Source organism: Lepidochelys kempii, chromosome 16 (assembly GCF_965140285.1).
Source record: "Lepidochelys kempii isolate rLepKem1 chromosome 16, rLepKem1.hap1, whole genome shotgun sequence".
Classification (NCBI taxonomy): Eukaryota; Metazoa; Chordata; order Testudines; family Cheloniidae; genus Lepidochelys; species Lepidochelys kempii.
In genome coordinates this window covers 2,949,217-3,093,395 of record NC_136395.1, presented here as the reverse complement: position 1 = coordinate 3,093,395, position 144,179 = coordinate 2,949,217, and the positions used below count along the sequence as shown (strand labels likewise).

Sequence of the window (144,179 nt, the reverse complement as noted above, 5' to 3'; positions counted from 1 at the left end):
AGGCTGAGCAAGTGCAGAATGGTGGTAGAATGTGCATTTGGACGTTTAAAGGCGCGCTGGCGCAGTTTACTGACTCGCTTAGACCTCAGCGAAACCAATATTCCCATTGTTATTACTGCTTGCTGTGTGCTTCACAATCTCTGTGAGAGTAAGGGGGAGACATTTATGGCGGGGTGGGAGGTTGAGGCAAATCGCCTGGCTGCTGGTTACGCGCAGCCAGACACCAGGGCGGTTAAAAGGGCACAGGAGGGCGCGGGGTGCATCAGAGAAGCTTTGAAAACCAGTTTCATGACTGGCCAGGCTATGGTGTGAAAGTTCTGTTTGTTTCTCCTTGATGAAACCCCCCGCCCCTTGGTTCACTCTACTTCCCTGTAAGCTAACCACCCGCCCCTCCTCCCTTCAATTACCGCTTGCAGAGGCAATACAGTAATTGTTGCTTCACATTCATGCATTCTTTATTCATTCATCACACAAATAGGGGGATGACTACCAAGGTAGCCCAGGAGGGGTGGTGGAGGAGGGAAGGAAAATGCCACACAGCACTTTAAGCACAGCACTTTAAAAGTTTACAACTTTAAAATTTATTGAATGACAGCCTTCTTTTTTTTGGGCAATCCTCTGTGGTGGAGTGGCTGGTTGGCCGGAGGCCCCCCCACCGCGTTCTTGGGCGTCTGGGTGTGGAGGCTATGGAACTTGGGGAGGAGGGCGGTTGGTTACAGAGGGGCTGCAGTGGCAGTCTGTGCTCCAGCTGCCTTTGCTGCAGCTCAACCATACACTGGAGCATACTGGTTTGGTCCTGCAGCAGCCTCAGCATTGAATCCTGCCTCCTCTCATCACGCTGCCGCCACATTTGAGCTTCAGCCCTGTCTTCAGCCCGCCACTTACTCTCTTCAGCCCGCCACCTCTCCTCCCGGTCATTTTGTGCTTTCCTGCACTCTGACATTATTTGCCTCCACGCATTTGTCTGTGCTCTGTCAGTGTGGGAGGACAGCATGAGCTCGGAGAACATTTCATCGCGAGTGCATTTTTTTTCTTTCTAAGCTTCACTAGCCTCTGGGAAGGAGAAGATCCTGTGGTCATTGAAACACATGCAGCTGGTGGAGAAAAAAAAAGGGACAGCGGTATTTAAAAAGACACATTTTATAAAACAGTGGCTACACTCTTTCAGGGTAAACCTTGCTGTTAACATTACATACATAGCACATGTGCTTTCGTTACAAGGTCGCATTTTGCCTCCTCCCGCCGCGTGACTACCCCCTCAACCTTCCCCCCTCCCTGTGGCTAACAGCGGGGAACATTTCTGTTTAGCCACAGGCAAACAGCCCAGCAGGAATGGGCTCCTCTGAGTGTCCCTTGAAGAAAAGCACTCTATTTCAACCAGGTGACCATGAATTATATCTCACTCTCCTGAGGATAACACAGAGAGATAAAGAATGGATGTTGTTTGAATGCCAGCAAACATACACTGCAATGCTTTGTTCTACAATGATACCCGAGTACGTGTTACTGGCCTGGAGTGGTAAAGTGTCCTACCATGAAGGACGCAATAAGGCTGCCCTCCCCAGAAACCTTTTGCAAAGGCTTTAGGACTACAGACAGCTGCAGCGGCACAGGACCTAGCAAACAGAGCTGTGAACAGGGGAGTTTGAGTGGGAGTTCTGCTGGAGGAGAAGGTGTTTGTGTTTGTTTGGTTTTGTATTGGTAGTATCTGTATGTGTACAGGCTTGGAGGGGCTTTGTGCTGGGAGAGAAGCTGAGCCCTGATTAGGGGGCGGGGCTTCACTGACTAGGGGTCCTATAAAGGTAGCAGCCAGTCAGGCACCGGCACAGGAGCTAGCAAACAGAGCTGTAAACAGGGGAGTTTGAGTGGGAGTTCTGTTGGAGGAGAAGGTATTTGTGTGTGTTGGGTTTTGTATTGTTAGTATCTGTATGTGTAGGGGCTTTGTGCTGGGAGAGAAGCTGAGCCCTTGTTGGGAACACTGGGGCATGGCCACTAGGTAACTCGAGGGGATGGAAAACCACGAGTGTCAATAAAGCCCCCTCGCACTAGGCCCCTGTGTCCCTGCCCCCCCGCCCCCTCCTGCCTGGAGGCACTCGCAGCAGCTCTGCGTGCTAGGCCCAAGTGTCCCTGGCCGCCCCGCCTGGAGGCACACACAGCAGTTATGCTAAAAATCTGCAACAATATGTTGCAAAGTCAGACTGCCTAAAACTAAGCAAGGCCAAACAGGGGAGATATGGAAAAACAATGCTAAATAAAGCAGCTTTATGTATAGTTTAACAAATAATACAGAGAATCAGGGAACTAGCTGGGAACTGGATTGGCTGGCTATATAAATACTTGGGGCAGCTTGCTATTAAATAAATATGCTAAAAAAATATATATATATAAAAGCCTGTATAACTTCCTGCTCTGTTGTGCAGGATTTAAGATTTTATTCTCCCTGTACCTTTTTGCAGCTGCAAATAAACTTTTCTGCTTCTCCACCCCGTTGTAATTATTGGGTGTAGCACACTGGGTAACAAACCACTCAAGCTGTTGTTCAGCCTCTTGGCACTGGGTCCCGGCAACAGCTTTTGGCGTCCCTGGGTGGGCGATGAGGCTGCAATTTAGCCTTGCCCGGACCCCTCCTGGAGGTCGAGGATTGCGGTGAGAACCGACGCCCAGCGCGCACCGGTGAGTTCATCGGGGGCCTCGGAGGAGACGCGATTTGATCGACCCCAGAGGGCACAACGGTGCAACGCACTCATATAGTGGAGAAGCTGTTGTGGACCACGGTGAAGAACCGGTCCCTTAGACGTGGGGGAGGAGCAGCTGCAGGGCCACGGTGAAGAACCGGTCCCTTGAATCAGGTAGGATCCTTTAAAATCCGAATTATATGCTCTGTTGGAACCTGGGGACGCCCAGAGTTACCCTGTAGGTATGGGACAGGGACAGAGCTCAAAGGTTAGGGCATGGTGTACACCCCTAGAGTGCATTCTAGCAAACTGGAAGGTATTTGGTGCGGATCCGATGACTAAGAGCCAATTAAAACTATTCTGTACAGTTGACTGGCCTCAATATCAACTAGAGGACCAGGAGTGGTGGCCACCAGGAGGGTCAATTAATTACAACACGATCCTCCAATTAGTTTTGTTTTGTCAGTGAATGGGTAAATGGAATGAACATATGTATGCGCATTTGTTTCTGACTTTATGTACTCGACCAGATATTTTACAGCGCTGTAATCTGACTCCAACTGGTTTGGTAGCAGCTAATGTTAGTCCCCAGACCCCAACCCCCACTGTAATGGCAGAGCCGGTGTCCCCTTCGGCCCCCACATCCCCACCGTATAAGGGTAGGATGCCTCGGGTTACAGAAATTGCCCCCTCGGTGGGACTCTATCCTTTGCTTACCGAGACAGTTGTGGCTTGCCCAGGGGCAGACGGACGTCAGGCTACCACTATGCAAGTTTACACCCATGTGCCATTCAATCCAATAGACCTAGCAGCTTTTAAAACACAGGCTGGGGAATTCTCAATGAACGCAAGCAGGTTTATTTCAGTCTTTAAGGGGTGCCTCAGTAGTCACAAGCCGATTGAGACGACTGTAATATCCTCCTGAGAACCCTGTGGTCTGAGGTGGAGAGGGATCAGGTTACAGCTAAAGCAAGGGGAGCGTCAGCTTTCAAGCAAAAGAAAGGAAGCTATCTGTCAAGTTCCTACCCCAAGTAACCGTAAGCGGCTCAGGGCATTTCTGGGTATGGCAGGCTTTTGGAGAATATAAATCCCAGAGTTTGGACTGTGGGCTAAACCCCTGTACGACTGTGTAAAAGGAGCAAATCATGACCCCTTCTATTGGACCCCAGAGGCTGACAGGGCATTTAAAATCCTAAAAAAAAAATTAATGAAAGCCCCGGCTCTGGACCTGCCGGATCTCTCTAAGCTGTTTCAGTTGTATGCACATGAACGAAGGGGGGTGGCCCTAGGAGTGCTTACACAGCTGTTAGGAGCATGGAAGCGTCCTGTGGCTTATTTTTCTAAGCAATTGGATCAGGTTGCAAAGGGTTGGCTGGCATGTTTACGGGCGGTCGGAGCTACTGCCCTATTGCTTGAGGAAGCCGAGAAGCTAACATTGGGAGGGGTTATGCAAATCTATACTCCCCATATGGTCCGAGCCTTATTGGATGCAAAGGGAGGGCTTTGGCTCACCCAGGCTCGGATTGCTCGGTACCAGGCTAAGCTGTTAGAGAACTCTGAAGTCACCCTACAGCCTTGCCCCTCCCTTAACCCAGCCACTCTCTTGCCAGAAACAGAGGAACAGAAACATGACTGTTTAGAAATCATAAATGTCCAGTACTCCAGCCGTCCGGATTTAAAGGATGCACCCCTCCCAAATGCAGATTATAAGTGGTACACTAATAATAGCAGTACTGTAATAAATAAGCAAAAAAAGGCGGGTTATGCTGTTGTGACCCTCCATGACACTGTGGAAGCTGAAGGTTTGCCTGCGGGGACCTCTGCCCAGCTTGCCGAACTAATAGCCCTGACCCGTGCACTTGAACTGTCAAAAGGAAAGCGGGTCAACATTTTTACTGATTCAAAGTATGCTTTTGGTGTGCTGCATGCTCATGCTGGCCTATAAAAGCAAAGGGGAATGCTGACAGCCCAAGGCTCCCCAGTCAAGTACGGGCCCCAAATCCTCCGGCTCCTAGAAGCTGTACAACTCCCCTCGGAAGTGGCGGTGGTACACTGTAAAGCCCATCAAAGGGAGGATCAAGATGTGGCCAGAGGTAACGCCCGGGCAGATAGAGAGGCTAAGCATGCTGCCACCCTGCCATCCCCTCAGGCTGAGAACGCCCATATGCATGCCCTTATCCCATCAGTAGGGGAGCTTCCAACCCCTCAGTACTCTGGGGAGAAGAGACAGCTAACTAACAAACTCGGTCTCCGGAAAAAGAAGGAATGGCTCCAATCCCCAGAAGGAAAGGTCCTCGTACCAAAGGGCCTAATCCGGCCAGTGCTGCAGAAACTACATCAAACCACTCATGCTGGCAGAAAAGCACTTATCCAGCTAATGGGAAAATACTTTATCACTTCCGGACTCCGACCCCTGGCTGCCCAGGTACAAGCGGACTGCTTAGTCTGCCAAAAGAATAACCCCCGACCGGGACATCCTGTGCCACCAGCTGCCCTAGAACCCTCTCCGGGCCCCGGACAAGTGTGGCAAATAGACTTTACCGAGTTTCCCCTGACCCAAGGGTTCAAATATCTCCTTGTTATAGTGGATCGGTTCAGCGGATGGCCAGAAGCCTTCCCATGCCGTAACTGCACTGCCAGGACAGTGGCCCTCAAGTTTGTTAAGAAGCTCATTCCTAGTTTTGGACTCCCCCTGTAAATAAAATCTAACAATAGAACACACTTCACGTCAAAAATCATTCAAAGCATCTCACATGCCTTACAGATCCCCTGGAAACTCCATACGCCCTGGAGACCGCAAGCCAGTGGGGTAGTGGAGCGGACCAATCAGACCCTTAAACGGCATCTCTCAAAAGTGTGCCAAGAAGCCTCACTGCGATGGCCTGATGCTTTGCCCCTCGTCCTACTCCGTATCCGCGTTCTCCCAAAGGGTAAATTAGGGCTCAGTCCCTTTAAAATTATGTTTGGAAGGGCATGGCCCATGAATGGCACCCCGGTTCTGTCAGGGGAATAGAAGTTGGGTAATGTTTTTTTGTCACAGTATATGTGTTCCCTGTCTGCTGTTCTCTTGTCTCTTCACAGATATACCAAGGATTCCCAGCCTCTCCCCTTGGACTCTCCCGTTCACTCCTTACAGCCCGGTGACTCTGTGCTTGTTCGCACCTGGAAAAACAAGCCTCTCCAAAAAAAGTGAAAAGAACCCTATACCGTCCTGCTGATCTCCCATACAGCGGCAAAAATCAAGGAACACAAAAACTGAATCCATCACTCTCGTCTGAAGGCAGTACCCGCCCCCTCGTCAGCAGAACAGTGGACCGTCCAACCTGCTGACTCCTCATCTAATAACAATCTCGGGCTAAAGCTACTATGTAAAAAACAAAAATAGCGGGCACCTTAATGCTAAAATGGGCCCACCCAGGTACTGGAGACCCTGGGTTGGAAAGACTCTGGTAATAATTAATTGGGTAACATTGTTATCCTTTGTATTGGTATTTCCAAATTGTGCATATCGAGAGCATAACTCCTTTGTTTTGCTTGCGCACCATGTTGCTACTTTAACAAACCAGACTGATTGCTGGGTGTGTGCTCCAACTCCACTATCCCCAAAACGGAAATGCCCCTTGACATGCTGCCCTTGACCCTAGCAGAATTAGCCACCACCAAAGAGCAGGAAAGAACGGACTCACCATTCTGGAACAAGACCTCTTTACAGCAGGCCACCTATCAGGACCAGGAGTATTCAGTTGCAGTACTCACTAAGGGAGTGTTATGTTTTACCCAAAACCAATCTGCTCACTATGGGCATCCTGTAAAAAAAAGCTCCTGTGTTATTACACAGTGGGCTAATAAATATTAAATAAAAACCAAAAGGCGAGGCCAGCAATATAAATGTAATGGTTCCTCCCCTTTTAAAAAAACACTTACAAATAATCTTACCACAAAAAAGGGGTTTGGAAATGTAACTTGCCGTCCAGTTAATATCTCCAATGTAGCAAGCCCAAGTAAAAAAACTCAGAGCCAAGGCTGTTGAGTGTTCTCAAAGGGGGGAGTTGTTGGAAACACTGGGGCATGGCCACTAGGTAACTCGAGGGGATAAAAAACCACGAGTGTCAATAAAGCCCCCTCCTGCCTGGAGGCACTCGCAGGAGCTCTGCGTGCTAGGCCCAAGTGTCCTTGGCCCCCCCGCCTGGAGGCACACACAGCAGTTATGCTAAAAATCTGCAACAATATGTTGCAAAGTCAAACTGCCTAAAACTAAGCAAGGCCAAACAGGGGAGATATGGAAAAACAATGCTAAATAAAGCAGCTTTATGTATAATTTAACAAATAATACAAAAAATCAGAAAACTAGCTAAAAACTGAATTGGCTGGCTATATAAATACTTAAAGCAGCTTGCTATTAAATAAATATGCTAAAAAAAATATATAAAAGCCTATATAACTTCCTGCTCTGTTGTGCAGGATTTAAAATTTTATTCTCCCTGTACCTTTTTGCAGCTGCAAATAAACTTTTCTGCTTCTCCACCCCGTTGTAATTATTGGGTGTAGCACACCGGGTAACAAACCACTCAAGCTGTTGTTCAGCCTCTCGGCACTGGGTGCCGGCAACACCCTGATTAGGGGGCGGGGCTTCACTGACTAGGGGTCCTATAAAGGTAGCAGCCAGTCAGGCAGCGGCCCAGACAGCTGCAGCAGCACAGGAGCTAGCAAACAGAGCTGTAAACAGGGGAGTTTGAGTGGGAGTTCTGTTGGAGGAGAAGGTATTTGTGTGTGTTTGGATTTGTATTGGTGGTATCTGTATGTGTAGGGGCTTTGTGCTGGGAGAGAAGCTGCGCCCTGCTTAGGGGACGGGGCTTCACTGACTAGGGGTCCTATAAAGGGAACAGCCAGTCAGGCACCGGCACAGACAGCTGCAGCGGCACAGGAGCTAGCAAACAGAGCTGTAAACAGGGGAGTTTGAGTGGGAGTTCTGTTGGAGGAGAAGGTATTTGTGTGTGTGTTTGGTTTTGTATTGGTAGTATCTGTATGTGTAGAGGCTTGGAGGGGCTTTGTGCTGGGAGAGAAGCTGAGCCCTGATTAGGGGGCGGGGCTTCACTGACTAGGGGTCCTATAAAGGTAGCGGCACAGACAGCTGCAGCGGCACAGGAGCTAGCAAACAGAGCTGTAAACAGGGGAGTTTGAGTGGGAGTTTGAAAGGGGAGTTTGTCTTGTGGTGCTTGTGTGGGGTTTGGTTTTGCTGTGGGTGGTGGTGTTTTGGTGTGGTTTGTGTTTCCCAGATTAACAGGATTTAGGTGGGAAGGCTATGACAGATTCAGAGGTGGCAGTGTGAGTGACCCATGTAGCAGATGACGCAATGAAGATGACTGGATGTGGAAGCTGTGGTATGTACATGATCCTGGAGGGGGCACCTGGTAAGAGTTTTGTCTGCATGAAATGCCGTCTGATAGAGCTGATGGAGGAAAAGATCAGAGCTTTGGAGATGCAGGTGGAAAGTCTGGTAGAGTTTAGGAAGGGGTTTGAGCAGATTATGGAGCAAAGACATGAGGTATCTGAAGGGAAAAGCTCAGACTTGCAGATGGAAGCAGGACTAGGGAATTCTGAGGGGAGACTGGGTGAGGAAAGTGGTCAGTGGAAGCATGTGACTAAAAGAACTAGGCAGAGGAAAAGACGGGCTAGTGAAGGAGAACTAGAGCTTCAGAATAGGTTTGCAGAGTTGGAAAATGAAGAAGGGGCTCAGCAGGTAGTCACTGAAGGTGATAGGGCAAGGAAGAAGAGAAGAGCGGTTAGTCCTATAGGAAAAGGGGAAGAGTTAATGGAGATTACACCAAATATGAGCCCCAGGAGGATACAGGATGGGTTAAAAAGGATTACAAGGGAGAATGGGAATGGAAAGAACTTGCAGCCAGAGGGAACAGGGGATAGACTGGAGAATAGCACCGTCACTAGGAAAAGGCAGGTCTATGTGATTGGGGACTCTTTACTGAGAAGAATAGATAGGCCTGTAACCAGAGCTGATCCAGAAAATAGGAGGGTGTGCTGTCTTCCAGGTGCTAAGATACGGGATGTAGACCTGAGGTTGAAAAGGATTCTAAAGGGAGCGGGAAAGAATCCCCTAATTATCCTTCATGTGGGAACAAATGATACGGCTAGATTCTCGTTGGAAAGTATTAAGGGAGACTATGCTAGGCTGGGGAGGACGCTTAAGGAAATTGAGGCTCAGGTGATCTTTAGTGGGATTCTGCCTGTTCCTAGAGAAGGGCAACAAAGGTGTGACAAGATTATGACTATCAATAGATGGCTTAGGCAGTGGTGCTATAAGGAGGGCTTTGGGATGTATGGCCATTGGGAGGCATTCATGGATAGAGGACAGTTCTCTCGGGATGGACTTCATCTGAGTAGGGAAGGAAATAGACTTCTAGGATGGAGGCTGGCACAACTGATTAAGAGAGCTTTAAACTAGGAATTTGGGGGAGATGGTTGGGAGATGTCCAGGTAATCTCCATGCCAGAATTTAGCATAGAGTGGAAAGAAAATGAAGTAAGAGTGGATACAGCTGTAGGTAGGAGGAAGGGCAGTGTAGATACAAGTCTAATAGGTTATACTGGTAGTAAAATAACCGTGCCTAATAGGGTACAGAATGTGAGTGAGGCCAAACAGCAAAAATTAAGATGTTTGTACACTAATGCAAGGAGCCTAGGTAACAAAATGGAGGAACTAGAGTTACTGGTGCAGAAAGTGAAACCGGATATTATAGGTATAACAGAGACCTGGTGGAATAGTCGTCATGACTGGGCTACAGGTATTGAAGGGTATGTGCTGTTTAGGAAAGACCGAAATAAAGGTAAAGGTGGTGGAGTAGCATTGTATATCAATGATGAGATAGAATGTAAAGAAATAAGAAGCGATGAAATGGATATGACTGAGTCTGTCTGGGCAACAATTAAATTGGGGAAGAAAACTATTAGAGCCTCGCCTGGGATAGTGCTTGGGGTGTGCTATAGACCGCCGGGATCTAATTTGGATATGGATAGAGCCCTTTTTAATGTTTTTAATAAAGTAAGTACTAATGGAAACTGTGTGATCATGGGAGACTTTAACTTCCCAGATATAGACTGGAGGACGAGTGCTAGTAATAATAATAGGGCTCAGATTTTCCTAGATGCGATAGCTGATGGATTCCTTCAGCAAGTAGTTGCTGAACCGACTAGAGGGGATGCCATTTTAGATTTGGTCTTGGTGAGTAATGAGGACCTCATAGAGGAAATGGTTGTAGGGGATAATCTTGGCTCAAGTGATCATGAGCTAATTCAGTTCAAACTGAATGGAAGGATTAACCAAAATAAATCTGCAACTAGGGTTTTTGATTTCAAAAGGGCTGACTTTCAAAAATTAAGGAAATTAGTTAGGGAAGTGGATTGGACTGAAGAATTTATGGGTTTAAAGGTAGAGGAGGCCTGGGATTATTTTAAATTAAAGCTGCAGAAGCTATCGGAAGCCTGCATCCCAAGAAAGGGGAAAAAATTCATAGGCAGGAGTTGTAGACCAAGCTGGATGAGCAAGCATCTTAGAGAGGTAATTAAGAAAAAGCAGAAAGCATATAGGGAGTGGAAGAAGGGAGGGATCAGTAAGGAAAGCTACCTTATTGAGGTCAGAATATGTAGGGATAAAGTGAGACAGGCTAAAAGTCAAGTAGAGTTGGACCTTGCAAAGGGAATTAAAACCAATAGTAAAAGGTTCTATAGTCCTATAAATAGGAAGAAAACAAAGAAGAAGTGGGACCGCTAAAAACTGAGGATGGAGTGGAGGTCAAGGATAATCTAGGCATGGCCCAATATCTAAACAAATACTTTGCCTCAGTCTTTAATAAGACTAAAGAGGATCTTAGGGATAATGGTAGCATGATAAATGGGAATGAGGATATGGAGGTAGACATCACCATATCTGAGGTAGAAGCGAAACTCAAACAGCTTAATGGGACTAAATTGGGGGGCCCAGATAATCTTCATCCAAGAATATTAAAAGAATTGGCACAAGAAATTGCAAGCCCATTAGCAAGAATTTTTAATGAATCTGTAAACTCAGGGGTTGTACCGTATGATTGGAGAATTGCTAACATAGTTCCTATTTTTAAGAAAGGGAAAAAGTGATCCAAGTAATTATAGGCCTGTTAGTTTGACATCTGTAGTATGCAAGGTCTTGGAAAAAATTTTGAAGGAGAAGGTAGTTAAGGACATTGAAGTCAATGGTAAATGGGACAAAATACAACATGGTTTTACAAAAGGTAGATCGTGCCAAACCAACCTGATCTCCTTCTTTGAGAGAGTAACAGATTTTTTAGATAAAGGAAACGCAGTGGATCTAATTTACTTAGATTTTAGTAAGGCGTTTGATACTGTGCCACATGGGGAATTATTAGTTAAATTGGATAAGATGGGCATCAATAGGAAAATTGAAAGGTGGATAGGGAATTGGTTAAAGGGGAGACTACAACGGGTCCTACTGAAAGGTGAACTGTCAAGTTGGAGGGAGATTACCAGTGGAGTTCCTCAAGGATCAGTTTTGGGACCAATCTTATTTAATCTTTTTATTACTGACCTGGGCACAAAAAGTGGGAGTGTGCTAATAAAGTTTGCAGATGATACAAAGCTGGGAGGTATTGCTAATTTAGAGAAGGACAGGGATACCCTACAGGAGGATCTGGATGACCTTGTAAACTGGAGTAATAGGAATAGGATGAAATTTAATAGTGAGAAGTGTAAGGTCATGCATTTAGGGATTAATAACAAGAATTTTAGTTATAAGCTAGGGACGCATCAACTAGAAGTAACGGAGGAGGAAAAGGACCTTGGAGTATTGGTTGATCATAGGATGACTATGAGCTGCCAATGTGATATGGCTGTGAAAAAAGCTAATGTCGTCTTGGGATGCATCAGGAGAGGTATTTCCAGTAGGGATAAGGAGGTTTTAGTACCGTTATATAAGGCACTGGTGAGACCTCACCTGGAATACTGTGTGCAGTTCTGGTCTCCCATGTTTAAGAAGGATGAATTCAAACTGGAACAGGTACAGAGAAGGGCTACTAGGATGATCTGAGGAATGGAAAACTTGTCTTATGAAAGGAGACTCAGGGAGCTTGGCTTGTTTAGCCTAACTAAAAGAAGGTTGAGGGGAGATATGATTGCTCTCTATAAATATATCAGAGGGATAAATACCAGAGAGGGAGAGGAATTATTTAAACTCAGTACCAATGTGGACACAAGAACAAATGGATATAAACTGGCCACTAGGAAATTTAGATTAGAAATTAGACGAAGGTTTCTAACCATCAGAGGAGTGAAGTTTTGGAATAGCCTTCCGAGGGAAGTAGAGGGGGCAAAAGATCTGTCTTGCTTTAAGATTAAACTCGATAAGTTTATGGAGGAGATGGTATGATGGGATAACATGGTTTTGGTAATTAAATATTCATGGTAAATAGGCCCAATGGCCTGTGATGGGTTTTTAGATGGGGTAAGATCCAAGTTACCCGGGAAAGAATTTTCTGTAGTATCTGGCTGATGAATCTTGCCCATATGCTCAGGGTTTAGCTGATCGCCATATTTGGGGTCGGGAAGGAATTTTCCTCCAGGGCAGATTGGAAGGCCCTGGAGGTTTTTCGCCTTCCTCTGTAGCATGGGGCACGGGTCACTTGCTGGAGGATTCTCTGCTCCTTGAGGTCTTCAAACTACAATTTGAGGACTTCAATAGCACAGATATAGGTGTGAGGTCTTTTTTAGGAGTGGTGGGTGAAATTCTGTGGCCTGCATTGTGCAGGAGGTCAGACTAGATGATCATAATGGTCCCTTCTGACCTAAATATCTATGAATCTATGAGTTGGTTGAGTTCAGGATCCTGACACAGGGAAGAAAGGTAAGCAGCAGGATACGGACCCTGGACTTCAGGAAAGCAGACTTCGACTCCCTCAGGGAACGGATGGCCAGGATCCCCTGGGGGACTAACTTGAAGGGGAAAGGAGTCCAGGAGAGCTGGCTGTATTTCAAGGAATCCCTGTTGAGGTTACAGGGACAAACCATCCCGATGAGTCAAAAGAATAGTAAATATGGCAGGCGACCAGTTTGGCTTAATGGTGAAATCCTAGCGGATCTTAAACATAAAAAAGAAGCTTACAAGAAGTGGAAGGTTGGACATATGACCAGGGAAGAGTATAAAAATATTGCTCGGGCATGTAGGAATGATATCAGGAGGGCCAAATCTCACCTGGAGCTGCAGCTAGCCAGAGATGTCAAGAGTAACAAGAAGGGTTTCTTCAGGTATGTTGGCAACAAGAAGAAAGCCAAGGAAAGTGTGGGCCCCTTACTGAATGAGGGAGGCAACCTAGTGACAGAGGATGTGGAAAAAGCTAATGTACTCAATGCTTTTTTTGCCTCTGTTTTCACTAACAAGGTCAGCTCCCAGACTGCTGCGCTGGGCATCACCAAATGGGGAAGAGATGGCCAGCCCTCTGTGGAGATAGAGGTGGTTAGGGACTATTTAGAAAAGCTGGACGTGCACAAGTCCATGGGGCCGGACGAGTTGCATCCGAGAGTGCTGAAGGAATTGGCGGCTGTGATTGCAGAGCCATTGGCCATTATCTTTGAAAACTCGTGGCGAACGGGGGAAGTCCCGGATGACTGGAAAAAGGCTAATGTAGTGCCAATCTTTAAAAAAGGGAAGGAGGAGGATCCTGGGAACTACAGGCCAGTCAGCCTCACCTCAGTCCCTGGAAAAATCATGGAGCAGATCCTCAAAGAATCAATCCTGAAGCACTTGCATGAGAGGAAAGTGATCAGGAACAGCCAGCATGGATTCACCAAGGGAAGGTCATGCCTGACTAATCTAATTGCCTTTTATGATGAGATTACTGGTTCTGTGGATGAAGGGAAAGCAGTGGATGTATTATTTCTTGACTTTAGCAAAGCTTTTGACACGGTCTCCCCCAGTATTCTTGTCAGCAAGTTAAGGAAGTATGGGCTGGATGAATGCACTATAAGGTGGGTAGAAAGCTGGCTAGATTGTCGGGCTCAACGGGTAGTGATCAATGGCTCCATGTCTAGTTGGCAGCCGGTATCAAGTGGAGTGCCCCAAGGGTCGGTCCTCGGGCCGGTTTTGTTCAATATCTTCATAAATGATCTGGAGGATGGTGTGGATTGCACTCTCAGCAAATTTGCGGATGATACTAAACTGGGAGGAGTGGTAGATACGCTGGAGGGGAGGGATAGGATACAGAAGGACCTAGACAAATTGGAGGATTGGGCCAAAAGAAATCTGATGAGCTTCAATAAGGATAAGTGCAGGGTCCTGCACTTAGGACGGAAGAACCCAATGCACAGCTACAGACTAGGGACCGAATGGCTAGGCAGCAGTTCTGCAGAAAAGGACCTAGGGGTGACAGTGGACGAGAAACTGGATATGAGTCAGCAGTGTGCCCTTGTTGCCAAGAAGGCCAATGGCATTTTGGGATGTATAAGTAGGGGCATAGCGAGCAGATCGAGGGACGTGATCGTTCCCCTCTATTCGACATTGGTGAGGCCTCATCTGGAGTACTGTCCAGTTTTGGGCCCCACACTACAAGAAGGATGTGGATAAATTGGAGAGAGTCCAGCGAAGGGCAACAAAAATGATTAGGGGTCTGGAACACATGAGTTATGAGGAGAGGCTGAGGGAGCTGGGATTGTTTAGCCTGCAGAAGAGAAGAATGAGGGGGGATTTGATAGCTGCTTTCAACTACCTGAAAGGGGGTTCCAAAGAGGATGGCTCTAGACTGTTCTCAATGGTAGCAGATGACAGAACGAGGAGTAATGGTCTCAAGTTGCAGTGGGGGAGGTTTAGATTGGATATTAGGAAAAACTTTTTCACTAAGAGGGTGGTGAAACACTGGAATGCGTTACCTAGGGAGGTGGTAGAATCTCCTTCCTTAGAGGTTTTTAAGGTCAGGCTTGACAAAGCCCTGGCTGGGATGATTTAACTGGGAATTGGCCCTGCTTCGAGCAGGGGGTTGGACTAGATGACCTTCTGGGGTCCCTTCCAACCCTGATATTCTATGATATGGACAAGTGGTCATAGTGTACTTGGACTTCCAGAAAGCCTTTGACAAGGTTCCTCATCAAAGGCTCTTAACCAAAGTCAGCAGTCAAAGAATAAGAGGGAAGGTCTTTTCATGGATCTGTAATGGGTTAAAAGACAGGAAACAAAGAGAAGGAGTAAATGGACAGTTTTCAGAATGGAGAGAGGTAAATAATGGTGTCCCCCAGTGATCTGTACTTGGACCAGTGCTGTTCAACAGATTAATAAATGATCTGGAAAAAGGGGTAAGCAATGAGGTGGCAAAATTTTCAGATGATACAAAATTACTCAAGATGGTTAAGTCCAAAGCAGACTGTGAAGAGTTGTAGAGGGCTCTCTCAGAACTGGGTGACTGGGCAACAAAATGGCAGATGAAATTCAATCTTGATAAATAATACATATTGGAAAACATAATGCCAACTATGCATACAAGATGTGATATCAATTAGTTATCATTCAAGAAAGAGATCTTGGAGTCATTGTGGATAGTTTTCTGAAACCATCTGTTCCATGTGCAGCAGCAGTCAAAAAAGCAAACAGAACGTTAGGAATCATTAGGAAAGGGATAGAGAATAAGACAGTAAATATCTTAATGCCACTATATTAATCCATAGTAAGGAAGCCCACACCTTGAATACTGCATGCAGTTCTGGTTGCCCAATCTCAAAAAAGATTGTTTAGAAATGGAAAAGGTACAAAGGCGGGGGGGATTAGGACATGGAACAGCTTCTGTATGAGGAGAAAAAAAAGACAGGGACTTTTCAGCTTGGAAAAGAGGTGTTTAAGGGGGATAGGATAAAGGTCTATACAATCGGAAATGGTGCGGAGACAGTGAATAAGGATGTGCATTATGTGAGAATCAGCCAATGAAATTTATAGGCAGCAGGTTTAAAACAAAGAAAAGGAAGTATTTTTTCACACAATGCACAGTGACCTGTGGAACCTTGTTGCCGGGGGATGTTGTGAAGGCCAAAATTATAACTGGATTCAGAAAAGAATTAGATAAGTTCATGGAGGCTAGGCCCATCAATGGCTATTAGCCAGGATGGTCAGGGATGCAACCCCATGCTCTGAGTGTCCCTAGCCTCTGACTGCCAGAAGCTGGGAGTAGGCGACAGGGAATGGATCACTTGGTGATTGCCTGTTCTGTTCATTCCCTCTGAAGCACCTGGCACTGGCCGCTGTTGGAAGACAGGATACTGGGCTAGATGGACCATTGTATCTGACACAGTGTGGCCGTTTTTATGTACTTCTTTACCTTTAAATGACAAGGTTCATTTTCCTTGTCTTCCTCCACAGCTTCTAATGATTGTGTGGGACACTCTCACATGTATTCCTCAAGGGAATATCCTGGTTATGATGAGTCATGCAGGGAATCTAGAGACTCATCTCATGATAGACTCTGGGCCCGGCATGGACCACCAAGTTCTTATCCTAGCATGCATGTATGGTGATACTGGGTTCTTTGTGGTCCATAGAGACAGGAACCTTCTCCTAAAAGATGATATCCTCACAAGAACCATCTTCTACTGTCTCAACCACTCAGGCTGCTCCTGTGCAGCTCCTATACAGCCTTCTCTTCAGCCTGAGGATTCAGGCAAGGACACTTGATCCCACTCTGCAGACTTGTTGGGACATACCATAATTTCATCACCTCTAGATGAGACTGTGTGGTTCCTCCTAGTACACCACAACTACATGATTTGAAAGCATTTCAGGACTTATTAAAATGGTGTCAGACTCTTTACAAATCCCTGTAGAAGAGGTTAAGGAGCCCGCCCAGAGACTTACTGATATTCTCCAATTTTCTGCTTCTGGTAGGTTTGCCCTTCCAATGAATGAGGCTATTATGGATTCTGCAAGAATTTGATGGCAAACTCCTATCACAGCAGTCCCTATGTCCTAGAAAGTGGACAAAAAGTACCATGTCCTTCCAGGGGGGCTGAATTCTGTTATTTCCTCCCCAACCCCACGTGGGATTCCTGTTGGTGAGAGCCACAAAAAAGAAGTCCAAACAACCATTTAAAATCATACCAAAAGAGCATGAACCAAAGCACTTAGATTTATTGGACTGAAAGTCTTATTCTTCTGCTAGTTTTCTGTTTTGAGTAGGAAATTATCAGGCCGTGTTGGCCAGATATGACTTCTTAAGTTACATAAGCTTTTGAAGTTTGTAAATAAACAGCCTCTTGTGACTGTGGGATAGTTCATGGCCAGAACCAATTTACTAGCTTCGCCTGATGCAGGAGATGCTGCTTCAAGTCCCATGGCCATGATGGTGGTTGTGAGGATAGTTCTATGGTTTCAGGGATCTAGCTTCCCACAGGAAGCTCAGTCCAATGTAGAGGACTTGCCTTTTTTATTGCTTATTCATTACTAAAACCGATGAGGCCCGATGTGGCACACCTTGTTCCCTTGCAGGCTTTACAGCAGCCTCTGAAATGAAGTGTGTTATACCACCAGGTTATTCATCACAGAGACCAATACCACCACAACCTTTTCTCCACCAGAGATCCTCTGAACCTCTAAGAAAGAGGCAGCAGTTCCGTAAGAAGAGGCCAGCTGCTCATACATAGCAGCCTGCTCCTGGGTCAGAATACTTTATGGGATAGTCAAGAGAGGTGAACTCATTCCCAGGGGTCTAGAGCCACCATCCCTTTGTTTTGGAAATCGAGTAAGGGACTTCCATCACTTCAGACCAATGGGTACTGGACACGGTTACAATGCAATATTCTGTCTATTTATATACTGGTCTACTCCCAACCCCTTATTCCCCATCCCTCTTCAGAAATCACCTCACAAGGAGCTGTTAAACTAGGCAGTTCTCTCTTGTTTGTCCCTTGGAGCAATAGAAGTTCTTGCTCCATATCAAGGGAAGTGGTTCTGCTTGAAATACTTTTTTATTCCAAAAGAAAGGAAGAGGATGCCCTGCCTTGGACTTAAGAAAATTCAGCACTTACTTTCATTTATTTCTGGTTGGGCTAGAGTGGATCTTGTGGAAAGAGACACCAGACTTAATTCAGAGACTCCAATTGATGGTTAATTACTCTCCTTGTTAAAAAAAAAATCATATTTTCCTACTCTGAATTTGTCTTGCTTCAGCTTCCAGACTTGGCTCACAGGCCCCCTCTGGCCTCAGGATGTACAGTGGTTACTGCTGATGGTGCCACCGTTGGGTCTTCAACTGAGGGCTGAGCAGGCTTAGTTCACAATTTTGCTCTGCCAATGCCTACAGGTCCCTCTATATATGTGCTTCAAAGTAGAGAATGTCTGATCTAAAAACAGCTGTTCCTGTAGATGTATTGGAGCAGACCTGTGAGCTCAGCCAGAGTCTCCACCTCCTCTCCAAGATCTTGCTCTTTGACGAGGGGGAGCGTTGCGGGGTAGGTACACCCTGTCACAGGGTGTCTGGCCACGTGTGTACACAATCAAGGAAAGAGGCTAACTGCTAGAGCCAGTTAGGTCCAGTGCTAATGATCCTTACTACGAAACAGGGTAATACAGCCTAGTGGCCAGAGTCAGTAATGTTGCACTCCCACACAGGGCAACATGGCCTAATGGCTAGAGCCAATAAAGCGGCCCTTCCAGTCAGGGCAGCGTGACCTAATGGCCAAGGTCAGTAAAGCGGCCCTTCCGCTCAGGGCAGCGTGGCCCAATGGCCAGAGTCAGTAGATGGCCCTTTCACTCAGGGCAGTGTGGCCCAACTGCCAGGGTCAGCAAACGGCCCTTTCACTCAGGACAATGTGGCCCAATGGTCCGGGTCAGCAAATGGTCCTTCTGCTCGGGGCAGTGTTGCCTAAGGGCCAGAGTCAGTAAAATAGCCCACCTCTGTGAGAGTGCCTGGCGTGTTGGCCCACTGGGGGAGTGGGACACCACTCAGGGAACAGGGGGTGCCCTGGGTAAGGAGACTCAGGCCCTCGCTGCTCCTCCGAGTCCCAGCCCAGTGCCTTGGTGATGGTAGGGGTGCTCACCAGCAAGTAAGCAGTGATCCTCCCGAAACACAGACTGGTTCCCCAGTTCACTCACCAGCAAAAAGTCCCCTGGGCTGCTTCTTACCCTTTCATAGAATCATAGAAGATTAGGGTTGGAACAGAACTCAGGATGTCATCTAGTCCAACCCCCTGTTCAAAGCAGGACCAACCCCAACTAAATCATCCCAGCCAGGGCTTTGTCAAGCTGGGTCTTAAAAACCTCCAAAATGGAGATTCTACCACCTCCCTAGGTAACCCATTTCAGTGCTTCACCACCCTCCTAGTGAAATAGTTTTTCCTAATATCCAACCTGCACCTCCCGTACTGCAACTTGAGACCATTACTCCTTGTTCTATCATCTGCTACCACCGAACAGCCGAGTTCCATCCTGTTTGGAACCTCCCTTCAGGTAGTAGAAGGCTACTATCAAATCCCCCCTCACTCTTCTCTTCTGCAGACTAAATAACCCAAGTTTCCTCAGCCTCTCCTCATAAATCATGTTCCCCAGCCCCCTAATAATTTTTGTTGCCCTCTGCTGGACTCTCCCCAATTTCTGCACATCCTTTCTGTAATGGGAGACCCAAAACTGGACACAGTGCTCCAGATGTGGCCTCACCAGTGCTGAATAGAGGGGAATAATCACTTCCCTCAGTCTGCTGGCAGTGCTCCTACTAATGCAACCCATATTGCCGTTAGCCTTCTTGGCAACAAGGGCACACTGTTGACTCATATCCAGCTTCTCGTCCACTGTAATCCCCAGGTCCTTTCCTGCAGAACTGCCACTTAGCCAGTCGGTCCCCAGCCTGGAGCAGTGCACGGGATTCTTCCTTCCTAAGTACAGGACTCTGCACTTGTCCTTGTTGAACCTTATTAGATTTCTTTTGGCCCAATCCTCCAATTTGTCTAGGTCACCCTGGACCCTACCCTCCAGTGTATCTACCTCTCCCCCAGCTTAGTGTCATCCACTAACTTGCTTAGGATGCAATCCATCCCATCATCTAGATCATTAATGAAGATGTTGAACACAACCAGCCCCAGGACTGATCCCTGGGGTACTCCGTTTGATACCAGCTGCCAACTAGACATGGAGCCGTTGATCACTACCAGTTGAGCCCGACAATGTAGCCAGCTTTCTATCAGCCTAATAGTCCATTCATCCAATCCATACTTTTTTAACTTGCTGGCAAGAATACTGTGGGAGACTGTATGAAAAGCTTTGCTAAAGTCGTATATCATGTCCACCACTTTCCCTATATCCATAGAGTCAGTTATCTCCTCACAGAAGGCAATCAAGTTGGTCAGGCATGACTTTCCCTTGGTGAATCCATGTTGACTGTTCCTGATCACCTTCCTCTCCTCCAAGTGCTTCAGAATGGATTCCTTGAGTATCTGCTCCAAGATTTTGCCAGGGACTGAAGTGAGGCTGTAGTTCCTCGGGTTCTCTTTCTTCCCTTTTTAAAATATGGGCACTATATTTGCCTTTTTCCAATCATCCAAGACCTCCATGATTGCCACGAGTTTTCAAAGATAACAGCCAATGGCTCTGCAATCACATCAGCCAACTCCCTCAGCACCTTGGGGTGCATTGCATCTGGCCCCATAGACTTATGCATGTCCAGCTTTTCTAAATAGTCCTTAACCTGTTCTTTCACCACTGAGGGCTGCTCACCTCCTCCCCATACTGTATTGCCCAGTGCAGCAGTCTGGGAGCTGACCTTGTCTGTGAAGACCGAGGCAAAAAAAAGCATTGAGTACATTATCTTTTTCCACATCGTCTGTCATTAGGTTGCCTTCCCCATTCAGTAAGGATCGCACACTTTCCCTGGCCACCTTCTTGTTGCTAACATACCTGTAGAAAGAAAAGGAGTACTTGTGGCACCTTAGAGACTAACCAATTTATTTGAGCATAAGCTTTCGTGAGCTACAGCTCACTTCATTGGATGCTTTTATGTAGCTCACGAAAGCTTATGCTCAAATAAATTGATTAGTCTCTAAGGTGCCACAAGTACTCTTTTTCTTTTTGCAAATACAGACTAACACGGCTGCTACTATGATACCTGTAGAAACCATTCTTGTTACCCCTCACATCCCTTGCTAGGTGCAACTCCAATTGTGCTTTGGCCTTCCTGATTGCACCCCTGTAGGTTCGAGCAATATTTTTATACTCCTCCCTAGTCATCTGTCTAAGTTTCCACTTCTTCTAAGATTCCTTTGTGTTTAAGCTCACCAAAGATTTCTCTGTTAACCCAAGCTGGTCACCTGCCATGTTTGCTATTCTTTCTGCACATCAGGATGGTTTGTTTCTGTGCCCTCAATAAGGCTTCTTTAAAATACAGCCAGCTCTCCTGGATTCCTATCCCCTTCATATTAGCATCCCAGGGTATCCTTCCCATCAGTTCCTTGAGGGAGTCAAAGTCTGCTTTTCTGAAGTCCAGGGTCCGTATTCTGCTACTCTCCTTTCTTCCTTTCGTCAGGATCCTGAACTTGACCACCTCATGATCACTGCTGCCCAGGTTGCCATCCACTTCTACTTCCCCTACCAATTCTTCCCTGTTTGTGAGCACCAGGTCAAGAGGAGCATGGCCCCTAGTTGGTTCCTCCAGCACTTGCACCAGGAAGTTTTCCCCCAAGTCTCTCCAAAAACTTCCTGGATTGTCTGTGCACTGCTCCATTGCTCTCCCAGCAGATGTCCAGGTGATTGAAGTCCCCCATGAGAACCAGGACCTGTGATCTGGAAACTTCTGTTAGTTGTTCCAAGAAAGCCTTGTCTACCTCATCCTTCTGGTCTGGTGGTCTAGCACATTCCTACCACATCATCACCCTTTAGAGTAGCAGCCATGTTAGTCTGTATCCACAAAAAGAAAAGGAGTACTTGTGGCACCTTAGAGACTAACAAATTTATTTGAGCATAAGCTTTTGTGAGGTACAGCTCACTTCATCGGATGCATGCAGTGGAAAATACAGTGGAGAGATTTTATGTACACAGAGGATATGAAACAATGGGTGTTACCATATACACTGTAACAAGAGTGATCAGGTAAGGTGAGCTATTACCATCAGGAGACAAAAAAAAACCTTTTGTAGTGATAATCAAGGTGGGCCATTTCCAGCAGTTGACAAGAACGTGTGAGGAACTTTGGGGGGAGGCAAATAAACATGGGGAGATAGTTTTACTTTGTTTAATGACACATCCATTCCCAGTCTTTATTCAAGCCTAAGTTAATTGTATCCAGTTTGCAAATTAATTCCAATTCAGCAGTCTCTCGTTGGAGTCTGTTTTTGAAGGTTTTTTTGTTGAAGTGTTGCCACTTTTAGGTCTGTAATAGAGTGAACAGAGTGATTGAAGTGTTCTCCAACTGGTTTTTGAATGTTATAATTCCTGATGTCTGATTTGTGTCCATTTATTCTTTTACGTAGAGACTGTCCAGTTTGGCCAGTGTACGTGGCAGAGGGTCATTGCTGGCACATGATGGCATATATCACATTGGTAGATGTGCAGGTGAATGAGCCTCTGATAGTGTGGCTGATGTGATTAGGCCCTGTGATGGTGTCCCCTGAATAGATATGTGGACACAGTTGGCAATGGGCTTTGTAGCAAGGATAGGTTTCTGGGCTAGTGTTTTTGTTGTGTGGTGTGTGGTTGCTGGTGAGTATTTGCTTCAGGTTGGGGGGCTGTCTGTAGGCAAGGACTGGCCTGTCTCCCAAGATCTGTGAGAGTGATGGGTCTTCCTTCAGGATAGGTTGTAGATCCTTGATGATGCGTTGGAGAGGATTTAGTTAGGGGCTGAAGGTGATGGCTGGTGGCATTCTGTTATTTTCTTTGTTGGGCCTTTCCTGTAGTAGGTAACTTCTGGGTACTCTTCTGGCTCTGTCAATCTGTTTCTTCACTTCAGCAGGTGGGTACTGTAGTTGTAAAAACACTTGATAGAGATCTTGTAGGTGTTTGTCTCTGTCTGAGGGGTTGGAGCAAATGCGGTTGTATCGTAGAGCTTGGCTGTAGACAATGGATTGTGTGGCGTGGTCTGGATGAAAGCTGGAGGCATGTAGGTAAGTATAGCGCCTCTAAACTTGACCGAAAGACTCTCAACAGGCTTTTCTGCAGTTTCATACTGGAGCTCTGAGCAATCATATACTGTTCTCTTACATACAGTGCAACTCCTCCACCTTTTCTCCCCCATCTGTCCTTCCTGAACAGTTTATACCCATCCATGACAGTGCTCCAGTCATGTGAGTTATCCCATGAAGTCTCTGTAATTCCAATCACATCATAGTTCCTTGACTGTGCCAGGACTTCCAATTCTTCCTGCTTGTTTCCCAGCCTTCTTGCGTTCGGGTACAGGCACCTAAGAAAACTAGGTGATTGCCCTGCTTTCTCAGTATGAATCAGGAGGCTTCCTGTCTTGTACCCTCCTCCTTGTGTTTCCTCTTGGTATCCCACTTACCTCAGAGCTTCGGTCTCCATCTCCCAGCAAACCTAGTTTCCCCCTTGTCGAAGCTCCCCGGTATCTCTGGGTCTCTGCGGTCCTCAAATGGCCGGCTCCCAGTGGTGCGGTCCCTTCTTGGGGCTTGTTGGGCAGCCTGGAGTCTGTCTGGAACTCTGCAAGCTGTGGTCCCGCCACTGGGGCCTGTAGCAACTTCCTGGAGAGAGCTCGCAGCCTGCGTCCTTCCCCTACAGCAGCCTGCCCAGACTGAGCTGGGCTGCTTTCTTTTACATGCTTTAGTTGGGGATTGGTCCTGCTTTGAGCAAGGGGTTGGACTAGTTGACCTCCTGAGATCCCTTCCAACCCTGATATTCTATGATTCTATGCTGCCTCCAGGCTGGGCATGCCCATCAGTGTGGGAGGGACGTTGCTTCCTCAGCCTGCAAAGCAGAGTTAACCCTCTCGGGGCTTGTCAGGGTTCTCCCACACACACTCTGAACTCTGGGGTACAGATATGGGGACCCACATGAGAGACCCCCTAAGTTATATTCTACCAGCTTGGGTTAAAAACTTCCCCAAGGCACAAATTCCTTTCCTTGTCCTTGGACGGTATTGCTGCCACCACCAAGTGATTTACACAAAAATTCAGGGGTCACTTGGAATCCCTATCCCCCCAAGCCCCTTCACCCCCTTTCCTGGGGAGGCTTGAGAATAATATACCAACTAATTACCTTAGCAATGTAAGCACAGACCAGACCCTTTATCTTTAGGACACTAAAATCAATTAGGTTCTTAAAAGAAGAACTTTATAATAAAGAAAGAAGTAAAAGAATCACACCTGCAAAATCAGGATGGAAGGTAACTTTACCGGGTAATAAAAAGGATTTAAAACACAGAGGACTCCCCTCTGGCCTCAGCTTTATAGTTACAAAAACAGGAATAAAACTACCTTTGTAGCATAGGAAAATTCACAAGCCAAAACAAAAGATAACCTAATGCATTTTCTTATCTTACTTACAAATTCTGTAATTTTAGATGGATCATTCCAGGTATGTTTTCAGGAGATGTTGAACCTGCTTGATCTCTCCCTCCATCCAGAGAGGGAACAAACAAAGAGAGCCACAAACAAATTCTCTTCAACCCCCCCCCCCCATTTGAAAGTATCTTCTTTCCTCATTCGTCATTCTGGTCAGGTTCCAACTAGGTGATTTGAGCTACTTAACCCCTTACAGATAAAGCGATTCAGTACAGCTACCAAGGAGGGATCTTATGCTACCCTTTTCTTTATATTTATGACAGGGCTGGTGCAAGGTAGGTATGCCCTGTCACAGGGAGCTTCATAGATCATAAAACAATAGGGTTAGAAAGGAACACAAGGGTCATCTAGGCCAACCCCTTGCCAAGATGCAGGATTTGTTCTGTCTAAACCATCCAAGACAGATGACTATCCAGCGCCCTTTTGGATACCTCCGGTGAAGGAGATTCCAGGAGCTTCAGCCAGGAGCTCACTTCTGGTGTGACCAGTGCTTTTGCAGGGAAGTGAAATGATCAGTCTGAGAATATCTGGATTTGGGGTCCTTTGGGTTCCCAGGTCAGCACCGGGTTGAGAGGGTAGGCTTTGTACCTCTGCTATGCTGAGATTGATAAGGGACAGATCATCCAAGAAAACAGGATAAAGCAATCCCAGGGCTGCACTAACTTGCACCCCTTGCTGCCTTAGCCCTCATGGACATTGTGGTACCTGGGAAGCATCAGGGTGCAGGACTGTCTCAACCAGGCCTTCCCCTGCCTCTGATCTGCCCGAGATGCCTCCTGTGCCAGAGGATCCAAACCTGTGTTGCTGTTGCGGTGTCTGTCATGGGGGCCTGCTGCACCAGAGAAGTTTACTGGGGGCCTTGCAGCCACTTTGCCGAGTGTACATGCAGTTGTGCACAGAGCGCAGAGGAGATTTTCCAGCATCTGATGGACCTCTTCAGGGGGAAGATGGGACACTTCATTACTGAGCTCTGTGGTTGAGGCTCTCTTTATTTTGAAATGCAGGGAAATTCAAAGATAAATGTCACAAAGCCAGTTCAGGGCATGAAGGGACCCAACTCCACAGCACATCGCCAGGAAGTACAGTGCAAAGCCATGTAGCTACATACATCACAGTCTCACAAATGCACACCCACAAACAGTTTGTTCCTGGCAAACCAGCCCTTGGACACACCCAGACCTTTGCTTCTTTGTTTACTGTTTTTCTATCCCATTAGAAATCAAAGCAAGAGATTGAAGAAGAGGGACAAGCACTGTCCCAGAACGAGGGGATTTGTGGCAATGTCAAGCTGTGCTGCCTGCAACCTCTGCTGGAAGTGACAATCCGAGAAGCTGAAGCTCAGCCCTTTGAGGTGCTCATGCAGTTCCTGTACACGGATAAAATAAAATACCCACGCAAAGGTAGGACAGCAGGAGGAGGACTGTGTGCAAGCCAAACCTGGCCCATAGGGTCTTTTAAAAAGAAAATGAAAATTGAATATTAGCAATTTGTGAGCAAATCTTTATACTTATCACTGATGCAACCGCTGCTGGAATTCTGAGTCCAGTTCTGTTGTCCACAGCTCAAGAAGGATGCTCAAAAATCAGAGAGGGTTCAGAGAAGAGCCACAAGAATTATTAAAAGATTTGAAAACATGATTTGTAGTCATAGATTCAAGGAGCTCATTCTGTTTATCTTAACAAAGAGAAGGTTAAGAAGTGCCTTGATTACAGTCTATAAGACTTACATAGGGAAAAAAATATTTAATAATGGGCTCTTCAGTCTACCAGAGAAAGGTATAACACAGTGCAATGGCTGGAAGTTGAAGCTAGACAAATTCAGACAGGAATAAGGCATACATTTTTAACAGTGAGAGTAATTAACCATTAATCACTGACCATTTTAAAGTCAAGATTCGATGTTTTTCTAAAAATCTCCTTTAGGAGCTATTCTGGGGAAGCTCTGTGACCTGTGTTAAACAGGAGATCAGACTAGATGATCATAATGCTAATCTCCCTTGGTTCTGCTATCCGAATTACTCAAGATGGCATCAGAAATTGGGAAAATTTCTGACCCCACTGGACATCTTTGAAGAACCTTATATTAGAAAGCTCTCTAGAGCTGTGGAATGACACTGTTTCCCTTTGTGATGTACAGGTCATGTGCAGGATGTACTACTTATCATGGACGTGTACAAACTAGCCCTGAATTTCAAGCTCTCGCGACTGGAACAGCTCTGCCTCCAGTATATTGAAGCATCTGTAGATCTACAGAATGTGCTCATTGTGTGTGAAAATGCTAACAAGCTTCAACTGGATCAACTAAAGGTAAACACTGAATTTCACTAACAAGGTTACTGATAAAAATTAAAGAATTAAAGCTCAGTATAGTCACTGTAGACATTGACTCATGGACAAAACATATTATTGTTGTTTTGTGGGTTTTAAGGCTTTGACGTTGACTTTGAAATTGGTAGCAACTTAAAATTCCACCTGGGGGTCAGCATCAGCATTAAACTAGACTCCCTTCCTCCCGCTTCCTATGTCTTTAACATTACAGAGTTTGGTTGACCTAGGGCTGCATACGTTGACCTAGCTCTGTAAGTGTCTACACTAAAATGTAGCTCCCACCAATGTAAGTCACCCACTACAGCGACCTAATAACTTCACCTCTGTGAGAGGTGTAGGTTGATGTAGTTAGGGTGATGCAGTGCCGGTGTGGACACTGAGTTACGTACATCGTCTGTTGGCTGTCAGCCCTGGGGTGGGGGATGTGGGGAGCTCCAGGTGTCAGTGCCCTCCAGTGCCCCACACAGTTAAGTCAGTGGAAGCACTCCTGGTGAGAATGCGCTCCGCCGACAGAAGGTGGACATGAACCACCATTTTAATTACTATGGTGGCTATACATCGATTTAATTTTGTAGTGTAGACATGCCCTAATGCAGCAGCTGGAACAGCTACTGCCCTAAAAACATCTCTTTACCTGAAATCCCTTTACAGTTCTTAGGTGGTTGTCATGGATTCCCAGAGTCTGATCTGTGTCTTAGCCTTTAACCAGTCTACTGGGAGTCCCCTTTACTGTGCTGGACCCCTTGGATCCCCAGGGTTTTCCAGGGGCAGGACCATGGTGTCCATGACTCCACCTCTCTTTCCCTGTGGCTCCCTTCAGGGAGTCCAGCTGAGGCAGACTCCTGCAAGAGATTTCCCCTTCCAGAGTGCAGTGCTCTTAAGTAACTGCAGCAACACCAGGCAGCCTTTCTCCAGCAAGGTAACCTTTATTAGTCGCCTGGAGCACAGAAAGTCTTTGGGTTAGTATGAGAGTGACAGACTTATGATAGAGTCCATGTTGGTGGAGCCGGGGCTTCATCCTGCTCTGCTGCCTCTGAGCTCTATCCTACTGTCAAGGATTCATGTTTGGTCATTGAGGTTCCCATTTTTTTTCTGGACCCTTCATTGCTTTATGCTAATTCCAGCCAGCTCTTGATGGCACATTCTTACCACCCCAGACAGCCACATGACCCAAGCCTCTCATGCCTCCTGCTCTGTTCCAGGAGAAGCATGTTAACCCTTCTGCCTCCTGTGCAGTAAGGAGATGCATATAGTTCACAGAAATATTACAGAAAATTCACACATTTGTCACAGGAATTTATCTCTACTAAAGTTTGTCTGGTTTCTTAAGCTCATTTCTTTTTCTCTGTTGTTAGCTCTTCAAGTATGTGTCAGTGTAGTCCCACGGTAGGTGTGCACAAGCCTCATGTGCAGAAGATCAGATATTTTGAATAGCTCCCACACAGTGGTGTAAAGGGCAGAGCAGCCACAACCCCCCTCAGTTCCCCCTACTGCCTTAGGAGTGAAAAGGAATTTGGCAAATCTCTGACCTGCAACTCGCTTCAGACACTTTAAGCCAGATCTTTCAAGATGCTTAGTGAAGAATTCTTACAATCAAATTTGTTCTCTAAAGGATATTGATTGGTGACATCTCCCCACCCCATGTGCAACAGGGTAAAATGCTTCTTGCCAGCTCCCATGTCTTGTGACAGAGTTCAAACCCTGCCCATCCTGCAATGAACAAGGGAATCCTGTCCCTATCATGGACAGACAAGCCAATGCCTCTCTTGCTTAGGAGAGTGTCACATCCTGAATAATTCCTTTGTGTGCAAGAACTTCTCCACCAGGACCTCCAAGTCTAGGAATGCATGGTTCAAGCTACATGTACTTGAGCAGTCCATACAGATCACTTTGGCCCCAGATGTGACGATTATGACCAGAGTGAGGCTGGTTAAATTAGCGTCGACCAGTGATCCCTTGAATACTCTTCAAACTCCAGGATCAGGCAGTGGAAAGAAGGCAAAGAGGACACTGGCAGAGTTGACACTAATGATGTCAACCGCCTCTTAAGAGCTTGGCACTATGCATCTTGGCATTGACAGACTTGGCATTGGTAAATCGGGTGCTGAGAACTTTGTCTTCCTTACTGGCTGCTCCAACTCAGCGAGTAAACCTGGCATTGCATCCACTTATAAACTGGACGCCCACTGATGTAGCCTGTCTGAGCATAAACCTAGCTCCAAGACCGAAGGGAACTCCCATATGGAAGACATGGGATGTTTCTCCAAGGAAAAAACCCTTAAACGGTTGGGCAAAACAAGATACCTGCCACGATCCCAGTACCAATGCCAGTGATGAAGCCAAGGAAGTACATCAGTTGGCCCCATTCAGTCCCTCAGTACTGTCCTTCAGTGAGGAGATATATTCCTCCTCACTCTTGCCAGTGTATCCCTTCTTGCTGACATTGAACAGAAATCTCTCTTCCGTGCCATTGGAGAATGACTTCAAGGAGGATATTGGGGAGCCCACATTTAGAGCACCACCTCAACCGGCTCTGGAGTGCCATGGGCCAACCAGCCCCAACATGGTCAACACCCATAAATATGCCACCTTGTTTGGCTGTATTGACATGTGAAGGAGCAGTTTAGCGTCTTCTACAATGTAGAAAAAGGAATATAGATCATGCTTCCTGATGGCTTCGCTGACTAGCCCATCCACAGAGGAATGAGAGGTGGGCCCACAGGAACAGGAGATGTTAGAGAGACAACAGTGAGCCCCGACATCCCCCAAGGAATCCTTCTCACCACCAGACAAGGCAGAGACACTAGCACGCACCCTGGCTACAGATCAGTGATTCTCAAACTTGTGTACTGGTGACTCCTTTCACATAGCAAGCTTCTGAGTGCAACCCCCCCACCATTTATAAATTAAAAACACTTTTTAATATATTTAACACCATTATAAATGCTAGAGGCAAAGCGGGGGTGGCTATGTAATAACCTCATGACCCCCTGAGGGGTCCCGACCACCAGTGTGAGAACCCTTGCTATAGATGATTCTAAAGCCTTCCTGGACCTCCTGTCCTGAATTGTGGAGACCCTTGATACAGAGGCTTGGACTACACTATCAATTTATACCTGCCTGTGACAAAGTTCCTTCTCTGCCTTGGTGGGTCCTGCGCTTATTGGTGGCTTTGCTCACCTCAGAGATTCACAGGAGCCCTCAGTTTGGCCACTTTTGCTAGTGGCTCAAACCTGCCGTTCACTCAGCTAACCTCATCACTGGCGAGCGTGGGGAAAAGGAAGGAGAACAATCCCTGCAGCCTCTGCTGATCCACCTAGTGGGTCGGGGGAGAGGCCAGGGACCATACCCTCTAGTGGAACCCACAGTCCAGGTCAACTCCTCCTGTATCCAACAGGGAGTTGGGGGAATGGGGTGAACCTGAGCCCGCCCTCAACTCTGGGTTCCATCCCAGAGCCCTGTGGATCACAGCTGTCTACAGTATTTTGTATAACACCGGTGTAACAGCTACAACTCCCTGGGCTACTTCCCCATGGCCTCCTCCCAACATCTTCTTTATCCTCACCATAGGACCTTCTTCCTGATGCTAGATAGTGTTTGTACTCCTCAGTCCTCCAGCAGCACTCCCTCTCACTCTCAGCTCCTTACGTGCCCCTCACTGACTGAAGTGAGGTCTTTTTTTAAACCAGGTGCCCTGATTAGCCTGCCTGTCTTAAGGGATTCTAGCAGCTTCTTAATTGGCTCCAGGTGTCCTAATTAGCCTGTCTGCCGTAATTGGTTCCAGCAAGTTCCTGATTGTTCTGGAACTGCCCCTGTTAGCTTACCCTGGGAAAAGGGACCTGCTTAATCTGGGGGTAATATGTCTGCCTTCTGTTACTCTCCTGTAGCCATCTGGCCTGACCCTGTCACATATTCCCCCTCCTCCCCCCGTTCAACACCGCGGGGTTGGGCAACTTGGGATGTCAGGCAGTGTACCCGTGACAAGCCATTTGCATTGCCATGTGGCTTCCAGCCCGGTGTTGTCTGGTGAATTGAAAAGGTTGTTGGGGACAGGAACCATCTGGTCACCCTTGCGTTCTTCTTTTTATTTCATTGCATCCACTGGCGGGATGCATGGTTGGTCACAAGGGTAAACCGTCGTCCCAGCAGGTAATAACATAGTGTTTCCATGGCCCATTTCACAGCAAGGCACTTTGTCTCAACCACTGCATGCTTCTGCTCTCTCGGGAGGAGTTTCCTGCTGAGGTAGAGGATCAGGTGTTCTTTGTCTCTGACCATCTGTGACAGGACAGCTCCCAGTCCTACTTCAGATGCATCTGTTTGTAAAATGAACTCTTTGTTGAAGTGTGGGGCTGTAAGCACGGGGTTACTGCAGAGGGCTGTCTGTAGATCCATGAATGCTTTCTCTGCGGCATCTGTCCACTTCACCATGTCTGGACCCCAAGCTTTTATCAGCTCTGTCAGGGGACTTGCTCTGGTGGCGAAATGGGGAATAAATTGCCAGTAGTACCCCACCACAACCAGAAATGCCTGGACTTGCTTTTTCCAATTTGGCCAGGACCAATTTTGGTTAGCCTCCGGTTTGTTTATTTGGGGCTTGGCCATGCCCCTTCCTACAATGTAGCCAAGGTATTTAGCATTGGCAAGCCCTATAGCACACCTGCCTGGGTTGGCTGTAAGGCCGGCCAGTCTTAGTGTGTCCAGTACCACTTCCACCTTTTCCAAGAGGGTCTCCCAGTTGGGGGTGTGAATAATCACATCATTCAGGTACGCAGCTGAATAACTGGTATGGGGCCGTAGGAGCTTGTCCATAAGACGCTGGAAGGTGGCACGTGCTGCATGCTGTCCAAAAGGAAGAACAGTATATTGAAACAGACCCTCTGCTGTAGAGAGTGCCATCTTTTCTTTGGCAAGGGGAATCTGCCAGTATCCCTTTGTTAAATCAAGGGTGGTCAAAAATTGGGCATTGCCCAGGCGGTCAACTAACTCATCAATGCGGGGTATGGGTTATACATCAAATTTGGATATCTCGTTCAGATGGCGAAAGTCATTACAAAATCTAGTGGTGCCATCAGGTTTGGGCACCAACACAATCGGGCTCGACCACTGACTGTGGGTTCCAACATGCTTTTCACCTCTGCCTTGATCTCCTCCCTTTTTGCCGCTGGGACCCGGTAGGGCCTTAAAGTTATCTTTGCCCCAGGGTCTGTGATAATGTGGTGATATGCTTCCATGGTCTGGCCTGGTTTGGTTGAAAACACATCCTGATACCATCTTAGTTAGCTCCTTCTGGTTCGGTGTCAGATCAGGTGATATCTGCCTATATCTACCTGCACATGTAGGTTATTTCCCTGGTTCGGGGCCTCTTGGGCCACTACACATGCCTCTTGCTGGTGCCAAGGTTTCAAGAGGTTGATGTGATAAATCTGTTCTTGTTTCCAGTGTCCTGGCTGCCGCATCTTGTAGGTTACTTCCCCAATGGGTTCAACCACCTCATAGGGCCCCTGCCATCGGGCCAAAAGCTTGCTTTCTGCCGTGGGTACCAACACCATCACCCGATTCCCCTGGTTGGAACTGTCGGACTTTTGCCTGGTGATTATAATGGGTTCGCTGGGCATCCTGCGCCTTTTCCAAATGTTCCTGTACAAAAGGGGTGACCCTGGCTATCTGGTCTCGCATCTGCAATACATGTTCAATTATATTTCTCCCCACATTGGGTTCCTCTTCCCAGATCTCTTTGGCGATATCTAGTATGCCACAGGGGTGGCACCCGTATAATAACTCAAAGGGGGAAAACCAGTTGTGGCCTGAGATACCTCCCATATGGCGAACATAAGGTAAGGTAGTAGGGTGTCCCAAACCTTCCTGTCCCGACTTACCACCTTCTGTATCATAGCCTTGAGGGTTCGGTTAAACCTTTCTACCAGCCCATTGGTCTGTGGATGATAGACTGAAGTTCTCAGGGTACGTATATGGAGCAGGGTACAGAGGTCCTTCATTAGCTTCGACATGAATGGGGTTCCTTGGTCTGTTAATATCTCCTTTAGTAGCCCCACTCGGGCAAAGATCCCCACCAGCTCTTTGGCTATCATTTTAGAGGCCGTGCTCCGCAGGGCGATGGCTTCTGGTTAGCGAGTAGCATAGTCCAAAACAAGAAGTATAGGTGGCCCCAGGCTGTCTTCTCCAGGAGTCCCACTAGGTCCATGGCTATTCGCTCGAAGGGGACCTCTATGATGGGAAGGGGTACTAAAGGTGCCCTCAAGTGGGGATGGGGACTGTGCAGCTGACACTCTGGGCAGGATGCACAGTACCTCCGCACTTCTTCGTGTACTCCGGGCCAGAAGAAGCGTCGCACGACCCATGCCAGGGTCTTCTCTGCCCCCAAATGCCCCCCAAAAAGATGACTATGGGCAAGATGTAATACAGCATTCTGGTGTTTTTGAGGTACTAGGATCTGCTGTACCTTCTGCCCCTGTACTGGTGCGACCCAGTACAAGAGATCCTTCTTCATCATGAAGTAGGGTCCTGGTCCCTGGGTTTTCCCTTCCATGGGGACCCCATCTATTTCGGTCACCTCCTTCCTAATGTTGTCATACCTTGGGTCTTCAGCCTGGTCCCGTCCAAAATTTTCTCTCCTGGGGCTGATCTGCCCGAGATCTAGGGGGCCAGTCTCTGTCACCTCTACTGGGTCAAAGGCATTAGGGTGGGGGTCAGACGTGGGTGCGTCTCCCTCCTGGGTGGCCTCCTTTTCAGCTGCTCGTGTCCGCCTACCTAAGAGAGCGACCCTCTGGCTTTGGGTCAGTATTCGGGTTCCCAAGGCCTTTGCTGCCCTTCTTTCCCTTTTCTTCTTTCTATCCTGCCTGGGAGTGGAGAACAAATCTGGGGATATTTCAGAGAAGATTGGGGGTTGACAGTCTACTATGGATGTCTCACTAACTTCAGGGTTTCCCCCTTTCTCCAGTCCCCCTACTGGGAGTAAGTCTCCAAACCCTGGAAAGTCCCTCCCTATGAGCACCGGGTATGGGAGTTTAGGGACTACACCTGCTGCTACCTCAGTAGTGTTCTCCTGGATTTCAATTTTTACTGGGATGGTGGGGTAATAACTGTCCCATGGACGCATGTCACCCCAGTGCGCTTTACCTGCAGCAGATGACAACACTTCACAAGCTTCCCTGAAATAAGCGTGATAGCACTCCCCAAATCAACTAGTGCCGTGGTTTCTGCCACATTTAGTTTTACTGGTCTGGTGTATATATGCAGGGTTAGTGCAACCCCCACCAGGTGAATTAGGGAGCATGTGTCTGCCCAGTTCCCCAGGTTACACTGCATAGGCTCCTCGGCATTGGGACACTGTGCAGCTATGTGTCCCCACTCCCTCAGGTGTAACATCTGTATGGGGCCCTAGGCATTGCCCAGTCTCTCGGTTTGGGCAGTCTAATGATACTATCCTCTTTCCCCTCAGTGCTCCAACTGTTTGCGGCTTCTGATGGGTCTTCAGCCTCTCTCTTTTTCCACTAGGCCCTCCTGGGGGCCCAGTTGCCCAAGCTTTGGGGCTTGGTGCTGCTTGTTTAACCCAGGGTGCCTTAAGATGCTTTAACCTTAAGTGGTTGGGTCAGTTCCCTTGCCGTCCTTTGCCTCTCTACTGGTGCAACAACCTCGTCATAGGTGGAGGGTTCATTCTGGCTTACCCAGACACAAAGGTCTGGCGGTAGTCCCCTCATGTATCGGTTGATGGCTCCAGGTGTCCTAATTAGCCTGCCTGCCTTAATTGGTTCCAGCAAGTTCCTGATTGTTCTGGAACTGCCTGTTACCTTACCCAGGGAAAAGGGACCTGCTTAATCTGGGTGTAAACAGTACGGGCTTCTCCCGTCAACATAGCTATCGCCTCTCTGGAGGTGGAGTACCTACGCTGATGGGAGAAGCTCTTCACTAAGTACTACAGTGGGATGTAAACCTTAACACACTTAAAACTGCCTTCACCAAACAAGGACATTCCACCAGAGAAGTAGATTGCATCATGGAACAGGCCATACAAATACCCCGAGAGAACCTGCTTCAATACAGAAATAAAACCCCCTCTGACTGCACACCAGTAGTTGTCACTTACCATCCCACACTGGAACCCATATAAGATAGCATTAAATATTCACAACCCATACTCTATGGGGTCCACATTCTGAAAGAAATCTTTTCTGAACCCCTCTTCTGGCCTTCAAACACCCCCGCAGCTTCTCCAAAATCATCATTAGAAGCAAGCTCCCCACAGACCAGGACACATCAATTCAAATCTTTACCAGACCCCTGCCAGAACAACAGATGCAAAACCTGTAGACATATCTCCATGGCTACGATGATTGACACCCCCTCCCCAATACACCTTTCAAGATCTGAGAGTCCTGCAACATGTGGCATACCTTATCTGGTGCACTAAATGCCCCAGTAACAACTATGTGAGTGAAACCAGACGGGTACTGTGCTCTCGAATGAGCTAACAGAAAAATCATAAAAAAAGAAAAAAACACCACGTGGGTGAACACTTTTCAGAAAATGATCACTCTATCTGACTTCTCAGGAAATCTTCACATCTTCAAAAGAGACTACTGGGAGCTTAAATTTATAACTTTGCTAGACCCTAAAAATCATGGACTAAATAGGACTCTAGATTTATGGCTTATTACAACAATCTCACCAACAACCCACTAACAACTTCTCTGACAAGTTGCCTCCCCCCGGCCTTTCCCCCCATGACTGAAGGGTTGTTAACAGGCCAATTCACCTTTAATGGTCCCTTGCAATATGGTGTCCAGAAATAGACATATATGCCACAGATCAGAACAAGAAATGCCGTGTGTTCTGCTCCAGAGGGGTTTTGAGTCCAGGCTTTCTGTAGTCTCATAGGCAGAGGGGCTCATGTATGCCTTCTGCCAATTCATTTAATACCAGGGATCCTGAGGGAACTCGGACAAGGTTCAGCCTCAGTTACTATGCTAGACCCAGCGTGGCCCAGACAGCTCTGATACTCTGAGCTGATGAACCTATCAACACACCACTTGTTCTATCTGACATGATTTTGCAAAACAGAAGTGAGATCTTTCACCTCTTTCATCATTACATCTGACAGTGTGGTTGTTGGCTGATTAACTGCCTTTGAAAGGAGCTGTTCAAATGAAGTCCAGGACAGTTTGGTACATAGCAGAAAAACCTCTACTATACTGAGAAATGAAACAAAATGGAAGAGGTTTTCTATTTGGGCTCCAAAACATTTCCCTTGTCAATTCCTCTTTCTGCTACTCAGGACTGTCTGCTAGCTCTAACACATTTGGGGCCATCCATCAGATCCATAAGAGTACATTTAGCAGTAATAGCTGCATACCATCCTCAATTCAGGGTTATACTGTATCTTCCCACCCTACAGTTGCTAGATTCCGTAAGGGTTTTATTCATGTTTTTCCACCCAGACCAAGGGGCTCCTCCTTCCTGGGACCTCAACACAGTGTTAACTGTTTAGTGGGACCTCCTTTTTAGCCACAAGCAACCTGCTTTTTTGATCAACTGTCTATGAAGACTGCTGTCAAAGTTTGACTCAGACTCACAATTTATCAGACCACTCTGTTTTATTAGCAAAGCTGCTCTGCTAATACATTTAGAGTGGGGCTTGTGTCTCTTAATTTATACTGTTTTTGGAGAACAAGTTACAGAGAAGTTACAGACAAAAGAAGAAAAAAGATTTTAGTCACCACCCTTCGAGATCCCTGAGACCAGTCACGTATCTTCAATTACCTGCCACCCTTAACAATCTCCTTTAACAGCTTCCAGTTAACTTAACTAATTGCCCTTCACACCTTCCATTCTGATGCCTGCTTCTTAGACTTGCTGGCTCTGTCTTAATTGCTTCTCCATTCAAAAGCTAACTGTCCCTACATGTGCTCCCTCAGATACTTTGTAACATGTTTTGGCATGCCCTCTCATATACAATGTATCCAGCATGTTCCCTTATACAACGCTATACTTATATAATGTTATACTTCCACACTGCTTACATCAACTCATAGGTTAGGGGACATGCAAGCCCTTATGGATGGTCCACCTGACATGACATTCCATAAAGATAGGCCTCACTCCAAATTCCTGCCTAATGTTGTTTCTGATTTTTATTTAAATCAGTTGCTTCCCTGTCCAGTTTTCTCCCTCAAGTGCTACTCTCACACCAGGGGGAAGCCAAATGGCACACCTTTTGACATAGTAGGGCTCTAACATACTACCTGGATGGGATCACATCCTTCACAAGATCCCACAGACTGTGTGTAGCCTTTTCAGATAGGGTTAAGGTTCAAGCCACTTCCACCCAAAGGTTGTCCAAATAGATAACTAACTATATTAGATCCTGTTATGAAGTAGCTAGGGTAGATTTCACTTGGATGTTTTGGGGTTCACTCAGGCCAGACAGGGGTTTGATCAATATCTGCCTTTTAACCCTGGGTGTCTTGTGACTGTGCAGCTTTTGTCCAGAGCTTTGACCCCAACAGCCAGCCAGCAGCCCACAAGGCTCACTTTGCCTTTGCCCAACTTGGTTACTTCAGAAGAAGTCTGCTTTTCTGAAGTCCAGGGTCCGTATTCTGCTGCTTTCCTTTCTTCCTTGTGTCAGGATCCTGAACTCGACCATCTCATGGTCACTGCCTCCCAGGTACCCATCCACTTTTGCTTCCCCTACTAATTCTTCCCGGTTTGTGAGCAGCAGGTCAAGAAGAGCTCTGCCCCTAGTTGGTTCCTCCAGCACTTGCGCCAGGAAATTGTCCCCTACACTTTCCAAAAACTTCCTGGATTGTCTGTGCACCACTGTATTGCTCTCCCGGCCGACATCAGGGTGATTGAAGTCTCCCATGAGAACCAGGGCGTGTGATCTAGTAGCTTCTGCGTGTTGCCTGAAGAAAGCCTCGTCCACCTCATCCCCCTGGTCCGGTGGTCTATAGCAGACTCCCACCACGACATCACCCTTGGTGCTCACACTTCTAAACTTAATCCAGAGACTCTCAGGTTTTTCTGCAGTTTCATACCGGAACTCTGAGCAGTCATACTGCTCTCTTACATACAGTGCAACTCCCCCACCTTTTCTGCCCTGCCTGTCCTTCCTGAACAGCTTATATCCGTCCATGACAGTACTCCAGTCATGGGATTTATCCCACCAAGTCTCTGTTATTCCAATCACATCATAATTCCTTGACTTTGCCAGGACTTCCAGTTCTCCCTGCTTGTTTCCCAGGCTTTGTGCATTTGTATATAGGCACTTGAGATAACCCGCTGATCGCCCCTCTTTCTCAGTGTGAGGCAGGAGCCCTCCCCTCTCACACACTCCTGCTCGTGCTTCCTCCCGGTATCCCACTTCCACACTTACCTCAGGGCTTTGGTCTCCTTCCCCCGGTGAACCTAGTTTAAAGCCCTCCTCACTAGGTTAGCCAGCCTGCTCGCGAAGATGCTCTTCCCTCTCTTCATTAGGTGGAGCCCGTCTCTGCCTAGCACTCCTCCTTCTTGGAACACCATCTCATGGTCAAAGAATCCAAAGCCTTCTCTCCGACACCACCTGCATAGCTATTCGTTGACTTCCATGATTCAGTCTCCTGTCTCTCTCAGGGATGCAAGAACTATGTTAGTTCTGTCTCCTGAGTTCAGTCTCAGGATAACCCCCACTCGATTTAGCTTGATGGCTTTGTTTAGTGCTAATATGTAAACTAAGGCTAAACAAATTTGTTAGTCTAAGACAAATTGGTTTATTGGCTTTACCTGGGCTAGACCATCTGGTCTTAAACATGCTCTAATAACGTTATAGAGAACATTTATAATTTCATATATAATGTTACATATGTTTCACAAACATATGTAACCACTTCCCCTCTGCCCAGTGGGTGCTCGACCCCCTGGCCCTGCTTCTTCCCACCCCTGCACCGCCCTTGCCCCACCCCCATTCCACCCCCTTCCACCAAGTACCCACCCCTGCCCTGCCTCTTCTCGGCCTCCTCCCCAGAGCGTGCCACATCCCCATTCTTCCCCCTCCCGGAAAGTCCTTAGCACCGCCAAACACCTGTTAGGCGACGGGCAGGCTGGAAGTGCTGGGAGGGAGGGGAAGGAGCAGGGACGCAGTGCACTTGGGTGGGGGGAGGAGAAGGAGGTGAGGATTGGGGAGGTTGGCTGCTGGTAGATGCGGAGCACCCACTAATTTTTCCCCATGGGTCCTCCAGCCCGGAGCACCCAAGGAGTCAGCACCTATGTTCACAATTATATTATTGACCAGGGTGGTGTTAGCTTTCAAGGCATGTTTTGTACAAATGTTATTGCAGTAATGCTTAGGATGTGAATACATGTGTGCCTTGGGTCACATTCACCCATGCTCATGAGAGCTCATTCCACCAGAGCTCAGGCGGTTTCTTCAGCTTCTATATGAAACATCCCTATTTCAAAATTTGCACGTCAGTGATGTGCGGATCAGTCCACACTTTTACCATGACTCGTCCTTAGTTGAAACTTCAAGATCAGACTCCCACTTTGGTAGAGCTGTCTTGCATTCATTATTTAATTAGGACTCCAAGAACCCATAGTAAGGTCACTGCTTGATAGTCATCAGAAGTGGAATCTGTGTGGACAGTCACTTGAAGAAGAAGGAACAGTTATTTACCTTGTAACACACCTTCAAGGTGTGTTATTCACATGGCTTACACAATCCACTTCCTTTCTGTATCTACTGTTTCCTGCTCTTCTGGGATTGTGTATTGGCAAAGGAACTGAGGGATCATTAGGCCTACTCTGTCCTTTATGGGTACATTTACACTGCAATAAAAGACCCCTGAATTAGGCTCATGGGGCTCGGGCTGCGGGGCTATAAAATTGCAGGGTAGAAGTTTGGGCCTGGGCTAGAGCCTTTGCTCTGAGACTCTGTAAGAGGGGAGGCCTGGGCTCTAGTCTGATCCTGAATGTCTGCACTGCCACTTCTAGTCCCGCAGCTGGAACCCCATAAGCCTGAGTCAGTTGATCCAGGCTCTGAGACTCAATTCTGTGAGTTTATCATTGCATTGTAGACGTATTGTATGTCCTCAGGTGTGAGGCATGAGAATGTCCAGGGCACAGACAATGGATACTGTTGGCCAGAAAGAATCAAATTTCACACATACAGGGTGCATGTGCCCCGGAAGTGAAATCTAGGTGGACAACACCTCTTTAAGAACTATGACAGGTTTCAGAGTAGCAGCCGTGTTAGTCTGTATTCACAAAAAGAAAAGGACGACTTGTGGCAATTGGTTAGTCTGTAAGGTGCCACAAGTCCTCCTTTTCTTTTTAAGAACTATGGTTACCGTAAGATATCATTCTTTATACACGGATGAATATGTTACAAGATGCTACACATCTGAACTAAAGGTTTGGAATAAAAATGTGTGATGTCAAATATAGCATCATTTGAGAGATTACTTGATTGTGTAAGCACAGTGTGTCATAACACATACACTTATGTGGGTAGAGGCAAGGTTGTGCATTCAGCCTTAACTTGGGCATTCCATTTTGAGTGCTTAATTTTATGCATAAATAATGTTGCATTGACAAAGCTTTTTGTATTTAATATCAGAAAGAATAACCAAGATTATGCTATCACGTGATACTGATTTCTCAGGATTCTGGTGAAAAACCATTGAGTTCTCTTCTCATGGTTAATACTGTTGGGAATCTTCAGTGGGGATTTTGGAATGGATGCTTTGTAATGGTTTTTCTTCTGTTCTGTATAAAATTACAGAATTTCCTCAGATGAGACTGTTTTTCGCTTTTTAAGGAACACTGCCTGAACTTTGTGGTTAAAGAGTCACATTTTAATCAGGTAATAATGATGAAGGAATTTGAGCATCTTTCCTCATCCCTGATAGTGGAGATAGTACGAAGAAAACAGCAACCTCCTCTTCGAACACATTCCGATCAGCCTCTGGATATTGGTAATGTATTTTCCTTCCTGAACTAATAATCACACTGTTTTCTTGAGACTCTAACATGACTTGGGCATTGTCTACACTCAGGAATAGCAGATTACTCGCCATTGATTGCTCAGTCTAGCGTCACCCATACTGCCTCCTAAGTGCATACAAGGACATGCTAATATTTGCACCGGCTAAGCTTCAGGATTGCTGACATTCTATCAGAAACAGAGCTGATCACAGTGATTCCCATTTGTGACCTTTGGGCTCAATTGTTTCTACTGACTATATCTGATAATGAGTCCTGAGAAAGCTCCAGCTAGTCGCAATACAACCTGGCTGCCCATTTAAGGTCAGCTCAAGGTAATGAAAGTCCTCCATTGGATTGGCCCTAGGTACCTAAGAGATCACCTCCCCTTCCACAGCCACAGCCTCCTGCAAAAGGTGTGTTCCATGGGAACAGTGAAACCATCAAGTAATAAATAGTGGGAGGCTCCTGAATGCAGAAGACAGAACTGTCACAGGAGCAAGACCTAGGTTGTGGAACTAATTCCCCCAATAGGTAAGAATGACCACAGGACCCACTGAATTAGGAAAGAAATGCAAATTCATCTCTTTGCATTATCCTTCCCTCGGTAAGGTTTAAATTCACCCATGCTCATATGTATGTGCACGCTCCAGCTATTTCTCATAAGGGCTGGGAAGGAAGGAAAGAAGGAAGAAAAGAGAGTTTGCTATAGTTTCTTCTATTTTTAAATACTTACAATGGAAAGCCATTCAGGTCCCTAGATAGACACCTCCTGATCCCTAGTGACATGTTCCACAGCTGGGAGCCCTCTGCTAAAATGTTGTTTGCCCCTGCACTCCATTAGCTGAAGTATCCCTGAAGAGCTGTATAGAGAAATGTGCTCCATGATGTGGACCATACCATTCAGCTTATTTCATAGAATCATACAATATTAGGGTTGGAAGGGACCTCAGGAGGTCATCTAATCCAACCCCCTGCTCAAAGCAGGACCAATCCCCAACTAAATCATCCCAGCCAGGGCTTTGTCAAGCCTGACCTTAAAGACTTCTAAGGAAGGAGATTCCATCACCTCCCTAGGTAATGCATTCCAGTGTTTCACCACCTTTCTAGTGAAAAAGTTTTTCCTAATATCCAACCTAAACCTCCCCCACTGCAACTTGAGACCATTACTCCTCGTTCTGTCATCTGCTACCACTGAGAACAGTCTAGAGCCATCCTCTTTGGAACCCCCTTTCAGGTAGTTGAAAGCAGCTATCAAATCCCCCCTCATTCTTCTCTTCTGCAGACTAAACAATCCCAGTTCCCTCAGCCTCCCCTCAGCCTCTCCTCATAAGTCATGTGTTCCAGTCCCCTAACCATTTTTGTTGCCCTCCGCTGGACATTTTCCAATTTTTCCACATCCTTCTTGTAGTGTGGGGCCCAAAACTGGACACAGTACTCCAGATGAGGCCTCACCAATGTCGAATAGAGGGGAACAATCACATCCCTCGATGTGCTGGCAATGCCCCTACATATACATCCCAAAATGCCATTGGCCTTCTTGGCAACAACGGCACACTGTTGACTCATATCCAGCTTTTCGTCCACTGTAACCCCTAGGTCCTTTTCTGCAGAAGAACTATTCCTTGGAAAATGTTTGTCATCTTGACACCTGTGAGAAGTGGGGTGGTCAGAGAAAGGCCAGAGCTTAGCATTGTGAAAGGGAGGGTGAGCTAAGTCAGTCTGCAATTTATAAAGTTTCCTCTGATGAGACTGTTTTTCATTTTTTAAGGAACACTGCGTGAACTTTGTGGTTAAAGACTCCAGAGGGGAGAGGAGGATGGGTCATTCCTGCTGCAGGTCTGATGAGGCAGGGTGGTAGGTTGAACCCCACTTTGGGGCTAAGAAGATTCATGGGTTTGACCTATGCCCTGCTGCAGGCTTCAGGATAGGAGTGTCAGTGCACACTAATTACTGCTACCAGATTAAAAAGAGTGATGGGGCATAATAAGCCTGCTGTTGAGGCCCTTATACCAATGGCATGTGTGGCAGAGCCTGTATGTAACAGGATAGCCTGTGTCCAGAATCAGGGCATGGGCAGTAAAGTCCAGTGGTTAGAGCTTTAGGTGGTGGAGCCTGAAGCAGGTGAGTTGGTAGCTGGGGTCTGGAGCCTAGGATCAATCTGGAGTCAATAGCCAGGAGCTGTAGCCAAGGGTTAAGCTGGAGTCAATAGCTAGGAACCATAAATGAGGCAAGAAAGCAAGAATGATTAGGGGTCTGTCTCAGCAGCAGTTCAGGGATCTGGATTGGTGCACATACAACTTCCTGGAACTCCCTTCAGGCTTAAATAGTAGGTCTGGGACAATCAGAGATATAGGGTGGGGCTGCCAGTCGTCAGTACCGTGGGTGGCACTCCCCACAGTGACTGGTCTCCTGGGATGCCTTCTGGCAGTGTGGAAGGGCCACCTGCTTGGCCTCCAGCAGATGTGGTTTCAAGTCCCATGAATCCTTACATTGCCCCTCTTCAGGTGTGCCCTGGGGCACTGAACACAAAGGCCATAATGGTTCAGACCAAAGGTCCATCCAGTTCAGTATCCTGTCTACCAACAGTGGCCAATCCCAGGTGTCCCAGAGGGAGTGAACCTAACAGGTAATGATCTAGTGATCTCTCTCCTGCCATCCATGTCCACCCTCTGACAAACAGAGGCTAGGGACACCATTCCTTACCCATCCTGCTAATAGCCACTTATGGATTTAACCTCCATGAATTTATCCAGTTCTCTTTTAAACCCTGTTATAGTCCTAGCCTTCATAACCTCCTCAGACAAGGAATTCCACAGGTTGACTGTGCGCTGAGTGAAGAAGAACTTCCTTTTAGTTTTATTAAACCTGCTACCCATTAATTTCATTTGTTGGCCCCTAGTTCTTATATTATGGGAACAAGTAAATACTTTTCCTTATTCACTTTCTCCACCCCATTCATGATTTTATAAACCTCTATCATATCCCCATCCTTAGTCTCCTCTTTTCCAAGCTGAAAAGTTCTAGCCTCTTTAATCTCTCCTCATGTGGGACCCATTTCAAACCCCTAATCATTTTAGTTGCCCTTCTCTGAAGTTTTTCTAATGACAGTATATCTTTTTTGACATGAGGAGACCACATCTGTACACAGTATTCAAGGTGTGGGCATACCGTGGATTTATATAAGGGCAATAAGATATTCTCTGTCTTATTCTCAATCCCTTTGTTAATGATTCCTAACATCCCGTTTGCTTTTTTGACTGTCGCTGCACACTGCGTGGACGTCTTCAGAGAACTATCCGCGATGATTCCAAGATCTTTCTCCTGATTAGTTGTAGCTAAATTAGCCCCCATCATATTGTATGTATAGTTGGGATTATTTTTTCCAATGTGCATTACTTTACATTTATCCCCATTAAATTTCATTTGCCATTTTGTTGCCTAATCATTTAGTTTTGTGAGATCTTTTTGAAGTTCTTCACAATCTGCTTTGGTCTTAACTATCTTGAGCATCTGCAAACTTTGCCATCTCACTGTTTACCCCCTTCTCCAGATCATTTATGAATAAGTTGAATAGGATTGGTCCTAGGACTGACATCACTAGTTACCCCTCTCCATTCTGAAAATTTACCATTTATTCGTACCCTTTGTTCCTGGTCTTTTAATCAGTTCTCAATCCATGAAAGGATCTTCCCTCTTATCCCATGACAACTTAATTTACAGAAGAGCCTTTGGTGAGGGACCTTGTCAAAGGCTTTCTGGAAATCTAAGTATACTATGTCCACTGGATCCCCCTTGTCCACATGTTGTTTGACCCCTTCAAAGAACACTAATAAAATATGATCTTCTATGTGCCTGACAATTTTATTTTTTACTATTGTTTCAACTAATATGCCCGGTACTAATGTTAGACTTACTGGTCTGTAATTACCAGGATCACCTCTAGAGCCCTTCTTAAATACTGGCGTTACATTAGCTATCTCCCAGTCATTGGGTACAGTAGCTGATTTAAAGGACAGGTTACAGACCATAGTTAATAGTTCTGCAATTTCACATTTGAGTTCTTTCAATACTCTTGCGTGAATGCCATCTGGTCCCGGTGACTTGTTACTGTTAAGTTTCTCAATTAATTCCAAAACCTCCTCTAGTGACACTTTAATCTGTGAGAATTTCTCAGATTTGTCACCTACAAAAGACGGTGACAAAAGATTGTCATGCCAGGTTTTTGTGGGTGACATTAGTGAAAGTCTTTTACAAGTTCAGGGGCATGAATGTTACTGGCAGGCTCCCAGTACTACTCTTTGGGGCCATAGCCTTCCCAGTCTACGAGGTACCACAATAATCTGGAGCCCAATCCTCAGACGCCTCGTTGCCCTGAACTGGAACTAGTAAGGTGATGGCTGTGTTCAGTCAGGGAAGAGATTTTCAGTGGGTGCTTTCAAGAGGGAAATATGGAAGACTGGGTACAATTTGAGGTTGTGGAGTTTGAAAGCAACAGTTGATTTTCTGATAAATATATAGGGTCCAAGCAATTGGTGGTCTAGCTTGAGAGATGGCCTGCCCATGTTGCAATGCTTAGCAGATAACCAGATCTTCTGGCCTACATAAAAGATCAGTTCCTCCTGTCTCCGGCAGTCTTCTTAATGTCCTTGACATGCCCCGTTAGTTCTGGAATGTGGTGGATCCTTAAACTAAGTTGGTAGCTGACGGGTTTGGGGAGGCTGCTGGTAGTTAACATAGTTAACAAAAAAAAGAGCTTCGCTCGATCTGCTGGCAGTGCTTCTACTATTGCAGCCCAATATGCCGTTAGCCTTCTTGGCAACAAGGGCACACTGTTGACTCATATCCAGCTTCTTGTCCACTGTAATCCCCAGGTCCATTTCTGTAGAACTGCCGCTTAGCCAGTCGGTCCCCAGCCTGTAGCAGTGCATGGGATTCTTCCATCCTAAGTGCAGTACTCTGCACTTGTCCTTGTTGAACCTCATCAGATTTCTTTTGACCCAATACTCCAATTTTTCTAGGTCCCTCTGGACCTATCCCTACCCTCCAGTGTATCTACCTCTCCCCCCATCTTAGTGTCATCCGTGAACTTGCTGAGGGTGCAATCCATTGCCTTTAGGCAGTGACTCCACTCTTCAAATGTGGATTTAATCGCAAGCAATTCCTTATAGAGGATTTTGTACTTTTTTTCTGTGTGTTTTAGCTTCCATGAGTGTTATGTGCAGCAGGTGCTGGGGCCCGTGCATCTGAGAGAGTGTGACCTATATGGTCACATTAGATGCATCGGCTTCCACTAAGAACTCTCTAACTGAATCAGGATGCACCTAAATAGGAGCAGTGGTGAAGCTGATTTTGAGCTGTTTGAAGGCTTCGTGAGCCTCAGATAACCAAACAAATTTGACAGTCTTGCAGAGGAGGGATGTCAAGCCAACTGTTCACTGTGAGAACCCTGGAATGAAGTGGTGATAGAAATTGGTGAAATGTAGGAAACACTGCACTTCCCAAGTACTCCTAGTTGTAGACAGCTTTCATCTTATTTGGCTTCATGCAGAGCGCATGTACCCCAAAAGCTCTGCAGAGGATTGGTTGAAGGTTCACTTTTCCAGTTTTGTATATAGACTATGCTGCTGCTACCTCTCCTGGCCGGTCCTGATGTGGTGTTTGTGCTGCCCTGGATTCTCCAAAAAGACAAATATAATCTAAATAGACAACAATTTATTGATCCAGAATGTCCCTAAATACATCATTGATGAAGTGTTGCAAGATCACAGGGACATTACCAAATGTTCAGTCCAAAGAATATTACCAGGTATTCAAAGTATCTGTAACAAGTTCGCAAAGCAGCCTTCCATTTATCCCTGGTCTAGATGTGTATTAGATTGTATGCCTACCAGAGGTCTTGTTCGGTGAATATCCATGAGTATCTTACATCATCCAGCAAGTCAGAGATTAAGGACGGAGGGTACCAGTTCCAAATTATCCATTGGTTCAAAGCCTCATAGTCTCTAAAGAGGTGCAGAGTCCTGTCTGTCTTCTTTGCGAAGAAGGCCAGGGTCCCTGCGGGAAATGTTGAGAAGCAAATAAACCCTTGGGCCAGGTTTTCTTGAATATTTGCAAAAGGAGCTACTGGTTCTGGTTCGGACATCGTGTAAATATGGCCATAGGGAACCTTCACCCCAGGTTGTAGGACAACAGGGAAGTCATAGTCTCAGTGCAGAGGCAACATGTCCACATTCTTTTTTTGAAGATGCCTGCATAATCCTAGTATTTATCAGGAATGTGGGGGGTCGGACCCAGGCGTGGTTTGGTTTGGCCAGTTGCTGTGAGCCCCAGCACACGTGGAGGTGCACTCAGTATTGCCTGGGACTGACCCCTGGACGTGCAACTGTTACTATGGAGGCAGGCCTGCTGACATGCTCAATGCTGAAATGCCGGGGATAGATCACACTGAACTGCAGGATTACATGGGGTTCCTGAATTATTGCTTCCAGGGGCACTGTCTTAGAATCATAGAATCTCAGGGTTGGAAGGGACCCCTGAAGGTCATCTAGTCCAACCCCCTGCTCGAAGCAGGACCAATTCCCAGTTAAATCATCCCAGCCAGGGCTTTGTCAAGCCTGACCTTAAAAACCTGTAAGGAAGGAGATTCTACCACCTCCCTAGGTAACGCATTCCAGTGTTTCACCACCCTCTTAGTGAAAAAGTTTTTCCTAATATCCAATCTAAACCTTCCCCACTGCAACTTGAGACCATTACTCCTCGTTCTGTCATCTGCTACCATTGAGAACAGTCTAGAGCCATCCTCTTTGGAACCCCCTTTCAGGTAGTTGAAAGCAGCTATCAAATCCCCCCTCATTCTTCTCTTCTGCAGGCTAAACAATCCCAGCTCCCTCAGCCTCTCCTCATAAGTCATGTGTTCTAGACCCCTAATCATTTTTGTTGCCCTTCGCTGGACTCTCTCCAATTTATCCACATCCTTCTTGTAGTGTGGGGCCCAAAACTGGACACAGTACTCCAGATGAGGCCTCACCAATGTCGAATAGAGGGGAACGATCACGTCCCTCGATCTGCTCGCTATGCCCCTACTTATACATCCCAAAATGCCATTGGCCTTCTTGGCAACAAGGGCACACTGCTGACTCATATCCAGCTTCTCGTCCACTGTCACCCCTAGGTCCTTTTCTGCAGAACTGCTGCCTAGCCATTCGGTCCCTAGTCTGTAGCGGTGCATTGGATTCTTCCATCCTAAGTGCAGGACCCTGTACTTATCCTTATTGAACCTCATCAGATTTCTTTTGGCCCAATCCTCCAATTTGTCTTCTGGGTTACCGGCTCCAATGACAAGAGTGTCCCATTGCTGGTTTCCAAAATGTCTGGTATGGACTCCTGCCAGATGGTGATTTGCAGAGCTTGGGCTGTCTTGGAATTTGTGAAATTGGCAGTAGCCCTGGAAACAGTGAGTGCCCACAGCAATGGCAGCTGTCAAGTTTTGCCACGGAGGCACAGCTAACTTGGAACCTGAAGATGCAGGAAATGTCTGGGTGGGCCTGTCAAGACTTGGGGGCAGGGGTCAGTCCTGAGTGTATTTTTGTGGTTGTGCCCAAGCCAAGACCCACTATGAAGTCCAAGCTTGGTCATTTCCTGATCCCTTCCTGGCTGGGGTCCATGATGCATGAAGCAAGTATGTGTTCTGACTCACCGCAGTAGTAGTGCAAGCTTGTTTGTGCCAAGGTTGCTCCTTCTCCTTGGTGGTCAAGCGTTGGCAGTCCACGTTGACCTGCATGTGTTCAGGGGATGAGCTCGAGGGTGCTAGTGCAAGATGTGGGCAAGAACTGGGTAGAACCCCTCTTTTCCTCTCTCTGCTTCTGTAGCCCATTGTCAATGTGGATGGCTAGATCAGTGAAGGTGTCCAGGCCCATGGTGGCTTCCACACATTCTGAACCTCTTCACTGAGTCCTCACTGAGTCTGGTAGATCTGGGCTACTTCATTCCACTTGATGTCATCCACAAGCCATCAGAAATGTGCAGCCTACAAGGCAGCTGGCCCTTGTCCCTGTGTGAAGTTCTGCAGGGCAGCTTCAGCGATCACATGCACCAAGGGTAATAAAAAATCATAGACAAGGCTCAGTGCTGGACTGTTCTGCTGGAGCATGGGGGAGGCCCAAACCAGTGCCTCACCTGTCAGAAACTAATTACCAATCCCACCTTGGCCTGACCGAGGGGGTAGGTCTGGGGGTGGAGCAGAAACAATGAAGACACTGGTTAAGGAATTTTCAGGGGTCTCCATCAAACCACAGGTCCTGGCTTGTATAGCGGCGCTATCACTCACACCATGTGTGATGTATCTCCTTATGCATGGGTTGCTTGTGGAGGGTTTTCTGCAAAAAGTTGCAGCACCTGGGCCTACAGAGCTGAAATCTCTGCTTGTACGTGGGCGACCTGTGCCTGCAGATCCGGTGCCCCTATGGGACAATGGAATGCCTAGTCCCTCCAACTCCTGCTGGAGTGTTGGCCACAGAATGTCGGAGGTGTCTGTGCAAGCTGTCAGGAACCAGGGCATGGGCATTCAGTTCCAGTAGTTAGAGCCATAGGCAGTTGGTCCTGAGTGGTCAAGCCAAGGATCATGTCAAGTTCCATAACTGGGAACCAGAGCCTAGGGTCAAGCTAGGGTCAATAGCCTACTGAGCTGAAGCTGAAGGTTAAACTGGCATCAATAGTCAAGAACCAGAACCAAGGGGTAAGCCAGAGTCAGCAGCTAGGAACCAGAGCTGAGGGTCAGGCCTTAGTCAATAGCCACGGGTTAAGCCAGAATCAATAGCCAGGAACTGGAGGGCAAGGCAAGGAGGCAGAAACTGGGAATGAGGCAAGGGAGCAGGAACCAGGAGCCAAGCAAGGGACCAGGAACAAGGCAGGGTCTGTCTCAACAGCATGTCAGGGATCTACTTTGTTTCTCAGATAACTTTCTGGTACTCCTGCCTTGTTTAAACACTTGGTCTGAGTCAATCAGATGTTGAAGGAGGGGCTGCCAATAATTTCTATTGTGGGCAGCACTTCCTACAGTGACTGTCTCCCAGGAAGTATGATGTGCTCAACAAGGCTGTCTGGCGGCAGTGTGGAAGCCCTGCCCACTTGGAGCCCCACAGACTGTGGTTTGAGACCAATGAATTCTCACAGTCTGCCTTTTTAAGGGCTAGGAGACCTGTTCAGTTAGCCCTACCTGTGCTATAATTAACTGCATCCCAGCCTGAAGGGGAAGGACTGAAGGGGTCGTGTATTAGTGTGGCAAATACTAGGCCTTACAATAAAAAGGGCATAAGAGAACACAATCAGAAGGAAGCTGGGATAAAAACCCAGTTTTGGCTCCTTTGGGAAGCCCCGTGTACCGAGGCCGAGTGGCCTCCCTCCGAGTGGGAGAGTGAGGGACCATTACACTCCCCTTGGAGGGCAGAGCCTAGATCGTCCCGCCCCCCTCACCGGAAGTACCAGAGCGTGGCTGGAAGGCAGGCTCAGCAGCACAGTTGGGGCAGAGCCTGCAGAGGAGGATACTCTGCCTGTTCTGCCACGTCCCAGAGGGGAACCTACGCCTGGCTGGTCCCGATCCCCAGATGCTGGCAAGGACTGGCCCGGAGTGCCTGCCGTGTACCCCAAGGAGCCGGAAGAGGCCTGGAGGCCACAGGTACCGAACCCTGGGGAAGCAGGAAGTGGTCCAGGGGCAGCCACAGAGCAGCTGGCTGCAGAGTCAGGTGTGGCTCAGTCAGCGTGTTGTGGCTGGATCCCCACCGACGCAGGGGCAGCCAGTGCTGCCCCTGCCAGGGCCCTGAGCTGGGAAGCAGTGAAGTAGGGTGGGCCCGCATCCCCCTGTCACCCCACCCTGGGGTGGCTGACTCCCTACATTGTTCAGGGAAGCTCTAGCCCTGAAGAAGGAGCCTCCCTTACCAGCTCCCTTATAAACTGTTTGCTGGCTACCTGAGCTCCACCCAGGCTAAAGCCAGCCCTGATAGTCTGTTTGTTGTTGGCTGCCTGAGCCTCCTCAAGCCCAGGCCCCCAGCTCAGTTATAGACTGTTTCGGGGCCGACAGTTTGAGCCGTCCAAACCCAGGCTAAAGCCTGACTATGACTATAGATTGCCCAGCCCTATTGTGGGCTCTTGGCTGTCCTGCGGACTGGAATCCTGGCCAAACAGGACTGGAATGAGTGGCCTCCCTCCGAGCGGGAGAGCAAGGGACCATTACACCCTGAGATACAGCTTGCCGGTCCCAGGTCCCATGTGAAGCTGCTGGAGTCTTTGGGGAGGAAAGGCAGTGGGAGACCTGTCAGGCCCAAGAGGGGCAGAAATTCAGTTGGTTGGATATTTTATTTTAATTGGACTTTTGTTACCCTGGAAGGGGACTGAACTTTAACTGCAACCTGGTTGGAGGACTGAGTGACCCAGAAGACCAGTTCAGAAACTGATTGGCCAACAAAAGGGGGAATACTCAAGATGAAGTCACTGCAGTGCTGAATCCTGGCGTGATGGGATGCTCTGGCAGTGAGTGCACCACATAACAATTGATACCAGTGGTGGGATTCCGAAGATCCCCTTCCCCTCCCATTAAGGAGGGTTGATTGAGCAGCAAGGCGGAGCTTCTGTATCACTAGGCTGTGTCGTGAGGGGGCCCTGTCTCACATCCAAAATGGAAGGTGGTGTACACCTGAAGTCTTGCAGGCCCACTACAATAGCAGGAGCAGCAGAAACAAATTCAGAATCTTCTGTTCCATTCCCTGGAAACCCAGCAAAAAGAGCAGGATGTACATTTCCCTGTACAACAACACTGGCCAGAGGTCAGTGACAGCTGCACAAATGGTTCTTACAACAGCTAGAGAAATGGGGTACCAGGAGTCAATCTAGCACAGGGATGGGTTCCATGGGCAGGCTGTTCCATGTATTGGAAAAATTGGGGCTGCAGGATGACTAGAAGCCTTCCCTCGCACATTTGAATGGGTGGCTAGTGCAGCTGATTGGGAAGAGTCATCCTGGGAGGCCAGGATGGCCCCATTTTTGACTGGGGAAGCAGTTGCATATAAGGTCCTGATTGATGAACAGGCTGGCTTGTATGTGGAGGTCAAGGAAGCTATCCTAGTCAGGATGGGTTTTACCCCACAAGCATATAGACATCAGTTTTTGGATGGAGCCATTACTCTAGGGAGCCCGTCTGTGAGTTGTAGCCCAGTGGTTTTGGAACCTTAAAGTACCCCAGTGTCCTGCTGGGGGAAAGTCATGACATAGTTGCAGGACTGCAACTTTTTTGGGTCCTGGGGGAACATAGATATGGTCCCTTATATATGTGATCCCTTCCCAGGAGTCACGTGGTTTGCTTATTGATGATAGCTTGTTTGTCAGGTGGAATTCCTCAGGCAGAGGTAGAGCATATCAGTGTGAGTACATCCTGGTGAAGAGCTGCACTGAGAAAGTTATGGGATTTGAAAATGAGGGGATATTCCTGGCTGGGGCCTCACAGGTTAGTACCATATCTTCAGAACAGTGCATCTACCTTGCCATTTTTGGACCTGGGATGATATGTGATGATGAAATCAAATTGGGAGAAAAATAGGGCCCATCGAAGCTGCTGTTGGTTTAAGGCTTTTGCCCTATGTAGGTGCTCCAGATGTTTATGATCAGTGAATACCTGGACTGGGTGGTGAGCTCCTTCCAGACAGTGGTATTTTTGCTCCTGGTTGCACTCTATTGGGTAGTCAGAGTCTTGGAGTAGAGGCAGGGTTTCTGCACTCCTCTTTTCAAAAACTTCATCCTATTCTTGGTATTTCAACGGGCATTCCGATGTAGTTTCAACAGAGGGTTATGCCTGGATAGCCACCCCCACCTGAGCCTCTTGAGTTTAGGTGCCGCAACAGGATCTATTAGCCCCCAACAGTGCTGCTGACAAAATCCAGTGGAAGATAGACTTCCTGTGCTTGCCACTACGTTAGTGGATTGTGGAGAGCCAGTCAGGAGATACCGAGGATCAGGAGAAAGTGTGGAGAAAGGGTCATGCTAAATTGTAACATTTCTTGGTGCCCCTGTATCATGGCCTCCAGGGGAGTTTTTTCCTCTATTACTGGACCTGAAGACTAAGGGGAACCATCAGTAGTCTCTATGAGGTTGGGAGTGATCTTGCTTTGCAGGGGAATCTGAAAACCTGAGCCACACCTGTGTTTGCAAAGCAGTCGGTGCACCTGACTTAATCATAGAATCATAGAATAACAGAGTTGGAAGGGACCTCTGGAGGCAATCTAGTCCAACCCCCTGCCCAGAGCAGGACCAATCTCAACTAAATCATCACAGCCAGGGCTTTCTCAAGCCTGACCTTAAAAACTTCTACGGAAGGGGATTCCACCACCTCCCTAGGTAACTCATTCCAGGGTTTCACCACCCTCCTAGTGAAAGTTTTTCCTAATATCCAATCTAAACCTCCCCCACTGCAACTTGAGACCATTACTCCTTGTCCTGTTATCTGCTATCACTGAGAATAGTCTAGATCCATCCTCTTTAGATCCACCTTTCAGGTAGTTAAAAGCAGCTATCAAATCCCCCCTCATTCTTCTCTTCTGCAGACTAAACAATCCCAGTTCCCTCAGCCTCTCCTCATAAGTCATGTGTTCCAGTCCCCTAATCATTTTTATTGCCCTTCACTGGACTCTCTCCACATCCTTCTTGTAGTAGTGTGGGGCTCAAAACTGGACACAGTACTCCAGATGAGGCCTCACCAATGTCGAATAGAGGGGAACGATCACGTCCCTCGATCTGCTGGCAATGCCCTGATTTATACACCCCAAAATGCCATTGGCCTTCTTGGCAACATGGGCACACTGTTGACTCATATCCAGCTTCTCATCCACTGTCACCCCTAGGTCCTTCTCTGCAGAACTGTTGCCTAGCCATTCAGTCCCTAGTCTGTAGCAGTGCATTGGATTCTTCCATCCTAAGTGCAGGACTCTACACTTGTCCTTATTGAACCTCATCAGATTTCTTTTGGCCCAATCCTCCAATTTGTCTAGGTCTCTCTGTATCCTAGCCCTACCCTCCAGCATATCTACCACTCCTCCCAGTTTAGTGTCATCCACAAACTTGCTGAGGGTGCAATCCACACCATCCTCCAGATCATTAATGAAGATATTGAACAAAACCGGCCCCAGGACCGACCCTTGGGGCACTCTGCTAGATACCGGCTGCCAACTAGACATGGAGCCATTGATCACTACCCGTTGAGCCCGACAATCTAGCCAACTTTGTACCCACCTTGTAGTGCATCCATCCAGCCCATACTTCTTTAACTTGCTGACAAGAATACTGTGGGAGACCGTGTCAAAAGCTTTGCTAAAGTCAAGGAATAACACATCCACTGCTTTCCCTTCATCCACAGAACCAGTTATCTCATCATAGAAGGCAATTAGATTAGTCAGGCATGACTTTCCCTTGGTGAATCCATGCTGACTGTTCCTGATCACTTTCCTCTCGTCTAAGTGCTTTAGAATTGATTCCTTGAGGACATGCTCCATGATTTTTCCGGGGACTGAGGTGAGGCTGACCTGATGAGGACTAGTGAGACAGGAGTTTGCAGGGTCATCCTGGGGATGAGCTACTGGACCAGCACCTGCAAGTGGGGAGCCCTGGGACAGAGTTCAGGGTGTGTTCCAGTCAAGACCAAAGTGTGGGGGAGCTCTTTTTCCTGATACCTTGGAGGCGTACATGACAGGCAGAGATGGAGTGACCTGACTCACCAGAATAGAAGCAGAGATGGTGTTGGCAGTGTCATTTCTTGTCTACGGGGGTGAGCCGTCAACAGCCCATGTCCACCTGCATTAGCTTGGTAGGAAGCATTGATAAAGAAGTAAGAGAAAATGATAAAATAGTTGCAAGACCCCCATTTTTCCCTCCATTTGTTCCTGTAACCAATTGTCTGTATGGATGGTAAGATCCATGAGGGCATGCAGACTTGCGGAAGTTTCCACTCAGGACAATTCATCTTTAATTTCGTCTCACATTTCCCACCATAACTGGTATAGCTGCGCCACCTCGTTCCGATCTGTATCAGCCATGAGGTGACAGAATTGTACTGCATATGAGCCTGTAGTGCTCTGCCGTTGTTGGAGATTTCTTAGGGCGGCCTCCACTTTTGGAGTTTGGTGCAGATCTCCAAACAGCACTGAACTGACTTTCAGGAATATGTCCCAAGTTGACAATACCAAAATGTCACACTCCAAGAGGGGAGAGGCTTCCCCGGACAGCAGGCTGATAACCAGGCTTACCTTTATACAATCAGTAGTGTAGGACTCAGGATGCATCATGAACAGGAGGCAGCACTGGTTTATAAAACTATGGAATCCCTGGTGATTACCATCAAACCATTCCTGCAGACATATCAGGGAACAGGGCACTGTGAGCCATGTCTGGAGTGCAGTGTTTTCAGCATGCAATTGTGTGACTTGCTCTTGCAATACCTAGTTCTTCTCTGAATGCTTGCTCATGTCAATTCCATTTTTGGTGCGTGTGCACCCATGTGCACAGTTATCGGAGTTTACTGCCTTAGCGGTATCCATAGGGCTGACTGTGGCACCCCCTGGAGTGGCTCTCCCATGCGGCAACATATCAGGCACCACCGGCCCTACACCCTCTCAATTCCTTCTTACCGCCCGTGATGGTTGGTTGAAGTGTCTTGTCTTGCTTCACAAGAACGGTAGCAGTTTATCCATTGACTTGCTAGTTGTGGTTGTACATAGTTTCATAGTTAGTTAGCTAATAGTGTTAGTTAGTCAAGAGAGTCCCCTGTTAGGACTTTGCCCCACTACCGCGGCTTTAAGCCATGTGCGTCATGTAGCATGCCGATACCAATCAGCGATCTGCACGATAGCTGTCTTAGGTGTCTGGGAGAAGGCCATCGCAAGGACAGGTGCCGCATCTGTAAGAACTTTCGCCCACGGACTCAGAACGGGATCTCTGCTTGAGGGCATTCTTGATGGAGGTTGCTCTGTCCGGCATCGGAACCCTCCACTGCAGCACCTATGCCCAGTACTTTGGTCTCAGTGTGCAGCGCAGCCCCGGACTCGGCCCAGCACTGCTCCGTCTCGCCGGTGCTGAAGAAATGGAGTCCTCTGTCCCCTGGAGGGAGCATCAGGCAGAGGACTGCTGTCAGGCCATGCGCCTGCTACGGGGAGTCACGGGAGTACCACAGAGGTTGGATGCAGCAACCCTGCCAAGGACCTGCCCCCGACCCCAGGGAGCACCAAGGGTTCCCAGCCTGTTGTTGGGAACACTGGGGCATGGCCACTAGGTAACTCGAGGGGATGGAAGACCACGAGTGTCGATGAAGCCCCCTTGCACTAGGCCCCTGTGTCCTTGCCCCACCCCCTCCTGCCTGGAGGCACTCGCAGCAGCTCTGTGTGCTAGGCCCAAGTGTCCTTGGCCCCCCCTGCCTGGAGGCACACACAGCAGTTATGCTGAGAATCTGCAACAGTATGTTGCAGAGTCAGACTGCCTGAAACTAAGCAAGGCCAAACAGGGGAGATATGGAAGAACAATGCTGAATAAAGCAGCTTTATGTATAGTTTAACAAATGATACAGAGAATCAGGGAACTAGCTGGGAACTGGATTGGCTGGCTATATGGATACTTGGAGCAGCTTGCTATTGGATAAGTATGCTGGGAAAAAGGATGTATAAAAGCCTGTGTAACTTCCTGCTCTGTTGTGCAGGATTTGAGATTTTATTCTCCCTGTACCTTTTTGAAGCTTCAAATAAACTTTTCTGCTTCTCCACCCCGTTGTGATGATTGGGTGCAGCACACCGGGTAACGAACCAACTCAAGCTGTTGTTCAGCCTCTTGGCACTGGGTGCCGGCAACACTGTGATGGGGCCTTCAGTGCCCGAAGTGGTCTTGGCAGCCAAGGACAAGGCCGACCAATTCTGCAGGTGCCATGCCAGGTGACCAGTGTGGCTCTGCTTGTGCACCGAAGGGGAAGGTCACCAGTGTATTGCAGCCTAGACTGGCGGAACACCGGAGGTCACCAAATCACAGATGCAAGTCCCCCTCACTGCAACCGCAGGACCTGGCACCGTACCCTAGCTCACCAGCCAGATGGCCAAGATCTCTGTTGAGATTCCCCTCCTACTAGGCCGGGGACTCCGGACTAATGGCGCCGCTCCCCGTACTGCTGGTACCAAGAGTCATAGGTCGTCTATATGCCAAACACCTTCTCCCAGAAGGTCTCCTTGTTGTCAGTCCCCATCACTCGGGGTCTCGACATCGGTCACACTCGCCCTGGTACTGCTCCTCTGGCAGGTGGCACGACTCCCTGTCACACTGTCGTTTGCCTACCAGGGTCAGTAGGTAGACTCAGGCCTCAACAGCTCTGCCGTGGTCACCAGAGGGGCAGTGGTTGGATCAGACCGTGACTTCTCAGCTTGTCACCGAAGCAGGGTGACTCCCCTCCGACACAGGAGACTGAGACGTCACCAGCCGTGGTGCCAACACAGCAGGGACTGTGACACCGACACTCTCTCTCCCTCCCTCCCCCCCCACCCCGCTGGCAGTCCTGGAATCCATGGGGGGTGCTGGTGATGTTGGTCTAGCCTTCCCTGGCCATGTTGGACAAACGGGCCGAGGTGCACCCAGTGCTGCAATCAGAGCATGGCACCGCAGCACAAGCAGAACCAGCACCCCATACTCTGGCGCCGAGGGAGCTCTCCCCCAACAAAGAAAGGGGTGACACCATCCCTCAGGCCAGTCAATCATCATCGTCGTCCCTGGACGAGGTGGTGGTCGGACCCTCCCACACCAGCGGTCCCCTAGACGATTTTAAGGAGAACCAGGCCCTCCTTAAATGAGTGATGGAGAATTTGGGCTTGCAAATCGAAGAGGTTGCTGAAGTGTCATCTTGGCCACCACACCAGCAAAAATTACATTGCCCGTCCACTCAGGGGTGCTCAAAATAGCCAAATCAGTTTGTCAAATCATAGAATCATAGTCTATCAGGGTTGGAAGGGACCTCAGGAAGTCATCTAGTCCAACCCCCTGCTCAAAGCAGGACCAATCCCCAACTAAATCATCCCAGCCAGAGCTTTCTCAAGCCTGACCTTAAAAATATGTAAGGAAGGAGATTCCACCACCTCCCTAGGTAACTCATTCCAGGGTTTCACCACCCTCCTAGTGAAAAAGTTTTTCCTAATATCCAACCTAAACCTCCCCCACTGCAACTTGAGACCATTACTCCTTGTTCTGTCATCAGCTACCACTGAGAACAGTCTAGATCCATCCTCTTCGGAACCCCCTTTCAGGTAGTTGAAAGCAGCTATCAAATCCCCCCTCATTCTTCTCTTCTGCAGACTAAACAATCCCAGTTCCCTCAGCCTCTCCTCATAAGTCATGTGTTCCAGTCCCCTAATCATTTTTGTTGCCCTCCGCTGGACCCTTTCCAATTTTTCCACATCCTTCTTGTAGTGTGGGGCCCAAAACTGGACACAGTACTCCAGATGAAGCCTCACCAATGTCGAATAGAGGGGAACGATCACGTCCCTCAAAGCTGCTGGCAGTGCCCGTACATATACATCCCAAAATGCCGTTGGCCTTCTTGGCAACAAGGGCACACTGTTGACTCATATCCAGCTTCTCGTCCCCTGTAACCCTTAGGTCCTTTTCTGCAGAACTGCTGCCGAGCCATTCGCTTCCTAGTCTGTAGCAGTGCATTGGATTCTTCCGTCCTAAGTGCAGGACTTTGCACTTATCCTTGTTGAACCTCATCAGATTTCTTTTGGCCCAATCCTCTAATTTGTCTATGTCCCTCTGTATCCTATCCCTACCCTCCAGCGTATCTACCTCTCCTCCCAGTTTAGTGTCATCTGCATACTTGCTGAGGGTGCAATCCACGCCATCCTCCAGATCATTTATGAAGATATTGAATAAAACCGGCCCGAGGACTGGCCCTTGGGGCACTCCACTTGATACCGGCTGCCAGCTAGACATGGAGCCATTGATCACTACCCGTTGAGCCCAACAATCTAGCCAACTTTCTATCCACCTTATAGTCCATTCATCCATTCAAATGCCCTCATCTATTCCGCTAACATCCTAAAAAGCGGAAAAGAAATACTGTGTCCTTGCAAGGATTTTGAGTATCTGTATACTCGTCCCTCCGCGGCATCACCGGTCATGTCTGCAGTGAATGAAAGGGACAGACAGGGCCACTCCAGCGGACCCCTCAAAAAATAGAGACCAAGAGACTCAACTTATTTGGGAGAAAAGTTTATTCGATGGCCAGCTTACAGTTTAAGGTCTCTAACCACCAGGCCCTGCTGGGATGTTATAACTTTAACCTGTGGGACTCCCTTAGTAAGTTCACGGGGGCCCTCCCACAGGTTCGTGCCCAAGAGTTCGCTGCGTTGGTGAGCAAAGGCACGGCGGTGGCCTGGGGAATCTTCCATATAGCCTGGGATGCGACAGGCTTGGCTGCCAGGGTGGTCGTGTTGGTGGTAGCCATGCGACGCAGCTCCTAGTTGCAGGCTTCTGGGCTGTCTCAGGAGATGCAGACCACGATACAGGACCTGCCATTTGAGGGTTTGGGGCTCTTTTCTGAGCTGACTGACTCTAGGCTCCATGGGCTCAAGGACACCTGAGCCACCCTCCATTCCCTGGGTCTGCACACCTCTCAGCAGTCCAAGAAGCCATTCTGCCCTCTGCCTCCTCCTCAGATGCAGTCTAGGTTGTGGGGGGCTCCCAGGTCTGGCTCCTCCAGGAGAAAGAACAAGGACAAAGCGTGTAAGAGACGCTACCCATCCTCTTCCCATCCGGCTGCTCAACCTGACTCTCCCAGAAGTCAGGGAGGCTAGAAGCAGTCATTTTGAGGGTACGCTCGAAGACAGTGCCCCAGCCAATGTACTGGATCCAAACCCTCCCTTTCCTCAATGGCCTCCGCCCTTTCCGGTCGGCCTGGTCCTGTGTCACCTTGGACTGCTGAGTGCTAAATATGGTTTCTTCGGGCTATACCCTGCCGTTTACAGCTGACCACTTCTCCCACTCCCCCGTCGCTCTTCAGGGACCCTTCTCACAAGCAACTCCTTATTCGGGAGATCAAAAACCTTCACCTGGGGGCAGTGGAAAAAGTTCCTCGGAACATGGAAGGCAGAGGATTCTACTCCCGCTGCTTCCTAATTCCGAAGGCAAAAGGAGGCCTCAGACCCACCTGCGTCGCCTCAAGAAGTAGCTCCAGAAGTTGAAGTTCCACAGGGTCTCCCTGGCATCCATCATCCCCGCCCTGAATCCAAGAGACTGGTACGCCGTCCTCAATTTAAAGGACGCGTACTTCCATATTTCCATCTTCCCAGGACACCGGTGCTTCTTCCACTCCATGTTGGGAGGGCGCAATTTCCAGTTCTTGGCGATGCCCTTTGGTGTTTCGTCGGCCCCGAGGGTATTCACAAAATGTATAGCACCAGTGGCTGCTTACCTGAGATGTCGGGGAGTCCAAATATACCTGTACCTCGATGACTGGGTGATAAAGGGCTGGTCTCCAGGTCAGGTGCAGAGGCATCTTGACCTGGTCTGTTTCACCTGTCGCGACCTGGGGTTTATAATAAATGAGACAAAATACAACGCATAGAGTTAATCGAATCGGTCCTCGACTCCACTCGGGCCAGGACTTTCCTCCCTGAGACTTGGTTCCAGGCCATTTCAGACCTTATTGTGGGCCTGCAGGCCCACCCACTCACTAGCACCCACACGTGCCTGAGGCTGCTGTGCCACATGCAGCATGTACTTACATGGTCTGGCATGCACAACTCCACCTCAGACCTGTTCAGGCATGGCTGGCGTCGGTCTGTGTCCCCAGCTGGTACAGCATGAACCGGGTAGTCAGGATTCCGGACAGCGTCCTGGCGTCCCTCATCTGGTGGCAGAATCCCTCGTCACGGTTGGAAGGTGTTCCTTTTGCGGCCCCATCCTCATCGGTGATCCTTGTCTCCGACACCTCAGACCTGGGCTGGGGAGCACACTTCGGTGATCTCAACTCTCAAGGCTGTTGGTCCACTCAAGATGGTTCCCTTCATATCAATGTCAGGGAACTCAGGGCGGTCTGACTGGCTTGCCAGGCCTTTCTACCTCATATACAAGACAGGGTTGTACAGGGTCCTGACGAACAAAACGGCTACAGTTTTCTATATCAACAGGCAGAGCAGAACCAGGTCATCGGTCCTTTGCTGGGAAGCCCTCTGGCTCTGCGACTTCTGTCTACAGTACAATATCCATCTCGTAGCCGCTCACCTTCTGGGATCCAAGAACCCGTTGGCAGATCGCCTCAGCAGGACATTCTTGTCTCGCCGCAAATTCATCCGGAGGTGGTCAGCTCCATCTTCCGCAGGTGGGGAACTCCCCAGGTGGACTTGTTCACTTCCAAACAGAACAGAAAGTGCCACGTCTCCTGATTGATTGGAGGCATGGACAGAGGAGCCTTGTCTGATGCCTTTCTGCTCCCATGGTCACGGGATCTGATGTACACCTTCCCTCCGGTACTGTTGCTGCCCAGGGTCATCATGAAGATCAGACAAGACAGGGCGAGGATCATCTTCATGGCATCAGTGTGTCCATGCCAACACTGGTTCAGCATCCTTCTGGACCTCTCAGTAGCAACCCCATTCCAGCTACCGCTCAGTTCGGACCTGTTGTCCCAGAACCATGGCAGTCTTCTGCACCCCAACCTGGCGGTACTACATCTGACAGCCTGGCTGCTGCGTGGTTAAATGCGCAGGAGCAGCCGTGCTCGGTGGAGGTTCAGCGCGTTCTGTTGGGAAGCAGGAAGCCCTCCACCAGAGCGATCTACGTGGCCAAATGGAGATGGTTCTCACCTGTTGGATTGCGGACAAAGGTGATCATCTTCGAGTGATTGCTCATGTATATTCCACAATAGGTGTGCATGCTCTCCACGTGCACCGATGTCGGAAGTTTTCCCCCTAGCAATACCCGTAGGTGAGCATCCCTAGCAACCTCTGGAGTGGCGCCTCCATGGCGCAGTATAAGGGGCACTGCACACTTCCCCCACCCCCAGTTCCTTCTTGTTGCCAGTGAAAGTGCTTCAGAACTGCTCTGCTCCAGCTTTGCTGCAGCTCGTCCCCAGAACTCTTGTTCATTCAGTGTTGGTACCTGGAGTTAGTTTAGTTTAGTGCACCTGGGCCCCGGGTTTTAAGTCATGCAATGCTTGTGGGCGACCGATACCAGTGAGTGATCTGCATTCAGACTGTTTACACTGTTTGGGTGAAACTCATCTCAGCAATCGCTGCAAGATTTGCAAGTCGTTTAAACCTCGGACCAAGAGAGAAAGAGACATTAGGCTCCGAGTACCGGGGCGTCGGTATGCGATGACCCACCTGCACTGTCTACCAATCTGCACCACTTCCCATCCATGGGACATGCCAAGGAGGCTAAGAAGAGGCCTTGTTCGCCACAGCACTGGAGCAAAACTGGGGAAGAGGCTAGACCCATGCTGGGCAGTCCTTGATCCTCTCGGCCTCTGACTCAGGTCGAGCGGAGTAGCCCGGGCCCCTTTGGAGCAGGCTTCCCTGGATGTCTGGATGCCCTCCACACCAGAGGCCCTGCAAGCAACTCAGGATGTTATGTCCATGCCAGTACCAGAAGCACCGCCAATGTTGGCCCCGTGGTCCAAAGGCAAAACGCCTGTGGGATCCCCACAGTCTCCCCCGGCTCAATACCAGTCTTGGTCGAGGGAACGTTCCTGATGCCATTCACTGCTCAGCAACCATCCTGTGCTTAGTCCACGCAGGTCGCCTTTGACCCCCACCAGGGGTCTGGTTGGGTTCCATCTGACAGAGGCTCCAGGCACCACTCTGTCTCGAGAAGCGGATACCGATGGGACTGAGGCAGACGACGACACAGGTCCTCATCTCAGCAGGGCTGCCGTAGCCAGTCATGACACGAACATTGATGCTGTTCTCGTTCGTCGCCTCACTCCAGGACCCCTCCTCAGGACCCCTCCTCGGCACCTCTCCTGTAGCCCTGGGCATCGATCGCCGGCGCGGGTTCGCCCGCCGGAGCCAATCGCAGAGCAGCTGCTACCGGCAGTACTGTTCTTCCATGTCGGGGTCACGGTCTCATGGTCAGCATCACTCCCAGTGTTGCCACTCCTCCCGGTCCAGGGACAGCATCAGGTCGTATGTCATCCCGCCCTCCCTTCATAGTTCTCCATCGATGGGTCAGGCCAGCCAAGCCGAACTGCCTGCTCCGCTGGTACTGAAGGTGGTGCAGTGCACCGGGCCCTGTGGCTGGCATAGTGGTACCAGTGTGCACCGTAGTCCCCGATGCAGCCCCCAGTGGGGGCTCACTCGGTTGGCCGGAGCTTCTGGACGGTCGTCGGCCTCCCTCTCCCGGCCTCCGAGGAAGGAGTCGGTGGGATGCACATCTTCGGCACTGTGCCTGGAGAGCGACGAGGGAACGGATCCCCCGATGCCGATGAACACGCAAAGTACCGTGCCTGTCTCCTCGCCCACCCATGATGAGGCGATTAGGGCCCTCCATACCGCAAAAGAACTCTAAAGCCCCACCAGGAACACTTGAAAAGGATGGCATCAAACCTCAACCTCCAGACAGAGGAGGTGGAAGAGCCCTTGGACTCTCTCTTTAAGATCATGTCCACCTTGGTACTGGGCAGGGTGGCCTTGCCACTCCACAAAGGGGTGGTGAAAATTTCAAATGCCTTGTGGCAAACCCTGGCCTCACTGGCCCCCATCTCTAAGAGAGCGGAGTACAAGTATTTTGTGCCCGCCAGTGGTCATGAGTACCTTTACCTCCACCCTACCTGTAACTCCCTGGTGGTTGAGTCGGTCAACCAGAGAGAACGCAAGGCCAACCAGCTCCTTCTCCGAAGAATAAAGACTCAAGGAGGCTGGATTCCTTTGGAAGAAAAATGTATTCGTCCTCGAGCTTCCAGTTATGGGTGGCAAACCATCAGGCTCTCCTGGGCCAAGTTCAATCTTCCGGGCTCTCTGCCCAAGTTCGAGGACTCCCTCCAGGAGCATGACAGGAAGGAGTTCACAGCTCTGGTGGAGGAGGGTACAGCAGCTGCCAAGGCAACCCTGCAGGCAGCGGCAGATGCGGCGGACACGGCCGTGTGGTCCATGGCCTCCGTGGTGTCCATGAGAAGGGTGTGGTGGTTCCTGCTGTCTGAGCTGTCCAGTGAGGTGCAGAGCTCCCTGCGGGACCTCCTGTTTGATGGCAAGGCTCTGTTTGTGGAACAGACAGACATAAAACTGCGTGGCTTGAAGGACCCCCCCCACTACGCTTAAGACTCTGGGCCTCTATGTTCCAGCTCTGGCTACATCTAAGTTTAAGCAGCAGCAGGCTCCCACCAAGGCCACGCACTCTAAATATGAGCCCCCTTATAAAAAGTCACGGGACTACAAGAAATGGCACCAGAGGCAGTCTCGGTCTGCCCCTCAGCCTGGGTCCTCCAAAGGCAAACAGGCAGAGAAACGGTAGTTTTGACGGGATGCCTGGGGGCGACCTACCAGTTCTTATCAGGGATCCACCCCCAATAAAGCTTCCCTTCTCCAACTGGTTGTGTGCTTTCCTCCCGGAGTGGTCGCGGCTGACTTCGGACCGATGGGTCCTCAGCACCATCTCTTGGGGCTACACCCTCCAGTTTATCTGTACCCCACCCAACCACCCTCTGCCCCCGTCCCTCCTGGGGGACCTCCTCTCACGAGGATCTACTCGAGCAGGAGGTGGGGTGGCTCCTTGGACTAGGAGCAGTGGAAGTGGTGCCAGCGAAGTTCAAACGCAAGGAGTACTACTCCCACTATTTCCTTATCCCGAAGGCCAAAGCGGGGCTCAGGCCCATCCTGGACCTGTGAGGCCTGAACCAGTACATGGTGAAGCTCAAGTTCTGCATGGTCTCCCTGGCCTCCATCATCCCCTGCCTGGATCCCGGGGAATGGTATGCTACCCTCGATCTGCAGAACATATACTTCCACATCCATATCTTGGAGGGGCACAGGAGTGTCCTCCATTTCATGGTTGGGCAGGAACACTACGAATTTACAGTGCTCCCATTTGGCCTGTCCAGTGCCCTCAGTGTATTTACAAAGTGTATGTCTGTGGCAGCAGCCTACCTCAGGTGCCGTGGGGTCTAGATCTTCCGCTGTCTGGATGACTAGCTGGTCCAGGGCAGCTCCCGGTCGCAAGTACAGAACCACTTGGCACTCCTCCTGTCCATGTGCGCCACTCTGGGCCTGTTAGTAAACAACACCAGGTCCACATTAGTCTCAGTACAATGCATAGAGTTTACCCCTGGACGCCACGTCGGCCAGAGCCTCCCTCCCACTGGATAGGTTCGAGACCCTGAAAGGTCACAAGGTTTCCAGTGACAACAGCCAGAGCGTGTCTCCAACTCTTGGGTCACATGTCGGCGTGCACATATGTGATTCGTCACGCCAGACTCAGGATGAGGCCCCTCCAGCTCTGGTTGGCCTCAGTTTTCTCCCAGGCCAGAGACAGGATGGACACGATCCTCACTGTGCCCAAACTGGTGATCACCTCCCTACGATGGTGGTCCTCACCAGGGAAATTGCTCCACGAGGTCCTGTTCAGAGGCAGGCCCCCATCTCTGGAACTGTATCCAACGCCTCGGATCTGGGGTGGGGAGCCCATGTGGGAAACGTTCAGACCCAAAGTCTGTTGTCTGCACAGGACCTGGCCCTCCATATAAATGTCAAGGAGCTCAGGGTAATCCAGCTGGCATGCATGGCCTTCCACTTGCACCTGGCAGGCAGGGTAATCAGGGTTCTCATGGACAACATGGCCTCAATGTTTTACATCGACAGACAAGGCGTGGCCCGTTCCTCCGCCTTCTGCCTGGAAGCCCTCAAGCTGTGGGAATTCTGTATAGCCCACGATATTTGCCTACAGGCCTACCACCTACCAGGCACCCGGAACTCGCGGGTGGATCGCTTGAGCAGGGACTTCTCAGCATGAGTGGTCTCTTCACCCAGAGGTGGTGCACAGACTTCCAAGACTGGGGAACTCCCCAATTGGACGTGTTCACAACTCAACAGAACCATTTCTGTTCCCAGTTCTGCTCCGGGGCGGGCTGAGATGGGGCGCTATCTCCGATGCCCTCCTGCCTTCCGTCCCGATGCCTTCCGTCCCGTCCAGACCTGCTCTCCCAGGACCAGGGCCACCTCCTCCACCCCAACCTAGCGGCGCTCCACTTCACAGCATGGCTGCTCAGTGGTTAGGCCAGGAGGAAAGGACATGCTCAAAAGGGGTCCAGCATGTCCTTTTGGAAAGCAGGCTACCCTCCGCGTGCTGAGCCTACTTGGCAAAGTGGTCAATGGGTGGCTGAGCGGTGCGTTTCCGCCATGGCTGCCCCGATCCAGCTCATTTTGGACTACCTCCTTCACCTTAGAGACCACGGCCTGGCACACTCATCTGTCAAGGTGTACTTGGCGGCCATATCGGCCTTCCACCCGCCGGTGCAGAGGCACACGGTATTCTCCCATACCATGGCCTGCCGATGCCTTAAGGGGTTGGATCATCTCTTCCCATAAGCTAGGTCCCCTGTCCCTCAGTGGGACCTGAACTTGGTGCTGGCCTGGCTGATGGGCCCCCTGTTTGAGCCGCTCGCTACATGCTCCTGGTCACACACCTTGTGGAAGGTAGCCTTCCTGGTAGCGATCACGTCGGCTAGACGGGTCTCCGAACTCAGGGCCCTGATGTCCGAGCTCCCATAGACAGTGTTCCATAAATTTAAGGTCCAGCTCTGCCACACACCCCTTTCCTCTTGCAGGTGGTCTCCGCCTACCACATGGATCAGGACATTTTCCGGCCGGTCCTCTTCCCCAACCCCCATGCATCCAGCGACATGCACCGTCTCCACATGTTGGAGACGGGCTCTGGCTTTTTATCTGGAGCGGAGTAAGCCGTACAGGAAGTCTTCGCAGCTGTGCATCGCCTCGGCTGCACGCATGAGGGGTCAGCCGATCTCCACTCAGCGGCTTTCCAACTGGATCACCTCATGCATCTGTACCTGTTATGACTTGGCAGGAATCCCTCCGCCATCAATCGGGAGGGCACACTCGACTCGGGTGTAAGCCTCGTCAGCTGCCTTTTTAGCCCATGTCCCCATTCAGGACATTTGCAGGGCTGCCACATGGCCTTCTGGTTACACGATCACCTCGCATTATTCAGTTGTCTCCCAGACCAGGGAAGATGCCGGGTTCAGCAGGGCTGTGCTCCGTCCCAAGAGTTTGTGAACTCTTACTGACCTCCAACAGATATAGCTTGGAATCACCTATTGTGGAATACACATGAGCAATCACTTGAAGAAGAAAAGACGGTTACCTTTTTCGTAACTGGTGTTCTTCGAGATGTGTTGTTCATGTCTACTCCACATCCCGCCCTCCTTCTCCTCTGCCGGAGTTATCTGGCAAGAGGGACCTGAGGGTGGGGGGAGCGCGCAGCGCCCCTTATACTGCACCATGAAGGTGCCACTCCAGCGGTCACTAGGGGTGCTCCACTATGGATACTGCTAGGGGAAGAACTTCTGACACTAGTGCACGTGGCGAGCACACACATCTATTGTGGAATAGACGTGAGCAACACATCTTGAAGAACACCAGTTATAGAAAAGGTAATTGTCTTTTCGTCCCAAGTGGGCTTCAGTGCAGCTTATTCTGGACTAACTCCTGCATCTTAAGCTTAAGAGATGTTAAGAGTAACAAGAAGGGTTTCTTCAGGTATGTTGGCAACAAGAAGAAAGCCAAGGAAAGTTTGGGCCCCTTACTGAATGAGGGAGGCAACCTAGTGACAGAGGATGTGGAAAAAGCTAATGTACTTAATGCTTTTTTTGCCTCTGTCTTCACGAACAAGATCAAGACTGCTGTGCTGGGCATCACAGCATGGGGAGTAGGTGGCCAGCCCTCTGTGGAGAAAGAAGTGGTTAGGGACTGTTTAGAAAAGCTGGACGTGCACAAGTCCATGGGGCCGGACGCATTGCATCCGAGAGTGCTAAAGGAATTAGCGGCTGTGATTGCAGAGCCATTGGCCATTATCTTTGAAAACTCATGGCGAACGGGGGAAGTCCCAGGTGACTGGAAAAAGGCTAATGTAGTACCAATCTTTAAAAAAGGGAAGGAGGAGGATCCTGGGAACTACAGGCCAGTTAGTCTCACCTCAGTCCCCGGAAAAATCATGGAGCAGGTCCTCAAGGAATCAATCCTGAAGCTCTTACACGAGAGGAAAGTGATCAGGAACAGTCAGCATGGATTCACCAAGGGAAGGTCATGCCTGACTAATCTAATCGCCTTCTATGATGAGAGTACTGGTTCTGTGGATGAAGGGAAAGCAGTGGATGTATTGTTTCTTGACTTTAGCAAAGCTTTTGACACGGTCTCCCACAGTATTCTTGTCAGCAAGTTAAAGAAGTATGGGCTGGAGGAATGCACTATAAGGTGGGTAGAAAGTTGGCTAGATTGTCGGGCTCAACGCGTAGTGATCAATGGCTCCATGTCTAGTTGGCAGCCGGTATCAAGTGGAGTGCCCCAAGGGTCGGTCCTGGGGCCGGTTTTGTTCAATATCTTCATAAATGATCTGGAGGATGGTGTGGATTGCACTCTCAGCAAATTTGCGGATGATACTAAACTAGGAGGAGTGGTAGATACGCTGGAGGGCAGGGATAGGATACAGAGGGACCTAGACAAATTGGAGGATTGGGCCAAAAGAAATCTGATGAGGTTCAACAAGGATAAGTGCAGGGTCCTGCACTTAAGACGGAAGAACCCAATGCACCGCTACAGACGAGGGACCGAATGGCTAGGCAGCAGTTCTGCGGAAAAGGACCTAGGGGTGACAGTGGACGAGAAGCTGGATATGAGTCAACAGTGTGCCTTTGTTGCCAAGAAGGCCAGTGGCATTTTGGGATGCATAAGTAGGGGCATAGCCAGCAGATTGAGGGACGTGATCGTTCCCCTCTATTCGACATTGATGAGGCCTCATCTGGAGTACTGTGTCCAGTTTTGGGCCCCGCACTACAAGAAGGATGTGGAAAAATTGGAGAGAGTCCAGCGAAGGGCAACAAAAATGATTAGCAAAAAGAAAAGGAATACTTGTGGCACCTTAGAGACTAATCAATTTATTTGAGCATTGGTTAGTCTCTAAGGTGCCACAAGTACTCCTTTTCTTTTTGCAAATACAGACTAACACGGCTGTTACTCTGAAAAATGATTAGGGGTCTGCAACACAAGACTTATGAGGAGAGGCTGAGGGAACTGGGATGGTTTAGTATGCAGAAGAGAAGAATGAGGGGGGATCTGATAGCTGCTTTCAACTGCCTGAGAGGTGGTTCCAAAGAGGATGGTTCTAGACTATTCTCAGTGGTAGAAGAGGACAGGACAAGGAGTAATGGTCTCACGTTGCAGTGGGGGAGGTTTAGGTTGGATATTAGGAAAAACTTTTTCACTAGGAGGGTGGTGAAACACTGGAAATGCGTTACCTAGGGGGGTGGTAGAATCTCCTTCCTTAGAGGTTTTTAAGGTCAGGCTTGTCAGAGCCCTGGCTGGGATGATTTAGTTGGGGATTGGTCCTGCTTTGATCAGGGGGTTGGACTAGATGACCTCCTGAGGTCCCTTCCAAACCCTGATATTCTATGGTTCTCCAGGAATTGTCCCTCTCATTGATAAAGGTCCATCTAGCGGCCATCTCGGCTTTCCACCCACCGTTACAGGGTAGGTCTGTTTTTGCTCAGGAAATCATGGCCTGATTCCTTAAAGGCCTGGAGTGCCTCTACCCACAAGTCAGAGACCCCATCCCTCTGTGAGACTTGAATCTGGTGCTGTCTCAGCTAACGGGTCCTCCCTTTGAGCCCTTGGCTTCTTGCTCTCTCCTCCTCTCCTGGAAGGTCACGTTCCTGGTTGCAGTGATGTCGGCCCACTGGGTATCCGAGATTCAGGTGCTCACCTCGGAGCCACTGTACATGGTCTTCTACAAGGACAAGGTCCAGCTAAGGCTACACCCAGCTTTTCTTCCTAAAGTAGTCTCCGTTTCATTGGAGCCAGAACATTGACTTACTGGTCTTCTTTCCAAAGCCGCATAAGTCAGAAGAGGAGCTCAGGCTAAGTGCCCTGGACATTAGGAGGGCTCTGGCCTTCTGTGTGGATAGGACCAAGTTGTTCCGTAAATCGATGCAATTGTTCGTCACAGTGGCTGACAGGATGAAAGGTCACCAGGTATCCACTCAAAGAATTTCTTCTTGGATCACGGTCTGCATTCGCTTTTGCTATGACCAAGCGAAGGTGCCACCTGCGGCGATCGTCACCACCCACTCTACAAGGGCGCAGACTTCTTCGGCAACTTTCTGGCCCATGTGCCTATCCAGGGCATCTATAGAGTGGCCAAATGGTCGTCTGTCTACACTTTTACGTCCCATTATGTGCTGACCCAGCAGGCCTGGGATAAGGCTGGTTTCGGTAGGACAATACTGCATGCCGCTAAGCTATGAACTCCAAGCCCACCTCTGTTGATACTGCTTGTGAGTCACCTGAAAAGGAATTGACATGAGCAAGTACTCAAAGAAGAAAAACCGGTTAACTACTTTTCCTAACTGTTCTTCTAGATGGGTTGCTCATGTCCATTCCATTTCCCCCCCACACCCCCACCCCTCTGTTGGAGTTGCCAGCAAGAAGGAACTGAGAGGGTGCCAGGAGGGAGGCAGCACCTGATATACCACTGCATGGGAGTGCCACTCCAGGGGGCACCACAGCCAGCCCTAAGGATAACGCTGAGGCAGAAATCTCTGACAGCTGTGCATGTGGGTGCGCGCACACCGAGAATGGAATCGACACGAGCAACACATCTCAAAGAACAACAGTTATGAAAGGTAGGTGACACTTTTTTCTCCGAGGTCAGCTGAATGACCTGGGCCTCCAAGGCTTAGTTGTCAGCCTGAAGTCAGGCAGCCCAGTTGGGAGTGTCCAGTGCTTCCAGAAGTTTGGCCAGGTCTATTTTACTGGCATCAAGCCCACTCCTGTGGCTTAAGTGGTCCATGCAAACTGACGTGGGCAGTCTGACCTAGCGGCCAGACCAGGAGTCGGGAGCCAGGCTGGGTCAGATACCAGGAGATTAGATTCTGAGTTATGCCAGAGATCGAAAGTCAAGTGTAAGGAGGCAGGCAGGGTCAGGTTACCAGGGGATCAGAGTAAGGTAGTAGGAGCAGGTAGTGCAAGGGAAACAGTCCTGAGCAGGGGCAACCCAGTTACATGGACAACTTCTTCTTTCTGTGCTTGATTTTAAATACAGTCAGGGACATTCAGAACCCCCGAATTCCACCTAGCAGATTCCAGGATTGCAGTCCTCTGTTCTCTCAGAATTCAACTTCTAGTTCTGGTGCCTGTTAGCAGCCACTTGGTGGCAGGGAGTAGTGGATCAGTGTTCTCATTGCACACATCATGAGTACCTGGTTCATACCAGGAAGCTGACGATCTAACCAACGAATCATTCAAAATCCTTTTTAGGGACACATGTAGATCACTTGCCAACCAACATTTCTGATGCAATTCTTTCCCCCCAATGTTTGAGCCACGGTGGAAAGTGTCCACGGTCAGGCTATCTCCTCTGAGGATCTCTGGGTGGATCTCAGGTTGTATCTTACTCTGCTATCAATTGTCTCACTTTCCTTCCCTCAAGCAGGATGAGCACAAGCAGTGTCTATAGCATTGCTTGAGGGTAGTGTCTTTGGTTAACATTTGTAAAGCAGCTACGTGGACTTCCAACCATATGTTCCTGAGTCATTATGCTTTAGTAGAAGACTCTGCTGCTGACACATACTATGAGGCAACAGTCCTTCATGCAACTCTGCCACCTACATCCTTGCACTCGCTTCTTTCTTGAGTACTAGCTGTCAGTCACCCACAATGGAGTACACATAGGGACCAGCACTTGAAGAAGAAGAGGAAGTTATTTACCTTACAGGTTATTTGAGATTTGTGGTCCCTATCATACATACTACCACTCTCCTTCCCCTCTGCTTTGGACATTGATTAGATTCATGGTAGAGAAGGAACAGGAGAGGTGGTTGGTGTGCTCCATCTTTTATCTCCTTCGGTGGAGGCCCTAGGAAAGTAAGGGTGCATGTGCGAGTCAGCGGACACTGCTTTCAAAATTCTCTGACTCTAGGAGCATGGAGTACATGCGTATCCCTAATGGAATACAGATAGGGACCACACATCTCGAAGACCCTCCAGTTACTATAAGGTAAGTAACTTCCTCATGCGGGGGTGAGCTAGGGCTGGAGGTTGGTAGGGCAGATCTTGCACTGAGAGAGAGAGGCAAAAGAGGCAAAGGTGGAGGGAGGGAGCGAATCAACAACAGTGAAAGAAAGGATGAGAATGCTGAGAGCAGATAAGAAGTCACTGATGTTGAAGGACTAGAAGTCACGGAAAGACCAAGTGACAGGGCATGAGGGAGTTGGGGAGCAATGGGTGATCCTGAAAGGGAGGGAGCTCAGCAAGAGAGATCTGAGAAAGCAATGCTTGGTGAGACCAAATTCCATGAGTGTTCCTTTTGGTGAATGGGAGAGTTGACCGTGAGCTGCAGATTGAATGAAGAGGGGAGGAAAAGAAAGTGTGCAGCTAAGGGGTTGGATGGGTTGTTCCCATGGAAGTTGAAATCCCTGATGCTGAGTGTGGGAGATTGTAAGAAGAGGGAGAGAGAGAGAGAGAGCGAGGAGTTGAGATCAGAGAGGAAGGCTGATGGGGAGGAGCTGGATGGATGGTAGGTGACAGCAATATTGAGGGGGAGAAGAGAGAAGTCAATGCAGCATTGTTCAGAAGAAGAGAGGAGGGGGAAGGGAGGAGGGAGGTATTGGAAATAGCAGCAAGGGGACAGGAGAAGCTCCGTACCCCACCACAGTCTGATCCAGGCGGGGGGGGGGGGGATGGGCGGGGCGGGGAAGGAAGGGGTGAGAGAAGGAGAAGCCTCTATAAAAGATGGCAGCTGTAGAGGGATCCAGGTTTCTTGAAGAGCCAGGAGCTGGAGGGAGCAAGATAGGAAGAGGTCACAGGTGGCTGAGATCTTTGTAGATATGTCATGGCGTTCCAGAGACAACGAGAGAAGTGGAGGTGCAATGTATGTGAGGTTAGCAATGTTGGCACAAAATGGACAGGGGGTGGGTGAGGAGTGGATTGAGGCAAATGTACCAGAGGTGAGGAAAAGGATGCAGATGTAAAACCTCACCGAGGGCATCAGTCTTACATACAGAACAAATTTCCAGGGATCGTGGCCTGGCCTTATCCATGGCATACGAAAAGAGGCCTCCCATAGTGCTGAGAATGTGATGAAGTGCCTGCCTACTAACAACTCCCTTAATCCCATGGGAAAACCTGTATGTAGATGTGGCACAACCGTGTATTAACTTTATAGCAGCTGATTACCTGGAAATGTCGTCTTTTTAATCATTTCACCATGTTGCCTCTGTCAGGAACATCTTTGATTCAGGATATGAAGGCTTATCTAGAAGGAGCTGGGATCGAGTTTTGTGATATCATCCTCCTGTTAGATGGCCACCCAAGACCAGCACATAAGGCAATTCTGGCAGACCGCTCCAGGTGTGTGCACTCTGATCAACCATTTACTGAAACTTAGAAACTTTTTAAATAGTCATCATTTACTAGAGCAATAACAAATGTCATGTGTGGACATGATTTCTCAGTACCACAGACTGCTTCTTGGATCAGGTTGTTTTGAAGCACACAAGAGAATAGGCTTCTGTTCACTGAGTAACACATAGGATTTTTCTCCTAGAAATTCAACATAATAGAGCCATTAAGCAACAGTGACTAAAATATGAATGAATTTGCCATCTCAGCAGGGAAATGTTAGAAAATCAAAACCTTAGTGGAATAACAGATGGTCTGTATCCTACCACAATTTCAAAAAGAAGCAAATAATTACGCATAAAACTACTGTCATGAACTTGAAAGGAACAAGTGTTCATGAAGAACAAAAAGGATGTTCTAAAAATGAAAATGCAGCTCAAGAGATGCTAATAGAATGAAGCCTAAACTTTGGTATGTAAGCTATGAGGTAGAGATTTAAGAATCCATTGAACAAACATATAAAAACATCAATACATTAGGGGGTAGATTGGTCTCTCTGGGTTCCCACTTGGTTGAAGTTGTAAATAACTTACTCGTTTAAGGGTGTATCATACGTCTCTTCCCTGGCACGGCCAACCAGCTCTCTTGGCTGGTACATGTAGTGAGGAGAGGTGGATATTGGTTCTGCCCTTCCCTGTACCTTCTTCACTCACTTGCAGGGGGAGCATTGGGTGCATGGCATTGGGTTCTGCAGTGCATAGAGCTGCAATCTAGGCAGCCTTAACCTGGCTGAGTGAGAGAGATGGGAATCTACTCTGTGTATGGCTATGTTAAAGCTAGGTATGATCTAGTCCTGTATCTGTACATCAAAGTAAGAAGCCAGTGGAGAATCAGCAGGCCTGTTAAACTGTGTAAAGGGAGTAATCGAAAAGGAGAGGGGGATTGTTGGCGAGATAAATGGTTCGTAGATTCCAAGGCCGGAAGGGACCATTAGATCATCTAGTCTGACCTGTATATCACAGGCCATAGAATCTTGCCCTCTTACACTGTACTGAGCCCAGTAACTTGTGGATGATTAAAGTATGTCTTCCAGAAAAGATGTCCAATCTTGATTTAAAAAGATGGAGAAGCCACCGCCTGTCTTGATAGTTTGTTCCAATGGCTAATCACCTTCACTGTGTGTATTATTTCTAATTTGCATTTGGCTTTAACTTCCAGCCACAGATTCTTATTCTGACTTCCTTGATAAAGAGCCCTTTAGTACCTGTGAAGAAAATACAAGGGACATGGTAATCAAATCACCTTTCAATCTTCAAACCCAGTGGTTAGGGCACTTGTGTGGGATGTGAGAGACCTGGGTTCAAAACACTGCTCCTCATCAAGGGGAGTGGGGATTTGAACCTGAGTCTCCCAAATTGTGGATGAGTTCTTTAGCCACAGGACTATTGGTGAAGGGGAAAGTACCATCACCTCCTGCTTCTCAGTTTTTGTTGAGAAAGGGCTGACCTGGCTTAGGTGACTGACTCCAGAAGGCTCATGGCTGTGACCCCCCCAGCTAGAGGGAGGCACCTCCCTCAGACCGAAGTTAGGCACCTTCCTCCCTTTACCTACCACCACCACCACCTACCACCCCTCTCCTCAGCATTTCCTATTGACTGGCTTAGGCAACTCCCCGCTCAGCATGCTGGCTTTTGGGAATCCCTTTTTGAGGCATCTAACTCTTCTCAGTTCAGGGTTTGATAGGGTGACCCTATACAGCTTCATCCTCACTGATCAGCATGGTTTACAGATGACCTGGGACAGATGGAGCAGGAGAGGAAGCTAGACAGAAAGACAGCTAGAGTGCCAGTGGCAGAAATCTCAGGCCGAGTCTAATTGGTTGTGACATGAAGAATTTGCTAGGGAGAAATTGTGAAGGGCTTTAATCAGGTATACAAGTTGAAGAGAATATAATACTGAATGCCATTAGGAGTCTACAGTAACCGGTGACAAGAACCTGCACTCAGAAGCTGTTATCCAGAAATTGTGACCATGTCATTCAGATTCAGGCACCTGAAAAAACTGACTCTTACATATTCAAAAAAGGAAGGGGGAGCTGGATCAATAGTCCAGAGTTAGAGGTACACCTGGTGGGGTGAAGAAAAGCACTTTGCCACATCAGTAGATGCAAGTTATGTTATATGGAGAGGAAGGGTAGAAAAGGCGGGAAACCAGACTAGAAGCTAGCTCATCCGATGAAGTGAGCTGTAGCTCACGAAAGCTTATGCTCAGATAAATTTGTTAGTATCTAAGGTGCCACAAGTACTCCTTTTCTTTTTGTGAATACAGACTAACACGGCTGCTACTCTGAAACCTATCTATTAATGGTGCAATGAGGTTAGTAGATGAGCACAATCTAATACTATCACAGGCAAACTTACTAATGCCTATAGCCAGTGAAAATGGGTTCCTTCCATTCAGTATACAATAATAATTAGAAAATGGAGGGGGTCAACAGAAAATTTTGACTTTTTGTTGAAAAAAAACTTGATTTTTTGTTTAATTTTTGGCAATACTTTCTGCAAAAATTTTCGTTTAGTTAAAATCCAATTTTCCATTAAAAAAAGTTTTGAAGGAAAATTTTCAGCCAGCCCTAATAATCTTTAGCATGTACATACTTTAGTACTTTACAAATAGTATCTAACAAACCATCACAATATCCTTGTACAGTAGGCAGGTAACCATTTATATTAGTGTCTAGCCCCTAAGAAACCAGGAGACCCATAATGTTTGACGTTTACCAGTACTTCATATGCAAAGTAAGTAAATGAATTATTACAGTGTATTATATCCTAATTTTTATATTTTTGAAAATTAATTGCCATAAAGAAAATCCATATGGCATTGTTTCCTATATAACATCCTATAGCATTGTTGGGATTGTGTTGCTTTGTTGCATCACACACACATTTATCTGAAACATGACAATACTACATTTGAGAGACAAGGTTTGAGTGTGACTGGATCTCTGGGGTACAACTTGGAACCGTGGGACCCTTGTTCCCCCTTAGCTCTCCAATCTGGGCTGTCTCTCATAGTGCTTTGCTAGTGATAAGCAGTAAACACCTCCAGGTGCTGTGATCACTCAGCCACCCGCATGCAGAGATTCAAACAATTTAGCTGAGTGTATGTTCTCTAAGCCACTCATGAACTATATAGAGAGAAACACTAGCAAATCCCCTTTGGGAAGAGACCTGAGATCTGTGTAGCTCAAAAGCTTGTCTCTTTCACCAGCAGAAGCTGGTCCAATAAAAGATATTACCTCACCCACCTTGTCTCTCTAATATCCTGGACCAACATGATTACAACAACACTGCATACTATATTTGAGGAGGCATTTAGAGGCAGTTTTCCCCTCCGCATAGTAGCTAGGAAGTAATTTATGTGAAAGCGTCAATGCTTTGTAGCCCCCTTTGAACAGTACTGCTTGAAACCATCTGCAGAACCTTTCTTGTGGTTATGTAAAATCTCCTTGTGTTACATCAGTCACCTTTCCTTTTCCAGTTACTTTGAAGCCATGTTCCGTTCCTTCATGCCGGAAGATGGACAAGTAAATATTTCTATAGGTGAAATGGTTCCCAGTAAACAAGCATTTGAGTCTATGCTGAGATACATTTACTATGGTGAAGTGAACATGCCTCCTGAAGATTCCCTGTATCCTTAAATCTACTGAAGCCTAAGGTCTGTAGATGCAATTGAAACAGACACTTTGGATTTCTTTTGCTATGGATATTTTAATATGTTGGCTCTGATTCTGCCATGTCATGCACCTGGTGTCATCATTTACACCTGTGCAAAGTGAGTGAAAAAAAATATGCCAGACCAGAAGAGAAGCATATTACACCTGCTCTGCACTGCTGCAAATGCCTTCATTGTGAGGGAGTGGAGAATCAGGCCCTTCTACTGGACTATGAAACAGTTCAGTTGAGTTAAACTATAACTAGTGTTATGATTTTGTCATGAAATTTTTAAATATATTTCATGGCAGAGGTGCTGGAAAACAACAATATGTCACAGAAAGAGGTTAGTGGGAGACGGAGAGTGACCCTACCCCACACTCGCCCCACAATGGCAACTCCTGTCCCGTGGGACTGAGCCCAGCTGTCCGCTCTAGGCCTTGCGACCTAGCACATGGGGTCACAATGCTGAACAGTTTTGAAGAGTCCATGCTGCTTTAGATGGAGATGGTAGGGCAGATGGACCAAACCTGAGTGGTGCTGTGACCCCATGTACAAGTTTGTAACACCACTTGGTTTGAGCACATTTCAGTTGTTTTGGAGGGCATTTGATGGACTTTATTCAAATTCATGCTTTCTGTGACCATCATGACAAAATCATAGCCTTAATTATAACTAGCCAGGGATTTGAACCTGGCTTTCCCATGTGAGTTTTCAGACCACTGATCTATGCAATTTCTCTCTTTTCCTGATCTAATGAATATTTAATTATACAAAGTGGAACAGCTCCAACAGGACAGATTGAGAAGTCCCCACCCCAAATGTCCAATAGCCTGCCACTTAAGGTATTCACCTGGGATATGGGAGACTGGTGTTCAAGTCGCTAATCCAGAGAAGGGTTTAAATCTAGGTCTCCTGCAGTCCAGGTGTGTGTGCTAACCACTGGGCTGTTGGCTGTAATGGGGGCAAGCTCTGTCTTGGGTTGTTTGTGTGAAAGGACTGGTGTGTCTTAGAGAGCTAGGGTAAGATGCACAAAAAGAGTGTCTCCTATACATCACTAACTTTCACAAAATCACCACTCAGCTGCCACCAAACTATGTAGGCACCTAAATCCCTAAAGGCACCTGCATTTCTGCTGGTGGGCATGCCCAAAGCTGACTAAATCCTGACACTGCCCTCACAGCTAACAAGACATTCAGAGCCTAAGCTGCTTCTTTGAGTAGATGCAGCCGTGTTGGTGGGTGCATGCCTAGGGCTCTGGAGCCAGAGAACTTTGCTTAGCAATGTCTGTAAAGGGGCAGCGCTCACACCTCCTTGCCACAGCTTCTGGCTATATGAGGCGGCACCACCCTGACCCCTTTCATTTCCTTCTTACTGCCTGTGGCTGGAGTCAGAGCTTTGTGTGATTCTTAACCATGCAATCTCTCACTGTCTTTTTCTAGTGTTTGTTCTAGTCGTATATAATTAGTACCCTTAGTGTTAGTTAAATGTAGTGTTAATTACATTTAGTTAAGTATTTCCCCGGTGATGCCCTCACCATGGTTTAAAGATTGTTATATGGGGAGAGCGATCCCCAACAACAATCCCCACACACTGCTTACTGTGACGTCTACGTCAAGGAGCGGTGTGCAATTTCTAGGTCGTTCTTGAAAGGAACTCAGCTGGCTAGGGACCTTCGCCTAAAGCAGCACCTGCTTGACCAGGCCATGTGGCCTGCTTAAGCACCGAGGACCTCCTCAGATTGGAAGTCACCCTCAGGTTCTGAGAGTGCTGCCATGTCATGCTCTGGAGCCAGCGCCTCTCCAAAGGGATGGAGGAGGAGTTCCCCATCGAATGCGCCGAGGAAGAGGTCACATAAGACCAATCCAGACCACTGCAGGTCTCATGAAAACTCTTCTGCCTCCTCCAGAAAGAGTGTGGACCATCATTGTGTTAATGCCAGCATACATGAGGGTGTGGGTGCCTCTAACAGCTTCCTGATACTGAGCAGAGAGGTCAGAGACCCTCTACCATTGACTCTGATTCTTGAATCCAGTACTGACGAGAGCGATGCTGGCATCAGTTGTTTCCACGCCGGCGGCATATCAAGCAGCAACAGACCTCCTTTGCTTTTCCATCCTGACCCCTCCATTGATCCAGGCTTTTGCCAGGGCTGTGTCGTTTATAGCCTCATTGTGTGGATGGGCCACTGAACCTTTTGGTCCATTGGCACCACACTCCGATGTTCCCCTTCCACAGTCTGTGGAAGCAGGGCTGGTATGGGCTTGGTGCAAGGGATCTCTTTGGCACTGGGAAACTCCTTGGCACCATTGCATTCACACCACTGATGTTACCATGGCAGCTCTCACTGCCCTCCACTTTGGAACCGTCAGCTACTTTGGTGCCACCACTGATTTTGGGGTCCACACTGCTCCCCCCATCGGGAACAATTTGGCAGGGCTCTTCCTCGCCTTCAATACCTGAGGATTTCAAGTCCTATCAGGACCTTTGGTGGTGCATGGCTGCTTCCCTGGCCTTCAGGCAGAGTTCCTGCAGGAGAGCACCATTATGTTGCTGGATATCCTGCAGCTGTCTGCTCCTGGGAGAGTGGCTCCTCTTATTAATGATGCACTCCTAGAGCCTGCAAATGTTCTTTGGAGATTGCCAGCTTGGAGGGATTGCTCAGTGGTTTGAGCATTGGCCTGCTAAACCCAGGGTTGTGAGTTCAATCCTTGAGGGGGCCACTTAGGGAACTGGGGCAAAAATTGGGGCTTGGTCCTGCTTTTAACAGGGGGTTGGACTAGAAGACCTCCTGCGGTCCCTTCCAACCCTGATAGTCTATGATTCAGTATCATGTATGACAAAGCACATGGAGAAACTCTGTTTTGTCCTGGTGCAGGGATCTGAGGGCTTTTATTTTCACCTGGATCCAAATTCCTGGTCGTAACTGTGGTGAACAATAAAGGCCAGCAGGGCAGATTTAAGTCCACTGCTAAGGATGAGGACTCTAAAAGGATGGACTTTATGGGTAGGAAGATTTATATCTCCTCCTTTTTGCAAATGCAGATTGCAAACCAGCAGGCATTGTTGTCCAAATACAAATTTGTAAATTAGATGTTCATGTCTAAGTTTGCAGACCAGATGTCTGAAACCTCCAGAGAGAAATTTGGGGCATTCATTACCAAAGGCTGCTTGATGGCCAAGACATCATTGCAGTCGATGCTGAACATCACGGACTCTTCAGTCAGAGTTGTGGCCTCCAAGAGACCATGAGAAGGGTATCTTGGCTGCAGAATTTGGGCATTGCTCCTGACCTGCAGCAGGCTATAGATGATCTGCCTTTCAATGGCTAGGTGCTTTTTTCAGACAAGATGGACAAGACTCAGTACTTCAAGGGTTCTAGGGCCACCCTACATTCGTTGGGTTTGTACACACCGGCAGAGCAAAGGTGCTGCTATGGGCAGCAGCAGCAATACTGTCCACAATGCACTTTTGGGCAGTCTCAGCCTTCCATCGCAGTTTGGATGTGCCTGAGGCTCTTGGGCCACATATCTGTTTGCATGCAGAGGGTTCTGTTAGCAAGATTGCGCCTTTACCCCTTCAGATGTGGCTCAGGATGGTTTACCATCTGACTCTTCATTCCTTGGACAGATCGGTCCATCTACCTCCACTGGTCCTGGACTCCTTGTAGTGGTGGATGCTTCCAGAAAGTATATGTCAGGGCATTTCCTTTGTCCAGCCCCTACCAACCAGGTCTGTTGTCTCTGACATCTCCCTGGTGGGCTGGGGAGCACATCTGGAGTCACTGAAAATTCAGGTTTCAGAGTAGCAGCCATGTTAGTCTGTATTTGCAAAAAGAAAAGGAGGACTTGTGGCACCTTAGAGACTAACCAATTTATTTGAGCATGAGCTTTCGTGAGCTACAGCTCACTTCATCGGATTCATTCAGTGGAAAATACAGTGGGGAGATTTATATACATAGAGAACATGAAACAATGGGTGTTACCGTACACACTGTAAGGAGAGTGATCACTTAAGGTGAGCTATTACCAGCAGGAGAGCGGGGGGGAGAAACCTTTTGTAGTGATAATCAAGGTGGGCCAATTCCAGCAGTGGACAAGAACATCTGAGGAACAGTGGGGGATGGAGGGGGGGAATAAACATGGGGAAATAGTTTTAGATCTCTATCAAGCATTCTTACAACTACAATACCAACCTGCTGAAGTGAAGAAACAGATTGACAGAGCCAGAAGAGTACCCAGAAGTCACCTACTACAGGACAGGCCCAACAAAGAAAATAACAGATCGCCACTAGCCATCACCTTCAGCCCCCAACTAAAAACTCTCCAACGCATCATCAAGGATCTACAACCTCCTGAAGGACGACCCATCACTCTCACAGATCCTGGGAGACAGGCCAGTCCTTGCTTACAGACAGCCCCCCAACCTGAAGCAAATACTCACCAGCAACCACACACCACACAACAGAACCACTAACTCAGGAACCTATCCTTGCAACAAAGCCCATTGCCAACTGTGTCCACATATCTATCCAGGGGACACCATCGTAGGGCCTAATCACATGAGCCACACTATCAGAGGCTCGTTCACCTACACATCTACCAATGTGATATATGCCATCATGTGCCAGCAGTGCCCCTCTGCCATGTACATTGGTCAAACTGGACAGTCTCTACGTAAAAGAATAAATGGACACAAATCAGACGTCAAGAATTATAACATTCAAAAACCAGTTGGAGAACACTTCAATCTCTTTGGTCACTCGATTACAGACCTAAAAGTGGCAATTCTTCAAGAAAAAAACTTCAAAAACAGACTCCAACGAGAGACTGCTGAATTGGAATTAATTTGCAAACTGGATACAATTAACTTAGGCTCGAACAAAGACTGGGAGTGGATGGGTCATTACACAAAGTAAAACTATTTCCCCATGTTTATTCCCCCCTTCCACCCCCCACTGTTCCTCAGATGTTCTTGTCAACTGCTGGAACTGGCCCACCTTGATTATCACTACAAAAGGTTTCTCCTTCCCCCCCACCCCTGCCACTCTCCTGCTGGTAATAGCTCACCTTAAGTGATCACTCTCATTAAAGTGTGTATGGTAACACCCATTGTTTCATGTTCTTTATGTATATAAATCTCCCAGCTGTATTTTCCACTGAATGCATCCGATGAAGTGAGCTGTAGCTCACGAAAGCTCATGCTCAAATAAATTGGTTAGTCTCTAAGGTGCCACAAGTTTTTCTTTTTGAAAATTCAGGGTCTGTGGTCAGAGCAGGAAGTGTCTCTGCATATCAACATACTGGAGCTTCGGGCCATCTGCGATACTTGTCCCGCCTTTCTGAACCGCATCGGGGAGCCATCATTTACATATTTACCAGTGATACTGCTGTGATACATTACGTGAACAGAGAAGGGGAGCACAATCCAGGGTGGTTAGGTTATGGCAGTTCTGCATCAAGGAGGCTATCACTCTAATAGCCGATCGCTTTTCCGAGGCCCAGAATCATCTCGCAGACCATCTCAGAAAAATTTTTTGCCTGAATCACGAGTGTTCCCTGAAGACAAGCATCCTGCAGGTCATCTTTGCAGCTTGGGGCATTCCAACAACCAACCTGTTTGCTACAAGGGACAACAGGAAATGCCATCTGTTCTGCTCTCGAGGGGAATTCTGTCCAGGCTCCCTGACTGACACCTTCCATCTCAGCTGACATTAGCTCTTCTGTATGTTTTTTCCCAATCCCAGTCATACAACAGATCATCCTCAAACTGAAAGCGGATCAGGACATGCTTATCCTCCTTGTACCAGCATGGCTGAGGCAGTGTTGATTCTCCAACCTTGCGCTTGTCAATTCAGCCTCCTTTATCCCTTTATCTTCATCCTGACCTACTCACTCAGAATCATGGTGTTGCCTTGCATCCCACACTCAGCTCCCTGCATCTCACTGTGTGGTTGTTTTGTGGTTGAACAAGAATGAAAAGTGTTGTTTGGCAGCCATTCTGCAGGTTCTATTAAATAGAAAGCCCTGTACCAAAATCACCTGTTTGAGAAAATGGAACCATTTTTTTGGTGTGTTCATCGGCCCCGCAGAATTCAACTGATGCTGGTCTCTATCCAGGACATCTTAGAGTACTTGCTGTGTCTTCGGTTGCCTGGTGGTGCCTTTAGCTCTTGAGGTCGCACCGGGTAGTGATTTCAGTGTTTCATCCACCCATTCTTGGAAGATCAGTCTTTTCCAGTACCATGGCAGCAAGATTCTTTAAAGGCCTTCTTCATCTCCATCCTCCAGTGTCTCAAAACCAGTTCCTCTGTGGGACCTTAATACTTTCCCAGTGGACTTAATGGGACCTCCATTTGAGTCTCTGGCATCTTAACCCTTTCTACTTTCTGTCAGAAAACTGCTTTCCTGGTTTCAATAACATCTGGAAGGGGAGTCTCTGAGTTGCAGGCTCTGAGAGCCTCCTTATACAGGGTTCTCGAAGGTGGTATATGTACCCATGTTTTTTCCTGAGCTGCAATCAGCTCCGGAGGAGCAGTATCTCCATACATTAGTTGGCAGATGATGTCTTGTCATTATACCATTACTGCATCTTCCAGAGCTAATGCAAACTTTGAAAGGGCGGTCCAGCAATCCTTAGTTACACTCTGAGCCCCACCTCCTGTGGATACTCCTTGTGCATCACCTATGTGGAATACTAGGTTGCATGTAATTGAAGAAGAAGAAACCAGTTACTTATTGTAACTGGTTCTTCTAGATGTGATACAGACATGAATTCCACTACCCACCCTCCACCTCCTTTCCATCAGAGTCTGGTCTCTGGATGTTCGTTGCAAAGGAACTGAGTGGGGTTGGGGTGTCACTGCCTTCAAAAGCCTGGAGTGGTGCTATGGCTATGAGGCGTGAGCGCTGCCCTTCTGCAGGTACTGCTAGGGAAAATTCTCTTCCTCTGCTGCACTGGGTACACACACGCCTAAGTGGAATACACACGTCTGCATCACATCTTGAAGAATCAGAGTTAGTAAGTAACCTTTTCTTACACCCAAGCCACAGTGGAATTCTCAAAGTAGGTGTTCCCTGCCCATCTCACTTGTGCAGGGCCTGATCTGGTTGATGCACTCAGAGCATGCTGAACCCACACAAAAGGGTAAGCAAGTCATCACCTGATAGCCTGGTGTTTACAGCAAGCACCAGGAGTGTAGGAAACATGTGTTAGAGCAGGGTTATGAAAACAGGTCTCCCACACCCCCAGGTGTGTGCAGTGGGCTATTGGGGGCTGGACTTGATGGCCTCTTGAGAGCCCTTCATTCCTATAATTTTAAAATGGGGTAGAGGAGTGTCTCTTCAATTCTTTGTGAGAAAGAGCTCACCTGGTTTGGGTACCTAAATCCAGGAAAGGGTTCAAGGCTAAGAATCCTGAGCATAGATAGGTGCATCCTTCCAGCCTCTCAATTTGGTATGTAAATCCCTTTGTGAATCTGGGCCCTAAGCCCTCTGCATTTCACTCCTGGCCAGCTCAGGCAGTTCCCTGCTCAGCTGCTGGCTTCTGAGAATCTGGTTCATAGGTGCTTAACTCTCCCCATACAATGCATGGGGAGCCTGACAACCTAACTCGGGACGTGAATTCCACTGTGTGGCAAGGTGCCTAGAAGTTAAGTGTCGCAATGCCAAGATCCCCTGCGTGAGCACAACTATGCAGGACTTAATCCCTGCTCACTATATTTTTGGGCCATTGCTGTCATTCACAATGGGTACCAGAGAGTATGCATGCCTCAGTATGTTGGACTGGTCCACTGACTAACCATCTTGCTATACAACTCTTGGGGAAGTACTTTATATACATCTTTGGAGGGAGCTTGCATGGACAACCATAGAGTCATAGAAATGTAGGGCTGGAAGGGACTTGGAGAAGTCATCAAGTCCAGCCCCCTTGCTCTGAGGCAGGACCAAGGAAACCTAGACCATCCCTGACAGGTGTTCGTCCAACATGTTCCTAAAAACTGCCAATGATGGGAATTCTACAACCTCCCTTAGAAGCCTATTCCAGAGGTGAACTACCCTTATAGTTAGAAAGTGTTACCTAATATCTAATGTAAATCTCCCTTGCTGCAGATTAAGTCCATTACTTCTTGTTCTATATGAGCAGCTGGCCCCTGAGCCAGCTGCTTGGGCAGCCCTGGGATCAGCCACACTGGCTGCTGCAGAAGTCATGGAATCCATGACTTCCGCAACCTCCATGGCAGACACGGAGCCCTAATTATTACCAACTTGGAACACAGATTTGTTCTCCTTGACTAGCTTTATAGCTACCTCTTCTCTGCCCCTTATTATTATGGTTTCTACAACAACAGACTTCAAGCATACTGCAAGCAGAACCTGGAAATGAATGTTACAGTGGAAAATGTGCTCCAGGTAATTGTCCCTGATCCATTTTAATTAGTCATTGGTAGTCTTAAATACAGTAAATATTCAAGAAATTCAAAGGGTCCAGCAACACCAGCCAGAAGGGTCTGTGATTTACTCACATTCTTAGACAAAAATAATTGGCTAAACTGCAGTTAAGATTATAGGGATACTGTAGTTTTTGGGTGGAAAAGCATTAGAATGCCATGGAATTGAAACAGAATTTGTAAACAAGAATGTGCAAAATTTGAAGTATGGGGATGAGTTAAAACATTTGATGTTTCTAGGCCAAGCTGTTATACAGATGTGACTGGGGAAAGTGTATTAAAATTTTTACAGAGTAAGTAATACTTGTGTTCTTCTTCAGAGGCTTCTGTGCATCCCTACTTGCAGGTCTGACATCCTCTGGCTTCAAGTTCATGGAACCTCTACTACAGCTGTATCCAGTGGGGCTGCATAAGCCCTCCTAGTGATGTCAGTGCTCAATATCTGAATCTATATAAAGCAGTGCAGACCCCAGTGTCTTCATTTCCTTCTCCTCTCCTGTGCAAAGCAGTAGGATCCTCGCTGTGTGTGACTTTGTCTAATTATTTAATAGACCATCTTTGCCATCTGAATTTTCTTTTATTCACTTTAATTATAAGGAAGAGAGAATAGTGTAGGAGATTGATCTGGTGTTGGTCCATGCAAAGATGGCTGGAGTAGAGCCCTAGAAAGGCTGTAAGAATATCTGACAGTCTATCTGAAATCAGACATGTATGTTTAATGTCTGGTGTGCTCAGGTGAAGCTCACACTCCATCACATTCATCCCCAGAGTATGCCATGATCAGCAATTGAGTCTAAAGGCCTATCTGTCTTTCAAACCAGTGACACTCAGACAGCACAGGCCCTGCTATCAGGCTGACGAGGCAATAAAATCTGGGCCCACAATGACCCTCCTTGGCACAAAAATGCACTACTATTAAATGAGTGAAGCCTTGGAACCTGGCTCCAGCCTCTTCACCGGCCTCAACTTGGGCCTCTAACAAGGGTTCCAGTGCCAGGTCTGTGCCTCAGGCAGCACTGACCTCCCCTGTGAAGCATTATCAGGCGTTTTCATCTGCATTGGCACTTGTGATGCGGATAAGTTTGACTCCCCAAATGGTATTAGTTTCGAGACCCGTTTATTGAGAGAACATCCTCAGCTGTTGAAGATCCTTCTATGGCACCTGCTGCACCATCCTAGGAATATACACCATCTGCACAGAAGAAACAAGGAAAGGAAAGCATAGGTCTGGTTCTGGGGAAGTGAAGAAGGAAAGAAGAAATTCCCCAGGGTTGATTTTGGAGAAGGTCTCAGCTCCTAAGTTGTCACTGGCCCTGTAACAGCTGCAGACTTCCCCAGTTCATGTTCCTGGTAGTCCAGCAACTTTTCCCAAGACTGGTCAACTAGTCCACATAAAAGATTTTTGCTTCACTGGTGCACGGTTTGGCTTTGGAACTTACTCCTGATTCATCTCTGGAATTCCTGTTCAGTGATGCCCAGGATCTCCCTTTTGCTTCACTCAGGCCCCCTTTGAGTGAACCATCACCATCAGCCTTCATACACCTCTTCAGTTCCACAGAGCACTCTGTCTTCCATGATATCAGGAGTTCACAGATGTTGCTATGGCATTCCTTCACAAAGCCTTAAGGACACTACTTGGTGGTGCTTGAACTGTGTGGTCTCTGCTGCATTAGAAAAGATAAAGGGTACTAAATCTGCTCCCTGGGCACAGAATTTCCTCGCTCAGTAGGAAATCATATTTGTTGGGATCCAAGTGTATTGCCAGTTACTAGGCAGTGACAAGATACTAACAGTACACCCTCTGGGATGCAATTGTTCTGTAGTTGATTCCTAAAGATCAGGCTAAGGCAGCAAAGGATCTTGCCACTGAAGCAGAAGTATGGCCTGTCATTCCCCCCATGCGGCCTATGACACCTCTGCTCCTTGCAACAGAGCCACGGCCGCAGAGATATTCAGGAATTAAATCATAGAATCATAGAATATCAGGGTTGGAAGGGACCCCAGAAGGTCATCTAGTCCAACACCCTGCTCGAAGCAGGACCAATTCCCAGTTAAACCATCCCAGCCAGGGCTTTGTCAAGCCTGACCTTAAAAACCTCTAAGGAAGGAGATTCTACCACCTCCCTAGGTAACGCATTCCAGTGTTTCACCACCCTCATAGTGAAAAAGTTTTTCCTAATATCCAATCTAAACCTCCCCCACTGCAACTTGAGACCATTACTCCTCGTTCTGTCATCTGCTACCATTGAGAACAGTCTAGAGCCATCCTCTTTGGAACCCCCTTTCAGGTAGTTGAAAGCAGCTATCAAATCCCCCCTCATTCCTCAGACCTTGCCCCAGAATCACAAGTGTGAATACAGAATTTGAAAGTTAAGGCCATTTTACTGAAAAAATCAACAAAACCTTAGAGATTTTTGGTAAGATGAGACCCTGAAACATAATCCAGAGACCGGTATGAGACCTAAGGCCTGAACTAAAGTAATGGTCAAGACTTTGCTAACATAAAGCAAGTTAAGCTGTGATCCAGAGGCAGGCTCTGCTCACAGGAGCTGGCAAGAAGAAGGCTAATGTTGCAAATATACATGTACCTAAAAGGTACGAAGCACTAGTAATATAAACATGTGCCAGGACAGTACCAGAACATTCCGGTACTAACACATTCCACATAGATAACAAGGAATATACTGACCCATCCTAAAGACAGGGGCAGGAGGGTAATATGATGGATAGAGTTGTTTTGTTTGAACCAACATGTACAAGGTGAGAGGCAGCACCCTAACACATAGTGGGGTTGCACCTCTATATGTCAGAGTAATGTGTAACTTATTTGTATCGTGAGCTGTAGCTCACGAAAGCTTATGCTCAAATAAATTGGTTAGTCTCTGAGGTGCCACAAGTACTCCTTTTCTTTTTGCGAATACAGACTAACACGGCTGTTACTCTGAACCCTGAAGGGTTAGAATCATAGAATCATAGAATATCAGGGTTGGAAGGGACCCCAGAAGGTCATCTAGTCCAACCCCCTGCTCAAAGCAGGACCAATTCCCAGTTAAATCATCCCAGCCAGGGCTTTGTCAAGCCTGACCTTAAAAACCTCTAAGGAAGGAGATTCTACCACCTCCCTAGGTAACGCATTCCAGTGTTTCACCACCCTCTTAGTGAAAAAGAGGTTGTCTTAGGGTTGTCTTTGTCTGGCCTAGGGGGCAATGGAGAGTCCCACCACTGACTAAGCAGGTCCATTGTCAGGGGGTACATATTTGTAGTATGTCCTGTAGAGTCTCTGGGAAACTATTACTGTGCTTCGTTTGACAATAAACCTGGCCAGGTGCCTTCGTACCTTATCAGAGTCTGTGGTCATTGGGGATTCTCTCGGGGTCTGCTGTGTCAGCTACCTGCTCAGAGCTGAAGCAGCACGAAGAGGGAACGCACACATGCAGCTGACTGTTATCAACATTGAACAGAGCAGAGCACCACACTGGTGATATCTGACGACATTGGTGTGGTGACACCACAGTTGGGAGCCGCATTCCAGTTTCTTGCACGCTCTTCTCTTCATTTACCACCTCCACGTCCTTTAGAGACTTCACAAAGCCAAGTATGAAATCACATCAGACTGCTGGATACTGAAGACTACGCATCAAGGTTACTCCATACAGTTCTTCACCATCCTGCTTCCAAGCCCCCCTTCTCAGTTCCTCTTCACAGATCCTTTGGAAGATAGATGGCCTGAAGACTGAAGAGACACATCAGAACCTTCAAAATGAGGATGATCACTATGGCAGTGGTTCTCAACCAGGGGTCCGGGGCCCACTGGGGGGCCAAGAGCTGGTTTCAGGGATTCAGTCAAGCAGGCCCAGCATTCGACTTGCTGGGGCCCTAGGCAGAAAGATGAAGCCCCACTGTATGGGGCTGAAGCCTGAGGCCCCAAGACCTACCATCCAGGGGCCCAAGCCCCACCGCTTGGAGCAGATGCCAAAGCCTGAGCAACTAAGCTTTGCGGGGCCCCTTATGGTGGGGGACCCTGGATAATTGCCCTGCTTGCTACCCCTAATGCTGGTCCTGGCTTTTATTTGCAGAAAAACAATTGTGGCACAGGTGGACCGTGGAGTTTTTTTTAGCATGTTGTGGGGGCCTCAGAAAGAAAAAGTTTGATAACCCCTGCTGGTTCGTCATTCCCCCTCCCTATTCCAAAGAGACTGAAGGCTTATCTACATGAACATTGAGTTCTCAGCAAGCTGGGGTGAAAATCTATCCTGCACTAGTGTGCCACTCACTAAGTATTCATGTGGACCCTGCTGCTGTGCACTGAAAGTTCCCTGGTACACTTTGATCTACCCCACTTTGAAACAGGAGTAGATTAAAGTGCATTAGGGAACTTTTAGGGTGTGTCAGCAGGAGCCTTACGGAAACTTACCCCACACTAGCATGCCGCACACTACGTTTTCACCCCAGCTTGCTGCAAATCATTGCTCATATAGACAAGCCCTGATGCATGATTCTTGATTTGAAGGACACCTACTTTCACAGACATAAAGCAATCACATAGGAAATGCATGAAGTTTTGCATAGGAGAAAAGTTTTTACAATACAGCGTTCTCCGTCAGCCTGTCAACAGCACTAAGAGTGTTTACTGAGCGCCTGGCTGTGGTGACAACCCAGCTAAGGAAAAGAGGAATATATGTTTTGCCATATCTATACAACTGACCTCTCAAAGCCAGATCATGGCAGGAGCTCTTCTGCTCTTTGGTCCTGACCTGTCATTTAATCAAGACTTTGGGGCTCAAAATCAAGTGGGGCATGTTGAACTGTGCCCTTGTAAGAGCCTCACTTTTATTGGCACAGTCTGAGACTAACCTGTGGACAAGATGTTGCTGCCAGAAGACAGATTTCACAGTACTGGTCAAACTCTGCAAACCTTGCAATATCAGCTTTGCCAAATTATCTGGTTCTTTCTGAGGCTCATGGGACTTAGGCAAGAGCTAGGCATCTGGACACCCCTGGTAACGCAGCAGTGTGCCTGCCCACAGGCAGTAAGATAGGCATCTAGGGAACTTTTAGTGCAAATAGCTGAGTGCCAAGTGAGTTCAGGCGCTTGCAGGGTTTGGCAGGGGGTTGTGCATCACAGTGGTGCTGAAAGTAGGACTTAGATGCCTAAAATAGGGACTTATGCACCTAATTCCTTTCATGCATTCAGGCCAAGGCAACTAGACCAACATGAGTGGTCTCTGGAAACATCGTTGTCTTGCCATCTCTTCTGCACGTAAACATCTGTGCTAAAATGCTTTGCTATAAAGGCAGAAAGGGTCACCTTTTCTGTTCAATAATGGTCAGGAAGAAGGAGTCTCTCAGGGTCACATTCCTCCTGGACTGGAGCAAGAACTTTGTACTTTCCTGGCAGTACCTCGTACCGTGAGAGAGGGTAAAAACTCTTGTCATTGCTCCAGAGTGTCTCAGAGCACTGGTATGCCAAGCTGTTGCATCCTCCTTTGAGCTACCATGTCACGTTCTGCTATCTCCTGATCTTCTATCTCAGGCTGGAAGAGAATTCTGCATCCAGATCTAGTATCTTTGCATCTGACTGCCGGGCTGATAGATTCTTAACCAACTCTGACCTGTCTAGTTCTGCAAGAGTGAGAAAGATTCTTCAGTCTAGAAAACGTGTGACACACATGTACTGTGTTCAAAGTGGAAGATATGCTCCACTTGGGCAATGGCTGAAGGATTGTTCTAGAGTGCTCCCCTCCATTCTAGACCACTACCAAAAGGAGACCAGTCTGTTTGATGCATCCCCAAAAGTCCATCAGGATGCAGATTCTGTATGCCAACTCCATCTGCAAGGGTCTAGTGTGGTTGGGTGGTTCATTTCCTCCACACTCTGCAATCACACATTCCATCTAAGGCTTTGCGAACACCTTTCTCTTGTGAGGTAGCCTCTTTCTGCATGGGACTTGCACTGGGTGCTAGCAAAGGTCATGGAACCACACCTCTGAACCACTGGCAAACTGCTTTTTGGACTATCTCTTACAAAAAAGCCTTACTCAATGCCATTATGTCAGCTTGGAGGGTCAGTCAGTTGCAGATTTAATGGTGACCTAGTTTTACACATAAGGCTGAGGGATTTCTATAGCCACACCCAAACTTAATTGCTAAAACAGTGATGGATTTTCATATTAACCAGTCTGTATCTCTTCTGGTTTTCTTCCTCAAAACTCACACCACTCCCAGAGGATGCATATTTTCACACATTGAATGTGAGAAGGGCACTCTGTTTCTGTCCAGAGAGAACTAAGCCCTTCTGAAATAGCACTAGGCTAATTTAGCATATGGGAAGAGGTACAAGGGACAGGTTGTTTCTTCTCGCAGGTTATCCAAGTGGATCATCTTGTCCATTTGTTTCTATTACTCTTGGACTAAGGTTCTCTTGCCATTATGCATTACAGCCATTTGTGTGGCATGTTCAAGCTGTTGCCCAGTAGGGCGTTCTGTAGAGCACTCATTTAGAGTTCAGATCACAACTTAGCAAGCACTGTTCCTTAATCTTGACCTCCTGTTTGGAGGCCGAGACTGGGAAAGTAGTGCTACAACTTCTCTTCAGCTGCAAACTCCTCAGCCTGCCTTGCATCTCTGTGGGTACTGCTCGCTAATCTCCTGCAAATGAGAATGCACAGAGGACCTGGAAGAAGAAACTTATAACAGTTGTTCTTTGAGAGTTATCTTTCTGCATTCACACTTCCTGTCCCCATTCCATACAGAGTTCTCATCATACTTTGGTATAGAAGAAGAAGCCGAGGTGGTTGGGTACTGGACTTCCTTCTGTAGGCTTAGAAGTTGAACATCAGTGTCAGTAAGGGGTGCTCATGCAGACCCAATGGACACTGGTTTGGTAGAAGTTCCATCAACAGATCATTGGGAGCGTCAAACCCACAAATGTGAATGCATAGAGGCAACTTTCAATGAACGACAGTTACCATAAATAAACTATTTTTTCCTAAAGATCATGGACCAGATCCTCTGCCCTGGTCCTGCTCATTTTTTGCTGCCCAGGTGGTGCAAAAGAGCCAAAATCTAGCCAACTAAGAATTTCCCTGGTAGAGAGAATCCTCAGTTGGCAAAAAGTTAGCAGTGCTCCCTCCTACGTTGACTGCTCCCCACCCACAGCCTAGGGTATTGCTTTCCCTTTGCCTGCACCAGTCTCATTCTGGCACCTGAGACAATCTGGCTCCATGCATAGCCTAAGTCGTCTCCAGTTTTCCATAAAAATTACCTTCTGACAAGAACCACACACAACAGCCAAAATCCAGTTCAGAATGGAAAGCTGGTAGCAACCTCAAGTTTAGGGAAATGACCTTCTCTGCATAAAATCAGCACTTGTCTGTGATTAGACTTTTATCAGAAGAAGAAAGAGAAGAGAGTTTTAACTTTGTTCTGCTCTAGATTTTAGAGGCAGCTGACAAGACACAGGCTCTGGACATGAAGAAGCACTGCCTACATATCATTGTTCACCAATTCACCAAGGTTGGTTGGATCTTCTCTGGGTTTCTGGGAATCTGTTGTCCTCTGTCACTACCATGGCTGAGAGCAGCTTAATCTGGGCCTTCATTTAATTCTTCTTGCTTCACAGGACAGCTTGCTATGCTTACAACTGGACATTGTTACTGACAGGCATACTGTGGACAATACCTGGTTTTCTTGTCTTTTTTTATCTAAAGGAACAGCTTTTTGGAGACATGAAAACCTACCAAAACAGAGCAGATATTCAGAACTCCCACCATTTCCTTGTCCTTTTCTTTCTGAAATATTAGCCCTTCTGTGCTACACCAGTGCTGGGTTTTGATATGTATGACAAGATATGTTTGACATGTATTGAATGTACAAGCTTCTTTCTCTGGCAATTATAAATGTGATACTCAGTTTTTTGGTGAAGAAAGTACTGTCTATGTGGTAGTGGTAATGGTAATATTACATAATTTCATAAAACATATCATCGTGTTCATAGATCATAGAATATCAGGTTTGGAAGGGACCTTAGGAGGTCATCTAGTCCAACCCCCTGCTCAAAGCAGGACCAATCCCCAGTTGTTCTGGCTGGATCTTCTACAGTCTCCATATTTGTGAAACTTAAATATGGATTATTGTATAAAATAGTGAGAAAATGTCAAAAGACTGAAATTCAAATTCCCGTTAGTTTGTGTCATATGATATGTGGTCCCTTATTGATGGGAATATTGTTATTCAATACATTGTGTGTCCAAACAAAGAACCCCAACTACCAAGAGGCAGAGCAGACGTTGGTCTGAAAGGTGAACGTTTTAGAAAGTTATGAGCAAATGAAAACAGGAGTTAGAATGGAAAACCGCACTAATTCTTCTCTACCTTTGATTCTAGTCTTGCACTGACTTCCCTTCTCCACTGAAGATCGTCTCTTTTTTTTTTTTAAGGCGAGACCAAATACTATTCAGCATGAGCTTCCACTTCTACTCCTCCCCCTCATTTGTTCCCATCCTGCTCCATCTCTCCGTACATCCCAGTCTTCAACTCAGCAATATGTCTCCTGCTTTCTTTCTCTAACCCTGCACCCAGCACCTTTGGCCTACTCTTTTCTCAAAGGTAGATCCTCCTCACTGACCTCATCCTTCCACCTCCCCCTCAACCACTCTGTCTCCAACATACCATCTCCTTTATTGTTAAAAAAAACACTCTTGATTCCCTCCTGCACGTCTTCTCCAACTGCTGTCCCATCTCACTCCTTCCTTTTGCCGCTGAAGCACGTGGTTTACTTCTTTTGTCTCATCATCTCCATCTTCATTCTTAATCCCCTACAATCTGGCATCTGTACCTCCACTGGATGTCCTCAACAACGTCAACGGTGACCTCTTCCTGGCCAAATCCCAAGACCACGCTGCCTTTCTCCTCCTTCTCAGTCTTACACCACCATTAACTCAGTTGATCCAGTCCCTCCTCCTAATGATTCTCCTTTCTTGGCTTTATAGGGCTTGTTTACATGATAACATTGCCCCAGTTTAACGGATGGTGTGAATTTCAATAGATTCAGTTAACCCGATATCGACACTATTCAGTATAAGAGTGGCTTTTTATGCTAATAAACTGAATAGGAAAAGGCTTAGTTCAACCAAAATGAGACACTTTTAAACTGGAACAAGAGTGTCCACATAAGGGTTTGCACTAATTTAACTTAAACCAATGCAATTTACCCATGTAGACAATGCCTTGGACTTGGTGCTCTTCTGGTTCTCATCTTACACCCCCAGCCACTCTTCAGTGGCTACTTTGTGGACTCTGTCTCCCTTTCAGTGTCTGTCAGAGCTACATTCTTGTCTCCCTCCTCTTCTCTTCTTGCTCCCTGTCTCTGTACAACTTCATCTGGTTACACAACTTTAGCTGTTGCCTCTCTGGTGAAGATTCACAAATTCATTTCTCCACTCCCGAGCTCTGCCCAGTCCATTATTTCTGATTGCCTCTCTGCCATCCCTTCCTGAATTTCCAGCTGTCAGAAAAATCAGCATGAGTAAAACTGAGCTCCTTCCCTTTCTCCTGAAGCTTTCCCTTCTCCCTCCCTTTGCTGTCAAGGTTGCTTTCTCTTTTCTCTTTCTGCTGCAGTATCTCATCCCTCGTATTACTTTGGATTCCTCTTCTCTGTCCCTCCACCCCACCCCAAATTGATGCTATCACTAAATCCTGCTAGATTGCCTCACAGCATCTCTAAAACGTGCTCATCCTTCTCTGTTCCCACTTTGAAGTCCACAGGGTTCCATTCTTCTATTGTCATCTGTCACCTTAACTTCTGCAACAGCATCCTGTCTGGCCTGCCTGACACCCACGTCCATCCAAAATGCCTTCCTTGCCTGCTATTCTGATAGCATCAAGCCCCTCCTCATCCTTTGGCTGGCTTTCCTCTCCATTTCTACAGCAAAGCCAAGCTCCTTGTCTTCTCGTTCAGGCCTTGCACAGCGTGATTCCCACATGTGCCCACAGATCTTTCTGCTCCTCCTCCTTACTGTGCTCAAACTGTCTGATTCACTAAGTCCTTAGTATCCTTTCTCCATTCCCGCCTTCCTGGCTTTCCCCAGGTGGCTTCCTACACACAGAGGCCCCTCCCTGACCTGCTCTGCAGGACCTCCACCTTCTCCTCCTTCAAAGTCCTTCCGTTAAAACAGACTACTTCCAACAAGCCTGAAAACCCTAGTCCTCCCTGCAGAGGAGTAGTCATAGAATCCTAAAAAGAAAAGGAGGACTTGTGGCACCTTAGAGACTAAGAAATTTATTTGAGCATAAACTTTCCGATGAAGTGAGCTGTAGCTCATGAAAGCTTATGCTCAAATGAATTTGTTAGTCTCTAAGGTGCTACAAGTACTCCTTTTCTTTTTGTGAATACAGACTAACACGGCTGCTACTCTGAAACCTGTCATAGAATCATAGAGTATCAGGGTTGGAAGGGACCTCAGGAGGTCATCTAATCCAACCCCCTGCTCAAAGCAGGACCAACACCAACTAAAATATCCCAGCCAGGGCTTTGTCAAGCCTGACCTTAAAAACTTCGAAGGAAGGAGATTCCACCACCTCCCTAGGTAACGCATTCCAGTGTTTCACCACCCTCCTAGTGAAAAAGTTTTTCCTGATATCCAACCTAACTCTCCCCCACTGCAACTTGAGACCATGAGTTCCCTGAGGGAGTCAAAGTCTGCTTTTCTGAAGTCCAGGGTCACATTTCCTGAAAAAGAACTCATGGAGCTAACAAGCATGCTATTCTTCAGTACACATTCTTGCTGCTTGTTACCTCATCCCTCGATTCCCTTTACAGACTTCATAATAACATCCTGAGAGTTGGCGCTACGGGCGGAGTAAGGGAGCATAATGCCCCAACCCATGCAAGTCATGCATTACCTACCTAGATCTTGAGTCTGGGCACTGGGTAAAGAGCAAGGGCAGCAGAGATGGCTGGACACAATGGGAGGAGTATGCTGCATCTGCTAATGGGTGATGCACTGCCTGGAGGGGAGTGTGCAGCAATACAAGAGTTGTGAAAGGCTTGTGAGTTACCTTAATGTAAGAGTCATTGGCCAGGGAGTGTAGCCTAGTGGGAGGGCACTCACTGGGGAGGTGACCCATGCTCTAGTGGTTCTTTAATTGTTTATCCAGAGTGGAATAGCTTTATTAGGAGAGACTGAGGAAGGCACACATAAAAATGTCCCTTAGCCCAGTATTTAGAGCCTGCACCTGAGAGTTGGGAGATCCTTGTTCAAATCCTTTCTCCCCTTCTGCCTGAAGGGGGAACTGACCCTAGGTTTCGCACATCCCAGATGTAGAATCAAATGAAATAAAAATCTTAAATGAATCCACATGTTCCATAGAATCTCTGTGGATAGTAATTCCATGCTTTAAGAAGAATATAACAGTAAGGCTCTATTATCAACCACCTGATCAGGACAGTGACAATGATGATGAAATGCTAAGGGAGATTAGAGAGGCTATCAAAATAAAGAACTCAATAATAGTGAGGGATTTCAATTATCCCCATATTGACTGGGTACATGTCACCTCAGGACGAAATCATAGAATCATAGAATATCAGGGTTGGAAGGGACCCCTGAAGGTCATCTAGTCCAACCCCCTGCTCGAAGCAGGACCAATTCCCAGTTAAATCATCCCAGCCAGGGCTTTGTCAAGCCTGACCTTAAAAACCTCTAAGGAAGGAGATTCTACCACCGCCCTAGGTAACGCATTCCAGTGTTTCACCACCCTCTTAGTGAAAAAGTTTTTCCTAATATCCAATCTAAACCTCCCCCACTGCAACTTGAGACCATTACTCCTCGTTCTGTCATCTGCTACCATTGAGAACAGTCTAGAGCCATCCTCTTTGGAACCCCCTTTCAGGTAGTTGAAAGCAGCTATCAAATCCCCCCTCATTCTTCTCTCCTGCAGGCTAAACAATCCCAGCTCCCTCAGCCTCTCCTCATAAGTCATGTGTTCCAGTCCCCTAATCATTTTTGTTGCCCTTCGCTGGACTCTCTCCAATTTATCCACATCCTTCTTGTAGTGTGGGGCCCAAAACTGGACACAGTACTCCAGATGAGGCCTCACCAATGTCGAATAGAGGGGAACGATCACGTCCCTCGATCTGCTCGCTATGCCCCTACTTATACATCCCAAAATGCCATTGGCCTTCTTGGCAACAAGGGCACACTGCTGACTCATATCCAGCTTCTCATCCACTGTCACCCCTAGGTCCTTTTCCGCAGAACTGCTGCCTAGCCATTCGGTCCCTAGTCTGTAGCGGTGCATTGGATTCTTCCATCCTAAGTGCAGGACCCTGCACTTATCCTTATTGAACCTCATCAGATTTCTTTTGGCCCAATCCTCCAATTTGTCTAGGTCCTTCTGTATCCTATCCCTCCCCTCCAGCGTATCTACCACTCCTCCCAGTTTAGTATCATCCGCAAATTTGCTGAGGGTGCAATCCACACCATCCTCCAGATCATTTATGAAGATATTGAACAAAACCGGCCCCAGGACCGACCCTTGGGGCACTCCACTTGATATGCAGAGACAACATTTCTCGATACTTTAAATGACTGCTTCTTGGAGCAGCTGGTACAGGAACCCACAAGGGGAGAGGCAGTTCTTGATTTAGTCGTGAGTAGAGTGCAGGATCTGGTCCAAGAGGTAGCTATAACAGGCCCACTTGGAAATAGTGACCATAATATAACAACATTTAACATCCCTGTGGTGGGAAGAACACCTCAGCTGCCCAACGCTGTGGCATTTAATTTCAGAAAGGGGAACTATGCAAAAATGAGGAGGTTAGTTAAACAGAAATTAAAAGGTACAGTGACTAGAGTGAAATCCCTGCAAGCTGCATGGACACTTTTCAAAGACACCATCATAGGGGCTCAACTTAAATGTATACCCCAAATTAAAAAACACAGTAAAAGAACTAAAAAAGAGCCACCATGGCTTAACAACCATGTAAAAGAATCAGCGAGAGATAAAAAGGCATTTTTTAAAAAGGGGAAGTCAAATCCTAGTGAGGTAAATAGAAAGGAGCATAAACACTACCAAATTAAGTGTAAAAATGTAATAAGAAAAGCCAAAAAGGAGTTTTTGAAAAACAGTTAGCCAAAAACTCAAAAGGTGGTAATAAAATGTTTTTTAAGTACATCAGAAGCAGGAAGCCTGCTAACAACCAGTGGGGCCCCTGGACGATCGAGTTAAAAAAGGAGCACTTAAAGACGATAAAGTAATTGCAGCGAAACTAAATGAATTCTTTGCTTCAGTCTTCACGGCTGAGGATGTTAGAGAGATTCCCAAACCTGAGCTGTCCTTTGTAGGTGACAAATCTGAGGAATTCTCACAGATTAAAGTGTCATTAGAGGAGGTTTTGGAATCAATTGATAAACTTAACAGTAACAAGTCACTGGGACCAGATGGCATTCACTCAAGTGTTATGAAAGAACTCAAAAGTGAAATTGCGGAAGTATTAACTATGGTTTGTAACCTGTCCTTTAAATCAGCTTCTGTACCCAGTGACTGGAAGAAAGCTAATGTAACGCCAATATTTAAAAAAGGGCTCTAGAGGTGATCCCCGCAATTACAGACCAGTAAGTCTAACGTTAGTACCGGGCAAATTAGTTGAAACAATAGTAAAGAATAAAATAGTCAGGCACATAGAAGAATATAAATTGTTGTGCAAAAGTCAACGTGGTTTCTGTAAAGGGAGATCTTATTAATCTATTAGTGTTCTTTGAAGGGGTCAACAAACATGTGGACAAGGGGGATCCAGTGGACATAGTATACTTAGATTTCCAGAAACCCTTTGACAAGGTCCCTCACCAACGGCCCTTCCGTAAATTAAGTTGTCATGGGATAAGAGGGAAGATCCTTCCATGGATTGAGAACTGGTTAAAAGACAGGGAACAAAGGGTAGGAATAAATAGTAAATTTTCAGAATGGAGAGGGGTAACTAGTGGTGTTCCCCAAGGGTCAATCCTAGGACCAATCCTATTCAACTTATTCATAAATGATCTGGAGAAGGGGGTAAAGAGTGAGATTGCAAAGTTTGCAGATGGTACTAAACTGCTCAAGATAGTTAAGACCAAAGCAAACTGTGAAGAACTTCAAAAAGATCTCACAAAACTAAGTGATTGGGCAACAAAATGGCAAATGAAATTTAATGTGGATAAATGTAAAGTAATGCACATTGGGAGTGGAGCCCTGAAAGCCAGGCAGATGGAAGATCTCTTCTGCACTGGCAACTCCTGCAGCATAGTTGAGTCCAAGTGTATCCACTCCCGTCCTTCCTTTGGTTCAAACCAGTGAAGGGGGATGCTGACACATGGGCAAAGCAGTGTCTCCATATCAACTACCCAAGCTATTGCAGCCACATCACACGGAGAGGACACTCCATCCTTGCTGGCAACCTGGACACAACACAGAAGGTGACAGTTATGGGTAAAAAGCTCTTACTTGATTGGCATAGAGGGTTCCAAGAGTCACCTTCGACGATGGGAAGAATCACTGCATTCCATTGGTCAGCCACCACCCACCACAAAGCCAGGCAGCCCCCAGAAAGTTAGGTGCTGGCCCGCCATGGTCTGTCCACGTCCTGAGGTGCGTGGTGCTAGACAAAAAGTTGAAAGGCAGATGGAAATCTGGCACCTGGCAAAAATAAGAAACCAAGAACTTTCTGCCTTGGGAGCTGGAATGTCAGGACCATGTGTCCAGGATTGACAGGCGATGATGACCTACAATACACAAGCAGTATACGGAAGTCAGCTTTGCTAGACCATGAGCTGTACAAACTCAATGTTGACATTACAGCACTTCAGGAAACAAGACTTGCAGATGCTGGTTCTGTCCAAGAGGCCAGTTACACCTTCTTTTGGCAAGGTAAAAGCAGTGAAGAAAATACTCTTCATGGTGTCAGTTTCGCTGTGAAAAACAAGTGGGTAAAGCTCTAGAGACACCCATTGGGAAATCAGAGCGTATCATCTCACTTAAACTTCAGACGACCATCGGCTCTGTGAACATCTTTAGTGCCTATGCACCAGCACTCAAATCTATCCCCGAGGAGAAGGATACATTTTACAACTCTTTGCATCAAGTCATCAAAAGAATACCATCAACTGAGCAACTTTTCCTCCTTGGTGACTTTAATGCAAGAGTCGGTGCAGACAACTACTCATGGCCAGATTGCCTGGGACATTTTGGCATTGGCAAGATGAATGAGAATGGCCAACAAGTTCTTGAATTCTGCGCCCAAAACCAAATGTGTATTTCCAATTCATATTTTACAGGAAAAGATCACCACAAAGCATCATGGCGACATCCATGATCAGGCCACTGGCACCGATTAGACCTTGTTATCGTCAGGAGGAAAGACCTACCCTTAGTGGAGAACACTCACACGTTCCACAGTGCTGATTGTGACATTGACCACTCCTTGATTATTGGCAAAGTGAAGATTACAGCCAAGAAACTACGTAGAGCAAAACCTAGGAGCAAGCCCAAAATCAATGCTATTAACACCAAAAAACAGAGGAAATGCCAGGAGTTTGTGAATGCTTTTGAACTTAGCATACATGGAAAATCATTAACAGAGAGTGCAGAGCAATTTGGGCAAGATTTAAGAACAACAATCCATGAAACAACTTGAGCTACATTCGGGGGGAAGAGAACATCAAAAAAGGACTGGTTTGAAGAAAATGAAGTGGAACTATTATCTCTCATCAACATTAAGAACACAGCCTATCTGGAACTGAACAAGAAGCCAACAGAGAGCGCCAAAGTGAGACTTCAATATGCAAAAACTGAGGTGCAGTGAGCAAGCAGACACTGTGCAAATCATTACTGGATCAAGATCCGTGAAGAGATACAGACAACCTCAGACACAGGAAACCTCAAAGTCATGTATGATGGCCTGAAGAAAGTTCTAGGTCCCACTGTCAACAAGGTTGCCCCTCTCAAATTGCACAGCGGCGAAATCATTACAGATAAAAGCAAGCACTTGTGTCGTTGGCTTGTACACTATTCAGAGCTATATGCACAAGAAAGAAACATCACCAGCGAATCACTGGACCAAATACCAACTCTACAGGTCATGCCAGAGCTAGATGTGGAGCCCACTGTAGAAGAACTAAGCAAGGCCATGGATTTGCTATCAAGTGGCAAGGCTCCTGGAAAAGATGGCATCCCAGCGGAAATCCTCAAGTCTGGGAAAGACAGCCTATTACCCTATCTTCATCAGCTGCTACTTAAATGCTGAAAAAAGGGTGAGGTACCACAAGAGATGCGCGACACAAAAATCATCACTTTGTATAAAAATAAAGGTGAAAAGTGTGGTGCAACAGAGGTATCTCGCTACTAAGTGTAGCAGGAAAAGCTTTCACAAAAGTCATCTTAGTGTGCCTACAACAGCTGGCGAATTGTGTCTACCCTGAATCACAGTGTGGATTCAGGGATGGAAGATCAACTGTAGACATGATATTTTCTCTGCAGAGAGCAAAACCGACCATTGTACATCACCTTTGTGGACCTAACCAAAGCATTCAACACAGGCAGCAGAGTAGGTCTATTTGCAATCCTAGAAAAGATAGGATGCACACCTGTTAAGTCTTATATGTTCATTCCACAACAACATGAGAGCAGCTGTCCAGTTTGAAGGGTCCACTTTGGACAGTTTTGAGATGAAAAGCAGAGTGAAGCAAGGATGCGTTCTTGCCCCTACACTCTTTGGAATCTTCTTCTCGGTACTCTTGAATGGCGTGTTTAAGGACATGAAAGATGGAGTGTATCTCCACACAAGATCAGATGCCAAACTCTTCCACCTGTCCCGACTTGTCGAAGGCCAAAGTCAAAAAGGTGCTAATCAAGGAATTTTTATTCACTGATGATGATGCCCTCATTGCCCACAGTGAAGATCTACTACGAGGATTCATGGACCTCCTTTCAAGTGCCTCTCAGGCATTTGCTCTCACTATCAGCATCAAGAAAACAGTTGTATTAGGACAGGGGGTTCCACAGGATCCTTCAATTACCTTAAATGCAAATCAGCTAGAAGTAGTCCAAAAGTTCAGCTATTTAGGTTCTACAGTGACCACCAACCTCTCACTGGATGAAGAACTAAATGTTCACATTGGAAAGGCAGCCACCACCTTTAGCAGACTAACTAAAAGAGCATGAAACAACTCAAAGCTTACCATCAAGACCAAAATGCTAGTGTACTAAGCCTGCATCCTCAGCACGCTCATGTATGGTGGGGAAACATGGACAACTTATGCTCATCAGGAGAAAAGGTTAAACAGTTTCCACCTCCACTGTTTACGCCGCATACTCAACACCAAATAGCAAGATAAAGTCTCCAATGCAGAGGTTCTTCAAAGGGCAAAGTTACCAAGTATAACAGCCCTGCTCAAGCAAAGACAATTGTGCTGGTTGGGCCATCTGAGTAGGTTGGAAAATGGACGCATACCCAAGGACATGCTATACGGGGAGCTGTTGGAGGGAACAAGAACAAGAGGATGTCCCAAGCTTCGCTATAAAGACACGTGCAAGCAAGATCCTGGCCAGTGAGAAGTCTTGGCAAGTGATGGTAACACGTGGCTCCATCGTCTCCATCAGGGTATCAAAGTCCATGACAGAAGCTGGCTCCTACAGCTTGAAGAGAAAAGAGCCTTTAGGAAGCAAGCAGTTCCCAACCAAGATACAGACATTTGCAATAACTGCCAAAGATTATGCAAATCTCAGATTGGACTATTCAGTCACATGAGACATTGCAAACCATGTACATCATAGGCTGCAATTCCCACTGTCTCTCGCAGACCAAAAAATGCCAACATGTCTAATCTGGCATATTTATATGGCTCCTGTCATGTTAGTATCTGAGCTCCTAACAGTCTTTACTGTATTTATCCTCACAACATTCCCAAGGTAAGGAAGCACTGTAAACTCCAGTTCATAGATGGGAAACTAGGGCACAGAGAGCTAGATCCACAAAGGGAATTAAACATGTAACTCCCACTACAGATGGCAACGTCCAACTTTTAGGTACCAGTGAGATCATCAACCCCGACTCAGCTACTTCCTAACACTGAAGGCACTTAAGTTTCTGCCAGAAGGCATGCACAAAACCACTGAAATCACCAAGCTGCTCAGAGCCCTCTCTCACACTTAAACCCTGATGGATTCACAAATGAGGCGTTCTCCAATCTGGTAGGCAGGCTCTGAGCATGTCTAAGCTGCACAAAGGACATTTGTAACTCTGGGGGCATGTACCCAATGCCCAGAATTGGGAGTTGTCAGGGTTCCTTCCCAACTCTGAACTCTAGGGTACAGATGTGGGGACCCACATGAAAGACCCCCTAAGCTTATTTCTACCAACTTAAGTTAAAAACTTTCCCAAGGCACAATTTCCGCCTTGTCCTTGAACAGTATGCTGCCACCACCAAGTGATTTAGACAAAGAGCAGGGAAAGGACCACTTGGAGTCCTATTCCCCCAAGCCCTACACCCCCTTCCCTGGGGAAGGCTTGATGATAATATCCTCACCAACTGGTACAGGTGAACACAGACCCAAACCCTTGGATCTTAAAAACAATGAAAAATCAATCAGGTTCTTAGAAGAAGAATTTTATTTAAAGAAAAGGTAAAAGAATCACCTCTGTAAAATCAGGATGGTAAATACTTTACAAGGTAATCAGATTCAAAACATAAAGAATCCCTCTAGGCAAAACCTTAAGCTACAAAAAGACACAAAAACAGGAATACACATTTTCTCCAGCACAGCGAATTTCACAAGCCAAAACAGAGAAAACCTAGCGCATTTTCTAGCTAGATTACTTACTAACTTTTACAGGAGTTGGAGGGCTTGCATCCTTGATCTGTTCCCAGCAAAGGTATCACACAGACAGACAAAAGCCTTTCCTCCCCCCAAATTTGAAAGTATCTTGTCCCCTCATTGGTCATTTTGGGTCAGGTGCCAGCCAGGTTACCTGAGGTTCTTAATCCTTTACAGGTAAAAGGACTTTGCCTCTGGCCAGGAGGGATTTTATAGCACTGTATACAGAAAGGTGATTACCCTTCCCTTTATATTTATGACAGGAGCACTCAGTTGGGATAGAGAAGACTTGTTTTCAAATCGTTGCGCTGCCTGATTTTGATCAGGGACTTGAATCCAGGCCCCACACGTGCAAGGAGCGTGTCGTAATCATTCAGGTATTGCCTGCTCTTGGATGGAGCTTGCTTAGTGTCTCCTGTTAAAGCTGTTCCACTTTGTATTAAATAATTAACTATTCGTTGGAGCAGAAAGAGCAGGGAAGAGCTTGACTGTAGCTCAGTGGCTAAGGCACTGACCTGGGACAAGTCCCTGTTCCAATTTATATTTCATTATTTATATTTATTCCAATGGGAGAGGCTGTAGCACAATTATCCCAGAATAACCTCACCTGGCATGTGGGAAAATCAAGATCACAAACCTGCTCTGAATCAAGCATAAGGGCAGTTTGAAAACTGGTCTCCTGCATCAGGGCTGAGTGCCACAGCCAGTGGGCAGCTATGGTTAGTTTCTCTTGCTCCTTTTTCCTGAGAAGGGGTTTGCCTAGCTAAGACACCTGGCTGCAAGAGAGGGTTCACAGCTGAGAATCCCAAATGCAGCTAGGCACCCCCCCTCGAGCCCAGAGCTAGGCATTTAACTGCCTCGGCTTTTTCTGCTGACTAGCTTAGCAAGGCTCCTTGCTCAGCTGTATCTCTCCCCAGGCATTGTATAGTGAGCCTGGGCGCCTGACTCAAGACTAAGAATTCTACTGGGAGGCAGTGTGCCTAAAAGTCCCTTTGTCAATCTGTCCCCAAGAGACTAAGGACCAGATATATAAAGGTATTTAGGTGCCCAAGGTGCAGATAGACACTGAATGGGATTTTCAGATGTGCCTGAGCGTGTTACACGTCTAGCTCCCATTGAAGTGAATGGCACCAAATCGATTTAGGTGCTTTTGAAAATGCCATTGGCAGAAACTTAGGCAGCTAGGGAATTTTATTAGCAAAAACGTAGGTAGCTATGGACTTTGGCCAGCAGCTGAGTAGAGGGTTAAGAAACTCAACGGCACTCGCATATTTTATTTAAGCCCCTAGAATGGCAGTGAGGCACCAAAGTCCCTTTGTGGCGCTCTAGCTCTAGATGTCTACATGCATCTTTAGGTACGTAAATGTCTTTGGAAATCTGGCCCTGAGGGACTTACCCACAGTCACATATTGATCTGTAGCCAAACAGGGAGCTGAACGTGAGTCTGGCACCATAACACTTGGGCTGTCCCTTCTGTCCACTAAGCGCACCTCGCTTGCTCACCTACCTAGGTACTGTCAGGCCCAAAATAAGGGGGAGGTTGTTTGTTTCTATCATCTTTGCATTCTTTCCATTCAAAAAACTGAACTACATCAGGTAAAAACAAAAGACAAAAATGACACAATTGACCACTGCATACAAGTAATATTTAAAATGTACAATCTCTGAAAAGAATACAGAAATACTGAAGAATCTGGAAAGATGTAATCTATGCTAGAATTAACCTAATGGATTCAGCATTCCATATTCTGCATTTCCATTTGGAAATGGGATTATACAGATGGGCTCTGGCAGTCATAGAGTGTCCGGCTGCATTTACTGCTGTGCAAATTGTCTTATTTTAATACAGTGTCATGGTCTTGACTAGAGCCCTGCGCAGATACAAAATTTGCATCTGCATCTGATGCACAATCTGCGAACATAGTCCGCGAATATAAAGTGGATATAAAGCAGATATCCACAGATTTGCAGGGCTCTAGTTTTGACTTCCTTGTGGTAGACCTGATCAGTAACAACTTGAAACTAATGTTGAGTGCAATGTTGCACTGTGGCCAGAAAAATGAACAAAATGCAACATTTCAGAAAATGTTTGAGGCTCTGACATTTTGTTAAATTTCTGTTGTTGCTAATTTTTTTCTTTTAACTCTGGTTTTGTAATTTAAAAACTGTGATTCTAGGGACAGGCTCATCAAATTATCATTGAAAGACTGAGTGTTAGGGTAGGAGAATACCTGCAGCTTTCAAGAAATCCAAATGCTGTAATGTTTATGTTGTGTTTTGGAGATTTTGGTATGTAACTTTTTGCCCAGCACTATATGAACGTGCGGCCATTACAGTCTCCTTCAGCTCTGTTGACTCGTTAAAGGTTGCTGTTCCCTATTCAGAATATCAGAGGAGAATATTAACCGGAGAGCTGACTATATTGTTGTAATACTTTGGGCAAGGTTATACATTAGTCTCCCAGTGTGTGTTAGGTTTATACAAATGCCTAATAAAAATCTTTTTTGTTTATACTCTGCAATAATTCTGTGTCTTTGCCCTTGGTCTTAATCCTATCTCAATGCAATATGCTCTTCAGTGCAGGTGCCTAATTCCCACTAATGTTAATGGAATCTACCCCTCCATCCCCTGCACATTGTCTATTCCCCCTTATTTTAGACAGATAACTCTGTGTACTGATTTCTTTCCAGAAGTGGCCTGATTCATCTGCTTCATTTCACTCTTATACTAGAGGCACAAAATGCCTTTGTTTCTTCACTACAGACACTGGACCAACAAAGATAGGAGGAAATATTATTAAGTAATTTAAAAAAGATATCCAAATATTCTCCATTGATTGGGCTAAAATATGAGGTAAAATACGGATGTTTCTCAAGGTCAGAAAATGGCTCTTCAGAGAAAACTTGGGTTTGTGTGAATTCTCCGTTCAGTCTGATGGTGTCAGAAAATAAACATTATTATAGAGCAGTTGATTAGCTAAGACCTTCAGTGCACGTGTTGATTATTAGTTCTCATGGCATTCTTTAACTGCTTGAAAGATCCAGGCAAAAATATTATGTGCACTAAATAGAGCAGTACTTTGAGCTGCTTCTCAGGGCACACCATAACAAAGTAGATAGATTTCAGAGTAGCAGCCGTGTTAGTCCATTTCCGCAAAAAGAAAAGGAGTACTTGTGGCACCTTATAGACTAACAAATTTATTTGAGCATAAGCTTTCATGAGCTACAGCTCAATTCATCTCACTGCATGCATCCAATGAAGTGAATTGTAGCTCAGGAATATTTATTATGCTCAAATAAATTTGTTAGTCTCTAAGGTGCCACAAGTACTCCTTTAGAGTAGATAGATTATTTGCACAAATCCTGAGCTACCAGTTCCAGTGGATCTTAATGTCAGCAGAAATACAAACGGCATGAATTTCAAAGCTAGTTAAGGGCCTAAGATATGTTTTAGCCTACACTAGTTTGCATCTTGTATATTAATTATGGAATCATTATTATGAATAATTATTGTCATTCTCGTGTCAGATTTCCTGACATACCTTCAACTCCACCCCACAGCAAAGGCAGTCTAAAACCAGAAGACAAGGAAGGAGAATTATTATTTTACATAGAAACCACAGTTGTAGTGATTTTCATGGAACTTTGCATCTTGGTTCTGTGTGCTTGTCATTTTACTAGTAACATGACAATATCCACACAATGGAATATCACTGGATTTCACTAACCTGTATATGTCTACTATGGGTCTGTTGGGATTAAACAGTGATATTTAAAATATGGTTTTAATTTTTTTCTTTTTTGTGTGTTTTTCTGTTTGTTTTTGTTTTCCCTGAAGGTCTCCAAGTTGCCAAACCTGCGATCCCTCAGTCAGTCGCTCCTTCTTGACATCATAGAATCATTAGCCAATCACATATCAGACAAGCAATGTGCAGAGCTGGGTTCAGACATATAAAACACTTCCAAATCTCTTTCATTTGTTCCTCAAAGTGCTGCACTTTACAGCTGAATCCCTCTATACTGAGCTGCTCAGAATGTCAACACAATAAAGCAGAAGACCTGTGAAGAGCATAAAAATCTGAACTATTGCTCTCCTATAGAGCTGCATGGCTTACATCTGTGTATTTGGGGCAGAAGCTGGTCTCAGCCGTACCAATGTAAAATTGAAATCACTGCGGGCAATGAGTTTATTCCAGATTTACCGTGGTGTCACTGAGTTCAGAATCTGGCCTATTGCTTTTGTTTTGTAAAATATAAAAGGATCATTATTATTATGAAACACAACATTTAGTGAAACATATTCAAAGGGCTTTATCATTGTAACACAATCCAGTGGCTGGAAGTTGAAATCAGCAATAATTAAATTGGGAATAAAATGCACAATGATAACAGTTAATTGATAATTGGCCCAGAATACAAAGGCTTTCTATAGATTTTCTGTCACTTGGAGTCTCTAAATCTACATTGGGTGTCTTTCTAAAATATAAGCTGTTTTTCAACTACCTTATTGGGCTGGATACGGGAAGCACTGCGTGAAATTCTCGGGACAGTGTTTTGAAAGAGGCCAGACTAAGATAGTCATAATGGCCCCTTCTGACTTTTAAAATCTATTAACCCTCTCCAGTCAAGCCTTTCTGAAATAATGTATTAGTAAATAGCTAAGATCTTCTGCCTGCATGGCAGGAATCACTTTGTTTTAGCTTGAGGGAAATGAAGCAAAAGGAAGCACTGGAAAAGGGGTGTCCAACCTGTGGCCATTGAAGGTATGCTTCCAGCTACATCCTGTGACTTTTTTTTTTGGTAACTGAAGTATTTTCATCAGCTGTAGTCACTACAGAAAGGTGTATGGATCCTCTAAAAGATCTGCCGTAGTTCAAACAGGAATTAATTCAGGGAAATCCTATGACTTGTGTTCTACACATGAGCACAATGGGCCCTTCTAGCTTTATAATCTATGAAAAGCACCTCCCACTGCGGCTCATGCAACCCCAAAGATTTATTGTGAGCAGCCGATGTCCCACTCCTACTGCAGCTGCCCTCTCTGGCCACCTGCTGCATCAAAGGGGAAGAGAGAGTAGCTCTGGCTTCATTGCATACACTGCTACTGGTCTGGGGGAGCCTAGGTGAACAGGGCAGACACTCAGAAGGCTTTGCTTAGGTGAACACCCATAAAGGACAGCTTATTTACCCCAGACAGCACCCAGGGCAGGCCAGGAGGGAAAGCTGAGAACCAACAACAGGAGTTCCATGATCTAACTTGCATCAACTGTCAAGGGTCCCCAAGAAACCATACAATAGCTGCAGCACTGTGTACACCAGCCACTACCCCATGCTTACACTCAACCTGCCCCTCTGCACCCTGACATTACTCCTGTGCCAGAGGAACTGTGGGGAGGGAGGCATAGGAGCTGAATATGCTGGCTCTGTGCCTGCTGGGGATTACGAGTAGCAAAGCAGATAATGTAGCAACTAAAACTAGTCTCCCTTCCCCGGTATGTAGCAAATGGCCAGCTGGGGGAGCGGCTAAGCAGCTGCACTCAGCAGGGGCTTGTGGATCATTTCTACTCCAATGGCTACTGTCTGAGCGGTTCAATGAGAGCAGAAGAGGCCAGAGAATCTACTCACGAGCATTGATTTGGAGCCCCTCGGCTTTTGGGGATAATGTATTTGACTCTCATGCTGGAGAGTGTGGACAGACCTGCAGTAGAAATACAGTGGCCAGGCAGCTTATGTTTATACACTAGCCACCTCCGCATGGGGGGATGGACTAGGTGACCTCTTGAGGTCCTTTCCAGCCTAACAGTTCTATGATTCTTGGATCTCTTCTAGTTAAGGGCAGTAAAGGTCTGTTTCCAGCAGACCAGAGCTACACGCCTGTGTTGTACCGTTAGCTTCACCATTTCCTGTGTGTGTCTGAAAAGGTGGTTGCTTTTGTGATGTCCAGTTGCTGTTCACCAGCTCCTTGGTGCTGGGTAGCAGGGTTTTAGATGCTGTTGTCCCTTCAATTAATTCAAGGGACGTGCTTTATGGAATGATAGATTGTCCTCCCAGTTAAGGACTTGTGCTAACTGCATGTGCAGGTGGCTCTGACTGGAGAAGGCAGAGTGACCTGACATCAGGCCATGCGTGTTGAACTGAACTCTAGTAGATGCACCTCATCTCCAGATATGTACACCCATTCCTCTGGTATATGCTCTCTGTATTTCATTTGGAAATTAAACTGACCAGTAAGTAGCACACCAGTAAATAGCACTTATGCACCACTACCACTAACCCTATCGACTCCACTTTCTGAGAATCTCAGGGCAATTTAAAGCTGAAACCTGTGGTTCACACCTATGACTGTCAGCATTGCACAGAGTCTATATTCTGAGAACTCAGAGGCACATGCAACCCCATGGTTTTTTACAACAAACCTTATGCATCTGATGAAGTGAGCTGTAGCTCACGAAAGCTCATGCTCAGATAAATTGGTTAGTCTCTAAGGTGCCACAAGTCCTCCTTTTCTTCTTATGACCTAGTTATCTCAAGTGCAAAGTAAAACTTACTTTATAGCGAAATGGAACCATATAGCCTGCAGCATCAGTCAGCAGAGCTGTTCTGGTTGGGAGTCTCACACTGACTACAGCTGCCTTTACATGGAAACAGTCAAATGTCTCTCACATGGAGGAGATTTTGATCTACAGTGTGCACAAGACTGCCCACATTCTGACAGCACAGCAACAAAGGTGACATTTTCAGGTTGGGTTTCAGCCAGTCTCACTGAGATTTTAGACCTGCTAGGTGAGTTAGGGCTGGGAGCTCTTATTTGAACCTCCTGATGGGTAAAATGAAGCACCATTATTAATAAAGATTGGCAACACCCTATTTGAGTGCTAGGAACATAAGAATTGCCATACCAGATCAGACCAGCTGTGCATCTCATCTAGTAGTATGTTGTCTCTGACTCAGAGGAAGATGCAAGAATTCTGTAGTGGATACTGTGGGATAAGCAGCCCTTATGAGTAGTTTCTCCCTAACTCCCACCAGTCAGAAATTTGTGAAGGGTTACCTCCTTTTATTCTCCTCTCACTGTGGTGGTTCTAATTATCCATATAAATCCTCAACCCTTTTAAAAATCCTGTTGAGCTCTTGGTCTCAATGATATCTTGGCAGTGATTTCCACAGATTGATTATGTGTTGTGTTCAAGGGTATTTCCTTTGATCAGTTTTCAGTTCCATAAATGTCGTCTTGTTCTTGTATTTGAAAAAGGATAAAGAGGAATATAAATCTCTATAACATTAATCATTCTGTGTACCTTTGTAATGTACCCTCTGAGTCGTGTCTTTAAAGTAACTTGTCTTGATCTTTTCAACATCTTTCCATCCCTCTAAGAATTTTTATCTTCTGTCGCAGAATCCCCTGGGTTTTCTGTAGGTTGTATCCTTTTTAAGATAGGATGACCAGTACTGAAGGCAACATTCCAGATGGGGACATACCAATGATCTATAGAATGGCATTATAATATTTTCAGTACTGTTTTCTGTCGTTACTGATCCATACAAACATCTTGTTTCCTTTTTTGATCACTGCTGCCATTGAGCCATGACTGCCATTGCGTTGTTTATGGTGATACCTGGGACATTTTTGGTTACATTGATTTAAATCCCAGGAGTAGGGCATATGTGAGTAGTCTAAATAATTCCTTCCAATGTTCATTACTTTGCGTTTGTGAGCACAGAATTACCATTGGGCTGCCCATTTGTCTAGTGCTGGTTAAGTCCAGGTCCAAATAATCTTTCCTAACCACTTAATGCCCTAGCCTTTTTAAGGGAAGGTTATTCAGAAAACTGTGATGTAGCTGTCTTAGTATTACTGGAAGTCCTCAGACTTCCTTTGTCCCTTTCTTTTTTTTTAACTTTATTGTTTTTATGTGAAATATATGTATATAGCAAAAGAAAACATATATAAATCTATACACGAAGCAGAAATAACAAGTTTCTGTTAGAGTAATTTTTTCCATTAATGCAGTAGTGGAGAGCTCACTCAGTCAGTCTGTGTATGAGGGAAGAATTGCAGAGTTCCATTTTCTCAAAATACTCTTTTGGCCACTAGAATAGTTTGCAATCCATTTCTTAATGTTAAGTGTAATTCCAACTCATCCAGACCCCTAAAATACTCACGCTTGGAGAAGAGAAAATAGTGACACAAAGATTTTGAGAAGTATCAGGGGGTAGCCATGTTAGTCTGTATCCCCAAAAACAACAAGGAGTCCGGTGGCACCTAAAAGACTGACAGATTTATATGGGCATAAGCTTTTGTGGGTAAAAAACCGCTTCTTCAGATGCATGGCCATGCATCTGAAGAAGTGTTTTTTACCCATGAAAGCTTATGCCCAAATAAATCTGTCAGTCTTTAAGGTGCCACCAGACTCCTTGTTAAGATTTTGAGAGGCACTGGTTATAGTGTTCCAGAACACATGCATTTTTTGACAGATATAAAAGATGTGAAAAAGGTGGCATGTGGCTGTTTGGCAATGGACATTGAGTGCTGGAGATTCAATCTAGTCTTAAACAAACGCTCTGGAGTCCAGTAGTACCTGTTTAATATCTTCTTCTGGAAGAATCACAAGGATAAAGAACTTGAAGTGTCTTTAACATTAAGCCAAACATCCTCCCAGGTTTCTGTTGAGACAGTAAAACTAAGTTCTTTTTTCCATTTTCTTTTAAACTGAAATTGAGAGGGTGCTGAAAAGCATTAAGCCACCTATAAGTCATTCCTAAAAAATGACTGTTGTTTCCATATTTCTCAACATGTTCTTCTAGAGAAGAGAAAGTTAAACAGACCAGTTATCTCCTATTTGTGCATGTATACTTGAGCATAGTCACTGAAAGAAGGAACTGTGAAACAGCAGTAGCTGTTATTTGTTACACATTTAATTGAAGGAGACCAGTCTAGCAGCTTGTGTTATATCTTTAATGTTTGTTAATCCTTTTTCTATCCAAATTGTCTTAAACCTGGAACTGGTCTTGATCCTGAGGCACAGGTTATCCCATAGTGGTATGAGAGGAGAATTAGTAAGATCAGATGCTATAATCATCTTAACATATTGTAGTATACCCCACATAGATGCCAAGATTGGATTTTTCTTTAAGGGTATGGGTAGCCTCTTGAGATATAAAAAAGAAGAGAGGGAATCAAATGGCATAGCTAAGCTTTTTTCAATCTCAAACCAAGTCAGTATGTATACTGAGCCACTGGAGGGGAACCAGCTTACAATAAGATACATTTGGAACACTAGGTAATATAGATACAAATCTGGAAATTTGGTACCTCCAGTTGTCCAGCATTTTTTAAGGGTCATGTGTGACAAATGAGACTGTTTTTTTTTTATTCCATATAAATTCCATGATACACCTATTTACTCAAGCAAGGAGCATGGGAGAGACTTTGAAAGACAATAGGCTAATGATATAAATTAATCTTGGGCAGATATTCATTTTGGCTACTTCTGTTCTCCCAAGTAAGAACAGAGGAAGGAGATGCCATCTCTACATCCTCAGAAACTTTTAAAAATAAATTGTCCATTTTTATAAAAAACAATTTTGGGACAAATCTTAGAATCATAGAGTATCAGGGTTGGAAGGGACCTCAGGAGGTCATTTAGTCCAACCCCCTGCTCAAAGCAGGACCAATCCCCAACTAAATCATCCCAGACAGGGCTTTGTCAAGCTGGGCCTTAAAAACCGCTAAGGAAGGAGATTCTACCACCTCCCTAGGTAACGCATTCCAGTGCTTCACCATCCTCCTAGTGAAAAAGATTTTCCTAATATCCAACCTAAACCTCCCCCACTGCAACTTGAGACCATTACTCCTTGTTCTGTCATCTGCTACCACTGAGAACAGTCTAGAGCCATCCTCTTTGGAACCCCCTTTCAAGTAATTGAAAGCAGCTATCAAATCCCCCCTCATTCTTCTCTTTTGCAGACTAAATAATCCCAGTTCCCACAGCCTCTCCTCATAAGTCATGTGCTCCAGCCCCCTAATCATTTTTGTTGCCCTTCACGGGACTCTCTCCAATTTTTCCACATCCTTCTTGTAGTGTGGGGCCCAAAACTGGACACAGTACTCCAGATGAGGCCTCACCAATGCCGAATAGAAGGGAATGATCACATCCCTCGATCTACTGGCAATGCTCCTACTTATACAGCCCCAAATGCCGTTGGCCTTCTTGGCAACAAGGGCACACTATTGACTCATATCCAGCTGCTCGTCTGCTGTAACCCCTAGGTCCTATTCTGCAGAACTGTTGCTTAGCCACTCAGTCTCTAGTCTGTAGCAGTGCATTGGATTCTTCCGTCCTAAGTGCAGGACTTTGCACTTATCCTTGTTGAACCTCATCAGATTTCTTTTGGCCCAATCCTCTAATTTGTCTATGTCCCTCTGTATCCTATCCCCTACCCTCCAGTGTATCTACCTCTCCTCCCAGTTTAGTGTCATCTGCAAACTTGCTGAGGGTGCAATCCACTTAAGTAAGCGATTTCATTGCATATTTGAAAAGGAAGGTGCTGAAACTAAGAAGGATCTGGTCTTTTGGATGCAGCCATTGCTTGTGATTTATAGAAGTTAATCTGAAAACCAGAGATCTTTTTCAAAAAAATGCCAACTGTACTCAATTATGATAGAATTGATGACAATGGATACGTCAATAGTACAAAAATGTCATCAGCATATAAATTCTTCTGTGTTTATGGTCACACCTTCAGTGGTTTTAATTCGGTGGTTGAGAGCTGGCATGTGTACATTGGCAGTGGTTCAAGAAATAGATTAAAAAGGAGGGTGAGAGGGGACAGCCCTGTCATGTCCCTGTTTCTAGCTGAAATGCAGGGGGGAGATTCCTTTAGTTGATAGTAAAGGGAGGGGAAAGTTGTATAATATACTAATCCAATTTAGGAATATTGATCCAAATCCAATTTTTTTTAGGCAAGTCATCATATAAGGTAATTCCACCCTATCAAAGGCCTTCTTTGCATCTAGAGATAAGGCTATGGAGGAAATATTTGGTATCTGAACTTGCTGGATCAAATGAGCAATTTTTCTTGTATTATGAGCAAACAATCTTCTTTTAATTAAATCAACCTGATCTTGTGTGTGTAACTGATGGGATGATGGTACTCAGTTGTGTCACTACAATTTTTCCAATTATTTTGCAATCTGTGCTCAACAGATATGAGTTAAAAGTCACCATAGTTGCAACCATCTTTGTTCTTTAATATTAAAATAATTAAAACAGTTCTCATATTACAAGCCATGGTTTTGGGAATGTTTAATTGAAGACCCTTGAAAGAACAGAAGATAACTGATTACAAAATGTTTTGTAGAAATATTTTGGAAAGCTATCCATCCCAGAGGCATTACCAGAATTTATATTTTCAGTAGTGTGTTAGAGTCCTTGTGTTGACAAATGTTTGTCCAAAAAACACTTGTTCTGAAGTTAGGATATTAAAAGGCTGGTCTTCAACGAAATGATTAAATTTGTTAGGGTCAGCTCGGTCGTCTGATTTATATGAAACTTGATAGAATTGCTTAAATTGATTATTTGTATCTATATCTATTAGTTCAAGAAAGAAGGAAGAAATGTTGTTGCTGGCTAGTTTCCTCATAAGTCTTCTGCCAAGTAGTTTACCTGCTTTATCTCCCCATTCAGAATATCGTTGTTTGATCCTGTGACTGTAAATTCGATTTGGCTGGATAAGCATTCATTATATCTATATTTCGAGTTGATTAGAGAATGTAGGTTTTCATTATTTGGGTCAGTCTTGTGCATTCTCTCCAAATCATCTATTTCCTTGGCTAAAGAGTCGAATAACTTGTCTTTCTATCTTCTTTTGGGAGGCCCACTTTATGCATTCACCCCTTACAGTAGCGTTCATAGCTGAGGTTACAGATTGTTTATTTTCTCATATGAAGTTAGAGATGACTGAATCAACTGTGCAACGAAGTTTGCAGCTATTAGCAGCACAGTGTTCAGCTTCGACTGAGAATTTAATAAAGTAGAACTACCATCTATGGTAAGTATAATTGGAACATGATCCAAAATGAGTATATGAAAAATAGTTGCTTCTAGTCATGCTGGAGTCAGTTCTGAATACCCAAGAAAAAAGGTAACTCTGGAGGAAGATGAATGTACTGTATTGAAATATCAGGCTCCTTGGGGTGTCTCAGTGTCCACATATCTTTTAAATCAAATTCATTCATTAATAATGAGGGTTAGCCTATTGCATTTTGACAGCTGTCTCTCTTGTAATTGGATTTGTCCAGATGTGTGTCTAGTATAGTATTCCAATCACCTCCCAGTTTTACAGGAATATCTTTTTTATTAGAAATGATATTTTCAATATCTTTGAAGAATTCAGAATTACCTCCACTTAGATTTTAAATGCTTCCTAGAATTAACCTTTTTGAGTTGAAACAGCCTTCAGAAAGGATATATGTCTTCCTTCAGGATCAGACCAAGACTACGTAAAGTGGAAAGTTATACTTTTATGAATTAAGAAGGAAGTGCCTCTAAAAGAATTCAGTGATGGATGATACTCTACACTTAACCACATCATATTCATTCTATCAGCTGCTTTTTCTACTAAGTGAGTTTCCTGCACTAAAGCAAAGTGGCATAATTTTGCTCTCAAGATTTTAATTCTCTTAAGGTTCATTAAGTCCCCTCACATTCCAGAAACACACTCTAAGAAAATTAATGGCAAAGTTTTAAAAGATACATTAAGATATATAACCTTGTTCTAAAGATATATATTCCCAGTTAATATTGTAAAACCACATCTCTAAGATAATGGTTCATATATATACATATTAGATAATGGTTAGTTTTGAATAAATTTATGGCTTCAATTCAACCTCTGAGGGTGTCAGGTATACAAAAAGGTCTATAATTAAATATCATATGTCTCCCAAGGTATATTTGTAACAGAAAACAAACAAAAAATAACAAACATAAAACCAGGCAGTATGCGCACATTCAGATCCCTAATGACTTCCATTTCTTTCACTCCCCCTCCCCGTATTATCTAATATTCTAAACATCTGTAATTGCAAATATATTTTAAATGAAATATTAGCCTGTAAATACCATTGGGTATTCTTAGAACATGTATAATATATTCCTACGTCCAGAGGTTTTTATACATGCATCTATACACTTATATATGCATATAAGAGGCCCAATTTTAATTGCTGGATGATTGTCAAAAAAAAGTGACTGAGTTGCGGACAAACCATGGAAAACTGTGGAAAAGTAATAATATTTGCAATAATAAAATCCATTATTACTTTTCTGCAATTTTCCCCTGTCGGCCACTTGGGGGCTTTCACTCTCAGCCCTGGGGTGGCCAGGGCTCCCATTGTGGGAGAAGCCTAATGTTGCGGAATCCGCAATTTCCACAGTATCACAAGTTAAGTAGGGCCTTATGCATCTACATGTATGCAGAGTCATCACATATAAATTCACAGTTGATTTGGTCAATGAAGTGCAAATTAGTATAAAATCTGAATATGGAAAATACAACAATATTATGGGGGAAAAGAAAAAATGTCATATACTATGGCAGATGTCCTGCACAAATTGAATAGTTAGTGTTATTTACGGTTTAGGCTGTAATCTACAGGACAGGAATTGATTGCCCCCAAAGGATCTGTGGTTATCATAATATGATCCATCAGCAGTAGAACTAGTGAACAGATTTTTAAAGAAGCCTTATTGGGGGTGCAAGAACAAACCATCCCGATGTGCAGAAAGAATAGCAAATATGGCAGGCTATCATCTTAGCTTAACAGAGAAATCTTCTGTGAGTTTAAACACAAAAAGGAAGCTTACAAGACGTGGAAGATTGGACAGATGACTAGGGAGGACTATAAAAATATTGCTCGAGCATGCAGGGGTGTGATCAGGAAAGCCAAAGTACAATTGGAGTTGCATCTAGCAAGGGATGTGAAGGGTGACAAGGGTTTCCACAGGTATGTTAGCAACAAGGAGAAGGTCAGGGAAAGTGTAGGACCCTTACTGAATGGGGGAGGCAACCTAGTGACATGATGTGGAAAAAGCTGAAGTACTCAATGCATTTTTGCCTCCGTCTTCACAGACAAGGTCAACTCCCCGGCTGCTGCACTGGGCATCACAGTATGGGGCAGACGTGAGCAGCCATCAGTGATGAAAGAACAGGTTAAGCACTATTTAGAAAAGCTGGACATGCGCAAGTCTATGGGGCTGGAAGCAATGCATCCGAGGGTGCTGAGGGAGTTGGCTGATGTAGAGCCATTGGCCATTATCTTTGAAAATCGTGGCAATCAGGGGAAGTCCCGGAAGATTGGAAAAAAGCAAATATAGTGCCCATCTTTAAAAAGGGGAAGAAGGAGAATCTGGGCAACTACAGACCAGTCAGCCTCACCTCAGTCCCTGGAAAAATTATGGAGCAGGTCCTCAAGAAATTCATTTTGAAGCACTTGGAGGAGAGGAAGGTGATCAGGAACAGTCAACATGGATTCACCAAGAGCAAGTCATGCCTGAACAACCTGATTGCCTTCTATGAGGAGATAACTGGCTCTGTGGATATGGGGAAAGCAGTTGACATGATATATCTTGACTTTAGCAAAGCTTTTGATTCTGTCTCCCACAGTATTCTTGCCAGCCAGTTAAAGAAGTATGGTTTGGATGAATGGAATATAAGGTGCATAGAAAGTTAGCTAGATCATCGGACTCAACGGGTAGTGATCAACGGCTCAATGTCTAGTTGGCAGCGGGTATCAAGCGGAGTGCCCCAGGAGTTGGTCCTGGGGCCAGTTTTGTTCAACATCTTCATTAATGATCTGGATGATGGGATGGATCGCACCCTGAGCAAGTTTGTGGATGAAACTAAGCTGTGGGGAGAGGTAGATACACTGGAGGGTAGGAATAGGGTCCAGAGTGACCTAGACATATTGGAGGATTTTGCTAAAAGAAATCTAATGAGGTTCAACAAGGAAAAGTGCAGAGTCCTGCACTTAAGGACGGAAGAATCCCATGCACTGCTACAGGTTGGGGACCGATTGGTTAAGCGGCAGTTCTGCAGAAAAGTATCTGGGGATTACAGTGAACGAGAAGCTGGAAATGAGTCAGCAGTGTGCCCTTGTTGCCAAGAAGGCTAACGGCATATTGGGCTGCATTAGTAGGAGCATTGCCAGCAGATCAAGGGAAGTGATCGTTTCCCTCTATTCGGCACTAGTGAGGCCACATCTGGAGTATTGCGTCCAGTTTTGGGGACCCCACTACAGAATGGATGTGGACAAATTGGAGAGAGTCCGGCAGAGGGCAACGAAAATTATTAGGGGGCTGGGGCAATGACTTACGAGGAGAGGCTTAGGGAACTGGGTTTATTTAGTCTGCAGAACAGAAGAGTGAGGGGGGATTTGATAGCAGCCTTCAGATACTTGAAGGGGGGTTCCAAAAAGGATGAAGCTAGGCTGTTCTCAGTGGTGGCAGATGACAGAACAAGGAGCAATGGTCTCAAATTGCAGTAGGGGAAGTCTAGGTTGGATATTAGGAAACCCTATTTCACTAGGAGGGTGGTGAAGCACTGGAATGGGTTACCTAGGGAGGTGGTTGGATCTCCATCCTTAGAGGTTTTTAAAGCCCAGCTTGACAAAGCCTGACTGTGATGATTTAGTTGGCTTTGGTCCTGCTTTGAGCAGGCGGTTGGACTAGATGACCTCCTGAGGTTTCTTCCAACCCTAATCTTCTATGATTCTACGTCTTCATCTAGCAGTGCACGTTGTGATGATTAGTTGGAGACAACACTTCCATCAGTAGATGGGTCTGTGTCCCCCAGCTTCGTGTTAAGCTGTTACTCTATATATTGCAGTGTTACGCAGTTGTTGCTCAGTTCCAAAGAGGGTCAACAAAAGACTTCAGCCTAGCTGCTAGAATTTGGCAGATTATATAGGTGAGTATTACCATATCTGCAAAGATATATAGGAATACAAACTGATTTTTAGACTTGTGGACGTATGCTTTTTATGGTGGAATAACCATTCTGCTATTTTTGATCACGTCTAGCCTCTGTCTTTGAATTGTCTGCAAAGCTTCAGATGGTGTTTTGCAGAAGCCTGCTAAATCCATAGGGTACTTGATCTTGTATCTGATGCTGGTCGCTGTCAGGATCTGCTTTATGCCATTGAATGCAGTTCTCTTTTTGGTAAGCTCAGTTGAGAAGACAGGTAAAAGAGAAATGTGGCCTTTCTACATAAGGGTTTTAGCTTTTCTGGCAGCATTCATTGGCATTACTTTATCATTGAACATCAGCAGCTTGAAGATGATGGGTCTGGGCTTGTCAGAGTCCTGCCATCTAGCACCAGGCATTTGATGAACCCTTTCAATATCTAATGGGGGCAGCTGGGGTCCAATTTAAATATGTCAGAAAGCAGCTTCTGGAGAAAGTTGATAATATCCTTCTCCTCTAGACCTTCATCAATGCCCAAGAGGCAAAGATTGGCTCTTTGAGATCTGTTTTCAAAGTTGTTTTTCTTTTAGTTTGTCTAGTCAATGTATTTTCTTCTTTAATTTCACTGGTTTCAATGGCAGCCTTTTATAGCTCATTTTCCAAGTGAGCCATTTCGGATTTTACATGAATATCGTTGGAGATTGAATCCAGTGTGTGAGGAATTCTTTCAGAGCTGCGATACACTGGGTGAGGCTCTGCTGTGGCCTTGAGATCTCCACCTTCAGCTGTTGAGGTGATTCAGGCTTAGCGCTTTTGTTGCCTCTCATTTTTTCATTGGAATCCATAGTCAACTGTTTGAAGTTTATCTAGAGGATTAATTTAAAACTTTTATGACATAAACTTATTGTCAATTTGCTAGGAAAGTAATTATTAGAGAGAGAATAGGTCTGGGACTAGGCAGCCATCTTCCTCATGGGTCTGCTTTGTCCCATTCAATTGGGTTTCTACTGTTGTTATAATTGCAGTAGCACCCAGAGACCAGATGAGAGTAGGACCCCTTTGGGCTGGGCACTGGTGAAGCCACATCTGGAGTATTGTGTCCAGTTTTGGCCCCCCACCACTACAGAAAGGATGTGGACAAATTGGAGAGAGTGCAGCGGAGGGCAACGAAAATGATTAGAGGGCTGGGGCACATGACTTATGAGGAGAGGCTGAGGGAACTTGACTTATTCAGTCTGCAGAAAAGAAGAATGGGGGGGATTTGATAGAAGCCTTCAACTACCTGAAGTGGGGTTCTAAAGAGGATGGAGCGAGGCTGTTCTCAGTGGTGACAGTTGACAGAACAAGGAGCAATGGTCTCAAGTTGCAGTGGGGGAAGTCTAGGTTGGATATTAGGAAAAACTATTTCACTAGGAGGGTGGTGGAATCTCCATCCTTAGAGGTTTTTAAGGCCCAGCTTGACAAAGCTCTGGCTGGGATGTTTTAGTTGGTGTTGGTCCTGCTTTGAGCAGGGGGTTGGAGTAGATGACCTCCTGAGGTCTCTTCCAACCCTAATCTTCTATGATTGTAAGACATTGTGAGTGCCCAAAGGACCCTTCAGCAGCCACTCCCTGACATCTCCTGCTACCTTGAGACTCTGGCTGTCCCTGCCCTGGTCTGTTCCTCATTCTCCCCTGTGTTAAGGAAAGGACTTGTGCAGGGGAAGTGTGTGTGTGTGGGACGGGGTGGGTGTCTGCAAAATTCTGGACTGCAGGAATGATGCAGGGAGGGGTAGCCCTGACTGAGTCTTATCTCCCCTATCTCCCAACTGCAGCTTTTGTGTCTTCTCCAAGCAGCTTTCCTCCCAGATGTACAGAGGACATTGGTCTCACTGGATGATGATCTCCTAGCAACAGGCAGAGGCCAGGTGTTGATGCTGATTCTTTTAGGGCAAGTCCCTTTGATATCACTGACCAGGAGGCACTGAAGATGACTATACAGACTTCTGGGTAGCTGATGGTGTGACTGGCTCTCTCTCCAAGGTCTCAGAGGCTGGTACCTTAAGAGCCATTTCATGCTGTGCACTGCACAGTGCTCATGGCTCTTGTGCAGCTTTGAGGGAGTTGGTAAAGCAGTCTGGGCTGCAATGCTGCCAGCATCCCAGTTCTTTCAGCTCTGTGTCTTTACAGCAGATCTGGAGCAGTAGTGTCCATTTTCCTATTGTCTGGCCAAGAGTGGGCTCGGGAAAGCTGGATGGTTGAGTCTCAGTCTGGACAAGACAGAGGTATTGATGGGTTGATGGTTGGAGATGATCTATGTAACCCTCTCTTAGTACCACCCCAATGGTACTAAAACTCATTATTGCTCCCTTTTTGGGCTCAGTGACTCACTGTTGGGGCTCAGTCTTTCTGTCGTAAAGCTGAGGGCTGCAGATCATAGAATCATAGAATATCAGGGTTGGAAGGGACCCCAGAAGGTCATCTAGTCCAACCCCCTGCTCAAAGCAGGACCAATTCCCAGTTAAATCATCCCAGCCAGGGCTTTGTCAAGCCTGACCTTAAAAACCTCTAAGGAAGGAGATTCTACCACCTCCCTAGGTAACGCATTCCAGTGTTTCACCACCCTCTTAGTGAAAAAGTTTTTCCTAATATCCAATCTAAACCTCCCCCACTGCAACTTGAGACCATTACTCCTCGTTCTGTCATCTGCTACCATTGAGAACAGTCTAGAGCCATCCTCTTTGGAACCCCCTTTCAGGTAGTTGAAAGCAGCTATCAAATCCCCCCTCATTCTTCTCTTCTGCAGGCTAAACAATCCCAGCTCCCTCAGCCTCTCCTCATAACTCATGTGTTCCAGTCCCCTAATCATTTTTGTTGCCCTTCGCTGGACTCTCTCCAATTTATCCACATCCTTCTTGAAGTGTGGGGCCCAAAACTGGACACAGTACTCCAGATGAGGCCTCACCAATGTCGAATAGAGGGGAACGATCACGTCCCTCGATCTGCTCGCTATGCCCCTACTTATACATCCCAAAATGCCATTGGCCTTCTTGGCAACAAGGGCACACTGCTGACTCATATCCAGCTTCTCGTCCACTGTCACCCCTAGGTCCTTTTCCGCAGAACTGCTGCCTAGCCATTCGGTCCCTAGTCTGTAGCTGTGCATTGGGTTCTTCCGTCCTAAGTGCAGGACCCTGCACTTATCCTTATTGAACCTCATCAGATTCCTTTTGGCCCAATCTTCCAATTGGTCTAGGTCCTTCTGTATTCTATCCCTCCCCTCCAGCGTATCTACCACTCCTCCCAGTTTAGTATCATCCGCAAATTTGCTGAGAGTGCAATCCACACCATCCTCCAGATCATTTATGAAGATAGTGAATAAAACCAGCCCCAGGACTGACCCTTGGGGCACTCCACTTGATACCGGCTGCCAACTAGACATGGAGCCATTGATCACTACCCGTTGAGCCCGACAATCTAGCCAGCTTTCTACCCACCTTATAGTGCATTCATCCAGCCCATACTTCCTTAACTTGCTGACAAGAATACTATGGGAGACCGTGTCAAAAGCTTTGCTAAAGTCAAGAAACAATACATCCACTGCTTTCCCTTCATCCACAGAACCAGTAATCTCATCGTAAAAGGCGATTAGATTAGTCAGGCATGACCTTCCCTTGGTGAATCCATGCTGGCTGTTCCTGATCACTTTCCTCTCATGCAAGTGCTTCAGGATTGATTCTTTGAGGACCTGCTCCATGATTTTTCCAGGGACTGAGGTGAGGCTGACTGGCCTGTAGTTCCCAGGATCTTCCTTCTTCCCTTTTTTAAAGATTGGCACTACATTAGCCTTTTTCCAGTCATCCGGGACTTCCCCGGTTCGCCACGAGTTTTCAAAGATAATGGCCAGTGGCTCTGCAATCACAGCCGCCAATTCCTTCAGCACTCTCAGATGCAACTCGTGGACTTGTGCACGTCCAGCTTTTCTAAATAGTCCCTAACCGCCTCTATCTCCACAGAGGGCTATCAGTCTCAAGCCCTCCGTAAAAGAGACAAAAATGGCACCTTCCTTCCAGACATGACAAAGCCATGAAAAAAATGCAGAAATTGGGCTTGTTTTTGGCTTAATTGGCTTGTGAGTTGCTTGTTGGCTAGTTTCTGGCTTGTTGCTTGTTTGGCTTGTAGCTTGTTGCTTCTTTTTTTTTTTGATCGGCTCCTGGCAAACAGGCAAGCGGGGGAGAGAGTCAGGAGTGCACAGCGGGCCCATCACAGTCCCAGGCTGCACATCAGGGGGATCTAGTCCCATAGAGTGTTGGGGTTCTTAGAGATTGGCTTGTTTTGGCCTTGTTTTGAAATGGGATTAGCTTGATTTTTGGCTTTTTTGTGACATTTGGGGTGCTTATTTACCGCGTGAAAGTTGGCAACTGTGCTTCCTTCTTTAGGGAGCAACTCTGAGCTACTTCTCCTCCAGCTGCTGTAACCTTCCCCCTGCAGCCAGCACTTCCCCTTTCTGGGCTCAGCCATGTACAGATTCTTCAGGGCCTGTAGGTGCTTTGCACAGGTTGTCCATCGGGGTCCTGCTGCAGTCCCCCAGGTAGTTTGTCTCTCCAGTGTTGATGGGGCAGGCAGTCTCCTTTCCATTTCCATAGAACTCTGCCTGCTGCTGGCTATGGGAGATACACAGGGCCTATGCACACACCTCTTCAAGGTTACTCTGCCCATTCTAGGGGACCTGTTGAATCCTTGGCTGCTTCTGGAGTAACAGGAAGCAGCAGAAGCTATTTTCATCTTCCCTCAGTGAGGAAATGGCTTCCTTTGCTCCTGGAGGTGAATTTTGCCACAGCTGTCCATGCTTTGTCATGTTGAAACGTGCAGGGCCTGGGCTACTCTTGAAGATCACTCAAAGATCAGTTCATTTAAGGCAGAGTGTGCGGGCTGCTCACATGGAGCATATTCCACCTGCTGCCAGTTTGTTCCAGATGCAATTGGAGTTGTTGATTTGGATCTATAAAGCCTATATGTTTTAGTCCTAACTCCTGTGTACATCGACTATTTCTTCATGCACCACCCTGACATCTGAGATCAGCTGAGAGGCTCTCTAAGAAGCCCCAGATTTGAACATTAGTAAAGGGGGCAGAATGTTCTCACGGCTGTGTTAGCCGACGGCCAAGGATGTTTGGTGAGGTGCCAGCTATGCCCGTTTATACCATCCGTGACTTTAACCGCTAGGACGCACTGTCCCTTCGCGGCGGGCAGCCCGGGCTAGGCTGACGGATGCCCCAAGGTCCTAACCACCCGTGACTTTAACTGCTAGAGCTCAGAGCTCCTTCGCAGCGGGCAGTCAATACTGACTGACAGGTGCCCCAATGGCAGCACTAAGAGCCTCTCCACACCCGTGACTTTAACTGCTAGAGCTCAGAGCTCCTTCGCAGCGGGCAGCCAGGATTGACTGACAGGTGCCCCAAGAGTTTGCCCCCTGGAGGCGGCACAACTCAACGCTAGGCTCTTAGTACTCTCACCTAATGGCCAGGCTTTAGAGCCAAAACGGCTGAGGTTCTTTAATTGTGTTGGCTGCTTTACAGTAAACCAGAGAAAACAAGTCAGGCTTATGCATAAATGGTTACCAAAAATTTATTAAGCTAGATTCTAATCATGTGGTTACAAAATTGCTAGTGCCTACTTATTTAAATGTAGAGATGTTACACACACAAACAAGTTACAAAACTGAAGCCACAATCCCAAAGAAAAGAAAACAAAGTATAGAGCTCTATGTCAAAATATGTGTACACTAAAGATAGGAGATCAGGTGTGGGTGCTTCTGACCAGCAGATAGATAGTGAAAGCACTCAAAAATCATGGTGCTGTAGGTCCCCTACTTATACCTCTGTACTCCTTTATTCTCTTTCTCCTTTCTTCTGCCAAATTGAGGCTGCTCTGTCGGGGTGACGCCAGCTTTCGCAAGAGTAGTTTACACTTGCAAAGGAGAGAAACAATAAGTGTCGACGACTGGACATTTCTTTTATCAGGGTAAATATTTTCCCAACTAGGATGTTGGTGTGTGTGCATCACGCTATTTAGTAGGGGCTAACAGCCATGTCTGTCACAGGGCCTCTGCCTGCTGTGAGCTTAATCGTTGTATCTGTTCCCAGAGGCACATTGTAGCAGCACACCTGTGCTTTCACAGCTTCAAAGGCTGTGCTGGAATATATGTTAAGTGCTCTGTTCCTGCTTCCTCCTGTGTTTCCAGCAATGCTGGTCTGAGGGGGGGGGGCTGGCTGTCTGGCTACATTCCACCCCCTGATGCACCACACTACATCCCAGATTGCAAGGTGGCGGTGATGCCAGCACCTCTTGCCCTCCTTGGGGAAATCTAGAAATACCCAACAACCAAATTAGAGGATGAGGGTTCGCGGAATTGGGTAGGATCCCTTTTTAGCTCTAGGTATCTGATTTGTGTGGAGGACAGAGCAGTTTGAATCAAACGCTTCATAATACATAAAGTTACACAAAAAACAATTACAATAATTAAAATGGTTAAAACAGTATGCACAACCGAATGTAAAAACGGGGAGAGGGAGAATCCCAAGTGTTGAGCTAACCATTGCATCCATGAGGTTTGTCCATTCTCAGCCACTGCATGTAAAATTTTAACTGCACCTTTAATAGCAACCACATCTTGCTCTATTTGCCCTGAATGATTTACATAAAAACAACAAGATTGGTTGATGACAGCACACACTCCTCCTTGCTGGGCTAGGGTAGCGTCCAGTGCTATTCTGTTCTGCAGAGCATATCGGGCCACAGACTGAAGTTGTTCATTTAAAAGCCCTAATGCATCAGCAGTATGATTCAGAGCAATTTCCAATTGTCCAGAAACATTTGCTATTGCCATCTCGAGCTCAGTTATACCTAACCAAGGTATAAGTGCACGTGTAAATCGGTGAAAACCAGAGGGCCGTTCAATCAGGGGGTTGTAGGTGAACTTTCGTTTGGACCGGTGTATAAAACTTCCCAGATTTGTTATTCTGGGGGCATTAACATGAGGGTGTACTGTTAGTCCCTCGGGTACTGCATGTCCCAGTGAACACCTTCCAGTCCAACCTACAGGGAGATATTTATATGCCTTGTCCCCACAAATAAAGAACAAGCCAGGTTCTTTACTAAGAATAGGTGAATAAGGTCCTCTGTGCCACCTGCCCCCCTCAGGTTTAGGTATGGGTTGGTGATATGGAACACAATATCCCATCTTAATGTTAGTACAGAGCAAAACTATTAACAAATCTTCTAAAATTTGATCTGAGCGAAAAAGTCCATTTTCATTACACTGATCTAATAAGGAGTTAATAGATTTGATTAGCAATGGGTTATAAATGTGTCCAGAACTGGGAATAAAGAACAGTGATTGGTCATACCAATCTCTGCTTTCAGGCTATCTACTCATATTCAGGGGAACAATTGTGGCATTATATATGCTAAAAAGGGGTCTATGTTCAAGTGTGCCATTGATGGGACCTTTCCAACATTTTAAAGTTCTTTTGTCGCTCATGGGTGGGTAGGTAGTCCAACCCCCACTTTTCTGATCAAATACAATTGTATGGGCACATTGCTGCTTATCTAGACTACCCATTTGTATGTCACCCTGAGTTTCAAAACAAATAGGGTATACTTCTTTAGATGATCCCGTTACATATTCCACAGGCTGTCCCCAAACAGTGCGATGCCATTGTCCCACCTCCCCCGAGTCATTGCGAGGGTTGTTGGTGTACCATGCTGGTCCCCACTGAAAGATGTCGCTTTTGTTCCACCAATCATTTAGGCTGAGTGGTACAAATTCAAGTCCCAGTCCATTGGTTGAATCTAGCAAGGTGCACATCCAGCAATTTGTAGCACCAGCAGCTGAGGCGATGGTTTGGATTGCTCCCCGAAGAGGATGTTCTGGTATTGCCAAGGTGACTGGAGCCAACAGAAGGATCATGAGGGCTTGCAGGAACATATCTCTGGTGGGTCGTGTTCTAGCTAAAAAACTTATTTTAAAACCAAAAGCAAAAATTACACCTGCTATTATAAGTAATGGCAAATATATCAACAGTCCATAGTAGTCTCTAGTGATCAAACAGGTCTGCTGCATGGTCCATTTTGCTGACAGGTTAGCTGGCAGGTTGCTCGGAACCATGGGACCATTCCTGCAATAAATCACATGGTCAGCCGGTCTTGGATGCGATCCAAGCCTCTGTAATGGTTATTAGCCTTTTATCAGCATTTAAGGCACTCCATACACCTTTCTCTTTATAGGCGTGCAAAACGCAGGTAAAGGTTCCCAGGGCTGGGTGTTTAATCACAACAGTATCTCCGGGAGCATACTTGGAACTGTGCAGTGGTGTTCTGGCAGGGGAGATAGCTTTCCCTGTAGGGAAGAATCCCCTGCTGATTGGACTTCCTGTAGGAGTCTGTCTGTTGTTTAATCTCTGCACCACTTCGTCCAGTCTGTCTCCCCATGTGCCATCAGTAGGCTTCAAGTGATTCTTTAGCAACCCATTCCAGCGCTCGACCATGCCATTAGATTGAGGTCGATATGGAAGGTGGAAGGTCCATTGGACTCCATGGTTAAGGGTCCATTCCCTTACAAGTTTATTCTTAAAATGCGAACCATTATCTGATTGGATTTCTTGAGGCATTGGGACAATTGCTGTTAAGCGGTTTAGTCCCATAACTGTGGACAACCCTGTTGCCAATCGGGTTGGATATGCAAAACCAATCCCTGAAACAATTTCTACTCCAGTCAAGATGTATTTCCACCTCTGCCTTGTAGTGGGCAGTGGTCCGACATAGTCGACCTGCCAGGTTGCCCATAGTGTTTTTCCATCTCTTAGCCTGGCAAACCTTTGTCCTTCTACTATATGTTTTCTAGTCTCAGCACAAATAGTGCAGGCTTGTACCAGGTCTCTAGCCTGTCTGTGGGTGATAGGCCACCCCCTGATATGTGCTTGCCGCACTAACTCATCACTTCCTGTGTGTCCTAAATTATCATGTAACCATGAATATAAGCGTTCCCATTCTACTTGTGTGGTAAAGAGCTGGGCAGCTGCATCAGCTAAATTGTTTAACTGTGCAGCTGGGGTATTATTCCTCTGATGAGCTGAGACATGTCCTATAGACAGGGGTTGTTGCAGGGCATGCTGATATAACCACTTCCAGTATTCCAGTCCCCAGACTGGTTTACCTCCTATTTCCCAGTGGTTATTTTTCCAGTTAGTGATCCACTGAGTGGCACCTGCCCATACTGCATAGGAGTCCGTATATACTGCGGTGGCTCCTGCTTCACAGGCCAGTTTAATTGCAGCCAATTCTGCAAGTTGTGCTGACCCATCAATTTCAGCAGTTAGGGGTGCTGCAGAGGTGTCTGCAGGCACTGCTGCAGCTTTTCCCTTCCATTTTCCTTTGACCAGCCTGGCACTGCCATCAGTGAACCATACTCCCTCAGGCTTAGAAGGATCAAATGGGGCAGCATCCTTAATGGGAGACTGCTGTGGAGGCAGGCGGTATTCATCAGGCATTCCTACTTTCCATAGGGATTCCTGAATCATAGTGGGGTTTTGTGCAGTGTCTGCACTCCCTACCCTGTGGTGTATGTAAAGTGCCCATCTTTGGATAGTCATCTTTTGTGCTACACCAGGTGGTAACTCTTTCCCTTCCAATATAGGTTTAATGATTGGAAGAGGAGTGTGAATTGTGATGTCCTTATCCTGAGTTAATTCCTCAGTTTCTCTCAAGGCTGTGTAAGCTGCCAGAAGCACCTTCTCATAAGATGTGTAGTTAGCCTGTGACCCTTGCCATGACTTGGAACCAAACTGAATTGGTCGTCTGGGAGCAGTGTCACTGTCTTGCCAGAGAGCATAAGACATTCCAGTGGCTCCCACAGTTAGGTACAAATGGAGTGGGGCTTCAGGATGTATGGGACCCAGAGCCTGATAGGTGTGTATCTCCCCTATCAGTTGTCTGAGGGCTTCCTCATGGGCAGGAGCCCATTCCCAGGCAGCACTTTTCTTTAACAAATTGTACAATGGTCTGGCTATAATGGCAAAGCCAGGTACATGTTTTCTCCAAAACCCCAGGGTTCCCAAAATCTGTCTCAATTGATCTTTACTTTCAGGGGAGGGTGCCTGATTTAGCTCTTGCACAGTGTCATTAGGCACAGACCTCCTACTTCCCATCCATACAGTACCTAAGAATTTTATCTCTTGGGAGGGACCATGGCATTTCTCAGCTGGTAGCTCTAAATTAAGGGCTTCTAGTGCTCCTTTGATTTGATTCATAGCCTCCTGTACCTCTTCTGAGGTTTTCCCACCTATTAAGATGTCATCAATGTATTGCACAGTTTGTACATTGGGTGGCAGTATAAGGTCATCTAGGACCTTTGCCAGTGCCCCATGGCAAATAGTGGGTGAGTGTTTAAACCCTTGTGGCATTCGGGTAAAAGTGTATTGTACACCTTTCCAAGTAAAAGCAAATCTTTCCTGGTCAGCTGGTTGCAAAGGGACCATGAAGAACATGTCCTTTACATCTAATACTGCTAGCCAGGGTTTATCCCAGGTTTGTATGGTGTTTACAATATCTGTTATGCTAGGGACTGCTGCAGTTAATGGTCCAGTGTTACTGTTTAGCTTCCTATAGTCTATAGTGAGTCTCCATTTGCCATTTGGTTTCTTGATGGGCCACACAGGAGAATTAAAGCGAGAGTGGGTACGAATTAAAATTCCTCGCTGTTCCAAATCTTTGATCAGGTCAGTAACAGGGCTTATGGCCTCAGCTGGGACATTATACTGCTTTATGTTTGTTACTGTTGAGGGCGGGAGAGCAGGCGCGCTGCTAAGTAAGTTTACAGAATAGTGGGGAGGGCTTTCCTCTTCCAGGTGGGTGGCATGAGGAACAGAACTGACTCCAAAAGCCCATCTTTCCCCATTAATCCTTCCCTTCTTTCCTCTTAAAACGTCCATGCCCAGTATGTTGGCATTGCCCAAAATCACCTCATATTTTCGGGGCTGATGGTGGGGTTGCAATGGGATATCCAGTTTTATCTTTACTAATGGGTAAGTTATGGTACTGCCATTTACCCCTGTAACAAGTACTTGCTTTCGGCCAGTAGGTGGCGAGCCCTGAAAACTTTCTCGCTTAATCATGGACCTTTGAGCCCCTGTGTCCATTAAGAAAGGAATAATGTGTTTGTCATTTACAGTTACATGTATCCGGGGGTCTTTTGCTGTTGTTCTCTCCTCTTTGGATTTAAGCTGGTTTATTAGGAGAGGAGATTGACCCCCACAAGCTAGTTTCCCTGCTCTGGTAACTCTTGCAGTTGCTGCAGCAATGGAGTATACCGGGTGTCTGCAGGTGGGGAAAGAGGAGAGAGCTGCAGAGGTGCACTGGGAGTCGCATTAGTTGTCTCCCAGTCAGCTCTTTTAAAGGTGGTGAATAATTTTAGCCGCTCTGTGGGCAGTCCATTTATCACATCTCTGGGATAACCTAAAGCCAGACATTGTCTCCACAACTTGGCTCTAAGCTCCTTTTCCTCCTGGGTTGGCTCTCGCTTGTTTTTATGTCCTTTAGATGGTGCCCCCTTGTTTCCCTGAAGGGAACGCATCTTAGCTTTGCCTGTCAGTGCTCTGATGTCTCCGAATTCTCTAAAGTATGACACCAGAAGGTTTAGCAGTGCCCGAAAGGTACTGTTATGTGCTGCAGCTTCTGATCTAAGGGACAGTGCCATAGCCCTGTGGTTACTCGGAACTCCCTTAAGCAGGGGTCTGAGATCATCTACATCTACCTGACCCTCCCATGGGCTTTCATAGGCTAACGCTTGAGGGTTTTGGCCAAGCATGCTAATAACAGCCACAGTTAATAGAGCTGTTTTTACCTCATCTATGTTGGTCCAGTGCATTACTGTGGGTTCATCTCGGTCTGCTGGGTAAATTCCTCTTGCCCATCGACAAGCCAGAGACCAAAGTATTTTAGGGGTGTTCCCCTCTGAGTGTTCCAGGAATATTCCTGCACCTAAGTTAAGGCGCTCAGTTTCTTGGGCTGTCAGGCGTATATATCCACCCCCAGTGTCCCAGAGGCGGACCAGCCACTCTATTATACCTTCCTCAGGCTTTTTAGCAAAATCTCCCTGGATTGTTTTTAACTCCATGGGAGTATATTGGCGGGTGGTAATTTTGGTAAAGTGTGTTGGAGCTTTACTCCCTTTTCCCTTTTTACCTCCCTTCTTTGTTTTTGAAGAGGTGGATGGATAATTGTCATCCCCTTCTTCATCCAGCTCTGCCCCACTCAAATTTTCCTCATGTTCTTCTGATTTGTGATGTGTGATAGCTGGTCTTAATTTTACAGAGGGACCTTCCTCCTCAGAGGAGGGGGACTCATTTGCTGAATCCCAAATGTCTCCATCCCATTCCTCAGGGTCTAGCCAGAGAGCAGTCTCAACTTTAGCCTGGTTGATACTGCGTGTTTTAGTCTCCAGTTTTTCCCTTCGTTCTATCCCTTCTTTCTCAATTAAGGGAAGTAATCTTTTCTGAAGATGTTCCATATCCCTATTCAGTGTTCTTACTCTGGTATCTAAATTCTGGCATTCCTTGCGCAGTGTGTCCCTTTCCTGTTGCAGCCTATTAAATTCTATTGCCAGACCATGATAATCCTTACAGGCAGCTTGCCAAACGTTAGTAAGCAGCCATATACAAGCACCTTTTCCTTTCCCTTTCTTCATCTTGCAGGCAGTTCTCCAGTTACAGAAATGCTGCCAGATCTCTGCTGGTTTTCCCCAATATTTCTCCAGCAGTTCTTTGCTCCACAGAGGGTTTCCCCATCCCTCTTGGGTCAAACTTTTCTCTAGCTCAGGGAATTCTGTGGTGTTTATCATGACTGGTTTCATTGTGTTACTGTAGTGCAGCCTATATCACAATCCTGTTCGTGACGCCAATTTCTGTTAGCCGACGGCCAAGGATGTTTGGTGAGGTGCCAGCTATGCCCGTTTATACCATCCGTGACTTTAACCGCTAGGACGCACTGTCCCTTCGCGGCGGGCAGCCCGGGCTAGGCTGACGGATGCCCCAAGGTCCTAACCACCCGTGACTTTAACTGCTAGAGCTCAGAGCTCCTTCGCAGCGGGCAGTCAATACTGACTGACAGGTGCCCCAATGGCAGCACTAAGAGCCTCTCCACACCCGTGACTTTAACTGCTAGAGCTCAGAGCTCCTTCGCAGCGGGCAGCCAGGATTGACTGACAGGTGCCCCAAGAGTTTGCCCCGTGGAGGCGGCACAACTCAACGCTAGGCTCTTAGTACTCTCACCTAATGGCCAGGCTTTAGAGCCAAAACGGCTGAGGTTCTTTAATTGTGTTGGCTGCTTTACAGTAAACCAGAGAAAACAAGTCAGGCTTATGCATAAATGGTTACCAAAAATTTATTAAGCTAGATTCTAATCATGTGGTTACAAAATTGCTAGTGCCTACTTATTTAAATGTAGAGATGTTACACACACAAACAAGTTACAAAACTGAAGCCACAATCCCAAAGAAAAGAAAACAAAGTATAGAGCTCTATGTCAAAATATGTGTACACTAAAGATAGGAGATCAGGTGTGGGTGCTTCTTACCCTCCTTGCATCTCTCGATTCCAGCGGTGCCAAGCCAGGATCGGTCACTCAATTCCGCGGAAAGACGAATAAGGAACAAGGCGTAGGGACCCTCTTAGCTGCAGAAGCCTTGGGAGGCTGTCACTTATCTGACCAGCAGATAGATAGTGAAAGCACTCAAAAATCATGGTGCTGTAGGTCCCCTACTTATACCTCTGTACTCCTTTATTCTCTTTCTCCTTTCTTATGCCAAATTGAGGCTGGTCTGTCTGGGCGACGCCAGCTTTCGCAAGAGTAGTTTACACTTGCAAAGGAGAGAAACAATAAGTGTCGACGACTGGACATTTCTTTTATCAGGGTAAATATTTTCCCAACTAGGATGTTGGTGTGTGTGCATCACGCTATTTAGTTGGGGCTAACAGCCATGTCTGTCACAGGGCCTCTGCCTGCTGTGAGCTTAATCGTTGTATCTGTTCCCAGAGGCACATTGTAGCAGCACACCTGTGCTTTCACAGCTTCAAAGGCTGTGCTGGAATATATGTTAAGTGCCCTGTTCCTGCTTCCTCCTGTGTTTCCAGCAATGCTGGTCTGAGAGGTGGGGGGCTGGCTGTCTGGCTACAGGCTGGGGTATGGGAATAATCTGTGTGCAAGTTTCTTGTTTTGCTCAGGACTGTGGCAGGGCTTTGAATGATTTCTGTTGACTTTTTGTTAATTTTGTTGTGCTCTAATGTATATAACATGGATTCTGGTGGTGCCTAAAGCCGAAAATAGATGCAGTTTACATGTTTTAAAACATCCACATGTATCAAACCAGGAGACCAGTGAACGTGCTAGAGTCAATGTGGCAGTGAGAGTCAGGAATCTGCTTTTCCCCTTCCAGGTCTGACACCTGAATGTTATCTCTCCTTTCTGTCTCTCCTTTACCATTCCCATCCAAGCTCTTGCTAAGTCTTGGTGCTTCTTCCTTTATAGTATCTCCAGAATCCATCCTTTCTTCTCCATCTCTCCTGTCCAAACCTTTCCTTGGTGATCTCCCAACCAGATTATTGCTGCCTCCTTCCTGTGGCCTACGTGACTCTGACTCCCCTCCAGTCTGTACATCGTATAGGTGCCACACATCTGTCTCTGCTGGTGCTCACCCCACATCCCAACCCCTCTGCATTCTCTTCTACCTCAGACCCACAGTCCTCATCTTCAAGCCCCTAACCAGCTCTGCCCTTGTCTTCATTTTGTCCCTTGTTTCCTGCACTCCCCGCATGCCCTGCAATTCACACATCCCTTTGCATTCTTCCTCCACCTCCCTGCGGTGTCCCATTCTGCCCCAATGACTAAAATGTCCTCCCTCATTGCACTCACTGCATAATCGCCCTTCAGATCTTACCTCACAGGCCATTCTTGTCTGCAGTCCCCCGGCAGACACACAATCCCATGCCAACTAATTAAGTCTCTCCTCTCAGTGTCACTGTGTCAGGTTGGATTGAACCTAGGCTCTGCTCCTGCAATGCATGATGTGTAAGTGGACTGTGGCACTTGCACCAGGCCTTGGGGAAGCCATTGGGGCTATCCATGCAAGTGCAGCAGACTACCCACATCTTGAACACTACAGGATTGGGACCCTGAACTGTATGTTTCTCAGGGCAGGAACCTTGTGTGTGTTCTGTTGTTACAGCACCAGTCACACTTCTTCTGCTATCCAGAAGTGTTAAACTGATCAGATGATGCTATTCAGTGGATCTCTGAAGGCCATTCCAGCAATAGCTGTGTGTTTTCTCTTATGATCAGTGTATACTCTTTCTTTCAAGATGAAGTTATTACAATATGTCCTAATTAAAGTACAACCCTTTCCCTCATAAAAATGACAACCCTAATAAACATTATTTGGGATCAACATGCAGTTCAGTTGTTTTCATTTTGTCTGTTATTTTATTATGGAGGTACCATAGTTCAGAGTCAGTTCCATTTTGCACTTAAAGCAGGGATTTAATCTTTGTTTACTGTGAAAAAAATACAGAGTATCCACCCCAAATTTATAATATTTGCTTTTGGAGTACAGGATAATTTTTCTGAGAATTTACAAGTAACTCACCTAATGAATTTATGAGGTATAATTAATTGAATAACAGAACCTTTAAAAAATGTAGCATCTCTGTCAGTGTTTTCTTTGTTACAAATGATCTTAACAATAAAATGGCACAGACCCTTCACACTTTGCATATAGTTAAAATTATTTGAAATCTTGTGCATAGATTAATAATGTAGCTTAATTACAACCTAATGATTGTTGTATCCAATTGTTATGATTATATATACTACAGACAAACTCTTGTCAACAGTTCAGGTAACTCTCAACTGTGGACATTGTGACATCACAGGTCACTCAGCCAGTCACTACCCTTCTTCTACAGCTAATTTGTATGCAGCAATTCTGTTGATTGTGACTTAGTGGTATAAGGGAGATTGCACACATCAAGCACTCTCGCTAGTAAAGAGCAAGTGACAGCTAGCCAAGTAAAGATTCCAGATATCCATACTAATTTGGGCTTCCTTATAACACTGCTGCATCAGCTCCACCATACCCCAAGGGAATACAGGCCTGCTCTGCAACTATAAGTTAGGTTTGTGCATGTGTCTATACGCAAATTTGTCTCTGGCTGAGGTAAGGATCCCATTACAGCAATGCAGTAAAACCACCTCCCCAAACAGTGTAAAGCCATGTTCATCCTACTTTGGTCAACACAGTGTGAGTATAGACATTGCATGGACTGTGTTGACCCTAACAGCCCTTCAGCCACTGTCTCACAATCCTCTAATGTCCACAACACTGATCACTCTGCTTACAATTTTAAACTCCGCTGCCCAGAGATGGGAAACCACACACACACACACCCCTTTTACAAACCACACGTTTTTTTAAATTCCCTTTGCTGGTTGTTCTCCTTGGCAAGCTAATCTAGCAGCTCATCTTTGTCATTTTTCTTCCAATCAACCATGCTGGCTCCACACACACAGGGGGGTAGTAGACGCACTCCTGCCTGGAGCAGACAAGAAGTTTTGGATCTCCTGGGCCCGTAGGAATAAGAGTTTGTGCAAGCACAGCTACGGATCAGCCGTAGTAATGTGGACATTTATGAGCAGTTTGCACAAGAGATGCAGGCATAGGGGCTAGGACAGGGATTAGCAGCAGCACCACATGAAAGTGAAGGAACTTCACCAGGGATACCACAAGGTGAGAGAGGACAACAAAAGATGTGGTGCTGCCCTACAGACCTGCTTCTTTTACAACGAACTGCATGTCATAGTTGCAGTGACCCCACAGACCACTGTGCAGGCATCAGAGGAGCCTAAAATTGAACCCGTGCCATGAACAATGAGGGGGAAGAGGAGTGGGGAAACACAGGAGAGGGCTCCAACCATGCCATAAAACTGGACCTGTTTGAAACTGTGGGAGAATTGCTAGTCCCATCAGGAGAGTGCAGATGAGCCTGCTGATGAAGGGGAAGGGAGCTTGGGTAAGTGTGTGCCTGCATTTTTTCCTTACAATGTTTTATTTACTTTTCCTTCCTCTCTCCCTGCCCCTCCCCTCCTGCCATTTAAAGATGGCACCCATCCCATCCCATCCCCACATTTACAAGAGAAAGATATCAACTTTTCAGTGTTTTACTGGTGTACTGTGAGAAAGTTAAAAAGTCAATTTAAAATAAATTCTGGAACAGTACTATGACAGTCCGATTACACGATCCTCCTCATAATGTAGGACCGGAAAGGCCCTCGTGAGATCATCCAGTTCAGTCTCCTGCACTGAAGCAGGGCTAAGTCTCCTGCCAGTGTTTGTCTAACCTGGTTTTAAACATCTCCAATTACAGAGATTCCACAACCGCCCCAGTGCTTAACCACCCTGACAGGAAGTTTTTCTTAATGTCTAACCTACACCGCCCTTGCTGCAATTTACTCCAATTATTACTTGTCCTGTCCTCAGTGGATAAGAACAATTTATCACCCTCCTCTTTATAAGAACCTGTTACATACTTGAAGACCTTTACCATGGTTCTTTCACCATTCCAGATACCCCCAGGTACCATGGCAACCAGCAGCACCCCAAAAGCCCCAAGTTCCATCCTGAGTGCTCCCAGCACTAGCTCAGGCACCCCAAGTGAGGCCCTCAGAGCATGATAGAATCTCCCAGAGACAGCACAGATGATGGCAACCCTAACAATGCCTCCCTCCTGTGTTTCCCCACTCCTTCCCCCCCAACCCAGTAGGGCAACCCTAGCAATGCCTCTGGCACCATCATATACCCATGGTGATGCCCCAGTGCCAACCCATGGAGCCTTAACAGCATCGCAGCTGCCCCGGGTAACAACTCTGTACCATCCCAAGCATCGCCAGTGTTGCCCAAAGTTCCCAGCATCCATCTCAATGATGTCAAGGAACTAAAAACAGAACAAAGCTCTGAGAGCTGGTCTACACTACCACTTAAGTTGACGTAAGTTATGTCACTCGGGTGTGAACCCCCTGAGCAATGTAATTTACATCAACTTAAAGCAGTGTCTATACTGCACTATGTCAATGGGTGTGTCACGGTTCCTCCCCCACTCTGAACTCTAGGGTACAGATGTGGGGACCTGCATGAAAACCTCCTAAGCTTACTTTTACCAGCTTAGGTTAAAACTTCCCCAAGGTACAAATTAATTTTACCCTTTGCCCTGGGAATTTCCACTGCCACCACCAAACTTTAACTGGGTTTACTGGGAAACGTAGTTTGGACACGTCCTTCCCCCCAGAATCCTCCCAACCCTTGCACCCCACTTCCTGGGGAAGGTTTGGTAAAAATCCTCACCAATTTGCATAGGTGACCACAGACCCAAACCCTTGGATCTTAGAACAATGAAAAGCATTCAGTTTTCTTACAAGAAGACTTTTAATAGAAGTAAAGGAATCACCTCTGTAAAATCAGGATGGTAGATACCTTACAGGGTAATTAGATTCAAAATATAGAGAATCCCTCTAGGCAAAACCTTAAGTTACAAAAAAGACACACAGACAGGAATAGTCATTCTATTCAGCACAGTTGCTTAATTACAGTTGCTCAGCCATTTAAAGAAATCATAATCTAACACATACCTAGCTAGATTACTTACTAAAAGTTCTAAGACTCCATTCCTGTTCTGTCTCTGGCAAAAGCAGCATACAGACAGACCCAGACCCTTTGTTTCTCTCCCTCCTCCCAGCTTTTTAAAATATCTTGTCTCCTTATTGGTTATTTTGGTCAGGCGCCAGCGAGGTTACATTTAGCTTCTTAACCCTTTACAGGTGAGAGGATTTTTCCTCTGGCCAGAAGGGATTTTAAAGGGGTTTACCCTTCCCTTTATATTTATGACGGTGTAATTACGTCAACAGGAGAGCACGCTCCTATTGACTTTGCACATCTTCACCAGATACAGCAATGGGCAATTTAGTGTGGTAGTGAAGACAAGCTCTGAGTATATAAGCTTCTGTTGCTTATAGAATAGAAATGAATGGCCTTTCTGTGGCCTCTTTGCAGCCTGTTTGAGATTAGTTTGTACTTTTAATTAGCTCTGACTACTTGAATGACAAGTTATAACATAGAGAGACAAGGTGGGTGAGGTGATATATTTTATTGGACCAACTTCTGTTAGTGAGAGAGAGAAGTTTTTGAGCCACACAGAACTTGAAAGCTTGTATCTGACCAACCGAAATTATAATGTAGTAATGGAAACCACAAGAAAAGGCTGTCGTAAAAGAACATTGTTAATAGCAAATTAATTTTATTATTGGGGACAGGAATCAGGAAAATGTTAAACTATACCCAACTGCAAAAGACAACATGAAATATGTTAAAAACATGTTTTCAGGTCAGGCTAAAGTAAGTTAAAGTTGTTACAGTGGAAATGTAGGCATAACAGAATATGACATTTAATTATGATTGATTGATGGTAAATTGCATAACTAACTGCAAATTGTAATATGAAATAAATAAGGGGTTATAAAAAAAAACCCTATAAATTGTTACCCAGCTTTGGAACCAGGTGAGCTGTGGACTGGACCCAAGATTGGTAGTGAGTTACCCCGTTCCTGTAATGCACTGTCATTTCTTTAATCAGGGCAACCTGGTTTAATAAACTTACCACTTGATGTCTCACTAATTAATAACATAAATGGAACCATTTATTACAGCAGCCAAACCCCACCCTGGGTACTCATATCAATGTCCCAAGCATCGTTCCCAGGTACCTCAGGCACACAGTTCTGGGAACCCTTAACATTACCCCCAGTGCTGTTCCAGCAATGCCCCCAGAGCTGCCAGACATCCATGAAGATGGTCTAATGCTGCTCTGAGTGCCCCTGGTGATATCTCCAGCACCTTCACAGGTGACACTGATGACACAGCACCATCCTCCATGCCCCGATGACACCTCAGTGCCGTCCTAGGTGCCTGTGGCATTATGGATGCCTCTGCCATTGGACCTGCAAGAATACTGCATCTCCCAGGGGACATCCCTGGGTGCCCACACCTGGCACTGTCCCATTGTGCCCCTGGAGTCATTCTGGACACCCCCACTGACATCTTCACGAACCAGCTGAGCGGCGGCGAACCAGCTGAGCAGCGGGGGACAGCAGAGCAGCTCACAGCAGGAGTTTGCCTGGGAGTTCGCCTGGAGGGAGCCCAGTGAGGCGTACATCTTGCAAACTGCTCTGAGGAAGCTCATAGTAGGAAGGTGATATGGAAGGGGGGGGGGGGGGGTTCAGCTGTTGTGACCTGCACTGGATGTGCCATGTTTGTCTTTCTTCCACAGGACAGAAGCGACTTTGTCTGTACAAAGTGCAAGCTGGTCTCCATATTGGAAGACAAGATTGAAGGTCTGGAGCAACAGATAACAACCCTGCGTTGCATTCGAGAAACTGAGGATTTTCTGGACAAAACTCAGGATATGCTTCTAGGGGCACAGAGCTCTAAAGATATAGAGCAGGTTGCACAGAGGAGCCAAGAGGCCAGTGAAGAAGCTTGGCAACATGTGACCTCCAGAAGAGGTAAGCGGAATGTCCGGGTTCCAGTAATACAGACACAGGTAACTAGCCGCTTTCATGTTCTCTCCACAGGTACCGTTGCGGAGAGTGGACCAGATGATATGTCTGGGGCGAGAAAGCAGAAGGAGACTCCGCTGGTTGGAAGGCATGAGATGCGATGTCCTGAGGTTGGGGGTTCCACGACCACCACTCCCAAGAGGAGAAGGCGGGTGGTGGTGGTCGGGGACTCTCTCCTCCGGGGGACTGAGTCATCTATCTGCCGCCCTGACTGGGAAAACCGAGAAGTCTGCTGCTTGCCAGGGGCTAAGATTCACGATGTGACGGAGAGACTGCCGAGACTCATCAAGCCCTTGGATCGCTACCCCTTCCTGCTTCTCCACGTGGGCACCAATGATACTGCCAAGAATGACCTTGAGAGGATCACTGCGGACTACGTGACTCTGGGAAGAAAGATAAAGGAGTTGGAGGCGCAAGTGGTGTTCTCGTCCATCCTTCCCGTGGAAGGAAAAGGCCTGGGTAGGGACCGTCGAAGTCAACGAATGGCTACGCAGGTGGTGTCGGAGAGAAGGCTTTGGATTCTTTGACCATGGGATGGTGTTCCATGAAGGAGGAGTGCTGGGCAGAGACGGGCTCCATCTTACAAAGAGAGGGAAGAGCATCTTTGCCAGCAGGCTGGCTAACCTAGTGTGGAGGGCTTTAAACTAGGTTCACCGGGGGAAGGAGACCAAAGCCCTGAGGTAAGTGGGAAAGCGGGATACCGGGAGGAAGCACAGGCAGGAATGTCTGTGAGGGGAGGGCTCCTGCCTCATACTGGGAATGAGGGGCGATCAACAGGTTATCTCAAGTGCTTATATACGAATGCACAAAGCCTTGGAAACAAGCAGGGAGAACTGGAGGTCCTGGTGATGTCAAGGAACTATGACGTGATTGGAATAACAGAGACTTGGTGGGATAACTCACATGACTGGAGTACTGTCATGGATGGTTATAAACTGTTCAGGAAGGACAGGCAGGGCAGAAAAGGTGGGGGAGTAGCACTGTATGTAAGGGAGCAGTATGACTGCTCAGAGCTCCGGTATGAAACTGTAGAAAAACCTGAGTGTCTCTGGATTAAGTTTAGAAGTGTGTGCAACAAGAGTGATGTAGTGGTGGGAGTCTGCTATAGACCACCGGACCAGGGGGATGAGGTAGATGAGGCTTTCTTCCAGCAGCTCACGGAAGCTACTAGATCGCATGCCCTGATTCTCATGGGTGACTTTAATTTTCCTGATATCTGCTGGGAGAGCAATACAGCGGTGCATAGACAATCCAGGAAGTTTTTGGAAAGCGTAGGGGACAATTTCCTGGTGCAAGTGCTAGAGGAGCCAACTGGGGGGGGGGCGCTTTTCTTGACCTACTGCTCACAAACCGGGTAGAATTAGTGGGGGAAGCAAAAGTGGATGGGAATCTGGGAGGCAGTGACCATGAGTTGGTTGAGTTCAGGATCCTGACGCTGGGAAGAAAGGTAAGCAGCAGGATATGGACCCTGGACTTCAGGAAAGCAGACTTCGACTCCCTCAGGGAACGGATGGCCAGGATCCCCGGGGGACTAACATGAAGGGGAAAGGAGTCCAGGAGAGCTGGCTGTATTTCAAGGAATCCCTGTTGGGGTTACAGGGACAAACCATCCCGATGAGTCGAAAGAATAGTAAATATGGCAGGCAACCAGCTTGGCTTAATGGTGAAATCCTAGCGGATCTTAAACATAAAAAAGAAGCTTACAAGAAGTGGGAGGTTGGACATATGACCAGGGAAGAGTATAAAAATATTGCTCGGGCATGTAGGAATGATATCAGGAGGGCCAAATCGCACCTGGAGCTGCAGCTAGCAAGAGATGTCAAGAGTAACAAGAAGGGTTTCTTCAGGTATGTTGGCAACAAGAAGAAAGCCAAGGAAAGTGTGGGCCCCTTACTGAATGAGGGAGGCAACCTAGTGACAGAGGATGTGGAAAAAGCTAATGTACTCAATGCTTTTTTTGCCTCTGTCTTCACTAACCAGGTCAGCTCCCAGACTGCTGGGCTGGGCATCACAAAATGGGGAAGAGATAGCCAGCCCTCTGTGGAGATAGAGGTGGTTAGGGACTATTTAGAAAAGCTGGACGTGCACAAGTCCATGGGGCCGGACGAGTTGCATCCGAGAGTGCTGAAGGAATTGGCGGCTGTGATTGCAGAGCCATTGGCCATTATCTTTGAAAACTCGTGGCGAACCGGGGAAGTCCCGGATGACTGGAAAAAGGCTAATGTAGTGCCAATCTTTAAAAAAGGGAAGAAGGAGGATCTTGGAAAAATCATGGAGCAGGTCCTCAAGAAATCAATCCTGAAGCACTTACATGAGAGGAAAGTGATCAGGAACAGCCAGCATGGATTCACCAAGGGAAGGTCATGCCTGACTAATCTAATCGCCTTTTATGATGAGATTACTGGTTCTGTGGATGAAGGGAAAGCAGTGGATGTATTGTTTCTTGACTTTAGCAAAGCTTTTGACACGGTCTCCCACAGTATTCTTGTCAGCAAGTTAAGGAAGTATGGGCTGGATGAATGCACTATAAGGTGGGTAGAAATCTGGCTAGATTGTCGGGCTCAACAGGTAGTGATCAATAGCTCCATGTCTAGTTGGCAGCCGGTGTCAAGTGGAGTGCCCCAGGGGTCGGTCCTGGGGCCGGTTTTGTTCAATATCTTCATAAATGATCTGGAGGATGGTGTGGATTGCACTCTCAGCAAATTTGCGGATGATACTAAACTGGGAGGAGTGGTAGATACACTGGAGGGGAGGGATAGGATACAGAAGGACCTAGACAAATTGGAGGATTGGGCCAAAAGAAATCTGATGAGGTTCAATAAGGATAAGTGCAGGGTCCTGCACTTAGGACGGAAGAATCCAATGCACCGCTACAGACTAGGGGCCGAATGGCTAGGCAGCAGTTCGGCGGAAAAGGACCTAGGGGTGACAGTGGATGAGAAGCTGGATATGAGTCAGCAGTGTGCCCTTGTTGCCAAGAAGGCCAATGGCGTTTTTGGATGTATAAGTAGGGGCATAGCGAGCAGATCGAGGGACGTGATCGTTCCCCTCTGTTCGACATTGGTGAGGCCTCATCTGGAGTACTGTGTCCAGTTTTGGACCCCGCACTACAAGAAGGATGTGGATAAATTGGAGAGAGTCCAGCGAAGGGCAACAAAAATGATTAGGGGTCTAGAACACATGACTTATGAGGAGAGGCTGAGGGAGCTGGGATTGTTTAGTCTGCAGAAGAGAAGAATGAGGGGGGATTTGATAGCTGCTTTCAACTATCTGAAAGGGTGTTCCAAAGAGGATGGCTCTAGACTGTTCTCAATGGTAGCAGATGACAGAACGAGGAGTAATGGTCTCAAGTTGCAGTGGGGGAGGTTTAGATTGGATATTAG

General features: G+C 46.6%; 1 protein-coding gene and 1 long non-coding RNA gene across 2 annotated transcripts; both read left to right on the top strand.

The window, feature by feature from the left end:
- Positions 1-25,336: 25,336 nt before the first annotated feature.
- LOC140899221 (leucine-zipper-like transcriptional regulator 1) lies at positions 25,337-76,827 on the top strand. The gene is made up of 5 exons (XM_073314298.2): positions 25,337-25,602; positions 26,339-26,508; positions 40,340-40,496; positions 73,007-73,133; positions 76,668-76,827. Exons 1-5 carry the CDS (start codon positions 25,560-25,562, stop codon positions 76,825-76,827), a joined length of 657 nt encoding a protein of 218 aa, XP_073170399.1. The 5' UTR covers positions 25,337-25,559.
- Positions 76,828-85,164: 8,337 nt separating this feature from the next.
- LOC140899222 (uncharacterized) lies at positions 85,165-108,500 on the top strand. The gene is made up of 3 exons (XR_012155246.2): positions 85,165-85,251; positions 92,724-92,804; positions 107,976-108,500. It is a non-coding gene; the product is annotated as an uncharacterized LOC140899222 (long non-coding RNA).
- The last annotated feature ends 35,679 nt before the right edge of the window (positions 108,501-144,179 follow it).

What these genes read in the sequence shown, in the direction of transcription:
- LOC140899221 (XM_073314298.2), top strand. Translation starts at nt 25,560, where the DNA reads ATGCAGTTCCTGTACACGGATAAAATAAAATACCCACGCAAAG. An exon ending in AATAAAATACCCACGCAAAG is followed by an intron (nt 25,603 to 26,338) that starts GTAGGACAGCAG and finishes TGTGATGTACAG; the next exon opens with GTCATGTGCAGGATGTACTA. An exon ending in TTCAACTGGATCAACTAAAG is followed by an intron (nt 26,509 to 40,339) that starts GTAAACACTGAA and finishes TCGCTTTTTAAG; the next exon opens with GAACACTGCCTGAACTTTGT.